Raw genomic sequence first — 144,179 nt, 5'->3', positions numbered from 1 at the left:
GTTCATCAAATGTCTTTGAATAGCACAACCAGCTGGCTAGTCAGCATCACTTTTTGTCATTCAAACATCTGATGCAACCATGTGAGAAAAAAGCATCAACTTCTCAAGTGAAGTGATGCTCGGACTTCCCAAAGACCCCAGTGATCAATGATCTTTCAGCACAATTCGAACACACACACGCATACAAACACGCACATTGTCTAAATGAGAGAACACTTCTGCCACTCACGCTCAAATATATTGTGCTTTAGGTCTGTACTTTCCAGATCAATCAGAGAGCTAGAACCCATGCTTTAAGGAGAAGAAGTAGAAGATGAGACAGACATTTTGGCCACACTGAAGGAAATTCACCCAAAATCTCAACACATTCTACAGTTAACTGGAAAATACTGGAAAGAAGTTGTGGCATTTTTCAGAACTGGACAGTGTACCACTTCAATTTACAAAACCTCTTCAATTATTATCAAAAGTGATGGTGACATTTCTTCATTTTTTTGAGAGGCTACCGAGTCACAGCACACATTAAATACAACTACGTGTAAATAAGATGCTGAGATGCGTTTCCATCTCTAGCCTCAGTCACTCATCTTTTCGGGATGTAATTAACCAAAGGAAGGAGAGAAGAGAGGTTTGCTCTCTGCTGATAGACACACAAAAATATAAGGGAACAAAAAGCGCAGTTACTCCTTGCCCTGATGCTTCGACTGGCAGCAGACACAGTGACAGTTACAATACACAGATGTAGAGCAAATAGTGATGACGGATGCGAGCACTCAGATGTCTGTCTTTTGACAATAACATTGACAATCACAATGGAGAACATGGAGAAAGCAACAAAAAACGTGGTTGCTAGTTAACACTGCATGTTTTAGAGCCCATGTACTACAACTGAGGCTAACACATTTCCTTTTACATTGTCCAGTTGGTCATGCTCCGACCCAAAAAAGTACCAGTTTTCCCAAATGATGGCATGTGAAGGGGAGTCCTATGGAGAAGGGGCAGCTTGAGGCTGGGAGGGAGTAGTGGCATCAACATTATATGTGACAAATCTGAAGAAATGAGAAAAAAGAGTCATATGCAGGATGGAATCCAGTAGAGGAAGGAGGGTTATTACACAGTTTTATGAGACAGGACATGTGTTGGGGCTGCCACTGCGTCTCGCATAGTCGAGGGATCAGGGAAGGATCGCGATTCATTTGGCTTTGATTTCCGTGTAGTTGCTGCCATCATCCCCCTCCCTGAGGCCCCCCTCCTGGACCTGGCCCCGATAAACTCCAGAGCAGCGTAATTCAGCTCTTTCCTCTTCAGTCCTGCCATAGAGCCCACAGGTTGATAATCCCCGTCTTCTCCCTGCAGACAGAAGGACCGATCAGTGGCACAAATGACTGGCAAGGTGCTGGTGGCACCTCAGATGACAGAAGAGTGTGACAGACAACATAAAGAAAAAGTGTTAGTGGTTACTGGTCGACAACTGACAGGGAGACTGAGATGTATCCTGTTAGTTTGGCAATTTGTGTTAGCAATGAGGCAGCCATGCAGAAGGCAGTTTCGGAAACAAACGGCAGTGTACAGAACACAGAAGCTGATATGCGAGGAGATGTATCTGTCACTGAGGCTTGTGGTTTGTAATGGGGATTGGTTTAGGAACCTTACCGTAGTTTCCTCTAGAATGGAGTTAAACTTTGAGCCCAACAGCTCTGTCTTAAGCTGTGCGAGAGTTAGGGGAGAGAAAAACAGACAGAAAAACGCAGAGAAGCGATGAAAGCAAGAGAAAACAGTGTCTGGAAAGGTCATGGTTGGAGCCACTGGAGTGCTAGTGGGAGAGACTCCTATTTCCTCATTTTCAGAGGTCAAAATGGGGTCTCATAATTTACAACTTGTTGCATAACACAAAACTGTAACCCCAAACAATCTGAGAATGGTCATCCAACCCATCCATCATAATCATAATCATTGACATCAGCATGTCTCACCACTTTCTTCCTCAGATTTTGTTTGTCCTTCTTGACTGCGCTGTAGTACAAAGCTGGGTTCTCCAGGACCACGTCCTGCCTAGGGTTGCCATTCTCTCTGGGGGACGGAGTCACATAATCAGACTCGGTCTCGACTGCCACTAACGCAGGGCGACACGCCAAGCCTGGGCATCCATTTTAAAACAACAAGCTCTGTAAGGTTAAGCTGGAGGCCAACTGTGGGTGTGAGGTGATGTGGTTATTTTATGGGTTTAGTCGCTGAGTTCACACCCACTTCAGGGGTGATTTGTCAGAGAAAGCGTGCAAATTGGTGGGGTCCAAATATACCTTGAGGCTAAAATAAAGCACCTTTGTTAAGAGGACTACCTGGGTTTTTATTTAGCATAGCTAGCAAGGATACAGAAGCAGTGTCAGAGCAGGGACTCGAAATATAAGGTTAGTCCAGCTTGCTGACCCACTCCCCAAGGCAGCCAATGTGGATCTCCAGGGATTTCAACGGGGGACTTGTCGTGGCAAAGAAACTGCTAAATTGCTCTGGATAAATGATTATCACGTCCACATCAATCCCACATCCACTCATATACAATGTGCATCAATGTGTTTTAGAATGGATGACTAGGCTCAAGTGTTTCCTTGGATTTTAGAAAATGCTGAGTGAGGAAAACGACTTCTGCCTCGCATCGGCCTCTCCATTAGTTTGTCATTTATACTCACTTCTTGTTATTGTGGCCAACATATCGCACTGCTGCAATGATGAAGGCTATGACCGCCACTCCTCCAATGGTGCCAACTATTACTGCCATCATGTACTTTTCTGAAAACAAAGGTGATCAAAATTAAAAAAAACGAGGGTATACGAGTCACATAGAAAAACTGTGTACCTAGCCGACAAGAAGGCACACTATAAGTTAAAGAAGAGCATAGGGAAGAGGAAGACAGGGATTGACTTAATCACAACAGGATTGCATCTATTTAGGGAGAAAAGGTCTTTGTTTTTCCAATGAGAACACAATAAGTAGGAAAAGAAGAAAATAATTCTAATTCTAATGTTAGTAGAAAAAAAAAAAAACATGGCGAAAAATCAGCGTTGTGCTCACTGCTATAGCTTGCAGAGAGAGATGCTCTCTCCATTGGAAACAGTGACCTTTTTCTGCAAAATGTCAACTGGTGCGTTTGGTGTGAAAGCCCTTTTCATCTGTCTCTAAATACTCCTACGCCCAAGTACGTCCTCCCTACTTAAGAGACATTTTTAAAAACAAACTTCAAATGTGTTTCATTTCTTAATACAGAAATAGAAAAGGCTATACTACAAGCTTAATACAGTATTTCCTTTAAACAGCTGGGCACTGGAGTTTTTCGAAACTTTACTCAAACAGAAGGAAATTTGGGGACTATTTTCTGCTGTGGATCCATACACAATTAATTAACTTATGGCAGCAGGACAGTGTATATGGTATCGGCTTAAAACAAACTACAGTGCCCATAATTATATTCATGGTAATAAAGGAAACATGTCACCCAGTGCAACATAGGCTCTTTGATGTTTTTTTTTTAATAGTTTCTGGACAACAATGGAGCTCTATGGCACAGAGGAATACGTTTAACAGACAAAACATGTTAATAGGATCAATTTACAGTTGGTTTTGGTCTTTTCATGGGCTCTGTTGACATAAAGAAAAACATAGAATATCACCAGACTTACTGCATAACACAAAGGAATGCTATTAGATAGATGGTGAGGAGGAGGCAGAGGCAGAAGGAGGACATTCTGATATGGTTTATCAAACATTACAACAAAAATCACAAGTAAGTAATCTGTTTTGGTGTACAGTTAGTCTCAACTCACTCTCTTGCTGTAGCTCCAGGTGTATGCTCTCTCTCCCGTACATGTTGTAGAAGCTGCAGTGGACGTTGACGGCAGGGCCGCCGTTGTCGACCCTCTCACCTTTCTCCCGCAGCTTGATCATACCCGTGGAAGTGTGTCCGTCTGTGTGCGTGTAGAAGTTGTACCGGCCGTCTGTTTCATTGATGGTGATGTTCAGGTCGGGCAGGTAGAACTCGATGGTGGGTTCTGGGTTTCCTGTGGCGATGCAGACACACTGGACACCCTCCCTCACCACTGTGCACTTTGACTCATCCAGAAGGACCGGGGCATCTATTGAAGAAGGAGACAAGAGAGTAAAAGAGCTAAAATAACAGCATTGAATATGAATATGAAACACAGTTATCTCGCAGTTATGCTTCATAAAACATGCTTAAACAACCACTTTGTATATATTTGTCTCTGTTTCAGCATTTATTGTTTATTATTATTAATGTTTAATATTTTGTTTGTATGTATCCACCCAATCACCAAAGCAAATTCCATGTAGTTCCACTACTGTGGCAATAAACTGCTTTCTGATTCTGATATTTTGGTCTGGACCAATTATCCAATTATTCTTATTTTCTTAATGGAAGTAGGAAATTGTAAACCAAAAAAGCAGAGTATTTTACTTCAAAAAACTTGAAACAAGATCTTTAGAAATGCTCATTACAGATGATCCAAGTATTGCCATGATCCTTTTGAGCTGCAGATCATTATAATTCTATGTCCTAGCTACGTTTTACACTACTGTCATGCAGGACAGTGAAGCACTCACACTCAACAGTGATGTTGAAGGAGCTACTGGCTCTTCCGTGCTCGTTCTCGGCCAGGCAGCGGTACTGCCCGTCTCCCTGCGGTGTGATCTCTACGATCTCCAACACTGACAGCTCGTCGGCGGTGATGGTCCCCACCAGCTCCCCGTCCTTCAGCCAGGTGAGGGTTGGGGCCGGGCTGCCCTGGGTGCTACAGTGCAGGGCCAGCGAGGATCCCTCTAGTACCGTCATAGAGTCGTTTACAAGGGGCTCGCGGGGAGGGTCTGCAAAGCAATGTAGAGACATTTTAGATTTTTTTCTTATTTAGATTTTGGAAAATACTTTGTTATCACGTACACTGTAAGAAAATACAAGAGATGGTCTACTACCTGTACATCTAAGAGTAAAACAACTTAAGCGGAATCATATGTTTAACATTGTTAATGGTCATGCCCCCAAATATTTATGCTCTAATGTAACCACGGTCCACATACAGCATAGTCATAATACTAGGGTCACCATCCGCTCCTGCATAGTTCCTAGAGCTAATAATGCAATTAAAAATTCTTTCTTTTACACTGGTATCATGGCATGGAATAGTTTGCCTACTGCTACAAAACTCCTATCATCACCAGGGATTTTTAAAAGACAGGTCAAGCAGCTTTTATGGAACAAGATGAATATTTATTGATGAATTGGATAGTTTTTACATCATTTTTGTTTCTTATTTATTTTGTGTGTTTATTTTTATGTTATGTCTTTATTCCATTCCTAATACTGTATGTCTTTTTAGTCTGAGTTTGTCTGCTGTCTATTGTTTCCTGTTTCTAACACCAAGGACCATGCTGGAAATAAGTATTTTACTTTAGCATGTCATCCTTTTGATTACTGTTTTATCGTCTTGATCTAGAAATAAATAAATCAATCAATATCAACTGACAAAATGTAGTTAGAATGGGAAAAAAAAAATTTTGTTTGTGAACATGTCATGGCCTTTTAAGTTGATATGGCAAACTTGTGAGTAAAAAAGTTGCTTATTTACTGTACACATGCAGCAGTTACAGAAAAGGATTATCATTCCTTTTGAGTCATGTTTCTCTACGAATGTTTTGAAGCTTTTTCCATTGAAGAGGCTTTTGTGTTGTAACTGAATCCAGGCTGAGAAAAGTTTTGTACTTCACCCAGCTGCAAACTTTTAAGAGGCACGTAAGCCTACAGAAGATGAGTATTTGATACTCAAAACATTTTCAGTAGACTATTCCTTAATTGTGTTGATGGGAGAATTCAAGCTAATTGTACAATCCAAACTCATTTTAAATAATCCCCAAACTTTTAAATGCAATGTAACTTGCTGAGTCCTGATTCCCTACTACATACAAACTGAATGTACAATAATGTTGGAATCGGGACACACAGCAACTATCTCAGAGACTTACACTTGACAGCCAGGTACAGTGAAGTGTTCATGGTGCCGTAGCCATTGTCCCCAACGCAGGTGTAGATTCCCTCCCTGCGCAGGCGTCCACATCGTCCAGGGAGAGGGAGACGTTGGACGCCGTGTCCCACAACAGCTCCTGGTCTCCGAACATCCAGGAGATCCTGGGAGGAGGGTTACTGTCCACCTCGCAGTGCAGCATCACAGAGCTGCCCTCCATCACTTCAGAGGACACGTTCACCCAAACAGAACGTGGAGCATCTGGGACGGAAGGTAAGACAAAGAATTTATTGTCCCAGGACATTGTGTCTGAACAACACTCATTTTAAATAATGACTGCCTCTTAAAAGGAAAATGGCTGGCAACATATAACTCAATGTAGGACAGCGATGTATGCATGCATGACAAAAAACACTAAAGAGGATATGTTTGACTTTTTGGAAACGTATTAACCTTTGACTGGAAGACACTCAAGAATGAAATCAGCTTGATAGGAAACATAATAGCTGTTAGGACTCTAGTATGGCATGTCAGACACAACAGTCCCTTTAAGACTATAGACAGAGGTGGAAAAGCATTGTTATTACTCAATGGCCCTATAGTGCGAGGTGCCTTTTAACTTACACTTGACGTCCAGAGAGATGAGCCTCTCATAGACCAGTGTGGTGTTGGGGTAGTAGACCCTGCAGCCCAGGAGCTGCCCGTTGTGCATGGGTCTGGGCGTGAATGTGAGGGTGCTGGAGAGTACCGCCGTGTTGCTCTCCTCCAGGTAGTCAGCACTGAACTCTGGGTCAGGCAGGTAGTCGGTGTACATCCACTGGATCTCTGGAGTCATGTCGGGGCAGTTGTCTGGAGCGTAGCACGTCAGCTCCAAACTCTCATCGCTGACAATCTCCTCCGGGACATCGATGTTGGGTTGATCTGGTGGACAGGAATGCAAAGACTTTACTGGATTTCTTAATAATAGTAAGAGGAACTTTATTTGTAAAGCAGTATTTTATCTCCATGCAGACAGCATAAGCCCTGTTTTCACCGGGTTTTAACATCTGTTCTGAGTGACATGATCACAGATGGACAGCTCTACAGTTCAGGTGAGAACGCACCCAGGATAGGAGGCATTTTAGTATGGATTAAGATCTGATCACTTAGACCACATTCGGAGGTCGTCTGGGACGCATAAGTCCAAATTCTTTTAAAAGTGTGTCCTGTGTTAAGTTAAAACTAGAGCAAATATACTGTACCAATCATTAAAATATAATAGTACCGCATAAAAATCTAAAACAATAACACAAAATAAGTAGAATAAAAGAATGGAAATGACAAAGAAAGATTAAATGGAAAGGTCTTTTGAAAGAATTGTTTTCAGCCTTTGTGTTGAAGTGATTAAAAGGCAAAACTCTTTACTATTACGGTTTCATATTTCTGGTTTATTGGTTACAGTTGAATGTATATTCCACTCTGATCAGTGACTTACCCAGAACTTTGAGCTCAGAGAAGTCTGGGTGCGTATACATGTTGGCTCCACCAAGGTCAGCACGAAAGTAGTATCTCCCTGAGTGCTCTGTACCAATGTTGTTGATGAGCAGAGTGCAGTTTCTCTGGTGCAGGTCACCCAGGAGCTTGGTGCGGCCCTTGTAGCTCTCGTGCACAACGTCTGTGCGTGATTTGAAGACAACGGGAGGGAAGAGTTGAGGGTGGGCTGGCCAAAGTACCAGATACCGTGAGTGCCACGGTACGGCCTGATACCAGACGGATACATGAAGGTGCATGGAATGACCACACAGGAGTTGGTCATGGCCGAGATGTCCCGAGGTACCCAAACGTTCCACTGGCAGCTGGCATCTGAGAGAAGATCAGAGACAGACAGTGGTGGAATGTAACTAAGTACATTTACTCAAGTATTGTATGCATGTACAAATTTGAGGTTCTTGTACTTTACTTGAGTCTTTTCGTTTCATGCCACTTTCTACTTCTACTCCACCACATTTCAGAGAGAACTATTGTACTTTTTACCCCACTAATCTGACAGCTTACTAGTTACTTTACAAATTAAGATTTTGTAGTTTATAAAATACAATGTTTTATTATAGATTATTTAAAATACCCAACAATATATAGGCCTACAAGTACAGCTGAAATGATTAGCCGATTAAACACTTAGTTGGTTGACAGAACTGTTTGGATCGTTTCCAGTTTCTAAAATGTGAGGATTTTTCTGCAGAGTACTTTTACTTTTATTATTGTTAAGTAAATTTTTGTGATGATACTTACATACTTCTACTTAAGTAACATTTTCAATGCAGGACTTTTACTTGTAACAGAGTATTTTTACAGTGTGGTATTAGTACTTTTACTAAAGTAAAGGATCTGAATAATTTTTCCACTGCTGGAGACAGTGTAAAATCACTGCATGTATAGTGGTTGGTGTGAGGCACAATGGAAGAATATGTCTACCATCAAACAAGGAAGAGGAAAAGGAATGTATTACCATTAATGATCAACAGCAGTGGTAAGAGCAGCTCCAAACACCACATGGTCTCTGCTCAACGTTGGACCATAGACGTCTGGAACAAATAAGATCCTGTCAGTCACACATTCATCATCATCGAGATGTCCTGTTTACAGCTCTGGTGCTGCTGCGTGACTCAGACGCTACATCTACCTCCAAGAATCACACAAATTCTCACAGTGTTTCTGAGATTTAACAGTTTGGATTCTGGGTTTTGAGTATAGCATCAGGTGCCAAAAACTCCATCAAAAAGTAGGGCTGCACCGATCCGATATTAAGATCGGATATCGGCCTCGATATTGACAAAATAGCTGGATTGATGATAAAAATTAACAGATCCATCCAAGTTTTTTTGTTTTTTGTTTTTTCATCGCAGCATATCCTAAAGTAATTTATCAGCAGCACGTGTGTCACATGCTGGAAGAGTTGAGTTAACCGTTAAGCAACATGGAGCGAGCCAAAGAGTTGGCTGTGTGGAGATAGTTCACGCTTGCCACGCCAACTAGTTCGTCGGCTGTTTGCAATGTCTGCAAAGTAAATGTTTCAAGGGGTGGTGGTACCAATGCAAAGTACAATACTAGATTTGAATGCACATTTTTTTAATAACAAATAAATAAGAATTCAATACATTACATCTATGTTATTTGGTCTTAGTTAGGAAAGTAATGTTGAGTTAGGAAAGTCTGGTGCCTTTAGTCTCTTCCACATGGTGGAAGGAAGGTATAAGGTGGAAGGTATACAGTTTATTATTAATTCAACAACGGTATCGGATCGCTATCGGGTATTGACAGATACACAAAGCCCTGGCATCGGTATCGGGACTGAAAAAGTTGGATCGGTGCATCCCTATCAAAAAGTAGTAGAATGTGTTTGATAAACAACTTTTGAAAACCACAAAGAAAAAACAAAGTAGTTTTGATCTTTAGGACTATGCATTTAAAAAAAAAAAATGTAAAAGTCCCAAAGGTTGTACAATTTGCTCAGCCTACAGAGGAAAATCTAGTCTTTTCACTGAATCACTTATCACCAAAATTGGAGTTAGGCGATGTTCGCATCACAATATGTTCCTCTGCAAAATTAAACATTTAGAAACATTTGCCAACAAGCAATTCCACTTTCAAATTTTTTGTACTCATCACAGATGGCTCTGTATCAGTTTTCGTCTAAACACAAAAAGCTTATTTAATGCCTCAGATGAAACAAAATTGATAAAACACAGCAGCGAAAAGTCAAAGACATACATTATTATACAGGACCACAATGGAAATAAGTCTTGGACTTTATTGTGGTTTTATCCTCGGTTGTATTTTATGTCCTTTTATCATGTGTAAGGCACTCTTACAATTAAATAAATCAAATCAAAAATACAAAAGCACCATGAAGTACCTTTTGTTAGCAAACTGTCCTTTGACTTGTACTGTGGTCCTACCTTGAAATGCTGATGGTTAGAAACAGACAGAAGCTCTGCAGGACAGCGTGTCAGCAGCTCCACTAGAGGGCGCTCACTCACACCCAGACAGCTTGACAGCCTTCTTCTCTGTAACAGAAACAAAAAAAATGAGTGACATCAGCATCATCAGGGCATGACATCACTCACAGCCCCCTTGCTCTCACAGAGCCGTAGTAAGTGACACAATTAAATACACAAACTCAGCGTCAGCCAGCACCTGCTTGCCCCCCCACCCCCTCAGTGGAGTCACTCATTACGGCCGCCATACGTAAGCCCGTCCAATGAATGACACTCACTGTTGACCGAGCTCTTACACAACACCAAACCCCAGTCATCACACACACATCATGTCATCAGCAGATTACTGATACTATCTGCGCTATAGTTCAAATACATCAGGAGGTAAGGGAGACCAAGAACGGAATTCAGTGATTACAGAACAAATGCCACTGCATTTATTAAAGAAATAGCACAAGTAAAGGCACATAAAACATTCATTATCACAGCCGAATAAAATTCTTTTCTTTTTTTAAATCCCACTGCAGATGGTTTTGCTCACTTGATATCTTTATGTTTTTGTGTCTGGTTGTTTTTGTTGGTTTTCTCTTCTCTTGTCTCTCTGTTCATAGTCTGGGATATCAACTCAGTTGTGGATCCACATAGAGGCATGTAAAGACATTGTATGTTGTGGTTACTTTTTATATACAGTACATCTATATACTGTATGTACACGTATTTTCACCTAGCCTACTTGTATGCACATAATAGTCCTATGTTTATGTTTTACCATTATTTGTTCAGCTCTGTTGTCTTTGCTTTTAGCTCTATTCCTATTGCTGTCTTAATTGTTCTTGGACACGTGTGTAGGTACATTGGGAGCAACTTAAAACCAGAGTCATATTCCTCGTATGTGGATACAGACCGATATATGTAGTACACAGACAGATATTTAGGCCAAAGTGGACTAATCTGTTTTTAGCCTATGGCCTTCATCAGAGCATGCTCTTTGTGTCCATATCAACCTTGTCCTGAAGATCTGTGTGTGTGCTACCTTTTTACCTTTGAGTATTCAACGAATTGAACTTTGGTCTAGCATCACAAATAAATACTGGGAAGGCGCATCCTCTCAAAGACCTAATTTTTTTTAAATAGTTCTTTTAAGGAAATTCCAGCCAATGATGATAATAATAATAATAACACAGGAATAATCTGTACCTCTGCAGTTAAATCAAACTGATGTGCTCCCGCTGACTAATAATTAATGATAATAACACCAAATACTTCATCTCACTCTATCCAATACTGTTTCCTTATTCCTTTTAATTACTAACTTAGCACTGACTGTTCACAATGTAATATTTAAGGTTGTTAATTTGTACAATTTAATTAATTAACACAATGATTTTTGCTGTAATGTGTACCAAACATCTGCAGTCTGAGGCAGGTAACAATGATCCATATCAGACAATATTATTTACACTCAGTGCAATGTTGCTTTACCTATTATTTTTGAGTGTTTAGTTTATAGTTACATTTTCAACATGCTAACTGCCGTTAACGTTGTTTTAAAGACATTTGTAACTGTTTAAATGCTATGTAAATAAAATATGTACTATTATCAAGACCACTGTTACTTGTGCAGTATGATTAATACATGCAGAAGTAGAAGCAGAGGATTGAGCCTCATGCTGCAGCAGCCGGTGTGTGCAGATGGCAGGCTCAAGAGTGGATATGTGTATTAGAGCTTCGTGATTAACACATCCAACATCCCACGGAGAATCCATGACCAATACTAGCCTTGTTTGTGAAGAAGAAGCAAAAAAGGCTGTTGTTTTGGAAATTGCAAGAGGCCATGGATTTGTCATGCTGCTCATTATTCATCATGCAGTCACAAAATGCGTTAGATATTTGAACACTTACAAGAAGTTTACCTGGCAAATAGCTGCCTTCTACTTTCCAATTTGCCACTCTTCTTTCAATCCAGGAACCCATGAGCTATCGGTCTGACGTCAATTTAGCCTTTCTGGGGTTCCGGTGTAGCCAGTGGATATACGGATAACATATATCTGGACCAAGACTTCCTCTTCTGTGCATCGGTCATTGTTTACAGTCTGAGTTGATACGTTTTGTAGGTGTTTTAGGTCCAGACGAAATTTTGGGGTAATCCCTCTTTTGCTCTTCGCACGGACTGTTTACCTGCATGCAACTAAAGCCCGCTCAAAAGGGATTGGTCAACACTACTCGGATGACAAACAGAAACCAGAACGCGTCCGATACCAAAATATTGTCCTGTTGCCTACATATTCTGCATTCATATGCAGATATCTGTTTATAGAGATTATTCTTCATTGAACTTGCAATAACTGTTTTTTTGGCCACTTGGTGGCAGCAGAAACAAGTCGTTAACACAACATTGACACATCATCACCTTTTAAGGTGATATGGGGAACTTGTTAGCAAACAGTGGATTAACATATAGCAGTTACAGAGCAGCCTTGTCATTCATTCGTTGTCTTATTTCTGGCCACCTGGCGCATGTAAATCCAGTATTCACTCTCTTTAAGATCTGCCTTTGGTCTCCACCAACTCCTGAGGGAAATAGAGGGAAATATCTGTCTCTTTATCTGCTAAATGCTCCATTATGTTTACCAGCTCATCTCTAACAGTTTACTGTTTGGTGCTGCTACAGTGAGTTTATGGAGCTTCTTTGTTGTCTGCTGTAGCCAAAAACAACCACGAGAGTGGTGAGAGTGAACCAAAACTCACTATAAAGCTCTGTAAAGCCGAGGAAAGATGCAAATTCAGGTGATAATTCTCTGTAGGTTCATCGCTATGAGCGACCCCTTTTCACATTTGATACATTGTTGCAAATCGATTACAGACGCAGACGGTCACATTGAAAGGGGTCACACTTGGAGACATCTTGGCCCATAATGACACAACTGTTGGCTGTGACAATCCTAACTTTTCTCCAATGTTTCGTCAAGCTCCACCATCTGTGCTGCAACAAAAGGCCAAGAGCTGGGCGAGCGTGTCCAGGCAGAGAGGCCGTGCATCAGCAACGCCAGGAGAGAATGGAGCCGAGCAGCCAGGCAGGGCCACTGACACCACCACCAATCTCAACAACAATGGCCTCATTGATGGGGCAGACAAACGGCTGGCACAGAGCACACAGCATACGTGTGCACACTTTTACACACAAACACACACACACAAATGACACATTAACAAAACACTTGCCTCATACCAGCCTCAGCACCAGGCTCCTGCTCCCTCTCAGTCCTGACTTCTTCTTCTTCTTCTTCTTCTTTTTCTTCTTCGTCTTCCCGTTGTGATTGTTCTCCCTGAGTTGGTCGCCTTGCTCCGAATCCTAGATGTCTGATTCTGTGGGACAGGATAGAAAAGGGAGATAAAGAAAGATGTCAGAAGAGACAAGGGGAAGGGGAAGAGAGGGAGTCTGTGTGAGCTCTGGTTTACATGTGTCGTGGGCAGCTCTGAATATGCGTTCAGGCATTTCTGGAGCCGTTCTTTGGCCCACTCAGCATTCCTTTCCTCGGTTCCACCATTTCCCTGATCTGCCCCGTGTGTCTTGATGCCTTCAACTCTGGGGCATGATCATACTTCCCTCTGAGGTCAAAGCAAAGTACGTTGACATCAGTTGAACTGTTTCGTGCTAAGGGAGCCAAAGACACATGGGCAAACGCTGCGCGGTGAAGGAATGATTACTCAATATCACAAAGGCTGCGTTAGAGCAACATACGAAGTGTAGGAGGAACATGCAAGATGAATATGTAAATTACAGATTTGCATTAGTTTAATAAAGAATTTGATCTTAGAATGATTCTTAGAATTAAACTCAAGAAAGTGTTTGAACCTGAGGCCATGTCTGGATGAATTTGAATTTGAGAAATAAGAAAAGGCTTCAGGGCATGATCGTTGATCTTTCCGGCTGTATGCAGATCAAATATTTTCCCTGCTGAGGAATGTCTGTAGGCGTGGACTACAAGCATGGATCAACTCAGAGGTCCACCTAGTTTACATATAAGAGTAACAAAGGCAACTTGTCTATCCAAGTGGCACTTTTTCCCACTCTCATTGTTACATGTAGGGTGAGTCACTGTGTCCAAAAGCCTTTAGGCCACTGTCCAAGTGATGGCATCGACAGAGCCTTTGATAACCTCAAGGGAATCCCTCAATAAACAGAGTGGAGAAGAGCTGAAGAGGAGAATTCTGCATTTACGCTCTTGAACCATGTACAAACAAATACATGGCATGCCATACCCCCCTACACACACATGCAGCATAAGGCAAGCCAACACACTTCTCAGTGTGGGGTGTGCAGATATGTGACCTTCCTCTGTGTCCCCCATGTGCTGTTTGTAAGCTCAGCCTGCTCCATTGTCCTGCTGGGACTATAGTCATTGTATTGACAGTATGTATACATTAAGAGCCGACGGCGTGAGCGTCCAATGGAACTGAATCATGTCATGTTTGTTTCTGTCACACAAAAAAGAAACAAAAAAGACAAACGAAACGACAAGAAATAGCCAAAAGACAAAGCTCAGTTTAGTCTTGAAGATATGTCATCTAAAAGTACATCAGTTTGTCTTCATCTGATCTTTTTGCTGCAATGTGCACAACCTCCTCTTCTAATATCAAAGGCAATCAAACCTCAACATAATCACTTATTCCACATCACGCTTCAGGGATACAGATGCTATCTGAACAATCAGCTCTGCTAAATCAGGCCACGACACCTTTAATGAGTAATTTCACATTAATGAAATTGCTCACACAAACCAAAAGGCTCACACAACCATTTGACTGTGCCAAGAAGAACATTTACATTGTGAACATCGTGCGGCCCTTGTACAAGAGCTTCACCGTGGCTCTTGGACATAGGGGAAAAAAGAATGGGAACCTTGTATGCAGAACACTGGCCATTGTGCGAGGCAGAAACTGGAGGATTTTTTTCCGAAACAGGCCCGCTCACAGCTTGCGCTTTGCTGCTTGCCTGTGACGTGTGTTGGTCCATCAAAAGCTAAGGCCCCCACTAAAATACCCAGAGGAGCAGATGGTCTTAAAACATGACTGCTCCCACTCTCACACATGCCGCGCTGAGCTGCGATGAGCACAGCGCACCGCACACAAGCACACACACGCACACACCAGATACAAACATAAACACGGAGAATTGCCAATATCCAGTCACACAGTCTGTTCAAGTTACTGCAGAGTGCTGGCATAAATAAAAGATTCATGCTGGACTTTTAAGTGTATGTAAGGTGCGTACATCTATTTCATTTTTATTGCCCATCACTATGTTGTATTTTAGTGTTTAATGGTTCTTTTTGTCTATTGGCATCGGTTTGTGTATCTTATTTTGCTGCTGTACCAATTAAGTTCCTCTTTTATAATTTTTCAAGAGATTTTTTTTGGAATTGTTTATATATATATATATATACACATATATATATATATATATATATATATATATACATACACACACACACACACACACACACACAGTATATACTGTCAGAAACCACAGAAAATGGGATGTCAAGATGTTTTTCTTTCTTGGTATTTGCACGTTGCTGTAGGTGTGTCTCACGTCCTGCTTACAAGTTTGTACTGATGCTACATTTATTTGTGCATTTTTCCTTTTACACTCTGCATTGTTATGTTTGGTTTAAATTTAAAAAAAAAACTGCATGCATTTCTTTCTATTTTAAGATAAGGACCTACAGAAATAGATCACATTTTAGGAGTATTTTACCAAGAGCACATGAAGTAAGCATGACAATAGAGTACGCTTCAGTTGGCAGATCACCAACATAACAAGAGACCACTTATTTCCATCTTTTCTACCTTGCAAAGCCGGTGACTCTGGCAATCCCCAGCCCAGTGGGCAGATGGTGAGCCACAGGCCTCCTCTCTCATCAGAGCGCTCTCCCTTCCGCTCTGAACCAAAGGGGGCGACAAACGGAGCCGTCACCTGTTTCGGCCACACAGACAAATAAAGTGTGGCCCCATCCCAATGCTTGCTAAAACCATCCACTTGACTTGCTGTTCCATACCGAAACAGTGCTATCTGATTTTGGTGTCGTTTGAAAGGATGACACATCTTTGCACTAAAAAGAAATAATGGTGGGAGGGATTGTCATTCTTGAAGGAATGATGAAAAATGAGTTATCTACGGTTACATTACAAAACCTCAGTGCACTATAATCAAAAAGATATAAAAATCCCCTTAATCTTACACTGAAATTCTAGTTGGATAAAGCCATTTGACACACACGTCTATCAACTCTTACAAAATGTATTAATTGGCCTAAAGGGGAAGCTATAATTAAAGGTCCAAATCTTAATCTCAAATGTGTCACCACTGATGTGATTAGCCTAACCTGGAGGGATTATGCTTTTTGGCACTCGATCTAGTTCAAAATGCATCAATAGGGCCATAATTAAGAATTACGATTAGGCTACACAGCTTCACCACCACTACTCTGATATTTATTAAATTTATATTTATTGTTTCCCTTTTGAAAACTGCACCACGTTTCTTCTACCTGTAGATGCAGTGAAAAGCCGGAGGCTTCTGACAGTCATTAAAGAAAACACATCTTTCACTCGGTATCGTAATCCAAACCACTGCTGTTAAATTACTTGTGAAACTGTTTTGGTCGGATGTGAATAACTGGCTCTTCTACCTGGAATCAGACATCTGTTTGGATATGGTAATACGCTCTGGTAATTACAGGAATGGCTCATCGCTAATGACAGTAAAATCTGTCCAGTAATGATTGGCTGGGCTTTTAGCAGCCCCAGCCATCCGAACGAACAAGCACGCACGCACGCACGCACGCACGCACACACACGCACACAAAAAAAAAACACTCAATCACTTGTGTACATGCTTATAAATCATCACAAAACCCGTTCACTCATGCACGCAGTCATTTAGGCACCCACACACTTCCTCATTACCTGACTCCGTCTAACTTGTGACTCATCTATCTCTCAATCGTTTCACTCACTCATTCTATGAATGCTTACACAAATAAGCACCCTGACTGTACGTGTATGACCTTACAGAACAGAAATAACAGATAGATAGATAGATAGATAGATAGATAGATAGATAGACCCCCCGTTGCAGCTCATGTGGTTAGGGAAACCACAGAGAATGATTAGAAGTAATTGCTTATTAGTCACTCCATTTTGTCCTCGCCTGTTTTCCATTCCTTCATTCTTACTTAAAAAAATCTCCATTTCCAAAAGCTCCCAAGAGCATAAAAAAAAAAAAAAATCAGAACACAGTGCAGCTGCTCACCTGTGTAGGTGACCGGGACTGATTCTCCAAGCGTTCAGCAGTTCCTGTATGAGCAGTCCCAGCAGCCTTCGCTTGGACACTCTCATGCAAAGCGTCACACCAGCCTGTTGCCAGCAAGACCTCTCGCCACTCTCTGTACCAAGCCCCAACGGTGGAGAATAAACTGCCCGCCCCACCACCACTGCCTCCACCACCATCATCACCATCACCCCTCCCATATGACAATCAGTCCTTCAGTGTAGCAGCATTGTTCTGAGGCTTCGCCCAGAGGCTCAGCCATTCATAAATACACACAGGGTCACAAAGGGCCACACTGTTCCCCCTTGCCCCAACAAATATGGTGAGGCTTTGAGATCCGAGGCCTTTCTATCCAACACGGCCAGTTTCTATATGCTGGATGGAACTGAGCATACAGTATTTGGTCATTTTGAATTGATGGAGAGCATTTTTTTGTTGAGGTCATTGTAACAAAAGACAGGAAGTCAGTTTAGTAGGGGTGTGACGCAGATGAGCACCACTATGAGGGGAAGTAGTAAGGAAGCCTTTTCGTTAAATCTGTCACTGTTTTGAGTCTTAAAACCCAAGTCAGCACTTCGGATGATAGACAAACTATAGAACCAGAACAGTGGATTTGCCCGTTCTAGCCCAGTGAAGCAAATCTCCTTTTCAGAGCATGACATAGTGGTAAATATTTTTTGATGCATTTCCCCACCTTCCAGGCAACAACTGGGTTTCCAACCATTTACCTACAAAGAACAATCAATTTGCAGAAACAGGACTTGCAACCTAATTGCAATGTGGTACTGTAATTGTAGGTTATCTGGAATATATTACATAGCAATAATTTAAGTTTGACAAGAAAAGAAACAAACAATGATGATGATGATGATGATGATGATACCTATATCATCGTTTTTCACAAGTCTCTGCAAGTCAATTAATGGAAACAAGTGAAAAACTGGAGGCTACTAAAACATCTTGAACACTTTGCTGTGCTATGATTTAAAGGCAGGAATACACAAAGTACAAATAATTTGTAGTAAATGGGCTAATGCCTAAACTCTAATATGGTCCTTTACACAAAGTTACACTTGTCGGCTCTAACATCAAGCTGTAAAGTCCAACACCTCAATACTTAATTATGCTACTAAAAGTTATGTAACAGACAGAAAAAAACATCACCTATAAAGAGTATCACCTGCTTTTATTTGTGATGTGGGATGGATAGTAGAGATGAAAAAAAAATCCCATGTTTGTTACAAGACAGTTGTGTGGTTGAAGAGTTGGTTGTGTTAGAATTAAAAACATGCATTTACAATATAACACTATAGTATAACCACTGAATTTGGGTTTAATTACACTGATTGACAGACTTTTAGCTGACATGAGGTGGTCATGTTTGTTTGGCACATCTGGATTATGGGTTATATGGGAGGTTTCATATAAACTGAATTTTCCCAGTCATAATTACAACTTTGATGTTGACGTGAGCAGTATAGTACAAATCTACTTAACTAGACTAAAATAACTGTTTTACCTTAGAGACACTTAAGACTTTTGCACTGATATCACTGGGCTTTGCTCCACTTTACTATAAGGCCGGCACACAAGAGTTGAGTATGAGAAACATCTCCACTGCCTCAGTGATCCAAGACACAACAGACTCTGTCATTTGATTGAACAACACAGTGAACTGAGGTCACCCTGAAGCTGCTTTTAAACACATTTTGTTTTTCTACAGTCTGTGTAACAGTCCCATTTTGCAACCCTCCTGCTATTCAACACATAATTCAACAAGCTGCAAAATCTAAAGGTAATCTGGGTAATGAATTTAATTTATGATATTGTGATTTTTCTCTACTGGTGAGGTTCGCCAAAAGCCAGTTTTAAAAAGGTCCATTTACAACTTCACCACATTGTCAATTGTTTTAAATCAATTGTACATCAAATTGGGCAATATGCCTGTAACAACCTGCCACCTTATCCTTCCCACAACTACCATTAATAAAAACACACTATATAAGCCTAAGTGTCGCATGTGGAGTATTAAAAGAGTTGCATGGTGCTGTGGCCGTGTCATGAAACCCCAAGACTTGTTAATGCACCCCCTCCCTCCTCCTGACACAGTAGCCATTGTCTCCCAGAGGCCTTCTCGGACAGAACAGCTCAGCTCGAGCCTGACACCGCACAACACTGGGAAGTCGATGTGCACAGATAATTGTCTTTTAATCACAACAATCCCCTTTTTCTCCGGCCTCGCTCGTTTATTTCTGTCTCTTGTTCGACCTTTCTGTCTTGGTTGTAATTCTTGCAGCTTTTAGCAAGTTCGACCGGCCACATCAAGCCTGTGAACCAAAGCTTTTGTAATGGAAGCAGGGCTGGAACCAGGAATGATGGGTCCCACACAAGATTATTAAATCTATAAAAAAAAAATCTTTGTCTATAACTCAAACACACCCCAAACTATCAATTAGCAAGCCAGTCGCTGATTAAATACATATATGTGTATTCAATATCTGCTTAGGTAGAATTTGTTTGGTGTAGGATGCAAATTTCTACTTTGTCCAGGGTTTCACCAAGTCAAATTTAAGAATTTTTAAGAATTTTTTAAGACGATTATAATTGAAATTTAAGACCTATATCACAACATCGAAAACAAAGTCCGATGTCATAGTGAAATAATTCCCTGATTTCCTCATTGGCATTATAGGAATGGTATATGTATATACAACTCCACAGAATAAAAAAATAGTAATAATTCTAAAGCGCTGCGGGAACATTTCAATGAGCAAAGAGGTAGCGTTACATTGACATAGGAAAATTAAGACCTGTTTGAAATTATTTATGACCTAGAACACAATACTTTAGCAAATCCAAGACTAACCTTCTACCCTTCACCACAAAAGCAACATCATCAGTGGTTTGTTTAAATGCTAGAGCTCCTGTCAACCAACCTCCTTCTGTGGTTGTGTAATAATGCCTGCACCGATACAAAATCAGATTGGGACATTGTTGTTAAGGGGTCAGTGTGCAACCAACAGGTGCATTTTAGGTGGTTAAACTGTGTTTGATACCCCCTCCCCCACACCTTTCCGTCGATGTAATTGGAGACTGTTACCGACAACTTTTGTGCTTTTCTACAGTATACTGCCAATTGTATCACCCACTTCCAGCTTTGATTGGTCAGCTGTGTGGAGGTAAGAAAGTATGCAGGGTTTGAACTTCTCTTTAGCTTCCTTTTAAGCTGCGACCAGCAGCTCAATAGCTCCCTCCGTCAGTCGGTTGGTTGGCAAAAACATCCCCGGCAGAGATTTAGTATGGAGGTCAAGTGTTTGGGAGGTTGTGTGTGTGAATGGATGACTGTGTGGATGCATGCACATACATGGTCGCAACTATTGCGAATACATGCTTGTTTCATTCTTCACATAACTGTTTTCATCATGTTGTTCATGAACAAAGCAGTGCAACAGCCATGAATGCCTGCATGGTAATAAATGGTAACACAAAGTGTCTGACTTTCACTTGAGAGAAGGTGGTCATCATCACATCTCCAAACCAGTCAACTTGGTTTTAACCATCACCACAATCTTCTTTATTAACTTGATAAAATGATCTGATGATTAAAGCTTAGAAAACCTTTTAAAAGGGCTGGACACTCACGGTAAACCCACATAGGTAATTTTAATTGTTTTGGCTGATTGAACCTGTGTGGGCGTGCACAGTTTGGGCTTGATTAATAACTCCTTCATTCTCATGTGGGATTTGTTGCACCTGTAACAATCAGAATCTGCAAAGTAACTAGTAAATAAAGCTATTAAATAAATGTAGTGAAGTAAAAAGTACAACATTTGCCTCCAAGAACTGTAAAGTAGCATAACTGGAAAATACCCAAGTAAAGTACAAGTACCTACAATTGTACTTAAGTACAATACTTGAGTAAATGTACTTGGTTACATTCCACCACTGATTTCTGGGGACTCTGGGTAGACTTTTGTAACAGCTGGCAACAAAACACACACCAGAATATACACAGTGTAAACATGCACACATACATGCTGTTACAGTACTATGTAGACACGGAAGGTGGTGTGGGGGGAGAGACGGTGTGTGGGTGGGTTTGTTGGGATTGTGCTGGACAGAGACGGGTGACAGAACAACACACTGAGAATGGATCCATTGTCCCTCTGTGCACTTAACTGGACGGAAGCAGTCAGCTGCCATTTACAACTTTACAACTGCTAGAAATGATTGCATTTTGTCTTTTTATCATTGCCTATACCTTGCTCACCTAAATCATTTAACACTTCGGCCTTTTATTGGACATGCAGTAATAAATTAAAACAAACATTACATAAAAAAAATTACATTTCTTTCCTTTCAGAGTGAAAATTATATTGTACTAACTTATTATTATGTTTAATAAAAATTCAAATTAGGCACTAAAATAGTTTCTCTTATTGGCTATATGCCCAAAAGTATTATGATGGAATTTTAAATGTACTCTATAACTCAATGAGGGATTATTGACCCAATTCAGGATTTCATATCCACGGCCCAAACAGGCTGCTGTCCCTGTGTTACATGGGAATTTTATTCCCCAAGGTGCAACTAATCTCAAATGTGTCCTACTTGGCCTAAGTTCCCATATTGTGTTCCAACTGTCAGTGTGTAGCTTGAATTTGGAGTGTGTCTGATATGCAGGTCATTTTCTGTGTTTTAATGTTACTTCATCAGTATTTGTCCAATGACTGACACCACAGAGATCTAAAGCAATGAGAGCTATGTATTTGCAATGAATGACAGTTAACATGTGAAAATAAAGTGATTCCTTGTCATGGCAAGAACAATATGATATCCAGTGTTTGTTTTTCTTCTGTCAAAATATTTGAAAAAGGGGAGTTTTTCTCCAGTCATATATACTCCGATGAATACATGATGCATAGTCAAACAGAACAGACAGCCCATTACTTATTTTCTGTGTACCGCTCTTGGCTGAAATCTATTAAGACGTGGTACAGAATCAAATGTAGGCATACCGTTATGAACAAAATTATGTGGAAGAGCTATAATTCACTCAACATGCATGCCACAGTGCTGTAAGACATCTTCCCCTTAAGTGTTGCCACTAAATAATCACTAGTCCTAGTCATTAGTCCACTTACTCACATTTTGTTTCAAAGAGGGATTTAAAAGTGATACATTTAAACCAGAAAAGAAAACAAGGGTTGTGACTCAGAGTAATCAATAATAATAGTAGATTATAGGGCAGCAAAGCTCTTACCTTATCAGATGATCTGAAGCCAGTGAGGAGCTCAGTCGTTTTCTCTCCTTCAGCATTTGCTTTCTCTACAGCTCTTCCTCCTCCCTCTCTCTCTGTGTGTCAGCAGATTGGGTCTTTGGGATACAGAGCCTGTAATTGGAGGGGCTTGGGTTTTAGAATGCACACATTATTGTTTCATTAAAGGATAATTCTAATTTCTACAAAATGAGTCTTAATTTTATAGTTTTGGCCAGCATTTCTATCATTATGACACTCACCAAAGCACTTTGGGCTGAGATCTGGGAACACGGCATCATCACGGCAATGAAGTCCAACGGGGCAAGACAAACTGACAGTTTAGCCAGACTATTATCTTAACCACTATATTTAGAGGTAAAACTGAAAGCAAGCACAATCCCAATAATTCCTCACTGTTTATGCTGAGATTGTGTCAGAGAGGTAGTCTATATTTGGACATCACTCTTTTCGGCCAGATGTCCGGTACCTTACGCTTTCTTTCTGTTGGAATTTTAAACTCCGGTGGATTTATGAGGACTATGGTTAACTGCTCCTCAGATCTCTGCAGGATGAATCCATACAGCTAGCTACAGTGCATACGGAAAGTATTCACAGCGCTTCACTTTTTCCACATTCGTTATGTTACAGCCGTATTCCAAAATGGATTAAATTCAAATTTTCCTCAAAATTCTACACATAATAAGGACAACTTAAAGTTTAAGATTTTTGCAATTTTATTAAAAATAAAAAACCAAGATATCCCTTGTACATAAGTATTCACAGCCTTAGCGATCAAGCTCAAAATTTAGCTCAGGTGCATTCTGTTTCCACTGATCAGCCTTGAGATGTTTCTACAGCTTAACTGGAGTCCACCTGTGGTAAATTCAGTTGATTGGACATGATTTGGAAAGGCACACACCTGTCTATATAAGGTCCCACAGTTAACAGTGCAGGTCAGACCACAAGACAAGCATGAAGTCGAAGGAATTGTCTGTAGACCTCCGAGACAGGATTGTCTCGAGGCACACATCTGGGGAAGGGTACAGAAAAAATTCTGCTGCTTTAAAGGTCCCAATGAGTACAGTGGCCTCCATCATCTGTAAATGGAAGAAGGAACCACCAGGATTCTTCCTAGAGCTGGCCGTCCCTCTAAACTGAGTGATCGGGGGAGAAGGGCTTTAGTTAATGAGGTGACCAATAACCCGATGGTCACTCTGACAGAGATCCAGGGTTCCTCTGTGGAGAGAGGAAAACCTTCCAGAAGGACGATCATCGCTGCAGCACTACGACAATCAGGCCTGTATGGTAGTGGCCAGACGGAAGCCACTCCTTAATAAAAGGCACATGGCAGCCCGCCTGGAGTTTGCCAAAAAGTCACCTGAAAGACTCTCAGACCATGAGAAACAAAATTATCTGATCTGATGAGACAAAGATTGAACTCTTTGGCGTGAATGCCAAGCGTTATGTTTGGAGGACACCAGGCACCGCTCATCACCTGGCCAATACCATCCCTACAGTGAAGCACGGTGGTGGCAGCATCATGCTGTGGGGATGTTTTTCAGCGGCAGGAACTGGGAGACTAGTCAGGATTGAGGGAAAGACGACTGCAGCAATGTACAGAGACCTCCTGGATGAAAACCTGCTCCAGAGCGCTCTTGACCTCAGACTGGGGCGACGGTTCATCTTTCAACAGGACAACGACCCTAAGCACACAGCCAAGATATCGAAGGAGTGGCTTCAGGACAACTCTGTGAATGTCCTAGAGTGGCCCAGCCAGAGCCCCGACTTGAGGCTGTAATTGCTGCCAAAGGTGCCACAACAAAGTATTGAGCAAAGGCTGTGAATACTACGTTCGTTCTTTATTTCTAATACATTTAACACAAACGTTTAATAAAAAGTGTGTGTGTGTGTGTGTGTGTGTGTGTGTGTGTGTGTGTGTGTGTGTGTGTGTGTGTGTGTGTGTGTGTGTGTGTGTGTGTGTGTGTGTGTGTGTGTGTGTGTGTGTGAATCCATTTTGGAATAAGGCTGTAACATAACAAAATGTGAAGCGCTGTGAATACTTTTCGTATGCAATGTAGACTCTGTCCAATCGGAGATTTCTGTTGAATAACTAAAACAACTTTTGAACGTACGTGTTCCACCAAAACAAGTTCCTTCCCGAGGTGATTGATTTAAAGAAATTCCAATAAACCAGAGCATGTTTTCTCCCATCCCAGAATGCTGTGTGGACTAGCCAGACCCTCCTGTGCTGCACTGTGGAGGAAGGTCTGGCATAGCAAAATTAGAGGTACTGACTAGAGGATGGGTCCGGACGTATTTAGAATTTATGTTCGGGTCGGGCTCGGTAACATCGCCGCGATAAGGCATTGAACATTTTAAATTTAAAAAAACTTATTATGTAGGTGCATGCCTGTGTTAACGTGCGCTTGTTGCCCCATGTGCGCTGATGCGCTCATCTGTTGACATTTCCGAATGCCTTCCTACAGTTGCTTAATAAAAGCAACTCCAACAACTTTCGACACAAACGTACAGGTGTCCTTAGTATGAGGAAAAAAAATTAGATTTTAAATGTGTCTGGCTCTGACATAAATATCTCAATGCCTGTCGGGCTTGGACAGAAAAATGCGGCCCGATACGCACTCTAGTACTGACTCAACTTTAGATCTTTTTTTTCACTGTAAAATTGTGGTGGTGTTTGAATGTAATAGTCCCACACAGAGGCAAGGCCTGAATCAACATCACTTTTACATTTTAAGTTTCACAAAGAAAGTATTTATCACAGATTTCTTAAGATATTGTGTTATATTGCACCACGGTTCCCGTTTTGTTGTGCCAACACTGACGGCAAACTTAGGGGCTACTTCCACTGCAACTTTTAAGTAGTGAATCGTTGTATCATGTTTGTCAAGGGTCTGGCAACAGACAAAATCAGAGGACCAGAAATACTTAATTAAGTAGTGACCGTCACATAATAAACAATCAGAACTTACTCAGTGTCCAAGTCATGAAGAAAGTTGTTTTTAGTCTTAAACATTGTGCTGTTCCACATCCAGCAGCAACAAATGTACAACTTTTGAGAATACCATGTCCCAAGATCCAGAGAATCGCATCTACTGTGTCATTAAACTACAGACTAACACGATGGTGTCATCTAGTGGCAAAACTCTGCAAGTCAAATAAATGGCCTGGCAATAGAGATATTTATTGTAAAATTAGGTTTCATCACATCACAATAAACATTTGCGGTTTCAAAGTGTATTAGCTGTACAACATACTGCAAGTTAAAACTGAAATCTTGTGTAAAAAAAAAGAAAGAAAAAGAAACCATAACATGAAATGAGAGTACTTAAAGACAAATTCTAACCAAGACTGTTTTGTTCACCAGGTTTCTAAATACATTGAGTAAACTCAAACACAACTAAAAGCAAAAAGCAGATATAAAATAAATTCCTTTAAATTTACACAGTTTTTTGTTATAAAAACAAAGTAAAAAGCCAGAAAAATCTACAGACCCCTGCAAATCTACATCATTACTTGTATCAGCTAACTGAAACTACAAGAAAGTTGAAACCGATCGGAACATGTTTACTCGTCAAGATGTAAAACACCTTTACAGTGAATTATTTATCAACTTGACTTTCACGTCTACAAGTAAAATTCTGTACACTCTTAAAAAGGCACTTGTGGCAGCCACAATGTTTTATACATGAAAAGGCACGTAACATTTCATCTATGCACCTCTTCCCAGTTTAGAAAAGTATACATACACATTCAGCATCAATTTGTGATAAGTTTACTGTAAATTATGAAATATAAAAATCAGCGCAGTGAATCAGCAGTGTGACTAATATTTACAGATTTAGAAAATCAACTGGTCCAGAGCTACAGGTTGCTCACATCATGGCTGGTTTCACACCACCAGGCTCTCCCGACTCACTGCTCCGTTCTGCAAAGCAAGAAAAGTCATGTCAACTTGACATATAAACTGGGGAAAAAACATAAATCCTAATTTAATCACACTTTAGATGCCTGAATAAGACTTCAAGAATAGGCTGGTGATATTATATATATCATATGTATAAAACATATGTTTCTTATTGTCAACAAATTCAGTAAAAAGACCAACAATAAATAAAGCATTAGTCAATCTCTCAATCTTTTGAGAAGGGTGACAAATACATCATTTCAATTTCCTAAAATAAAACAGCTATAGTTTTTGACAAACATTACTCAAACATGAGTAAAAAGTACTCAAACATGAGTAAAAAGTGCACTGTTGGGCACTGTTTTCTATACACCTTTGGTGCGCCCTTGAGTACTTACAGCAGCAGGTCGATGGATGCGATTCACAAATTGACTAAATAAACTACAGTGCCCAATGTTCATGATAACGAAGGAACATGTCAGCCAGTGTAACGGTGTGGCTCATTGATGTGTTTGCTTTATAGCACAGAGAAATAATCTTTATAATGCTTCAGCTGCACAGGTAATAGTTGTTAGTAAAAATCAATTCATTGTTTTTTCATCGGATTGGTCTACAATAAGAAAAATATAGAACCACACTTATCCTTTAATCTCACGGCTAAAGAAATAACGTGGCTTCCTCACAGTCTGTCCCATCACAGAAGTCCTAACTTTCATCCATCCATCCATCTTCGTCCGCTTATCCGGTGTCGGGTCGCGGGGGGAGCAGCTCCAGCAGGGGACCCCAAACTTCCCTTTCCCGAGCCACATTAACCAGCTCCGACTGGGGGATCCCGAGGCGTTCCCAGGCCAGGTTGGAGATATAATCCCTCCACCTAGTCCTGGGTCTTCCCCGAGGCCTCCTCCCAGCTGGACGTGCCTGGAACACCTCCCTAGGGAGGCGCCCAGGGGGCATCCTTACCAGATGCCCGAACCACCTCAACTGGCTCCTTTCGACGCAAAGGGCAGCGGCTCTCTCCGAGCTCCTCACGGATGACTGAGCTTCTCACCCTATCTCTAAGGGAGACGCCAGCCACCCTCCTGAGGAAACCCATTTCGCCGCTTGTACCCTGGATCTCGTTCTTTCGGTCATGACCCAGCCTTCATGACCATAGGTGAGGGTAGGAACGAAAACTGACCGGTAGATCGAGAGCTTTGCCTTCTGGCTCAGCTCTCTTTTTTCGTCACAACGGTGCGATAGATTGAATGCAATACCGCACCCGCTGCGCCAATTCTCCGACCAATCTCCCGCTCCATTGTCCCCTCACTCGCGAACAAAACCCCAAGGTACTTGAACTCCTTCACTTGGGGTAAGGACTCATTCCCTACCTGGAGAAGGCATTCCATCGGTTTCCTGCTGAGAACCATGGCCTCCGATTTAGAGGTGCTGATCCTCATCCCAACCGCTTCACACTCGGTTGCGAACCGATCCAGTGAGTGCTGAAGGTCGCAGGCCGATGATGCCATCAGGACCACATCATCTGCAAAGAGCAGCGATGAGATCCCCAGCCCACCAAACTGCAACCCCTCCCCACCCCGACTACGCCTCGATATCCTGTCCATAAATATTACAAACAGGATTGGTGACAAAGCGCAGCCCTGGCGGAGGCCAACCCTCACCTGAAACGAGTCCGACTTACTACCGAGAACCCGGACACAGCTCTCACTTTGGTCATACAGAGATTGGATGGCCCTGAGTAGAGACCCCCTCACCCCATACTCCCCAGCACCTCCCACAGTATCTCCCGGGGGACCCGGTCATACGCCTTCTCCAAATCCACAAAACACATGTAGACCCGGTTGGGCATACTCCCAGGCTCCCTCCAGGATCCTTGCGAGAGTGAAGAGCTGGTCCGTTGTTCCACGACCAGGACGGAATCCGCATTGTTCCTCCTCAACCCGAGGTTCGACTATCGGCCGAACCCTCCTTTCCAGCACCTTGGAGTAGACTTTACCAGGGAGGCTGAGAAGTGTGATACCCCTATAATTGGCACACACCCTCTGGTCCCCCTTTTTAAAAGGGGAACCACCACCCCAGTCTGCCACTCCTTTGGCACCATCCCAGACTTCCACGCAATGTTGAAGAGGCGTGTCAACCAGGACAGCCCCTCCACACCCAGAGCCTTGAGCATTTCTGGATGGATCTCATCAATCCCCGGGGCTTTTCAACTGTGTAGTTGTTTGACTACATCAGTGACTTCCGCCTGGGAAATCGACGACAATCCCCCGTTATCCTCCAGCTCTGCCTCTAACATAGAGGGCGTATTAGTCGGATTCAGGAGTTCCTCAAAGTGCTCCTTCCACCGCCCTATTACCTCCTCATTTGAGGTCAACAGTGTCCCATCCTTACTGTACACAGCTTGGATGGTTCCCCTTCCCCTCCTGAGGTGGCGAACAGTTTTCCAGAAGCACTTTGGTGCCGACCGAAAGTCCTTCTCCATATCTTCTCCAAACTTCTCCCACACCCGCTGCTTTGCCTCTTTCACGGCAGAGGCTGCAGCCCTTCGGGCCCTTCGGTACCCTGCAACTGCCTCCGGAGTCCTCCGGGATAACATATCCCGGAAAGACTCCTTCAGTCGGACGGCTTCCCTGACCACCGGTGTCCACCACGGTGTTCGTGGGTTACCGCCCCTTGAGGCACCTAAGACCCTAAGACCACAGCTCCTCGCCGCAGCTTCAGCTATGGAAACTTTGAACATTGTCCACTGGGTTCAATGCCCCCAGCCTCCACAGGGATGCAAGAAAAGCTCCGCCCGGAGGTGTGAGTTGAAAGTCTGTCGGACAGGGGCCTCCTCCAGACGCTCCCAATTTACCCGCACTACACGTTTGGGCTTACCAGGTCTGTCCAGAGTCTTCCCCCACCCCCTGACCCAACTCACCACCAGATGGTGATCGGTTGACAGCTCTGCCCCTCTCTTCACCCGAGTGTCCAAAACATACGGCCTCAGATCAGATGAAACGATTATGAAATCGATCATTGACCTTCGGCCTAGGGTGCTCTGGTACCAGGTACACTTATGAGCATCCCTATGTTCGAACATGGTGTTCGTTATAGACAATCCATGACTAGCACAGAAGTCCAACAACAACCACTCTGGTTTAGATCAGGGAGGCCGTTCCTCCCAATCACGCCTCCAGGTGTCTCCATCATTGCCCACGTGTGCGTTGAAGTCCCCCAGCAGAACAATGGAGTCCCCCACTGGAGCCCCATGCAGGACTCCAGTCAAGGTCTCCAAGAAGGCCGAATACTCCGAACTCCTGTTTGGTGCATATGCACAAACAACAGTCAGAGTTTTCCCCCACAACCCGCAGGCGTGGGGAGGCGACCCTCTCGTCCACCGGGTAAACTCCAACACAGCGCGCCAGCCGGGGCTTGTGAGTATCCCCACACCCGCCCGCGCCTCACACCCTGGGCAACTCCGGAGAAGAAAAGAGTCCAACCCCTATCCAGGAGTATGGTTCCAGAACCGAGACTGTGCGTGAGGTAAGCCCCACCAGATCTAACCGTGGCCCCACCTCCCGCACCAGTTCCGGCTCCTTCCCCACAGAGAGGTGACGTTCCACGTCCCCAGAGCCAGCGCCTGCCGCCCGGGTCTGGTCCGTCGAGGCCCCTGACCTTCACTGCCACCCATGTGGCATCGCACCCGACCCCAACGGTTCCTCCCACAGGTGGTGGGCCCATGGGCTGGAGAGATGGGAGCCACGTAGCTTGTTCGGGCTGTGCCCGGCCGGGCTCCGTGGCAAACCCGCCACCAGGCGCTCGCCGACGAGCCCGCCGCCTGGGCCTGGCTCCAGACGGGGCCCCGGCTTCCTCCGGGCAGGGTCACTCCATCTCTACCTTGCTTCTTCATTGGGGTTTTTGAACCATTCTTTGTCTGGCCCCTCACCTGAGACCACTTTGCCTTGGGAGACCCTACCAGGAGCACAAAGCTCCAGACAACACAGCCCTCAGGTTCACAGAGACACACAAACCTCTCCACCACGATAAGGTGATGGTTCACGGAGAAGTGATCATAATAATAAGAGATGGTCCGATACCCCTACCAGTATCGGTATCGGCTCCGATACTGCCTAAAACGCTGGTGTCGGTATCGGGAAGTACTGGAGTTTATGCACCGATCCGATACCACGTAATAAAGCCCTAAAGAAAGTCTACGTTAAAGTAGTTTATTTAGGTTATTTTACCGTTCTGACTGTCAAACTGCATCATAAAAGAAAGTTCTGGGGCATTCATTGTTTGTGTTTGTTCGTGTTTCACAAAGAGTTTAACCTGAGCCAGACCGACAACAAAGATAGAAATCATATCACATCCATACAGGGATAGTAGTATACAGCTGTTAAAACATAATAAAATATATGACACGCTGGTATCGGATCAGTACTCGGTAATCAGTATCGGGAAGCAAAAAATGGTATTGGGCCATCTCTAATAATCATAACATTTTAAATTTTTCATAAAAATGTCTGTGTCATAGACTTGACGCTCATTCATAGGTTCATCATTTTTTAAGTCTGTCTTGAAACAATAGTCAGGTGCCCATATCAACAGATTTGGCTTGCTGTAATAACTCCTCCGGTTCATACTTCATTAAGAGAGCCCTTTCTAATTCTAAGTGGTGGCGGACAAATCCACAGCCCTCCCTCCATGCTAAAAATGAATTCAAAGGCTTGTCTGAAGCTAATATTAGGGTTCAGCTGTACATGTTATTCAAATCAAGTAGATATCTTTCAAAGTTGCAGTCGTTTAGTACAAAATTTCTTATTTTTGTTACCGTCCGTCTACTTCAGCTCAACAGGGAAACACAGAGAGGGAATTTCATACTAATGTTTTTAGAAGACATCCACTGAATTTTACCAATTCAGACTTTTTTTTAAATCACTTTAATTGAAACTGCATTATCATCCTTTAGTCCAGTATCAACAGGAGGAATGAATACATCGAGCAAAACTAAACTTGTTTCAGTGTTAATATGACTGTTGCTATACGACAGACCTGATCTTGAACTTTTCTTTTAAGTCACTCTGAAACATCTCAGTGTGTGTTGATAACTGTATAGCGGTTTGCGGTTACTAACCTTGCGGAGGTTGCTTTTCTTGGAAGATGAAACGCTTCCATCTTCACTGTACGGTGGAGGTGGAGGAGGTGGGTAGTCGTCACGGCGACCAGGGTGTCCAGAGGGCGGGATCTGAGGAAGCGGTGGGGGCCCACGTGGCGCCCTCCCACGATCCGAGCCGTCGCTCTCGCTGTCCAGGCGCTCGCGGCTGCGCGCCCTCTGCTGCTCGCCCATCTTCTTCTTCTCCAAGGCTTCTCGCAGGAAGCTGTCATCATAATCGTCTCGCCTGCCCCTGGCATCGGCGCCCGGCCGGCGATCCCTCTCCAGGTCCATCAGATCGTCACGGCTGCGGCTGCGTCTCCCTGGGAGACCCCCTCCGTCTCCTCTCCGACGATCATCGGGGGAGTAGTCGCGACGCCTGCGGTCGTCAAAGTCGCGATCGTTTCCGCTGCGGGCGCTACTGCTCCACCCATCATCCGAGCTAAAGAGACGATAAAGCAGCACACACTGAGAGGAAGCAGGGACATACTGGGGCTGTTACTCCATTCCGTCAGTAGATCAGCTCACGGTTGTGTCCTCAGTTCCAGTTTAAACCACGGCCGAGGACCCGGTTGCTATGTCTTGTAGCAGTCACCTTACTGGACTGCATCTGAAGTTTCAGCTACATTGTCAAACATGTGCAGGCTAAAGTCAGTGCAACTCTACACAGGGTGAGATTTATAGTTTTCAGATCATTTCGATATTGGTTTCTTATCTAGCAATACACAAGACAATTGACAAATTACAACCTTTGACAATCCGCAGATCCTCTATAAAAATTCGGTCAGCAGTTTTAAATATCCGGGCCAATATACATGTCCACCGTAAAGTCGCAGACAACACAGATTATGCTTTAAAAAGGCAACAGAAAAGTTTAAGGAAGTTGAATAATTTTGAAGTAAGCGAGCATACTTGGAAAAATGCAAATACAGAAAATATATCACACCCAAGACAAAGTAGTCCCAGGAGGAGACTGGCCATTTAAATTGAACTCTGCTGAACCTGTAATATTTTTGACATCTAGTAGGCAGCCGTTAAACCACCGAAACTCCCAGTATGTTGTTGTCACATTTTAGTTTGGGGAGCCCCACCCAGACCACTGACTTGGTGGTTCTAATATTGGTGGAATTGAAATCCCCCTCTATTTTTTTTTTTTTTTTTTTTTTTTTACACTTTCCTTAGTGAAGGTTACACTTTCACATTTTTGGTGAATCACATTTAACAATGGAAGAATGGGTTCAAACTATAAACAGAATTTAAGCCTTATTGAAAATAATAATAAAATAATAAAAATAAAAAATCAAGAAGTGTCAGCTTTGGTATCATCCAATACGGACTATTAACAATATATAAATATTGCTCTTTATTGCCATATGTCTCTCTTTAAATTCAACTTGCAGTAAGTAATTTGTTTTTTTTAAACGTTTTTAATAATCTGTTGAATCCATAACTATACTGCTTGTATATGGACATAATAAATAGCTGAAGGGAAAAAGAGAAGTAAAATCATTGTGAAACTTCTCATAATCATCCGCTGTATACTTATCTAATCTAAATTGGTTTCTAAATTTTACTCAACTAGAGCAGTTAGGTAGGTAAGGTATAATAATAATAATAATAATAATAATAATAATAATAATAATAATAATAATAATAAACTTTATTTAAAAAGCGCCTTTCTCGGCACTCAAGGACACCGTACAGGGATACATAAGACATTTAAAAGCAGCAAAAAATAAAAATAAAGAAACAACAGAAAGAGGTAGAGCAATTGACATCAAGTGGAATAGGCAGATTTAAACAGATGTGTTTTGAGTTGCAATTTGAAATGGGGGAATGAATCAATGTTTCTGAGTTAATTCCAGAGACGGAGCAGATCAACTGAATGCTCTGCTCCCCATGGTGGGATCAATATCACAGAAAAAAATAAAATAAAATGTGGTGTTGTTATTACACCGATGCTATAGGGAAAGCACCTGTGTCTTGTCTGATACATTGTGAAATCTGGCAAGCCCCACACCCAGAGTTCACACACTCATACTAAGACATCGTTTATGCTGTTCTGGGAAATCTGAGAAAAGATGAGACAATTCGAATTCCTGTGGTCCAGATCGCAATATACTTCGCGAAAACAATATACACCTACTCTAAATATATTATATATACATTCATAGCATAAATAAGATAAGATAAACCTTTATTATCCCCGTAGGGAGATTCAGGTGTCTAAGCAGCAACTGCAGTGTGAATGTAACACAGGAGAAGTACAGGTAAAAGTAAGAGATAAGGACATAAATAAGAATAAAAACATAACAATAGAGATATGATAAATAAGATAAATACTGAGCTGCTGGCCATGGACTTCTGCACCGGATCACTAAAGCTGCTTACACACCAACCAGACGGCCAACCGTCAGCAGAAAAGGCAGTTGGACTGATCAGTCTCCCAGAGTTGGTCAAAAAAATGCCTCAGAACACACCGAAGAGACGAGACGTAATACGTCTCCATAACAGCAGGCGGCGCTAATCTGTATTGTTGCCCAAAAAATGAAACCGACAGCTGATTGGACGAACGCGTCACGTGGGTCTGTTTTCTCCAGAAATTCAAAAGACAGACATGGCGGCTTGTTCAGAATATAATCTCATATTGTACTAAAATAGTTCACTGAAACATGTTTCTGAAAACATTTTAAGCGAGAAATAGGCCATGCAGTTGCTGAATCCGTCTTCATTTCAGCTCAACAAAGGTCAGTTTAAAAGATTTTCGTTAGATTTTGAGTTCATTCCGTTCCCCATTTCCGGGTTAGCACTCTACCAATCGGATGGGTCATTTGAGTCCGACTACCGACAGTGCCCGCCCCGCCGATTATACACGTCAAATCGGCCAAAATGAAGGACAACAACCCCTCGGACGGACGACGGCACAGAACACACCGGACAGACTCGAGTCACTGACCTCGCCAGACTGGCCAACAGACGATTATCGGCTCTACTGTATGTGTCCGGGCCTTAAGATGTGGGATATATAATATACTATATATATATATATATAGACACATAGTATTATAAAATATACATTCATACATACATGAGTAAAGTAAAATAAAAAATAAGTGCAGGGTATTGTTTTCAACGTTTCAAATAACTAGTAATGAATAACCTGTACTCTAAGCTGCATCTATATTATTATATAGTCTATCATCTGCCCAAATGATACTGGATATTTGAGGTGGCTACCAATACAAATATGATTTACCTATTACAAGCAAATATTTGCGATAAGGAGCAGTTACATTTATTTTTTCATAGAATAGGAACCAAGATATGAACTGAGAGGGACATTTTACACACACACACACACACACACACACACACACACACACACACACACACACACACACACACACACACACACACACACACACACACACACACACACACACACACACACACACACACACACACACACACACACACACACACACACACACACACACCTGTATTACTATCTTTGTGGGGACTTGTCATTGACATAATGCATTCCCTAGCCCCTTACCCTAACCTTAACCATCACAACTAAATGCCTAACCTTAACCCTTACCCTCACCCTAACCATAACCTAATTCTAACCCTAATCCTAAAACCAAGTCTTAACCCTCAAACAGCCCTTTAATCTCGTGGAGACCAGCATTTTGGTCCCCACGAGGCTGTGCAGACCCCACAAGTATACTGTAGTCCCCGGTTTTTGGACCCCACGAATATAGTAAAACGGGTACACACACACACACACACACACACACCTGGGGGATCTGTGACTAGTTGTTGCATCTTACGGACTCACTTGCTGTACACTTAATCACTCATGTTCTAAATGGCAGCGGCCAGCCAATAGAGGCCACCATCAACTTAAATTTTAAAAAATTTAAATATTTGAAATGAGCAAATTAATCATTTTAATTTATATGCATTTTGTAAATAATAAGAAAAGAAATTAACCGCAAAAATTAATCTATTTTGTATTATCTCTCCTAATAGAGGCCATCCCCGCCATGCAAAACACAAATTCCACTAGCTTCCTCCTGATCCCACATTCATTTAATAAATAAGGCTGCACTAGCCTGACCCACATCAAGATGTTGGGTCTGGGAACACACCTTTGGCAGGGCTCAATCCGAGGGGCGGGATAAACGGTTGTCTTTCAAATTCTCTCTGCACACTAGGGCTGCCACCTCTTAGTCGATTAGTCGACTAATCAGTCGTTTTGGTCTTAGTCGACTAAGAATTTCTTTAGTCGAGGACAGCCCTACTGCACACAATAGGATAGCGCTACAACCAGGCAGAGCAACGAAGAAGGTAGTGAAGCTAGTTGATAGATTAAACTTTTGCCTTATCCAGTCAGCAAAACTCTGAACATATCTTCCTTTTTCTTTAACAATGATTTCAGTGCTGTTCTTTTTTCAAAGAAAATCTTAACTCCAAGTAAAGTAAAGTCTTCCAGAAGACCGCTGTTCCCAGCAGCAGCCCGCCCACTGACTATATACACGATGTGATTGGCCTGACTAGAGTTTGGTTTTTCCAGCTCGCAAGTCAACAGAGAGTGCCTAGAACCCCCTGGCTCCAAATTAAATTTGCTGCCGCTAGGGTGCGTCAAGATTTCTAGGCTAAGGCTGCACCCTAACCCCAGCAAGAAAAAACAAACAATAGGATTCATGAATGATTAGCTGAGAAGCCAATCAAGAGCCCACACAAGGAAGACCGTTTGTATTTCTCTCAATAATTGCAGTATTTATTAAGAGTTAAATAAAGTGGATACAAGTTCTCTCAAGTGTGAATTAAGTATTACATTTGGTCTAATATCAGCCATTGCTAGCTTAACTGGTCCAGATGATCATATTGCAACAACATAACCAAAAAGGAGCATGCAAAACTTAAACTAAACTTAAAATGTTTTGTTTTTAAGGATCATAGTGCTAGTAGTAGTGTTGAGTCAAAGCTTAGTGCACCAAGCTAGACAACAATCCTGTTACTGTGTAAGGCACTGAGCCTGTAGCCCTCACTGGTGACTAATAACACACTGCCACTGCTAAATGGGTAGATATTGGTGAAATGGCCAGAGAAATAAGACTCACCCTCTCCTGCCTCTGGGCTCATCTGGGAAGCGTTGTGGTGGGTAGTCATCTCGGCCGTAGCGCCGTCCGATGTCATCAAGGTTGTCCATGGAGCGGGCACGTACACGATTCTCCATGTTCCCACCACCATGGCGCGGGTAGTCATCACGGCGGTGGCCTTGCTGGGAAACACTGCTGATGGTGCTCATGGCTTCATCTCGGTCATGGACCGTGGGCAGATGTGGCGGCTGGGAGCGCCCCCCACGGCCTCGAGCCTCCACGCTATCGTGCAGGGAACTGACTTCAGTCATATTATCTACTGAGGTGGGAAAAACAGAGATGGTAAGTACAAAAGAGGAAATAAAATGGTGTGTGGGTAAAGAATAGGCAAACTAAAGCCAGAATAGCAGGAAGTGATCAGTCACTTACAGCGGTTGTAGTTGCCAGGTCTGGATGGGTCCATGTTGGCCAGCTCCCTCTCCATGTAATAAATGGCACGTGTGGCGTTCCCATCGGGGTCCACCTGGATGCGATACCCACTGCGAGCTGAAGGGAAGAAGACAGGAAGTCAGATTTCAGCATCATGCAAATACACTGGCTCACTGTGCTTGAACATAACAGTCAGTCCAAGGAAAGCCCTGCACACCGGAGTCAGAGCCCCCTTTAAATGTATTAGTATTGGGCTTGGTCAGGATCTGAGTCCTTTTACATTGGGTATCTATGGATTCCGATTGTAAGTCTGACTGACTGATCTGAATGATGGCACTATAGCGCCGGCAGTAGCAAAGTAGAGCATGCTGCCAACATTAGCAGGCAGGGGAAGACAAAACACAGCAGAGTACAGTAAATAAAGCACTAACTAAAGGATAAAATATAATACTCATTTAAATCACACCCAACCACTAATATGAGTAGACAAACTAGTGTAATTCAAAAGAGTCCTGCACAAACTTTCAATCAATCAAAAGATAAAATATCAAATGCTTCTTATTTCTTTGTTTCCAACAATCGGGTGGCAACTCACTTCAAGAACTCTACTGGTGAGAAACCACAGTGGAAACATATCTTTCAAATGTACTTTTTGAAGTGTGAAAACATCCCTACATTGGCAGGTTTAGTGGGGGCAAGGCTAGAACCACTGAAAGAGTTTTTTCTTCTTCTCATTTTACTTACTGTGGTCCCCTCCCCCGTCTTGGTCACGCAGCAGAGGCACCTGGGAGCCCTGTCCAACTGCACAGACACAACACAGCAAATTTAAACAACAAAGCAAATTCAACAAAGCTCAACATTAAAACATATTAGGGAGGGGATTAGAGGTAATTATAAAATTCATATTTTCAGTTACTGCTGGCCACACAAGTTGAACACACAAGAACTGCTACAGGAATGATTAATCAGTTGACCTTTGAATCAGGACTGGAAAAAAAACTCACCAGAGCTAGCACCATCATAATCCCGACCGTAGCCGTTCTGGGGAGGTAGGGGTCCAGCTCCGTTTGGTAGAGGAAGCAGAGGCATACCAGGCTGGCCACCGTATGCTGGCTGGGCATACATACTGGGAGCATAGAGGGTGGGAGCATATTGACTCATTGGCATAACCCCTTTCTTCACTGCTTTTCCTGCCTCGTACACTGCAACATAATGGACAACAGTTGCTCAAAGTGGAAAGAAAACATGACTGTGTGAAACAGCAGAAACATGTCATAAGTATTTGTTTGCAGGGACAGAAACTAACACAGCAACTGCTGAAGGCCAATGGAATTTAAGAGTAGACTTAAAGAAAGTTTAAAGGGGGTGGCGGGAGGGGGGACACTGACAACCTCACCTCTGCTGCGGTAAGCCCTGTTCAGCAAATATGCTTAATTGTTTATTTCTTGTTGGGAGTTAGATCTAACTCTCAATAATAAAGGCAAATATACATTGCTTAAATAAATTTGAGATTGTTTCATGGAGTATAATCTTTGGGAACTCTTTGGTTTGTGCTGTATCTACCTTGCACACTATAGAGCATGTACAGTACAGCTAACCACAATAAATATACACACACACACACACACACACACACACACACACACCACAATTTTGCTAAAACAATCCAAAGTAAGCTGTGAAATGTAGGTACATTCCGAGTATGTGTTTTACATTTGTTTACTTTGCATATAAAAACCCACAAAGTACAGTACTACAGTACATGATGTGAATAAGTCCAGAAAGATTTATGAATTAATTTTACATTAGAACTGGGTATAGTTTGACATTTTTTAATACTTGTGACAGTATCATACCGCAGTTTTAGTACTGATAGCAAAACAATTATTTCATACTTTAGGAGCCACATTTTGTGCAGTTGTAAGAGTTTCATTTTTGTTAAATGTAATCAATTAACCAGAGCTTTGATCGACAGGTGTGGGTGCATATTACCGAAAGACATAGACATTTAAAGCCTTTTCAGACTTGATTAGTATTTCAGAAGTTAGAATGTGTTTTGATTTGTTTTTTCTTGGACCCCTTTTTCTCCCTCCATTATTTATCTTTCGGTGCCAAATCTTGATTCCAAAAGCGTCTGAGCGCAAGCTTGCAAGCTCTCTCTCACACACACACACACACACACACACACACACACACACACACACACACACACACACACACACACACACACACACACACACACACACACACACACACACACACACACACACACACACACACACACACACACACACTTTTGTTGTCAAAGTCACAGTGAGTCCTGACAATGCCGATAAAGTGGTTTCAAGTATGGTTACAGTTTTTCAAAACGTTACACAGACAGCGCTTGCTGCGATATGATATTATCGCGGTGCTGTTGACGTTCACTTCCTGTGAGACAAGCAGACAACAACAGTGGTTTTAGTGCCCTGATGACTGACTGACAACTGACTGGCAACGTCATTACAGTACCTTTCAGCAACAAGGCAATTGAATTACATTGCTTTGCATTTAAGTTAGTTCTTCATTAGTTCAATGTTGACAACAGGGGAGTCACCAAATTTATTGTTTAAGGTTTGTCTCATTATGCAGTTTGCACTAAAAAGTCTTTGTAGTTTACATTCCTTAGCATTTTATTTAGTTCAATATTAGCCTGTAAACAATGTCATTTGTTTATTTAATTATAATTTATAATATGCTCATGTTGTGGCAAAAAGGTTTCTCTTTTCTTTTTTATTTTGGCCAAGTTCAGATTGATACCAATCCTGAGTGTCTGACTGGCGCACCCCTATCCAAAAGCACAACCAGTGTTATTAATGTTACTCTGAGTGAGCAGTGTTAATTTTGTTAACTGTTTTGATTCACAATTAAGGTGGAAAATAATTTTTTTGTGTTTAATGTATTTTTGTTGATGTTGAAATGGATTTTAAAACATTTGGTATCGAAAAAAGTATTGTTAAGGAACCGGCATCGAAACTGAGGTATCGAAATTGGCACCGGATCGAAAGATTCTGAACGATGCCCAGCCCTACATTTTAGTCCAAAAATGTAGGTTCAATAGCCAGCTCTAGGTTACATGCAGTAAAAGAAAGACAACAAGTACAATTTCATTGGCTTTCCATTTGGTACTCACATGCTCGTGGGCAGCAGCAGCGCTCAGGGCAGCAGGGGCAGCTGATATAGCAACAACAGCTGTGTGGACAGCACTGGCACCAGCAGATCCCGATCAGGAGCAGCAGCAACAGGAAGCCCATAACCACCAAAACTACCAGGAGCCAGTCTGTGTGGGACAATTAGGGGTGCATTAGATACATTTTTCTCAAAGACTTATATTATTAATCCACAACACATGCTTTTCCTCCTTTAACAGGGGACATACAGTAAGCCCAGCAAATAATTTCATAATTGTTCATATTTATCCAAGAGGAAGATTTACACATTGCACTTCAAAGAGGACTTATCATGAAAAACTCACTTTTTCAGTGCCTAACACCAAACAAACTGTGAAATAACACAACCTCGTCAGTTTTTTGTGGGCTGCCAAATCAGAAATTATGAGATTCAACAAGCCATTCAGAATCGGCTTCCCATCCTATGTCACATGCAGGATCATTAGAATATTAAACAGAAAAACTCCAGGTAGTGACATGTAAATGCATCTGTGGAAAACAGTCAAACAGAATGTAGCAGTTGTTTGTGTCGGTCTGAGCATAGGCCGTGCTCTGCTGCTTTAGGTTTATAATTGCAAACAACTCTTAGATTTCACTTCTGTAATTGAGTGTTCAGACAAACAAAGCATGTTGGCAGTGGTAGTTTGGGTATTTTTCCAAGTTTTGTCAAACCAGTAAAGCTGGTTCGTCCTTGTACCCGGGGCATTTCACTCTGCAAGTCAATTCAGGCAGCACATGCAGCTTAGCCAAGAGACAAAAACAGCAAAGAGAGGGGAGAAAATGTCACTTTATTTGCCTCTGTACACTGATAAGAAAATGTGTGCTGAGTGCCCTTTTGTTGCAACCAGGCAGCTACAGACTACAGAAAGTCACACATGGGAGCTGAGCCATATTAAAGAAAGAGAAACAGAGAGTGATAAGGAGGGGATGGAGAATTAACTGAAGTGCATCATAAGCTGAATAGTTGGGTTTGAATAGTCTCATTTATATTTGTACATTTCACTTGCAACAGGATGTTGTATGCAGGGCCCCTATTCTCAAGATGAGTCATAGTTTCTACTCTGTAATTGTGAGTGATGATTATGATCTTTACCAGCAATCTTCTACGGCCTAAATTATTTAAATTCAAACTGAGTGACCTCAAGCAATGCAGCTGGCGTGTTGTGTAAGAAATGTTTCCCTTTTCCTTTACAACGAAACCTCCCTCATACACCTCTACTGTGGGACTAAAACATGACTGAGCTATATCAAGGGGCTTGTACTACCTTCCATAACCAGTAAGTCAATGCCAGGCAGGAGGTCAGTAGTATTTGACTTTCTCTCTGTGAAAGAAAGATAAAGCCACAATTACTTAAAGTAATATTGGTCTAATTTTACTGGCTACAACAAATTACTCTAAAGACTTAATCAGAACCAGGCTTGTGGCAAGTTAGGCCTGTAACATTTATTAACATAATTGTCTAATTGCAATTGTTTGACGTAATTGCGGTTTCTTTGTTTGACTGCAATTAACTGCTTACATTAGCTAAAACCTAAGTGGTATGATGGTGGCTGATGGTAGTTGTTGATTTTTCTTAGATATGCCAAATTGTAATCATATAAGTGATTATTAGCTGTTGAGCTAAAGCTATGCAAGAGACATCTGTCATTTGTTGCCATAGCAACTCCAAACATCCTAGGCTGTAGCTGCCTCAAGCCAGAGAAATTGAGCATGCTTATGTTTCTGGCATGAAATCTGCCTGACAAACCCGCTGATTAAATAACCTTTTGTTGCTCACCATAAGCACCATATTTTTTTTATTATTATTTAAATTGTTAGTTGCTGGCACTTGCAAAAAAAAAAAAATTTAGTTTAAAAAAATCTAAGTAAAGAATCAGTGATGACTATATTGCCACGTAGTTTTGCCAATACTGATTAAAAAATGTTCTTCAAAAAAGCCTTGTTGGGCAAAACATTACATTATCTGGGTAATTATTTCTGAAACAAATAAATGTACAGCAAAATTTGGAATGGTTACACCTCTAAGTAGCCTCTGTTAACTATACATCTGCCCACAGTATTCATTTAGTGACTTCTGAAATCACGCCAAGTTTGAATGGAATTTGGAACTCTTTTGAAAATCATTTGAAATCTGTATGTGTAATCATGTGTGTTGTTGAGGAGGAAAGTGAAGAAAAGGGGAAACATAGCGACAAAAAAGAAGAAGCACATTGCCTAACCACATACACCTACAAATACAACTTACCGAGTACAATTAGCTCTGTATAGTCTTCACCGTTTCCTGAAAGGTCCTGGGAAGAGACCACAGAACAGACGTAGACACCGCTGTCGCCCCATGCCGTCTGCGCAATATTCAGGTCTGCATCTGTGAGAAACAATAGATCCATGGGATTGGTTTTTGTTTTAAAGTGGCTACAGTATTATTACAATCATATAACAGTGGGATTTGATAATAATTCTTGTTAAGTTGCAGTATTTTGACATCTCGAACAAGAAACAATGTTCATGTCAGCAAATATTTCTGGCCTTTTTGAGTGTGTTTTCTTCTACATTGACCTCTTTGCCATCCAACTCCATTGTAGCCTCACTATGTTTGTCATCAGTGATGAAAACACTGCTGGGCTCAAAGTTTTTTCTTAGGTTGACTTTATTTTGATAAATTAAACAATGAGGAACGATGCACAGATCCTAATGACTTTTCTTTTAAAAATATTGTTTCCCACAAACATTTATAAAAAAAAAAAAAAAAAAAAAAAAACTGGCATGTAGCAGACAAAGATTGTTCAGATTAATGTAAAGCAGTGTGTGTGTGTGTGTGTGTGTGTGTGTGTGTGTGTGTGTGTGTGTGTGTGTGTGTGTGTGTGTGTGTGTGTGTGTGTGTGTGTGTGTGTGTGTGTGTGTGTGTTGCGAGGACACATCAGTTAGAAGCTCCACCATGAGTGGAAAATATGCCCCTCCACACAGGAACTTGAATAACAGTAAGCCCTGGCACAATTTATTCTGGGCCTAATGAGGCAGATCACAACCCAAATCGGCTGATACAGTACTTTAAAGTTTTTATACATGCCTGTTCATAACTTATCATTATTCTGTTGCTCATTTTCAAGGTCTGAGCTGTAAACTTCCTATGTTCCAGGCCACCACCAAGGCTTTCTTTTCTCTTCCTGCATCATATCTAAATAAATATAAAATATTATATATGCTATATTTGATATGGTATTATGCAATTGGGCATTGTGCAATACAGAAGTTATTGACCACAGCATGAGTTAACAGGAAATGTGCAATCATTATCAAAATGAAGTGCAATGTGAGGGGGAGGATGTGCTGTGGATTCTCTTCTGTTCTTCGGTGATTGTGAGGAAAGGTAGGGGGGGTATTGTGTGAGGTTTATTAGATGTTCATTGAAGCACTGGATGAGATAATGTATGATTATGTTTCTATGTAGGTTAACTGTATGTTTATTGTGTGTTCATGCGCAATGTGTCGTCATTTCGTTTCTCTCGAATGCCCAAGACGAATTTCTCCTACAGGAGACAATAAAGGCTTATCTTAGCTCATCTTATTTAGGGTGATCATGCCTTTCTCAATAAAACCACAAATCCCCTCAAAAAGGAGATCAGGCTAGCTAGCTAGCTAGCCTACCTTACAGATAACGGTTACATCTCAGTTAATGGATTAACCTTGCTTACAACTGTACTTTTTGTGTGATATTGCATTTCTATTAATTCCAGCATGTGATCGAGTTTTATTGAGATTATTTTGGTTGTTACTCAGACACAGGTAACATTTTGCAGCCCAGTAAAACACTGCACTTTGAAAAAGGACTAAAGAGATAATGTTGATTTTCTGAACAGTATCAGTCAGATTCACTAAGAAAAGAAATACCACAAATATAAACAACAGTGATGTTTCACATGCATTGGCAGTATACATTATACTGGGTGGGGGGCTATGGTTTTAAAAGCTGATATCAGTACTTCAGCACATTTCTGCCCTCTAAATAAATCTCATTTGTACACATCCCAGGAGGGTAGAAAGCAGGGGTCCATTACAGAAAAACAACCCGGCAAGAGTGTGCCGCTGACAATAATTTGAACAGGACACTTGCTCATGAAAAGGCCGGTCATGAATCCACTGGTTTCAGGATGTTCCTTCTCTTTTTATGTTCCTTGAGTATGCTACTCCCACATTTAACGGCACTTGTTTAAAATATCACCAGGAGACAAATAAACCTTTAAATGTTGAATCTTAATTTCTGCAACAGCCTGATTCACATGTGGCGTCCATCCTGAAAACCACGCTTTCAGTACCACGTGGACATATTTATACTAATTCACATTTGAGAAGCTGATCGCACAGATATGAAAGTGGGAACAAGCCACACAAAGCTCTACGTAATAAGAAACTAGCGTATTACATAATTTACAGAGACAGTTACTGACAGAGTAGAGGTTAAATGATTTACTATCATTGACTAATTGGTGCAAAGAATAGAAATACATTCACTCAGGATGTTTGGTCCAAAGTCTATGTAAAATATAATATGTTCAACCGGCAAATCAAATAATTTGTGTGTTACAATTTCCTAGAGCCCAACGTGATCTCCTGAAATGTCTTGTTGTGTCCGACCAACAGTAAAAACTCAGAAATATTTCATTTACTATAAGGTCATAACTGGGAAATGAAAATGATCAAATATTTGGCTCTCTTTGCTTGAACAATTACTTAAACGATTAATTGATTGATCAAAACAGTATATATATATATATATATATATTTTTTACCTATCAAGTCAAAAAAATAAATCATACCCATTCTTTACTATACATATGAATGTGATTTTAAAGTGTAAGTTTTCACCAACTCACTGTTTAGGATGCTGATCTTGCGACCCTGGTACTCCGTGCCGAGGGTAACAGAATTGCTTTGCTTGGAGGCTACTATGCGCACCGTCCTCTGGCTATCGGCACACTCGATGTTGGGGTTGTAGTTGGGGTTGTTCTGAGACAGAATGTTGCTTGCACTGCTGGGATTCAACGCAGCCTGGATGGGGTCCTGGCAATAGGATTTGTACTTCCACGTGACGACAGGAGGCTGACTGGCGGTTGTCTGGTAGTTGCAGTTGAGGGTGACGGGCTGGAAGAGGATGACAATGTACCTCTTGGTGGGGCACTGGACCGAGATGGCCATGGTGGACTCTAGAAAGAAATATTGGAGATTTGAATTGATGAGTCTGGTAGAGGATGATGATTATTATGATCAAAATGTCATTCACATTTTATAATATTGGGTACATGTTACTAATTACTCTACAATACCCCTAAGGCGTGGTACAGGTATATGACAACAGTATTTCCTCACTGCCAGTATCACTGAGAGTGGGAGGGATGAGTCACCGCAGACATGCTCGTTTTTTTTTTTTAGCCTGACCATTACAGCAGAGTATGACTACTATGCGTACTTAAGACGCTCTGAAAATAGAGGAATAATTTACGCCAGACTTCCGATACATAGTCAAGACATGTAACTGGAGCTGCTCACTTTTTAGCTGCAGACTGCAGTAACATTATCTGCTGTGACTTTCCTCTCGCACATTGCTAATCTTAAAAATCACCTCAAAATGTGGAGCAAGTGTGGTTTCTAGGACACAATCAGCATTAACTTTTCCTGAAAACATTAACAAAGAACTACAAAAGAAAGAGTTTTTACATTCAAAAAGCACACCACATTTGATAAAATAAAAAATATCACTGTGAATTTGTGTTTAGCGCTTTCATTTTTCATGAGACATTATAGCATGTATAGCATAACTGTTTCTGCCATAAAAAAAGTATACCAAAGAACATAAATCATAGTCTGTGGGATTGTATATGACACTAACCAGATGCAACTCCTCATTATTTTATCATAACAAGTTGCTTGATTCTTATTGGAGGTTTTCTGAGACTCTTTAAAGGCTGTAGTTTGTGGTGATTTTGAACTGTTACACTAGATGAGGCCTGTTTTCATTTTCAACACACCCAGAGTGGCCACTCTGACTCAAACTTCCTCTCATCCAGCTATTTGTTTATCTGAAATGTAAAGCCCTTCAGGAACCATACAAGACACGTACTATCTCCCATTCTCTTTTTTGTTTATGGTCTGCCATAAAAACATATAATGCTATCCACAAGAACAAACTATCAGTGATGGAAGGAGTACTTATGGATCGAACTTATGTACAAGTAGGAATACCATAGTCTAAAATGACTCCATTATAAAGGAAAAGTTCTGAATTCAAAATGTTACTTAAATACAGAATGTACTTAAAAGTATGAAAATCAAAAAGTAGTCATTATGCAAAATGGCTCATTTCAAAATGTTATTGAATATCAAATGATTCTGTTTTTATCATTAACAAAGACATGCACTACTGTAGTTGGTCAATGTGGAACCGATTTTAGATACATTGTATACATAGTACTGCATCATATCATGTGTTTTTATGTAAAAGGTAACTTGGATCGACCGCTTGGGATTGGTGCCAAATGAATGTAGTGGAGTAAAAAGTACAATATTTCCCTCTGAAATATATAGAAGTACAAAATAAAATGAAAATACTCCAGTAAAGTAGCCTATGTCAAAAAGGTTGTTCAAAGATGTCGTTTGAAAAAGAAAAAAAAAAGACAATTTAATACAGCTGTATAAATAACGATTAAATAGAAACATCGACAAACTGTGAAAACACTAAAAATACCACACACAAGTTTCAAAATGAGAAAGACTCGGGCATACGTTATATTATATTAGGAATATTTATCAACGGACTTTTCACGGAAGAGGGCCCCCACCCTGTTTGGCAAAAATAAAAAAAAACAGGCCAACTTACCTGTCGCCATTAAGGCGGCGATGATTAACGTCCACAACATTTTAATCCCCTTTCCTCGCGGTATCAGTCGACTTATCTTATATTTATTTCCTTAAACACGCGAATAAAACTTGAGCTTATGCATACTATTGAGCGCAACTGTACTTTTCCTCAGCCAGGTAGTTCCAGCTCCATTTTGTGTCTTCGTGTGTTTTAGGCGAGGGGGAGTACCTGAACGCCCTATACGTCAGCCTGGCAACCAACAGGTGAACTTCCAGACAACGGTTGCGAAACACAGGGGTGTGTAAATAGTTTGAGGTTGTTGTTTTTTTGTCGACGGTGATTAATTTGACCCCAAAGACCGAGTAATGAGAGCAGCATAAACATTTGAAATACAAAACCATGTCTTTGTCAACATTCTTTTGTTCGCTAAGAAAGACATTTGACCAAGAAATAACGTTTAATCTACCCACTAGTTGGTACGACCCAGACACTGATAACGATTTCAGAGAACAATGTTCAACTTTTTGTGCGAGCTCGTGGGAGTGAATGTGTGTGTGTGTGTGTGTGTGTGTGTGTGTGTGTGTGTGTGTGTGGCCCAGTTTCTGTAGGTGTGTGATTTAGAAATTTCACCACATACTATTTCCAAGTAGTACCGCACTTTACAGTAGGCCTATATTATAAAATAACTACTCCTACAACAACTTTGAGGTATAGACTAATTGTACTTTACTTAGCCTACTATTCAAATGTTTGTCACTTTGCAGACTATTAATAGGCTTACAAAAAATGATCAAAATGTTATTATAGATAGAATCCAGCGGTTAATATAGTAACTCTTTGCAGCTGCAACATTAAAATGATGCTTACACATTAATGCATCAATGATAATGATCACATACTATTCAGAAATAGGCCATTCTTGAGTAGCCTATACTTTTACATTTGGTATTTTAGGCATATCTGGTGAAGTTCAGAAAACGTGAATCCATGAAAAGTTTAGCTACTTTTACTCAAGTTACAGGCCTTAGTACTTCTTCTTCTAGCATTGATTATTCACTAAAAACATTATATTGCCTGGTTCAGTGGCTTTGTTAATAATGATAAAACCATTTTGTTTAAAGCAATTTTTTAATGAAGACAGCAGTTACACATATGCATTTGGCCATTTTTGTAGAAAGCTGACTAATTTAAAACATCATTATTAGTTATCAAGTAGAGCTGAAAGCTGATTTGTCAAATAAGCATGTCATACAAACAATTTGATTACATCATTTTGAAATTGATTAATCAAGAAAATGATCAGAAAATGAATCATAATAAAAACAATGATGAGTTGCAGCACTACACAACTATTTTCTAAAGCCTATGGCAGCTAAAGCTATGTTTTTAGAAGCCAATAATTTGGCTCGGTGAGAGAATGTCCCGACACACTCCTGTCTTCTTCAGTGTTCTTCACTGTTGACCACTTTCAGTCCTAGAAAAATAAGAAAAAAAGAGAAAGAAACGTGCTCTGAGTGTCATGTGTAATACCTGTTGAGTTTAAAATATTCACAGTCCACTAGGGGGCCTCTTGAACTTTTTGGAATTTATATTTTTTAAATAATATTTTACAGCAAAACAGATTTAAGTTCAAGTGAAATTAAACCCTGTTTAGGCTAAGTAGGGAGGATTTTGTACTACAATTGTTTAACTATGAAATAATAATAATAAATGCAGCTTATTAAATATGGTTATATACCTCTTTTTCTGCCAGAGCTAAAAGGAAACAATAAAAGACTGATTTTAAAAAGGCAAATGTGACCAAAATGTACAATAGATTAAATCTGCAATATGTAAGACCTTAAATATAATCATTATAGTGACTCATGCAAAAACCTGAATTGAGATAGTTCTATTTCTCATTTTAACAATTTGTGTGATCAGTGAACATATTGAGTCACACTTACACTGTAGACCACCAGCATTGCCACCACGGAGAAAAACAGGGCTGCAAAATGACATCACGTGTCATGTCATGTAGGATCAAGACAAAACAAAATCTTTCTAATGTCAAGTCATGCAGTTCATCAATGACAGCATTAAATTGACATATTGTGTTAAACACTTACCACCGCTAACAATCAATCCATAGCGTGCATGAGCAGGAGTCTGATCACCTACAGAAGAAGGAAGAAATAATAGCATCAGGAACTCCGCAAAACCTTCTGATTAACTTTAGGGTGAGGCTATTTGCACCCCTAGTACAATTAGCAGTGTATGCTATTCGTACCCTGGTGCAATTAGAAATGAATACTATTCGTACCCTGGTGCAATTAGAAATGAATGCTATTCGTACCCTGGTGCAATTAGAAATGAATGCTATTCGTACCCCGCCGGTGCACACAGCAATGTGTTCTATTAATACCCTGTCTGGTACAAATATCAATGTATGCTATTTGCACCCCTGTGCATTTACAGTACCTTGGCATATATTTACACACAGTTATCCATACTACTCATGTATTACATGGAATATTATTGCTCTCACATTTTTACCCTAACCATAGCCAATCCCACTCCTCTTGCCTAAACCTTAACCCAACCAGAGCAGGCATATTCATGAGTCTTCCCTTACCACCCTGCAAAAAAAAAAATGCGCAATTGCATGCAATTAACCTATCCAAAATTACAAAATCAAGATCGCCTCACAGGGGAATCGAGCTCCTAACTCCCATACTAAAAGTTAGCATTCTAACCACTCACCTAGCAATTGTCACAGGATCTTGAACAACTGTTTACCACTTGGTTTCTTCAAGTCTCGGTTGCTGGGTAACCGTACTGTAAACAAAAAATAGGTACTAACTAACAAACTAAAGGTTGTATGCTTTCACTGAAGACAGAAAGCGCAACTGTAGTATCCATTTCCGCTAGAAATTCAATTGTTATAAACTTTAGAGACAAAACTTTCCTAATATGCCAGTTTCTGCGGTCATGGAAGACGAACGTCCGCCATGATTTCGGTGCACGCGAGCAACGTGTTTTTGTTGTTACGTCACAGGGTGTGAATAGCTCAGCTGTGTGGCCGAGGCTATTCGTAGAGGGGGTGCAAATAGACACTCCGTTTTATTAAATATGTATAGGTTGCAAAAAAGACACCTGGGTGTGACACTTGACGACCAACTCTCCTTCACTGCCAACATCGCTGCAACTACCCGATCGTGCAGATGCATTAATAGAAGAAAACAAGAACAACCCAAGGTTTCTTTTCAGCACTGTAGCCAGGCTGACAGATAGCCACAGCTCTACTGAGCCATCTATTCCTCTAGCTCTGAGTAGTGATGACTTCATGAGCTTCTTTAATGATAAAATTATAACAATTAGAGATAAAATTCATCACCTTTTGCCCTTAACTTCTAACAGTTCATTTTTAAATGCAGGACCGCTAGAAAGAACGACGACTCCCGATATATACTTGGACTGCTTTTATCCTATAGACCTTCAACAATTAATGTTAAAGATATCCTCAGCTAAGCCGTCTACCTGTCTCTTAGACCCCATCCCAACGAGGCTACTCAAAGAAGCGTTACCCGTGGTAAACACTTCATTATTAGATATGATCAACATGTCCTTACTAACAGGTTATGTACCGCAGTCATTTAAAATTGCTGTGATAAAACCTCTTCTGAAAAAAACCCACCCTAGATCCTGAGGTCTTAGCAAACTATAGACCTATATCTAACCTTCCCTTTCTATCCAAGATCCTTGAGAAGGTGGTTGCTAATCAGTTATGTGATTTTCTACATAGCAACAGTCTATTTGATGATTTTCAATCAGGATTTAGAAAGAATCATAGCACAGAGACGGCACTGGTGAAAATTACTAAGGACCTTCTAACTGCTGCAGACAAAGGACTTGTCTCCATTCTTGTTCTACTAGATCTTAGTGCTGCATTTGACACTATTGACCATACTATCCTGTTACAGAGACTGGAACACTTAGTTGGCATTAAAGGAATCGCACTAAGCTGGTTTAAGTCCTATTTCTCTGAACGATCCCAGTTTGTTAATGTTAATGATAAACCCTCCAAGCACGCTAAAGTTAGCCATGGCGTTCCTCAAGGCTCAGTGCTTGGACCAATTCTATTTTCCTTATATATGCTTCCTCTAGGTAATATTATTAGGAAACACTCGATTAACTATCACTGTTACGCAGACGATACCCAAATATATCTGTCAATTAAGCCAGATGAAAGTGGTCAGTTAGCAAGACTTCAAACGTGTATTGAGGATATAAAATCCTGGATGACCCACAATTTCCTGATGTTAAACTCAGACAAAACTGAAGTTATTTTGATAGGACCAACGCACCGCCGAACTTCGTTTTCGAAAGATATAGTTACTCTGGATGGTATTACCCTGGCCTCCAGCACTGCTGTCAGAAATCTAGGAGTTATTTTTGATCAGGATATATCCTTCAACGCCCACTTAAAACAAACCTCAAGAATAGCCTTTTTCCATCTTCGTAACATTGCCAAAATTAGGAATATCCTGTCTCAAAACGATGCTGAAAAACTAGTCCATGCATTCGTTACTTCTAGACTAGATTACTGCAATTCCTTATTATCAGGTTGCCCAAATAAGTCCATTAAGACTCTCCAACTGATCCAGAATGCTGCAGCACGTGTTCTGACGAGAACTAAGAGAAGAGATCATATTTCTCCTGTATTAGCTTCTCTGCATTGGCTTCCAGTGAAATATAGGATTGAATTTAAAATCCTCCTCCTGACTTACAAAGCTCTAAATGGTCAAGCACCATCATACTTAGAAGAGCTCATAGTACCTTATTGTCCCACTAGAGCACTGCGCTCCCAGAATGCGGGGCTACTTATGGTTCCTAGAGTCTCTGGAAGTAGACTGGGGGCCAGGGCCTTCAGCTATCAGGCTCCAGTATTATGGAACCAGCTCCCAGTCGGGGTTCGAGAGGCAGACACCGTTACCACATTTAAGAGTAAACTGAAAACCCTCCTCTTTGATAAAGCTTATAGTTAGGGACGAGGAGTTGAAGCGTCCACCTAACCCGGCCCACTGCTTCTCCTCGGAGTCATCAGTTTTTTCTATACTGTATAATTAATAATCGAGCGAGAGTAGAGGGAGGCAGGCCAGTACAGCCCGATCCGGTTGGGGAGAGTTCTAGCCCGACCAGACACCTCTCTTTAACCTGCCTCTCTTAAGTTATGCTATTACAATTCTAGACTGCCGGGGAGGCTGTTCCTCCCTAAGACACACTGAGCTGCTCTCTCATCTCTACTTGTTACTTTTGTATGCATCCTGTCCCAGAAATGCTTGTTACTAATCTAGCTCTGGGGAGTTTACTCCCCGGAGTCCTTATGTTTCTTCTTCGCAGAGCTATGCTCTGCGATTCTCTGCATTTCCCGGCTGCATCCTGCTGCGTCCTGCTGCATCCGCAGCCTCCACCCGTGCTCTGCAGCGCCACGTTACATCCCGCAACGCCCTGCTGTGATGTTCATACGCACAGAGTAGTCAGGATCCGGTATAGGAGACTGCACTACTCAGTATGACACGATGTGCCCTGCTATGACATGAACTTCCACGATAACCTTCGAAGTCAATGTGACTTCTAATGTGACTGTTATCACCACTGTTCATCACGCCCCCAACCGGCCCGTCAGACACCGCCTACCAAGAGTCTGGGTCTGCCGAGGTTTCTTCCTAAAAGGGAGTTTTTTCTTGCCACTGTCGCAATAGCCACTGCTAATGCTTGCTCTTGAAGGAATTACTGTAATTGTTGGGGTTTTGGAATTTATAGAGTGTGGTCTAGACCTACTCTATCTGTAAAGTGTCTCGAGATAACTTTTGTTATGATTTGATACTATAAATAAAATTGAATTGAATTGAATTGAATAACATCAGAAGGATAGGCTACGTCCCCTTCTAACGCAGAAGGCGGCTAAAGGTTCTGGTTCAGGCTTTAGTCATCTCACGTCTAGACTACTGCAACTCCCTCCTGATTGGCCTGCCTGCATGTGCCATCTGGCCCCTGTAGCTCATTCAGAACGCAGCAGCTCGACTTGTCTTCAACATCCCCAAGTTCTCTCACACTACACCGCTCATCCGCTCTCTTCAAAGGTTACCAGTTGCTGCCCGCATCCGCTTCAAGACACTAGTACTTACATACAGGGCCACGAACGGATCAGCCCCAGCATACATCCAGGACATGGTCAAACCCAATACCCCAACCCACCCACTCCGCTCTGCATCAGCCAACCTGCTTGCTGCCCCCTCACAACGAGGGACAACTAATCATTCAACCAAATCCCGACTGTTTGCTGTCCAGGCTCCTAAATGAATGAGCTCCCTATTGACATTAGAATGTCCGAAAGCATACGTATCTTCCGCCAAAGGCTAAAAACACATCTCTTCCGACTATACACCTCGGATAAACTTAAACTTGTATGTATATATATTTCTTGAAGCAGCACTTTCATTTGGCTCTTTGTAGTTTTACTTATTTAAAGCTGTATAGGCTACTTGCACGTGGGTGGATGACGTGACATGGCAGTTTTGCTGTCTTCAGTGTCAAACATGTATGAATAAAAAATATATTTGCTAAAAACCTTCTCAATATTGTGCATAACATTATGCTTTATGTGAACATACTCAACATTAAAACAGATCATCACTCATTTTTTCACAATTTCCAAACAAACATAACAAAACTCATATGGTGTGACTGTCCGGCACTTGTTTCTCAAAGTGAGAACTTGAATAAAACTAAGAAAAATAAATGCAAAAATTCTCAAAAAAATACAGAAAATTAATACAGATGTCTACTTGTGAGCCTACCCGTTTCAAATTACAAGCATAATGTTTTGAGTCAGTTCTAATTAAAAGGATTTTGTCACAGAAATCAAAATCATATGGTGTGACACTATTTTGGGATATTTGAACGGGCAACTGTTTTGACACCCTTGGGAAGGAGAGGACCTTCTTCAGCAAGGTTGTACAGTACTATCAGTGTATTTCTACTGTACAACCTGGGGTGAGTTATCATTTTTATATTTACAATAAATCAGATCTTGTTGGCACTTGTTGACAAAAGTCCCACTTCCAGATGTCTTTTGGTGTGACACATTTTTCATAAAAATGCAAAAGACATTTTATTATTTTTTCATAATTACATGTAAATCTATTCTGCTTTGTTATAGCTAGCATGTTTTTAGTATGCTAATGTGTAGCTACAAGACTCAAGGTTGTGCTTAGTGCTGAATACATCATATGGTGTGACACTTCATCATATGGTGTGACATGTCTGCCTGTCACGCCATATGATTTGATTGTCACACCATATGATATGAATTGTAATTTCCTGCAGATATAACAATAAATAAGAAAGTCCAATGTATGTTTTGTCCTTTTGAATATGTATTTGGGTCCATCATCACAAAAGCTAACAGCTGTAATTATCCAAAGTCAATTATTGTTTAGTTTAGTTTAGTTTTATTCGGTGATACAGATTTCTAGTTTATCAGACAGACACAGCAGACCCCCTTCACAGAAACATCCAGCTTACCCACTAGAGAGTCCCAAGCCCAGTCAGTATAAACCCTACATATTTGTAAATTGGGCAAACCCAATTTGATGGAGTAGAAGCTAGTTATTGCAATCACTGTAGACAATCGTGTCACTGACATATCAATCTCTCCTTTTGAAGCTCTTCTACTCAGGTGCTGTATGCATGTGCCTAATCAAGTGCATCAATTGGAGAGGCCCAAGCTGAGGATTCAGCAACCATTTCAGATGAAGGATACACAGAAGGACAGTTTGTCTTAAGTATGAGGGAAAACCATATGTGGGACAAATTGTTGACATAAGTATGGAGGGGCAAGAGACTGCATTTATTATCAAGATCAGGAAGTTGTTTGTGGCATATCCCAACCTCAGTAAGGCAGTCAGTTTGCTACTCTCTCCAAATTTGACTGGCTTATGTACAATGAAATCTATATGAATTGATTTATTTATGGATCCACTCAGCTACCCTGTATGTTCACGGTTTATATGATATAAAAAATGTGTTTGTTTTACTTATATTAATACATATTGCAGACTAGTTTTGAATTTAAATGAAATGAAAGTTGATACACAAACATATGTTCATATGGTTCGTACAATATTAAAAAATGTTTTGTTTTATTGTTAAATATCAAATAAATCAATAAAATTTGAATTTTACCTTCCAGCATTAAAGAGTGGTTAAATATTTCCTGCCATATGAGTGATCAGTACTCACCAATAAGTAGGATAATACATGGTTTGCATAGACACATGGTGACATTATCATATGGTGTGACACTATATAATTTGGTGTGACATTCCAAATTGTGAAAATAACATACCTTTATCAATGATAAAACCTGAAAATGTTCATGGAATACATAGAAAATAGTATCAGCAAGAGTCACAAATATTTTTATAATTTTATAGCAAGGTTTGTCACAATAAATAGAAAATATGTTGAAAGACCGACGGCATAGGTCTCACGTTGAGCGATGTTTTAGAAAATAATACACAAATGTAATTAATTTTCACAAAACCAAAATGGATCACAGTTTAGTTATGATAAATGACTTTGATAAAGTGAGTAACTTAAGAAAGGTATAATCCATTTTCAGTTTATATACAATTATTTTCATGTCACACCATATGACGATTTTACGGACTAATACAACAAATTGTCACATAAATTCTGATTCAAATTGAAAATCTAAAAACAAAATATGTTTCTATAAAGATGAGAGTTAGTAGAACAAAAGTCAACCATTTTTATGCCTGTTATTTGAAATATTTGAAAAAACACTTTTTTCTGGTATATATGTCACTGACCCACCTACTACTTGTTGTCTGGAGTTTGCACCAAGCACTTAATTGGAAGTCACTTTGGATAAAAGCGTCAGCTAAATTACATGTAATGTAATGCAAAATTAGTCTAAATAATTCAGTCACATGTTTCACTTTTTTTCTTATCAAGTCATGCAGTTCATCAATAACAGTATTAGTGCTTGGGTTAAAATGCTTACCACCGCTAACAATCAATCCATCAGATGTATGGTCAAGAGTCTGATTCAGATCACCTAAAGAAGAAGAAAGAAATAATAAAATAGCATCAGTAACTCCACAAAACCTGATTAACTTTATCATGTTTTAATGCATTACTACATTTAATTTGTAATAAAAACAGTGAAATCATATGATTTCATGATGACAGACTAAGGGTTGCAGTTCTACATATATCCAGTATAATAGGAGACCAGGAACAGTTGTAAAACTTTTTTGTGATTTTCCCAAGAAATAAAAAAAACATTTAGACTGAAATAGCCAATTTCCTATATTATAAACTACACTGTGCTACTGAAACAATGTGTTTAAGTGGTTTATTAAATATGTACATGTTGCAAAATGTATCTAAATACCATCAATCCACTGTTACTGCTGCCCACAGTGTACATAGACAGAAAAAGGTAATTTTGTACCTAAACAAAAGTTCTATAGGAGTTTTGTTCCTTTTTGTAAGCAAGAATACAGTCTCATTGGGGATTTGCAGAGTGAGTGTAATCTATGGTGTATTTACTCTAACTTGTTTCTGATTGGAAGAAATTAAGGTGTTACAACTGTCCCTAGTCTCCCTTAAACAGTATAAGAGTTTGGTGCATGTGTACAGTAAATGATAGCTTGCCATCATCCCTGCTGATCTAGCTCCACTTGTCTTACAAATACTTATATCAGAAAGCATTACCACAACATTCTCTGACCTAATGCACATTTAAAGCATAATTGAAGCCTATTCTCACCTGAGCAAAGAGCAGATACTTGGTGGCATACACACAGTAAGCATTGATTTGGTGTTTTACAAGTTTAAAAAAGACCAAACTTCTATCATTTAAAAAGTAAAATATGTGTTGGTCACATGCTGTATAACAGCCAGACTATATAGGTAACATAAGCTATAAGTAAAGGTAACAACCTACCTTCATGAAGGATATAACAGGTAAGACTGTCTCAACAAAAGCTGAACATTATAACAACCATGAAGGATTTACTGCAGGACTGTTGTATTCGACTGAATTAGTTTTAGCTATTTGTACCTAATACACTGGAAACCGAGGGTATAATCTGGCAGGAGGTGAGCTACTTTAAAGATCAACATTGTAGACATTAAAATAGTTGAGAAAATTTTTTTATGGGAAAAGAGCAGAGGTACCTTTTCACAAAGATATTGAGACATATTTCGTGACTGTGACTATGATTTAAGCCGCTACGTGCTAACTAAACTGATCATGAGATAAGATGCAACCCAAGGTGTAGGTGGCTATCTACACCGACCAAACAATTTCCTGACAGGAAACCCTGATAACTGTTGTTTTAACATCATTTCATTGACTATGCTGAATCTCTTTATTTGTGTAGTTTGAAGTGGCTGCACAACCCAAAGTCTTATCATAATCTCTTTTTCAGCCAAAGTGATCTCAGTTTTAACCTAGATGTCTCAACATCCTTTGACCAGCAAATTACCAAAAAAAACAACAACAGAGATTTTTGTTCAATACATTCATGTAATACGTACAGACTGAAGAGATGTTGAGAATCTGTTGTCCATCGCTATCATCAAAGTCTAATTTTCCAACATCCTCTGCGCAGAGGATGATGATTTTGAATTGGTGAATGCACACATCACAGCTCTTAGGACGAGTTGGAGAGATTACAGAGCATCCTGGAAACGTTTGACTGAGGTCTCTTTTGTACAGAACATGGTCGTGATTACTGTCATATATGGTCATCAACTTGCCGAGGCATCTGTCCTCGTTCATGCAGGTAAAGCACTTAACTGTGGTCAAAACAGAGAAAAACATTGATGAGTAACAGATGTAAAAAGGGTAACACTTTACAATAAGGTACACAAAAAAATAGGTAGTTAATGATTAGTTACTGTTTTTGAAAGGGTAGTTACCCTTTTTCAGAAGGGTAGTTACCCTTTTTGAAAAGGGTAGTTACCCTTTTTCAAAAGGATAGTTACCCTTTTTCAGAAGGGTATTACCCTTTTTGAAAAGAGTAGTTACCCTTTTTCAGAAGGGTAGTTACCCTTTTTGAAAAGGGTAGTTACCCTTTTCCAGAAGGGTAGTTACCCTTTTTCAGAAGGGTAACGAATGGTTAGTTACCCTTTTTCAGAAGGGTAGTTACCCTTTCTGAAAAGGCTAATTACCCTTTTTGAAAAGGGTAGTTACCCTTTTTCAGAAGGGTATTTACCCTTTTTCAGAAGGGTAGTTACCCTTTTTGAAAAGGGTAGTTACCCTTTTTGAGAAGGGTAGTTACCTTTTTTCAAAAGGGTAGTTACCCTTTTTCAAAAGGGTAGTTGCCATTTTTCAGAAGGGTAGTTACCCTTTTTGAAAAGGGTAGTTACCCTTTTTCAGAAGGGTAGTTACCCTTTTTGAAAAGGGTAGTTACCCTTTTCAGAAGGGTAGTTACCCTTTTTCAAAAGGGGGTAGTTACCCTTTTTGAAAAGGGTAGTTACCCTTTTTCAGAAGGGTAACAAATGGTTAGTTACCCTTTTTGAAAAGGGTAGTTACCCTTTTTCAGAAGGGTAGTTACCCTTTTTGAAAAGAGTAGTTACCCTTTTTCAGAAGGGTAATGAATGGTTAGTTACCCTTTTTGAAAAGGGTAGTTACCCTTTTTGAGAAGGGTAGTTACCCTTTTTCAGAAGGGTAATGAATGGTTAGTTACCCTTTTTGAAAAGGGTAGTTACCCTTTTTGAGAAGGGTAGTTACCCTTTTTCAGAAACTATCCTTCTGAAAAATGGTAACTACCCTTTTCAAAAAGGGTAACTACCCTTCTGAAAAAGGGTAACTACCCTTTCAAAAACAGTAACTACTACCTATTTTTTTGTGTACCTTATTGTAAAGTGTTACCCAAAATAGGAATTGGCGACGCAGATGGTGAGGTGGTGAACTGAAGTCAGACTGCAGAAAGTAGGCCTACATGTGGGAATAACAATTACTCTTAATGGCCCTCATTTATGAAACGTGCGTACGACCTAAAATAGGCGTAGGACGGGCATACGCCGATTCCTACGCAAAGCTCGGCATTTATCAATTTGAACGTGAGCGTAGGCTGCGATAAAATCTCACGTCTGGTCTGAACTCGTGTACGCAAGTTATCGAGTCAGTGTGGCCTTGCGGTGCAGCATATAATCAGTTTAACAGGAGAAGGAGAAGTCATCAGTTGATCACTTATCAGCAATGGCAGATCTGGCTCTTTTAGAAGACCTCTATGAACCGGTACAATAGTGCACACGTACGCGCACGTGCTACGGTGGAGCGCTCCATCGGATTGTTTAAGGGTAGATGGCTCGCATCAGTGGTGGGGGTGGGGGACCCTATACACGGCAGAAAAAGTCTGCCACATTGTTTTAGCCTGTGGTGTTCGGCACAACATATCGCAGGAAAACTAGGTGTCATAAGTGTAGCGATGGAGCCAGATGAGAGCAGTGTCCAGCACAGCCCCAACTGTGGCCTATACGAAGGAGAGGATATTATTATTCCTCGCTTTTAAAAGGTAGCCTATAGTGTTATGTTTGACAATTATATTCAATACAGGAAACATGACAATGCACAACATTTTTATTTATTATTCAGGTTTTCATTTCTCTGTCGTGAACGATTTATTTCTGCCATTGACCGAGTTATTTCGGCTCGTTTTCCCAGCCCCTCTGCTGTCAGGAGACCGGGTCGTGGTGGTGGTCCAACACGGAGGGGCGGAGGACACGCACTCTCCCTCAGCTGTTGCCTCGTTCTGACTCATGAAAAAAAAAAAACACGAGTAAAATAAAAGACACTGCATAAACTCCGCTACCGTGTGTTCATTTAAATATAGGTATATCATGTAGGCCTAAGAGATTGCAATAAGCCTGTATATTACTATTAGGACTATAGAAAATGTGTCAAGAATGTATAAATTAAATAGGCTAAACTTCAGCTGGAGTCCGATTTTCTACGCCAACACTGTTGATCGCATCAGTGATCTCTTTTCATCCCGCATTCTTTCTACAGCCTTTAATACCAGTTTTCAGGATGGCAAAAAGTACACACATTAGTGCAAATGAACCAGAGATATCAATGTTTCAATCTCCACCTCTGAAAAGTGCCGCTTCTCAGTCGGATTACGTCTCCCCATGTTGTAAATTGTAGGGGCGAGGCCTCAAAACCGAGAATATATTGGGGCCTGATATTTAAATGACGATCGTTTCCAGCTGCCGCATTTATCAATGTACGACCATTCTTACGCTCTGATTGGTGTGATACGAACGTTTCATGAATCACACGTGAAGCCTGTCATAAGAGGATTTCTGCGCTCATATCTGCGCAGGTTTCTACGTTAGGTTGATAAATGAGGGCCAATGTCCTCGTTATCGGTCCAAACTTTAATACTGTTCATAACAAAACCTGCATGAAGAAAAGTGTGTTTGCCTATTTCACTTTATTTCGTCTTCAAAATATATTTCGGGGTGGGGGATACCACTAGTTGATGCTGTGATTTTAGCAAGGTGTTAACAATCACAAATTGTTGTAAACATATAAATACTGCGGTGAACCCGTGCGTAATGCTGCATGATGGCACTGATGGCACTGCAGGAGGACTGGAATGGAAGAATCAGGAGAGAGAGACTTCAGGGACAACGACTGGCTAATATGCCGATTTAAATTCCCTAATATAGCTGTAGTAATATAGCTGCTGTGCCATATCCCAGTCCAAATACAGGTCCTCGCCACTCTGGGGGAAACCGGCTGTTTCCAGAGGGAAATGTCAGACAGCTAAGTGTTTTTTTAAAATAAATATTATATATAATCTTCAACTTTATCACTAAGGCTTGTTTGGATATAATATAGCTCTGTATTTGCTTTGCATTGACTATTTATGGTTAAAAATGGGCGTGTACAGGGCACACTTGTAGTCAATCTGTGATTTTTAAAGGGAACATTGCTTACAGGTGTGCGTACACACGGTTTTATAAATCTGAATTTTTTCGGCGTATGTTATTTTGGGCTTTTGGCCGTACGTACACTTATAGTAAGGATCCTACGCACAGTTTTATAAATTAGACCCCTGGTGGTGCAAATGTGCTTTTTTATTATCTGACATATTAAAGTACCTGGTTTAATCAACAGGTTCACAATGTCTTCTTAAATGTGCAATATGTAATATATTTACTGTAGTAAATCCCCAAATGAACACAATATGTCATCAGATATTAAGCTTGCTAAGATGAAATACTATGTTTTCTGACAACAATGCTAAAGCCAGTATTTTCTCCTTTGAAATTTCCATTCCGTGACGGAATTTCTGTTTTTGTTTTGGCCTGTGTGTTATTATCAATTGCCCACTCTGACATTGCCAGATCGTCTGTAAAAACGCAAACCCAGCGCGTGACAGCTGTAGCTAGTACTACCATGGAGCAGCAAACAAAAAATGGGATCAATGGAGATAGAGTCTACCAGACCTAAAAAACTTCAGCATGTTTCATGAACGGAGACGTAACGAAACCCGGGTAAATATTGGAGAGGTATTTAAAAGATGGAGAGAGCAGAGCCCAAAAGGACGCTGAGTTGGTTACTTTCCTCCTGAACAGGTAAGCATTAACTTCAGGCTAATTTATCACAGCTACTAGGGATGGACATTTTCAGCCATTTTATTTGTGTAGGCCTACTCACGTTTGTTTTATTTGGATCCCCATTAGCTTCAGCATAAGCTAAAAGCTATTATTCCAGTGGTCCTACAATCTATCATGTGACAATACAATTTACAACATCACATTACACACAATACGCACAAAGACATTACTTCACATTACACAACATTTACAATTAATCACACACAAAAACTACTACTCCGAATAGATCTATTTAAAAAAATCTGATATAAAGAAAAGCCCTATAACAGAATCTCTCTAAATTGATATTAAAAATTGAAATATCTTTGAAGGTAATATTTCTTAAGTGATTTTTTTTTTTTTTTTTTTTTTTATAAAATACTGAATATTTTGTTGTTTGATAGTATTTGGGAGAGAGTTCCATTCGCACATTGCTCTGTACCTAACTGAACGTTGAATTGATTTGGTTTTCACTTTAGGTCAAATAAAACTACCTCTGTAGTACATTGAATTATATAGAGTACTCAAGTTAGTTACTTGCTAAAACAAATGAGACACAGCCAGTGAAGTGATCCCGACTGGTCCTGGCCTACTCCGCCATGCTAACCCTGCTAACTGCTAACGTTACTATTGTAACAGGCCACGGCTGATTACAACGTGTAACGTTAGCCTGTTAAGCGGCCGTAGCCGACAAACGGTAAGTAATTTTAAGCCAAGGGAGTGTGTCTGTCAGATGGGGAGGGAGGACTCGAAGTAGTGGTGTGTAAGCGGTTGTTGCCATAATTTTAAGCCGAGAAATGGTGGCTGTCATTTGGGTACAGAGCTTCGCGTGAGCACGGGCTTTTATGACTGTCAACATAGACAGCATGTAACGTTAGCTACTCCGCTGTGCTGTGGAGTAATGTCTGGCTATGTAAGACTAGCGTCTAGCAACATTGATGCTGTGTTCTCAACCTGTAAACGTTGAGTCTTGGGAGGAGGGGCCGGGGAAGACTACTCTGTACAGTATTTTTGTCAGGTTTACATGGACTTTTCAGTTGGTTTTCACGGACTTTCAAGGTTTTCATGGACTTTCAGTTTGTGTTTCCCATTCACATTCCCCAGCACTCACTCCTCTCAGCCGTTCACTACTGATTACACGCGCCTGCACTGCATTACGCCAGATCATCAGTTCACCACCTGCATCTCATCAGTGACCACCTTCATAAGCAGCACAGACACATTCACTCTTGGTCGAGTCTTACGTTTGTTCACGACACTCTGACTTGCTCTTGCATTCCTAGTTTAGTCCCAGTACTTACTTACCTGTTGTTTAGCATCCTGTTGTCTGCTGCTGCTCTGAGCATTACCTCGTCTCCTGCCGGTATCCTGCCTGTTCATACTACTCTCTGTTGGATCTTTGTGAATAAAGCTCACTGCACTTACTCCAATGTGACTCCTGCTCCTTCCGTGCGTGACAATTTTGAAGTTGGACTGCAAGAACTATTTTAAACGCTAGCTGTCAGTATTATATATTGGACCTTTAACTTACCCTTGTGGTCTGCTGCAAGTTGAGCACCTATATGGCAGATAATATACAGTTAGCAAAATATCAAGCAGTTGAAAAACACTGTGGATTATTGCTAAAAATAAAGAAATAAATACAGAGATGCACTGCACATAGTTCACAACATACCAGAAAAGCCGTTGGAGACAGGAACATATACGAATGACCACCAACATAGAAAGTGAACTGAAAATACAGACGATAAAAATGTATTCAAAATGATTACCCCCATGAAGTATTACACTCCAAGATAGTATTGATTTTTGCATATTATAACAGACACATGAAAAACATGATCAATTATACACTCAGTAGCCACTTTATTAGGGACACACTTGCACAATCTGATGCTATCCAATACAACTGTTCTGCCATAAAGTCTACTTCCATCATGCTTTTTTTTTTACACCGCCATTGAGGTGTTAATTTAGTTATATGTTTTTAGTATTGTGGGCATATAGTGATGTTTTTTTACTGGACTGCATTACATTGAGAGGTGTTTCTAATGGTCTGCCCCCCTCATTTAAATAAGACAAAAAATAAGAAACACCATCAATATAAAGTAGTCCAAAACATATAATTGAATTTACACAATTCTGACAATGTCAACAAAAAACATGTATGAATGTATATATTAATAATTAAAATGAGAAAAATCTGTTCAAGAACTGTATCAGTGAAAATATTAAAATGAATTGAAAGTAAAATTGAATTACTTTTCCAGTACTTCACAGCAGCCCTTTTTCTGCGGTGGTTTCTCCCTTTTCCAGGAACCAGTGGTGGACCTTTTGGTTTGGGGGTTTTCCGGGTGTCCATCTTGCAGCTTTGTTCTCCTGCTACCTCTGTATCTTGGTTCCCCTCTGTAATGGCTGTTGTTCCGGGTGAAACTGTTTCCTGTTGTGGGCTGTTCTTTAAAGTAGATAGCTTTGGGAACACTCCCTCACCAGACAGAGGGTGTCCCTCTGCCTTTGGACCAGAATCATTAGGGTGTGACCAGATCTTTGCTTTCATCGCCGTAACAATGTCAACTTCTTCATTAGGAGTGGGTTTTCCAAAGATGCCTTCATCTGCCACAGGCAAAGCATGTTCGTCGTAATGATCACTGAACATGTGCTTCATGTTGGAGGAGAGGCCAGCGTCGCTGTTTTATTACAAATAAATTACCAAGATTTAGCATTCATAGAAACAAATACAGTATCATTAAAATATCTCCAGCCTTCACTGGCTAAGCAATGATGCGTTACATGACAGTTAGATTCATCCAAACAAGAAAAGAAAATAAACATACCCGCTCTCCTGGGTGTGTTGGCTCTGGCCACCTTCAAGTGTCAAACATAAAAATCAGTTAAACTACTAATAAGAGTTGTATACAAAACATTCAGTTTGTTAGTTTTGTCTTTCACACCGATTAGATTCAATTACCAAAAAAAAAAAAACTTTCACTTTTAAAAATAACCTGTTCAGCTGATAAACATGTAACAATCAAATGTTGATCCTTAAATAAAATGCACGATAATGATAGTAAGATAGTAAGATAGTAAGATAAAACCGCATAACCGAAACACCAGACTGACAGGCCTAGAATGAATGAAACATGCAGCAGGCCCCTAAAGATGAGCACAGTAAAAAAGCTTTTCTACTTCCCGCCTAAAGCAATCAGATGATCTCATTTAAATAAACTAACTTACTTTTTGGCAGAGGAGGGCAAGAAATGTCCGTTGGGTTGGTCATTTTTGGTCGAAATAAACAACCGCACAGAAGAGCTGTGTCTGGTAGCTGTTTCACTAGAGAAAGGCAGGCCAATTCAGGAAATGAATAACACCCTCGGTATGAATGTACTACAGCTTTAATTATAATACAATATCTCCATCTGGTGGAAGTAACACTTTAATGATTTAGCATTTATGGATGGATGGATAGTTACTAAGCGGACAGTGGATTTGTTACATATTACAGCTTTTTGTTTGTAACGACCATCAGCAACACATGCATGTTGTGCAACAAACCGGATGCTAAAATGAAAAAGTTTATACGTTGGTGACCACAAGCAGACTACTTTAAATACACATGTGAACCCAACCCTAAGCATTTGTACACATTTCCTTTGTAGTTTTAACGTAAATATGTCCCTAATTGCACTGAAGAAACACCAAGTGAATCAAACTTTAGCAATGCTGCATGACAAAAACCCTAAGCTTCCTCTTTCTCCCTCTGTCTGCACTCACGTGGCTTACTTCATTTTTGTTTGGTGTTTTTTTCTGTATGTGCATATCTTCTCTCATATCCAGGATATTGTCACCAGAGTCAGCAGAACTTACTGTTGAATCATGATCAAAACTGTCTTTGAAATTGCTTCTATTAATAGATCTTGTACAACTGCAGTCATTCATGGCAAATTACTAAGGTCATGTCATTACTGAAGCTGCTCTGCCATGCAGAGCTGAAACTAGTATTCAAAAAACACAGAGGTCAAATAAAAACACATATGAATAATAAAAAAGTAAAAAGAAAAGGTTATGAAAAACATTGATTCCAAGTCACTCTAATGCACTCCTAAACCAAAAAAGTCTCATAAATGATTAAACAAGCAGCCTCACAGTTTGCTTTCATATTTGGGATGCCATCAAGTCTTTACTCAACCTTGATCAATCTTGATTACATTTTGTTTAAAAGCACAAAACCTTACAAGTATAGTCATTTAAACCATTTTAAGATCCTAATGTGCAATTGCTTATTTAATTACTTAAGTGCAACTAAAACTAGACTAGATATGACATGATAAAAGGCCAACCTTGTACAATATATTAAGCATATATATGAAAGTGTCAAAAAATATTATAAAAACAAGAATTGTTTAGACTTGAGGGGAATCTATATCAAAGATGGTATTTAAGTACTGTTGTTACAGCAGGAACCTGGTACTTCTCACTGTCTGTCCAGCTTTTTGATGTGGTGAAATTGCAGATTCTCTTCACCGCCCCTCGGTAAAATGTCATATCTGGAAACAAGATAAGAGAGCAATATTGCTGCCGGTCGCGGTATTAGTACTCACAGTAGCATTAACCGGCCATGGATCTTTGTTGCATGTCAATCTCTTGCTCCCCTCTTATCCTGCCATCTCTCTACTGTGTCTCTCTAATACAGGCATTTAAAGGTGCTCTAAGTGATGTGATGTGTTTTTCAGACTACAACATTTTTTGTCGGGCAACACCGTTTGTGGAGCCTGGGCTGTCTTCAGAGACCGCGTTTTTTTTTACAGTGTGTTCAGGGGACAGGCAGCTAGTGGATAGTGGGGAGATGTTTGCTGTATGTGACAAAAAATGTTGTAGCCTAAAAAACGCATCACATCACTTAGAGCACCTTTAATGCATAAAGTATATTTGATATCTGACAATGATGCTAGATTAAAAAGTTAAGGGATCACTAAAGTTATTACAATTTATCTCAGGGGAACATGAACAGATTCAAAGATTAATGAAAATAGTTGTTGAGAAATTAAATTTAAAAACCACGAATGTCAACCATATGGTAGCGCTGAAAGAAAAGTCAGAGAGATTATTAAAGTCACTAAGGTTCATCATCTGGGTACCACAAATGTTAAAATGTGAAACATTTCATGTCAATCCATCCAAGAAACCGTTAACATGGTTAACAATGTGAGTTGACTTTTTCCTTTGCTCACCATAATTATTACGGACACTAGAGGGCTTTGTAACTTCAACAGAAACAGGTTGTTCTGGGGGCATTTGTTGGTTAGTATTAACCAGACATGGATGGGCATTACCATCCTGATGCAAAACTCATGGGAGAAGGGGGCTTTTTAAGAATCTGTGCCATTATAAGAACTGGATACAGCGTTCAAGGTGGAGCCCTGGTCATTTCTATGAAAGTTGCTCAGGGATGCATGAAGCCATCGTGGAGCCAAAACCATGTAAACAATGACCTGGATGATCCGCACTGCTCCTGCACTGTGCGGCCCATAGAGCAGGTGCACTAGAAACCTCCACCCGCCGAGCCCGCTATTTCCTGTTTAGAGCTCTGATAACTTGAATGGGAATTGCATTATTAAATTGTGCGGCTCTTCTAGACTCTCCAAATGTTATTGGATCGAATGGACCAAATTCTGATAGCGAAACAAATTATTTCCAAAAAATATATCTACTGATTTACAGAAGTCTCTTTCTCCATGTACAGTAAGTCTATGGGGAAAAGTATTTTTGGGGGCATTTGAGGGCATCATGTGACGAGCAGGGAGTTGTATTTCCACTGTTTGGACACTATGTTAAAATTGCTTCAAAGCTCAGCACACTTCCTGGAGGCCTGGTCCGTGTCCATGGACCCTTTCTTAGAATGGATTCGTCCATGGCTCTCACATACAGTCTAACTAAACACTGTATCAGGCAGTGGTGGAATGTAACTAAGTATATTTACTTATTTGAGGTACTTGACAGCTTTAGTTACCATTTACTTTACAAATTAAGATTTTTGTACACAAAACATGTAGTTTATAAAATACAATGTTGTATTAAAAATTAAACTACCCAACAATATACAGGCCTACAAGTACAGCTGAAATGATTAACCGATTAATAACTTATTTGATTGACAGAACGATTTTAATCGTTTCCGGTTTTTAAATTGTGAGGATTTTTCTGGATAGAGTACATTTTCCTGATGATACTTATATACTTTCACATAAGTAACATTTTCACTGAAGGACTTTTACTTGTAACAGAGTTTTTTTTTCAGTGTTGCATTAGTGCTTTTACTTAAGTAAAGGATCTGACTACTTCTTCCACCACTGGCATCAGGGCAACTCATTTATATTTGATTGTATTATAGGTGTTGCTCCTGTATTTTGCTCCTGGTCATCGGCATGGGGATGCCCCCTCCCCGTCATCTTGGCTGCATCATCCTCATCCACACTGTCATGCAGTCCCATTCCCTATGGTAATTGTTTTAGTTCATGCTGTGTTCCTCATTCCTGACTTACAGCACCTAGGCGTGTCTGTTTTGCTGAAGGCCAAGAAGGCGTGGCACAGGTATAAAGAGACTCAACAATTCATGTTCCGACCTGACGCAGCTGCTTTCCCTCTACAACTAAAAGGTAGGCCCCTTTCTGTGGGAAAACCTAGGACATTATAGATTGATCTACTTTGAACATTTGTATTGACTAATAACCTTTTACAGCACTTTTGGTTTTACTGTTGTAGCAAAAATACCTTTATTGAACAGGATGTAGGCATACTTACTTACGAATGAACCTTTCATGTGTTTACTAGTGATTGTACTTTCTAATATGACAGGTCATGTATTTTTCTGCTGCCAACTTTGTGTTCCAACTAATGCAAAGAGAAACTGTTTTCTCTTCTGGACTTACCAGTTTATCTTTTTTTAATCTCCCTGTTATACAATTTAAATTATGTACTAAATATGCTGCACAATGCCAACTTGAGGCCACTCTTCTATTAAAGTCATTGACTGTATAAAAAAGGTTAAAGTTCTCAAAATAAAATAAAAATCTGTTTAGATCAGCGCAGGGGAGCTTTTATTTACACAACAGGCTCAGTTATGGTTCACTGACTGTATGCATCATTTATTTAACTTTAGTTTTTGTGTAGGTGACTTCAGGATATCCTCGTTCCATCCTTTTTAAACCACTGCTGTATCTCTAATTTGTTTAGCGATACAAAAATATTGATTCAACGTCAAAGTGAAACTAAATGACAATTCAGTAGGAATATCAGGCAGTGACACCTTTTTATTTCTTTGGAAAGCAACACAGGATCAGTCTTACTCAACAGAGGTGACCCTCCCTTCGTGAGAATGCTTATTTGTACATATACAGTATGTACCTATGAACCTATTTGCTCTGACAGACTGTTGGCAGGTTAATTCATGATGAAAAGAAGCTTGGATTAGGGATAGGCCTGCAAGTAGAAAAACTTGACAATCAAACGCAGTGGCTCTGTGTTTAATTAGAAAATTGGTGACTCATAATGTTTGATGTTGATTTCCTGATTTCACCAAGACTGTGATGTAAGTATTCAGTCTTCTTTCACAAGTAGAATTGCAATACCTTGAACTAAAAAATACTCCACAACAAATAAAAGTCCTGCATTTAAAGTTTTACTTAAGTACAGAACTATTAGCAACACTTTTATAAAAAGCGACTTACAATTGCTATATATGTCAGAGGTCGCACGCCTCTGGAGCACCTCTAGGCGTCCAAATGGCTCCTGTCAGTTACATCATAGTATTAGATTATCAACACGGATGCATTTGTGTGTATGTGGCATTTAATATTTAAGCTTGTCAAAGAAGCTAATTATAACATCTTTCTACATACTGTACTGTTGGATAGATTAATCTATAACAATGTATATTCTATTAGCTACTCATCATTTATATTTAAACATTTATCTTCAAAGAAACTAGCTCTCAAATAAATGTAGTAGTCTAAAGATTACAATATTAACCCCTATAATGTTGTAGAGTTGGAGTATAAAGTAGCATAAAGTTGACATACTTTCCACCATTGAAGACTGTTTTGATTGAGTCTGTTAGCACTCTAAATAACCTGAAAAATAGAGCTGATGCACACTGATGATTGGAATTTAGCTTAATATGAGTCACCTGTTTCGTTCCCTTTGTAATCATAATCATAATCGTAGCTCCTGTCTAACCTGCTCTTGCGCCACAGTCACACTTAAGAATTATGCAAAGTGACCGGGAGGAAAGTCCCAAATTTCACAGGAACATTTACGAAAACACAGAAATCCTGCATTGACAAACAGCTGTAACAAGGGAATTTCCCCAGTGTGGGATTCATAAAGTCTATCTTACAACAGCATAGAAAATGCTGACTCAACATTTCTGACATTAACAAACAATAAACCAAAATGATGGTCTTCACCAAACTGGCATTTAGTGCAGGAAATAAGGTTTTTCTGCTGTTTAGTCTACCCCTATAATTACACTAATTACTCTGAGCTTCAACATGTTTCTCCAGTTGTCCCAACTTGGCCCTCATGGCGTATTCCACCAGCACTATCGCACAGGGCTGTTTTGGAAAAGTGTACAAGGAGAAGTACAACGATACCTGGGCCGCTATAAAGAAGGTCCCCCATAATCTCATCAGTAAGAAGGACCTGGAGAGGGAGTGTGAAGTGTACAAGTAAGTACAAGTGGTTTTGTTAATGTTTACAGATTTCAAATGGCTGAGGAGATGATAAGATGAAGGAACTCATGGAAAAGGAGAAGCTGAGTTCCTAAAATGCTGTAAAGTAAAACATAATGTCAGAAGAATAAACACAGCTGTAAAATCCCCATTATTTCAGTTATGTGGTGATAAGTATACATAAAAACATGGAATTGAACAAAATCGGAGTTGCATGGTTTTTAATGGTGATGACCATTTTTAGGAAAAGATGGTTTCCAATCTTTCAGCCCAAAAAAATACTCACTTTGCTTTTGTTTAAATTATGCTGATGAATTTCTCAATGTCTCTTTCTTTCCACGGCTTGTTACCGCTGGTCTGCAGCAAGGCAAAACATCCCAACATAGTGAAGCTTCTGGGCAACATAAATCTCCGAGACGGAAAATGGATTATTCCTCTAGAGTTTATCTTCGGCGAGGACTTAGAGACCACAATCTTCAAAACATCAAAGTCTAAAATACAGGTAAAGTTGTCACGACAACAGACAAAAGGCACATGGTTCAAGGTGACATTAAATATCGCACATCAGGATAGCAGTGCCTGGAATACAAAAAAATAGTGAAACCACATTTTATTTTTATAAAACTGTGTAAAGCCAGGACAATATTACATGGTTCCAATTTCTGCATGGTTTTAATAAAGTATGGCAGGTCGCTATGGGCATTTGGGACACGTCCTGTTCTTGTAGTGTGCATTGGTTGAATTTAAGGACTGAAATGTGGAAAAATCTAAATGTGAGTTTGTAGTTCACATCACACCTTGTTTACTTAGAAAAAAGTTTCATTCAGGCCTGAAGGAAAAGGGCGTGCAACTCAACATGAGGAAGTTGGAATATATCGGTAATGCCAGCCCAGTTAAACTTGATCTCAAATTTTCCTCTCTACAGCTGACTCCGTCTATTAAGGGCACTATCATCATCGGCATGTGTGAAGGGCTGCTTCACCTCCACTCCAAAGATGTTGTCCATCAAGACCTCAAGCCTGAAAACATCATGGTGAGTCAGCATACTGCATGGGGGCTTCATGTCAAAAGTGTCAAAAGTGTTACAGACACATTTATTTATGGTAAAGAGCTCTACAAACAGTGGTTCATAGAGCAAACCCCTCCGTCTCAAGTCAAATGAGGTTGTTAATAAAGTTGCAGCAAGAAAGATGACAAGTTTTAACCTGATGGTTTTCTCTGAGGTTAACAAAATTTAAGAATCACTACTGTTCACAAAACTGATATCTTGCCAGCTCTCATAAGGCAACTCTAATAAAAGTAGTTCCTTCTGAATAACAAACTTTTTTACTGTAGACTCATTAAGTCATTGTGCCGTCAAAAAGGTTGAACTAATTAACTAGTTACATTGTGCCATGAAGGTCTGTTTTGGCACCTGATTACTGCAGACAAACAAGGAAAACAGAGTTTAGACCGTGTAGACCGCCTTACTGTACCTTGAGCCACTTTTGAAGCTCTCTGAATTGTTTTGTAATTTTGTGAGAACATATTTCAAACAAACTAAACACAATTTGTCTTCCAGGTGGAACATAACACAAACAGAGCTGTCATCATCGACCTGGGACTGGCCAAGTTCTTCCGATATGGTCTCAACTCTGCTGTTGACATGGGGAACGAGGCCTACGCAGCCCCCGAAGTGCTGGAGAGGGTCGCACAGAGGGACCAGCGCTCAGATGTGTGGGCCATGGGTAAGATCATCGCTGAGCTCTGTGCCCGGATTCGCCTGTACACGCCCACCGTCTGTCCCGCCAAGATCAAGGAGACCCTGCTGGATCAGCCGTACTGCCATGCCGTGTGTAGGATGGTGGAGCCTGACCCTACTCTGAGGGCCTCCATGGGTGGGGTCATAAGTGAGATACGAAAGGCCGGAAGTGCAGGCATCGTCCCCAGTGCACCCGTTCAAAAAGATCACCTTAAGCCACCGGCACCTCAAATTAATGTCAGAAACCTCTCTCCGTCACCTGTGAATAGAGATCCATCGCCAATGAACAGGGCTCCGTCCCCGTTTAACAGGGACCCATCACCAATGAACAGGGCTCCGTCCCCGTTTAACAGGGACCCATCACCAATGAACAGGGCTCCGTCCCCGTTTAACAGGGACCCATCACCAATGAACAGGGCTCCGTCACCGTTTAACAGGGACCCATCACCAATGAACAGGGCTCCGTCACCGTTTGACAAGGACCCATTGCCAATGAACAAGGCTCGAGTGCCGTTTGACAAGGACCAATCGCCGCTGAAATGGGAGCGCCCACCCAGACCAGCCTTCAAAGCTTTGAATGCACAAGCTGCAACGCACCTCTCTCCTTCCCCTCAGAGGACAGAGGACATAAACCGACACCAGGCTCTGGTCCCAGCAGGCAGAACCGAGCTCACGCAAGACTTCATGAAGATGAAGTTGTACCAAGAGGCTGCCAAGGATCTGCCCTGCAACCTGCCCACAACAGGGAGGGTGGTGATTCGGCACTTTGAGGAGAAAAATGGGGAGGTTGAAAAATGGGAGCAGAAGGAGGTGGTGACTCGTGATGGGAAGATAGTCGAGTTCAATGACGTCAAATTTAATAGCAAGTAAGAGTTTGAGGACTTAAAAAGACTTAAAAAGGATTGCATGTGCTGGTTAAATGGTTAGTTCAGGGTCACCTAACTTTTGGTATCTTCTTAGAGCATGTAAAACACATTTCCCTGAGCTAAAGCGTCAACTGAGATTAAGTTACAGTAGGCACCTGTTTTTACGCACACATAAAATGGATTTGAAACCTATTACAACTTAGAAATACAGTATGCCTATGGCAGTTTGAAGCAGTAATAAGAGGACATCTTGAATGCTTTGGTTGTGCTGTAACATGTTTTTTCAGCCATGTTGATTGATAGCTCATTTAATTGCCAAGAAAGAAATATCTGCAGGCACGAACAGCCATCTGTGACTGTCTTTCAGCATCTGAATCCATATGACTGTGAACTGTGAATGGGTCATACATTACATGCATATTTATGTATATAATACATTCTGAAATCTCAATTGCAGATAGATTTTGTTTCTTTGGGATGCTTTATGCTCATATTTAATACACTGTGTTTCATTAGATTAGCTTGATCTGTTTTTAATAATCAGAAAATCTGAGTAATCTCAAGTAATGAAAAGAAGCACACACTAGTTAATGGTTATAAACAAAAGTGGCAACTAAAATCAGAATCAGACAAGATGGGCATACAGCAAACAAACTATAATACAACTTAATGCTAATAGGGCTGGTTGTTCCTCCAGAAAAGGCCATCCCCATGATCGTGCAATGTATTCCTCTTCTGTCTGCTCCAACCTGTGTAATTTAGGGATAATATTTGATCAATCTTCGTTGTTTGACACAGACGTAAAGCAGCTGAACAGATCTTGTTTTTTCCACTTAAGAAATATAAGTAAACAGAAATCTGAAATTTCAACTGCTGAACTTCAGATGCTTATACATGGTTTCATCTTATCCCGCATTGACCACTGTAATGCATTTTTCTTCTCACTTAGTAGGCTATGTCTGCTCTTGATCGCCTTCAATAGGCTAAATCCAGAATGCTGTTACAAGGCTACTCACTAGGTCAAATAGACTGTCTCACATTAGCCCTGTTCTTAAGTCTCTGCACTGGCTCCCTGTTGCATACAGGGTTCAGTATAAAATTCCATTGCACGGTCCGGCAGGTGCATATATGGCTGAACTACTCTCTTGGTCTAATATGTTAAGTTAAATGGCTCTCCCACGCACCCGGGTAGGGCCCTTGGTGATTGATCTTTTGAGTCCTTATGATTTGGACTACTCTGCCCCTACCCTAACGCTCTGCTCTTTCTGTGGATTTAAAAAAAAAATCAGATAAAGACGTATGGCTACCTATTTGGACAGGTGTTTGGTTGCAATGTCTACACGTTATGTAATATGTCATTTTTATTGTGTATTGTGTTTTTATTATGTATGTTTTTACGCCCCAGTAAAGCACTCTGTGATTTATCTGTGAAAAGTGCTTTTTAAATAAATGTTACTTACTTAATATAATTCTGGTTTTCTGTTTTTCATTAGCTCCAATATTAGTGACTTCTATGGCTGAAATTATGAGTTACATGCTTCTTTATGGGTCAAGAAAGTCTCAGGCTGATGACCACATCTCAACCCCCATTGACTGAACAATGACAATATGGTGTTATTGCTAAATGCCTCAATTACTGGAAGATTTACAGTCTTGTTTGTTAGTTATCTGGATAACACAAAGATTTCAGTTAAACTTAGTAGAAGGTTGGGTCATGGGCAAAGACAGTTTGGTGAGCCAACCAAAGCTGGACTGTAATTTAGAAAGTTGGCTACTTTAGACTTTAGTCCTTAACTCCTGAACTGTGAGGTGTGGAAGCAACATACTTTTGTCCTGAATTCTTTGGTTCCGATTTGTAAACAGATTTTCTGTCATTTTCATTTTGTGGCAAAATGACAAATTTCATCCGATCGTCCCCAAACTTGGTTCATAACAGTCAGTTTTTAATTTAACAGTTACAACTCTTGTTGCCACCAAATGTAGACAGCATGTGCACAAATCAACTCCAAGCAACCCAAGAAAATGTAAAAGTCTATCATCTATAGGTAGGTACAAGTCTGACTCACTTGAGATTTTGTACGGGTCATCCTTCCTTAATTTAGGTATTTTCCAAAAATCCTGATCTCTATCAGCAACTGTGACTGACTCATCAGTCTGTGTATGTATTTTTAAATAAATCTACATTATTGAAATAACACATTTTAATGGACCAGTTTGTAGGATGTAGTGGCAGCTAGCAGGTGAGGTTGCAGATTGTAACCAACTGAATACCCCTCCCCTCACCCCTCCCTTCCCAAGCGCGTAGAAGAACCTACGGTGGCCTTTAGGAAATTTAAAAACAAGCCTGTGTTTGGTTTGTCTATCATTTGTAGAAACGTGGCGGTGCATCATGGCGGTTTCCTATGTAGATGAAGGGATCTTTCTAAGCAAAAACACAACAATTCTTAGTTTTAGGTGATTACACATAACGGAAACTATGAATATGATGTACCATTTTTCTGCCAATAGATCCCCCTAAGTCATACACACTGGTCCTTTAAGTATTGTACAACCTTGGCCGATGTATTAGTTCTATTACCAAACAGCGTGCTTTGATCAGAGCCACTGAAGTGAAAGGTGAGGCAGTCAAATCTAATAATAAACTAAGACAAAAAACATTTTGGGGCTGTCAGGGTTATATCAACAAGAAAAAACCTAATAACGGTTACATCTGTATTGTCAGTTACCAACTATTTTCATTATTGATTAATCTACTGATTATTTTCTCAATTAATTGTTTTGTCTATAAAACATTAGAAACCCGTTTTAAGAAAGTATGCCAGTCTCAAAAGGTGATGTCTTCACATGTCTTCTTTTGTTTTACCAACAGTAAAAGTACCAATATACCAAAGGTATTTGAGGCATGGAAATGCTGGAACCATCATTTTTGCTCAAAAAATTACTTAAGCCATGATTTCATTTTCAAGAGAGTCGCAGAATAATTTAATCAACCGATTAATCAACTACTGGTTTAAGATCACTTATCATAGCTAAGACACACAAAACCAAACCAGAAGTTTGTTTCACAGTGCGACAGTTTGTTTTTGTGCAACTGCATCTGACTCCACCACCATCTAGTAATCTGCACACGGTGCCTTGAAACATCAACACTGCTGACTGCACTGAACTCTACTATAGTTGAGTATTTTTTTTTGTTTAATCTGAGATCTACAGTCTGTCTTTGTCACAAGTTCAACACCATTCGCTCTCAAAGGTTAGAAGTGATTTGAGGCTTTGAGAACTTTCCACATCAACATCCACACAATCAGTGGCTTATGTGTGGATCTAGAGCTAGTAATCCTTCACTCTATCTAAAAGCCACAAACTGAGAGGAAGTGGGATGTGTGGTTTCCTCTGAAGAGTAAAAAGCCTCTGTTTGGGGTGTGTACTTGTGTTTCTGCAGAAGTAAGTGGGTAAGGTAAGATGGGCAAATGTTCAGAGCATGCTCATGGGCTTTTCTGCAGAAGAGGATTAGGGCCACTGTTGAAAAATGTATTTGAGTTCTGACTTAATCTCAGAATTCTGAGTTTAAAGTCAGAATTCTGAGATTAAAGTCAGAATTCTGAGTTTAAAGTCAGAATTCTGAGAATAAAGTCAGAATTCTGAACGCAAATAATTTTTTCACCAGTGGCCCTAATCCTCTTCCGTACTTTTCTCTGTAATTCCACATCACCTTTCTTCTCAAATAGCAGTTACCAGGGTGACTCTAGTGACGATGACCTGCTTTCAAAATAAGATGTCAAAGTATTTGTCTAAAGAATTCAAAAAAAGCGTTTACGTAACAAAGAAAAGTGGCAGGTAAAAGAGACAAATGTAAAAGAGCGAAAGGATATGTTTCACTTCTAACAGTTGTTGCGGCTGTAAGCAGTCCAACAAAAAGTGCTGCCGCGAGGAACTAAACACTGAGAGATGAATAAACACTGTGACGCGCTCAAGATTGTATTGCAATGATTTGTTTCTCCACACGTAAAACACAACTAGCACTGCAGTTACCAAATGTAAAGTTACTTTGTGAGTCGAAATAAGTGCGTTAGTCAACAGGTGTGTCGCTCCCAGGCTCTCCCCCTCTCTGTAAAAGCCCAAAAAAAACACCTACAATATAAGAATCAATACATAATATAAATGAGACCATAAACAACATACAATATGTGGCTCAGTTGTAGGCCTTCCTGTCATTGCTGTGCTTGATTTATTTCTGAACACAGAAGGGTGCCGATGCCACCAATGGCAACAAAACACTTAACGGATGACCTGACCTTGATGCCATTTCTTTTTATATTATTAGTTTATATTAATTTTGTATAGTTATATTTTAAATTCTTGCCTAATTTCATTATAAACAAAGATTTTTCATCCGTTAAGCGTTTTTGCCTAAAAACGCTTAACGGATGACCTGACCTTGCTGTTTATGTTTGAGTATCAAACACTTAGATGAGAGACATCACTGTTGCCTGCGTGATGAAAAGTCAACAACAGCGCTAACCGCTCTGTGACAAAGTAACAAAAAATAATTGATAAAAATGGAGGAGATAAAAAATGCATGTGAATTAAAAAAATATATAAATTATCGAGTGCTTTCATTAATTTAAAGATTTGATTGAAACAGTCACGATATAATGAGAACAGGGTTTTAGAATGTTCACTATCTTTAATTAATCATTCACAACACAAACTTGCCATTTATCATTAAAGGAAAGAGGCCTCGTGAGTGGAAGTAACAAAACATGATACACTTGAAATACATTTGATTTGAAACTGTGCTATTTTTTGTTATTTCCACCCTTGAGGCCACTTTCCTTAAATCATAATGCCTATTTGTTTTGTTGTTGTGAATGATGAATTAAAGTCAGAGAAAATGATGAAACATGGCTCTGTTCTTTATCATATCACGGCTGTTTCAAATCAGCTTTAAATCAATCAAATCACTTGAGAATTTATCACTCTATTTTTCAATTCTCATGCATTTTTTATCAATTCATTTTTGTTACTTCCACGCCTTGTACTGCGAGTGTGTACTAGGCAAACTGGTGCTTTGAACTAACAGTATGATATGTCATGAGACAATACATTTTGACAACATACAGTGTGTCTGGCAATTAAAAATTAACACATCAAAATCCAACTGAAATTAATAAAATTTGGGTCCATTATTTAAAAAACTTGACATTACTCCAATATATTATATCAGTGGTTCCCAACCTGGGGTCCGGGCACCCCCAGGGGGGGCGGCAAAGATCACAGGGGGGGCGCAAGTCTTTATCTAGTTTGAGGTTGAGGTAAAAAAAGAAAATATTTGCACATGTTAAACAAATTATAATAATACACTAGAATATATAATGTATACAAAAGTCTGTCTGAAAACTATATATTTTGTTGTATGCTTGTTTTTCCTGCCGACACGGCATCACTATTTTATGAATGAAACGTGGCAGAGAAATGTAACGGTGCTGATAACTGCTCTGTATCAAAAACGAAAGTAAGGCTTCATCTCGAGAGTTACCTCAACTTCGGTTTCGGGGAGGGGGGCTCAGCTTTTCTTAGACATGAGTAGGGGGGGTGCCAAGGAAAAAAGGTTGGGAACCACTGTATTATATCATGATGGCCCTCTTGTGGCTGGGCACTAAATTGCTTTTAATAAGTGGATGAGTAGAAAGCGAGTCCTTACATTAAAAGATATTAGCTGGTCTGTTAATGTTCCAAGATCTCCGACATTTTTTAAAGTTTAGAAATGCAACTAGAAGTATGTAGATTTCTTCAAATATTTGTTTTCTTGAAAACTTAAAAGGACTATATACGTATTTGCTTGCACTTGCACTTGCCACGTATGTATTGTGATGCAGATTTGCTTCTGACCCATGCTCAACTTTGTTTTAAGATACAGAACAACAACAAAATCATTTGAATAATCACTTTATTAATGAATTTAAGGCCACTCTGGACTGTGCAGAACTCATAAAGAGAGCAGAAATAACCCACAAAGTCACATTGCCCTCGGTTGCTTCAGTACTACCCTGTGAAGGCTGCTTTCTATTGCTGCTGAGCTTATCTACATCAGAACGGAGTCAAATCAAACATTAAGTAGCTTCAAATAAAAAACCCAAAATATCGGGTCAAGTGTTAAGAGTAAATGACAGAGACTTTACGCTGTGACTTTGGGAATATAAGCTTCCTTTGTACCATTTTGTTAAAAAATGATCTACTCTTGGGATTTAGTGACAAAAGAGCAGATGGAATCTTGCATTTACAGTCACAATAAGACAGTTTCCAGTTCACAAAACAGCATGCTTCATATTTTCTACATAAGCACTGATATGTATCATCTCCACATTATGCCCAGTACATTCCCTCACTAATGGGTTCGTTGCCATGCATATTTAGCCTTGATATAAAGGTGCTATCATATTAGTTACCAAGTGTTGAAATACTAGTATTGTGTGTTGCTAAGGCCATAGGAGTTGAATATGTATTCACATCAAAATGATAATACAGTATATAGTCGTCTATTTATGAAAATCACAGGCAACCACTCTCAGAGCTCGTCTCGTCCATTTCAGCAGACGATTACCACAATGACACAAAGATAAAAAATAATGTTTACAGTACAGTTTGAAAAAAAAAAAAAAAATCACTCGATCATCATGAACTATTCTCATTCCCTCAAGTTTTCTTCATCTGTGGTTTGTACATTTTGGGAAATCTGAATACATGTTGGTTTGAGATTCTTTGAACCCAGAACTAAAAGATGCTAAGTGTTACCGAAATCACGACATAAGAAGTATACTGTACACACACACACACACGCACAATGTTTTATCCATCATCACAGCTTTCCATGCAGTTGTCTTTGGTTTTAGCCTGTTCACCTGCCAGTACAGCCACTCTCACTCTCACTGGAGGAAGGGGCCGGTTCTTTTTTCTCGCTTTTACAATCAAATCTGTCAAGAGTGGAGAGAAGTGAAGAGGAGGGCGCAGAGTCGACATGCAGTATACGGGCACAAGTGGAAAGGAAATGGCAGATGTCTATGCATGATGACTTGTTAAAGAGCTGACTTTCCGAGTCACATGGTGGAGAAACTGGGTCAATATTAAAGATTACACCAAGTGACAAATTGTTTTATGCGTTTTTAAATAAACCTATTGAAAGAATAAAAACGGATAAAAGAAAAAAGAAAGAAACTGCATGTTTTCTTATAGGTGAGTCTATAAATTGCATAACAACATTGCTAAAGTGAACATCTCAGATTTCAGTCAAATTTCACAAAATGACACACTGCCGGTACTGGGTTGAAACCTCACACCATCTACAGGTCAACATTTAGACAGGATTTTGTGGGTTTTTACATGATCAAATCAGATCAAGATGTCACAGAATATTTTTCAAAAACACAAACAAAAGACATAATCCTTCAATTGAACTGAAGAAAAAAAATATATAAAAAAAACATGCTAAATGCTCTCTTGTGATAACAGCAAAACAACTTCTATTGCCCATCAACTGCAATCACAGAGATTTATCATGTGCTTCGGGGTTTGTCTACATGGTTAAATCTGGCTACAGTACTGTGAGCTGGAAAAAAACATTTACTAATCTCTACTTCTAGACATGATGTTGCAAAAGTGACTTTTTTTTTTACTTTTGTGCAGAGCAAATGCTTTTTCTAGTTCCATTTCTCAACAATATGTATAGTTTAAGGACAGGAGATGGGCAAAAGATACATAATAAAGATCGACTGCATTTAAAGTGTTATGGGAGGACATCGTTGGGCACATTTACATAAGGAGATATATAGTACACTGCTCATAATCAACATACATATGAAGAAATGTTAAGCAAGACGGACTCCATTTTGATATGAATCTAAAGTTCATCTGAAGGCAGAAGACTGATAACAGTCACCAAGACCTGCTCTGTTTGATAAAGGCAAAAACACCCAAAAAAGAAAGTTGATATCGAAAGTAAATCGGATATGCTGAAGCTTTAAAGGCTGAACTGAACACACTACTGCCACATAGAAAAACTGTACCTTGGCCTTGGCATACAGAACTAAAATGTTCTCATTCACTTGGGTAATTCCACTGAACATAAATTATGTGTACAGCATCCATAACTGAAAACATTAGAAATATTAAGTCTATCTTTTGATACACATACTGTACCAAACAGATAGACATCAGCATCTCTGATCCCAGACATTAGCAGACATATCGGATATTTGCGCTGTTGTGACAGAAGCAGTAATAGTAGGAAGAGTGATGCACAAATCTGTCGAGTTCTTTCATTCAGTACTCATTGTAGCAGCTTCACACGCTCAACTGGAAACAGGCAACCGTCTCCTTCACTCGTGTATTCATTGGCGCTTAGACGGAAAAAAATTAGTGTGACTGCTGGAAATTGCAGGTAACGCTCTATTAAACTCAATATTCTAAATAATGTAAGGTATGAGTGAAAAGACAAAAAAAGAACAAGCTTCTAAGGCATCACAAGGTTTAACCAGCGCCGACAGCGCTGTAGATATATAAACTCATAGAGTCCAACTTTTACCCTTCACTCTTCACTGTGGCTCCCTTGGAAGAAGAAGAATCAGTGATGTAACCGGAAGGTGGAGAGCCATCACCTCACAGTTGAAAAATCCAGGTCAATTGTTTTCATTTTCAATAAATCAGGTGTTTTCATCACCCAAATGAGTGCCCCACTGTCCGCAGGCAGTACGATGTTGACTCTGCACAAACTAATTCCTACACAAACTGCCGAAAAAGCTTAAAATGGGCAGAAAACTCCAGGCGATCGAGGAGGAAAACCACCATCCTACAGCATTTACGAATGGGATTAACCCATTGAAGTCATGGCAGAGTGAAACATGATTAGCGGTCTCTTAGGGTAGACTTTTTCTCTGAGTGGCCCTCTTTGAGTTTGGCAGGGGGTTTGGCTGAGCCTTTTGCTGGGACTTCGGGAGGTGCTTTGACTTCAGCTTTGGCATGTGGTGGTGGAGGTGGAGGTGGATGTAGGCCGGCCTCAGTGCCGATGTTGACAGTGATGTTGGTGTAGAGGGGCATGTATTCCCGTGAGATTGTCTCATATTCAGCTGTGTTCATCCCATCCAACTTCCAGGTCTGACGCGTCTTGGCCAGCATGTTGAACCTTTAAATGAAGAGCAAAGACAGAGCCGTGTGAATAATAAAGACTGCGTATATTTGCATTTTACTGTATGGTAAAAACAATAACATATTAAATAGTATTTTTTCTGCTTATGATCAAGCATTGCAGAGTTTGTCCTCCTTAACCTCAATACATTTCAGATTTGATGCAAACTAAATTCAGCTCTGCTGCTTCAAACTTTCCACATTAAACCAAATGCATCAACTTTTTTACCATACCTTTTTGGGTTCACATCATTGCCTTTGTCCAACTTATGTTTAATCATCTTGTAACGGCCGACCTTCAGGGATGGACGAGTGATATACATCCCCCCCAGAGACACTCTGAGAGACGAGAAACAAATGTCAGTCTTTTACAAAGTCCAGCTAAGTCACACACACATCACCTTATGTGATTCAAGGGGACATGAACCAAAACATTGGTCTTGGGGTAGAGATTTTTTGGTTAGTGTTTAGTATTTAGTCTAGATCAGATTAATCAGAGTGCAGACATTATTTAAGCAGAACTTGAAAACGGAGAACGTAAATGTCTGACTGGCTACGGATGCAGTAAAAATCACAGGGCAACCTCCCATCTGGCCTGAATTATTCTCACCTGACTCCAATATCGTCGTCCTCTCCACCCCAGCCCCAGTAGTTGTTGGGAAAGCCGTTCATCTTGAGGTAGTGCAGTGGCGTCAGAGCTGACACTCCTCCAAAGTACATCTTGTACGGAAGCCTGGAGAGCATTAAAAAGTGTTTAGTCCAAATAAATGGGGAACATAGAATGTGCTTACGGGTCCATCTGTGAAGAGCAAACCAGTTAACGGACAATCACAGAACAGACAGGACATACTTGTAGCCAAACTTGTCCATGGCGATGGCCGCGTGCTTGGGGTTGGAGTCGCAGACGTATGTGTTGCGATCGTCCTCCGGAATGAGGTCCACATCGTGGAAGAAGAGACAGTCCCAGTCTTCCTCCTTCATGGCCTCCCGGAAACCCACATTCATCAGCTTGGCCCTGTTGAAAGTGTAGTTTCCCGCCTGCCGAGAAAAAACAGACACTTAAAGTCAGAGCAGTTTTTTATATGGTAACGGCTAAAACGGACATTTTCTTTATAGTTTAAATACATTAAAAAAAGTGAGTAGGGTTCACAATATAAAGAAATCCCATGATATGATAAGATTTACCAGTGAATGATAAATATAGCCTAGATATACAGCTCATCTCTACCACAATGTTAATATTGCGTCACATTTTTCAGGCCTCATCTTTAGATATTAATTCCCTGATTCATAATAACAAAACGCAGCACAGCATCGAATGCTTCGTTTATCAACCTACTAGACTTATTTTGAGGTATTCTCCGAGCTGAGATAAGACAAATTATAAGAAGCCAGATTCCACCATATGACAAATCCAGCTCAAGAGGTGTAAGAGATAAACTGCTGAGGAGTAAATACACATGAAAAAATTGTTACAAGCAGCTAAGGAGATTAAACCCTCTAAGCCACTTAAGCATTCTCATCCTCTAACATGCACATCCAGTGACAGACACTAGAGAGCACTCTTCATCTAGCCTCTACTGTAGTGGATGCCAAACGAAGGATACACTGTGCAAACAGACCAAATTAACTAGATGATAGCTGTAAATATCCAACAAAAAAGTGTACTAGTACAGTGGCCTGATAGCTTGGCCTGTGGTATTGCTGCTTGTAGCTTTCTCCAGAACTATCGCACCCCAAAATTACTTACAGAAGGCCCACAAAGCCCTTAATATGCAAACCCACTGACTAACTTTTCAGAGGAAAACTTTGTACTACATTCAGAGAAATGTTAACTGGTTACGCTGCAGATTCAGATTTTACTCACAAAACTTCACAATTAAAACGTGGAGTATTCACAGACATTTGCCACATGGCCTCATGCGCCACCCATCAGGCCCCTTATGAGAGCCAATATGACCTGGTTGCGTGTGTTTCACCTGGTGAATGACGTAAATTCCATAGTTGAGCTGTTGTCGCTGCAGAAAAGGATGCAAGTAGTATAGCAGGAACTTAAGGTGGTGTTCTCTGTTTCTGTGGGGAATGATGATGGCCGTTCGGTGCCTCGCCTCACAGTCGGGCGGCCGGTAGCGTCCTCCGCGCACCACCAGTGGATTTTTCCTCTGAACCTCTGCTAGAGTGAGCCCTGATGGAAAGCTGACGTGTATCGGCCCACCTGTGAGCAGTAAAATGGCCCGCTGTCATTACCAGTAGGAAACAAGATACGTTTAATCTAGTGAAGGCAAATAATCTGGTTATAGTTATAGAGGCTATGATTTGAACGGGACATTTAAAATGACCCGATATGCTGAACTGAACTTATTCCTGGAAAGGAAAATCCTAATGCTGGCACAGAGCTGGATGTGTTTGTAAATGTACCAAACAAGTTATGAGACTTGCTCTTTGTTAGATTTAAATGGAAACTTCTGTATTTTTAAACCAGGACCCTCTTTGTTGTTTTTGTGTCTAAGTGACTAATGAAGACAACAATTTTTTTTTAACTGTTCCACTAATAAGTGAGAGCGCTGCAGCTGCAAACCAGGCTGCAATGTAATCACACGGTGCAATTGCACAGTCAACGTACGTCCACTAGTGCTTGTTTTTGCTACTGACAGACTCAGATTGTTATTATAAGTGTCTAACAACAATACGGAGAGGTGGAGAAGTCTTGTTCTGAAATCTTGCGAGGTGACTTGTTGCTGGATGGGTTCTTTGAATTCGATGGCCATCCATGTTTAATTGTGCCAGAGTATATGGATGAACAGCTACTACAAATTGAAAAGCGGACAAGGAGAAAGAGAGGGGCAGCAGGTAGAGGAGGGTGAACCTGCTGCCGCGAAGCTCGGGAGACTGGTGGTGTTGCTGTGGGTGTTGTTACCATATGCCCACAGAGGAAGAATTCCTATGTTGTAAGGAGTGGGACCTGTTGCTGCCTGATTTTAGAACACAATTTCGTATATGTATATATAACCGATAGCAATATAACCAGGTGGCAGTTGCAAAAACAAGTACTTTCAGTAACGTTACACTGACAATTGCCATTGCAGCCATTTCGCGGCTGCAGCGCTTTAGCTCAATACTGGACCAATTTCAAAAACTGTTGTTCCCATTTGTCACTTAAGACACAGAAACATGGTAGAATAGGGGGGGCCTCATTACAGAAACTACCTAAAAATCGGTAATCGTATCTTATCTCAGTTCAGGATGATATTTAGGATTTTTGTTTCCTAACTGCATTTAGGAAAAATCTAGATACATTTGTTTTATCTATTATTGAACCGTCCTAATTTTAGGATTTCCCAAATTAGGAATCCTAAATTAGGATGGCATAGACCCTGTCCTAAATTCAAAATAAAAATGACAGCACCATTGTTAGGTCTGAATGGCAATTACAATGAGAAACAACATGAACACTGAAATATAATGATTGAAAGGCAATTGAACAATCAAATTTACAATGGTGCTGACTAAAACTACAAAAATTATTAAACAGCCTCAAACCACAGTCGCGACAATCCCACTTTTAGTTTATAGGTGTATCCCAAAAGCCCACAATCAGATACAAAAACATTTTAGAACTTACATTACTAAGACAAAAAACATTTATGACTACAGTAAATTATATTTAGGACTTGTTTTATACCTTTTAAGGCGCATTTGTGTTTAAAAGGAAACTTTTCAAGACCGGCAGATACCCTGTCCGCTCTGTAAGATTGAAATTTGAATATCTTATTTTTAATTTAATTTAGAGTGTTGGTGGTACAAACAAGCAATCTGAGTATGTCACCATGGGGTTTTAAAATGTTTTACAATTCAATGACATTTTATAGAATAAATTATTATGATATAAATAACTGTTAGTTGCAGCCCTAGCTGAGTTTTGTTTTTGGAAGAATTCCAAACTGCTCCCCAAAAACTTGTCTGTGATATGCCAACCGGAAGAGCCATAATGAAGTTCATCGCAGCCATCGGCATCTTGGCAGTGCCTGAAGTCGGCTAATTCAAAAATGTGCAAAGATGTGGAGCGTGGATGGAGCTGAGGCGGGCTGAATGAAGCTTACAGGCTACATTCACCTCCTGTGACAGCACTTGTCACTTAAAGCGGAACACCCTTAATTATTTAAAACTTCAAAGCAAAAAAAAAGGTTTTGTACCAGGCTTTAAACATGTTTAATTCTGGTGAAAAGTTGGGCATTTTAACACGGGGGTCTATGGGGATTGAATACCTTTTGGAACCAGCCTCAAGTGGCCACTTGATTAAGTGCAGTATTGGGCACTTCATTTTTCAGCACCGGAGGTTGCTGCTTGGAAATACCAGACATTCTTCCCTCGTGAACCTCCAGGTAGTTATCAGCATTTAGTTTCAAATAACTGGCAGTAATGTGGGAATGAAAGGGCAGAGGGCAAAACCTTGAAAACAGAAAACTAAGCCTGCTTCAACAGTGCATCCTAGTCATACTAAATAAAACGTATGCAGGATCAGATTGTCTAGGTAATGTGTAACAAATCACAAATACAGGACATGTAACAAGATCCACTTACTACCTTTTCCCCAAGGCTTTCGACCGTATCGCACTTTTCTTCATCAGGGGATGGAGTTTGCTTAGTTGTCTTTGAGCGAATATAGATAAGAAGAGCGAGATTGAACGCTCTGGAGAAAAAAAGCCAGTAAGTAGACCTTGAGTTAAGATTTTATTTTAGCAAATTGCCATTTACAGTACAGGGTCGAGATTGTAGGTTACAAATAAATTAAATATAAAGTCGCTGCACGTTGTCATTCATTCTGTTAAAATGAACAAAAACAAATGGCTGTCCGGCAGATGTGTTAAAATAAAAGAAAGCAAGCTTTCCTCCTTATGGAAGCAATGGCTCAAGCAGTAAAGAGCAGTCTTAACACTGATCATGTGTTGTCAGCTTTAACTATGATTGTGCATTGATCTGCAAAAAATTATGCAGGAATTATTTTTTTTTAAACAGGCCATTTGCTATTTCAACTGACAGATTTACAACAAACCTAAAAACCATCTGACAAATATTCAAAATCACCAAATTTAAAAAAATAGGGGTGCACGATTCAGAAAATGTCACGATTCAATTCAATATAGATTTTTAGGCTCAAGATTCAATTCAAAATCGATTTTCGATTAAAAAACTATTTGATTAAAAAAAAAAAAATTCACAGTATGTAAATGTAGTTACTTTTCCCATGTGATTGCAGTAGACATACAATTAAAAAAAAAAAAAATCGATTTTGGAATTCTATGAATCGATTTTGAATCTGTACAGCTTGAATCGCGATTTTAATTTTTTGCTGACATCTACTAATTCAGACAGTAAAGTCCCATTCAGCTTATCCAGACGATCTGTGTCAGTACAACAGCCACACTCCCCTTGCTAAACCAGTTTCAGCAAAACTCCAGAGGGTTTCTGTTCATTTTCTGCAGTCTGGTATCATATTCGGTAAGAATAAGAATAAAGAGAATAAAGCTAATTTACTGTACATCCACTGTAAACAAAGAAAGTTTTAGTTTGTTCAAGTTTCCAAACCTGCCTAAACTGCATCTCAATCTACATATTTTTTTTGCAAGCTGTAAGCTTTAAATAGTAAATCAGAGAGAGCAGAGGATGAAAACTACAACAAACTTCCACAATCCAACACCACCAGGCAGCATCTGATTTTGTACAACTCTATTTCTAGTAATGCAATGGCCCACCAGCTATCATTATACAAGCGATGGCTCAACTTTGTTGTGCTGTACCACTGTGATGCATTTGGGTGCCATTGCTGCTGCTGAACAAGAGCGAAAATATAATTCTCAACTTCTAATAGCACAGCATAATATAGGGCTGGGCGATATGGACCAAAAAACATATCAGTATGTTTTGGCTGAATGGCGAAAAACGATATATCTCGGTATTTTTTACAAAGTGGGCTAAATGTTCAGTTGTAAGTCAAAGCCACATGTGCGATGTCACAAGGACTTTTATTCAAACAGACGGTCATCAAAATAAAATGCAAAGGGTTTCCTTTCCTGGTTGAAAATATATAGCTGCATCACATGACAAATCGTCTAAAATAAATACCCTATGTTAAATAAAAAGCCCTATCTCTGAAAAAAGCTCCTTCAGCTGTTTTCAACAACGGACTGATTAAAGAGAGAGAGAGAGAGAGAGAGAGAGAGAGAGAGAGAGAGAGAGAGAGAGAGAGAGAGAGAGAGAGAGAGAGAGAGAGAGAGAGAGAGATGCTCATAGACAAGAGATGGAGCGTGCAGTGGACTAAAGTGTAAGATACAAAAGTTTTCTTTGTCTATAAAAGCCGACTGTTACTGTACAGTTCTCTGGTTTATCAGTGAAATTTGACCGGAACTTTTCCCATTTGACCGATAAAATTAACATTACAGGTCCGGAACCAATTTTTTTTCTAGCGGAAACACTGTGCAAAACACAACGAGTGGAGAAGTCACCAACATCACCAACTTTCAAATAAACAAAAAATTACTTCAATCTAAATCCAGTGAAATTTGCTTTTCAATTATGACATGTTAGTTGACAGAGGGGCAATTTATTTGCAAGGAGACCCATCAGCTGCTATCAGTAACTCATATGGTCATGGTGAAGGGACAAGATTTAATGAATAACTATATTTAATTATGGAATATTGGCAGGTAAGTTTGTACATAAATCAATGTAGCATTCAGAGATTTACTTGTGTGAAGGAGAGTGTGTTCTACATTCTGTAACAAAATCTAATCAGGTACGATAAAATGAAACAGAAGCAGGCAAGACCACTCACCTATAAGAGGGGACGTCTTCGGGCAGTAGGGCATGCCATCTCCATGGCTAGAAGATTTGGATAGGTGGGAGAGGTTGGCATATACATCCCCTCCAGCGATGCCTGCTGCTGTGTGGTTCCGGCCTGTCAAACCAGTGGTGTCAGGCTTGCGGAAGATGCGGATGAAGTAGGAAACCCTCTTCTGGTATCCCTCTCGGGACAGCAGCGCCATGACCACCAGCTGGATGCCCAGGAACATGAACAGGTAGCGCCATTTGGACTGGATACTGACCATGGCGACAGCTCTGCGTCGTCAAAGCAACAAAATGTTTGGAGAGGACAGTCGCAGTCTGGCGCAACCTGACTCTCAGGTTCTAAAAAGGGATGATTGTTAACTATGTATTTGATGGAGCCTGGTGTTGGGTCCCACGCACAAAGTCAAATATACTATGTACTTTTTCTAAAATATGGCAACAAACATGTGATAGTTACTGTAAGTTAGGTTACAAGCACTAATCTGCAGCAATAGTGGAGCATTAATATAGTGCTAGATAAGTACAAAATAGACAAAAAGTAACACAAAAAAGGCACTTTTGGTATGCTGCAATTGATAAAGACCAAGGAGAGGAAAAATAGAAAATATTGTAAACCAAGAAAAAAAGTTCTTGTGTACTTTTCTCTATTTCACTGCATTCCTTGCTGCAGGCCACTATGTGGCAAATATCTCCAAAGTGGACTGTCGGTCCAATTTGTGATTGCCGATGGGTGGTAATGCCAGTCCCACATCATGTAGTTTGACCCCCATTGAAGTCCATCCGTTGCCCTGTGAAGCTCATTCTCCTCCAGTCAAATAAATGGCAGCGTCAGTGTCGCCCGCCCCCCCCCTCTCTCTCTCTCTCTCTCTCTCTCTCTCTCTCTCACTCTTCCTCCCTTTGTGAGCTTTATGCTGCCTTCTGTTCTCCCTCATGTGCTCTCCTGAGAGAGGCCTCCACAACAACAACGGCCGCCATGACAAAAGGGAGCATATGCAGCCGTATAGGCCCTATACTTTACAGAGGATTACACAGCTTCCATCTACTCACTGCCTGACTGGCTGGAGAAACAGGGGGAGTGGACCATGACTAGCGTGGGAGGAGTGGTCAGTGGGTTGTGTGTGTCGAAAGTCAGGCTGAGACAAAAAGGAACGGGGGAAGCGATTGGAGGAATAGGAGGGTGAACTTTGATTCCAATTGCTATTGTTCTATAATGATGCAATCCCCAGCTCCGAGACACCTCAAGCAGCTGCCTGGGCCGACAGCCATTAGGCTCACTGGATGGACAGGAACTGGATCAGATACTCCAGCACAGCTCTGAAAGACAAAACACAGAAGAGGAGGAAGAACTGTTACGTTGACCGACGCCCTTTGGTTCAAACTGTTGACATCAGCAATTTTGTGCTTACAGCAGAATGCTTTTCCCACACAAACAATGACTGACTGTGTGCAACACAGGCCCAACAAATGGACTGTGTTTGTTTACATGGAGACTCAACAGCACAGTTGGATAGCCTTGATTAATCAGGCCCAGCATGGGCTCCAGTGCAGATGCCTCCACAAAGACAGGCCTGCAGCCCAAAGCGGATGGCAGACGGGAAGCCGTGCACTGCCGTGTGGATGTAACTTCCTAGTTCTAGAGCCAACAAACTCAACGGCCCTACTGCTGCAGGCTGCTGCAATGTGGTGTTTGCAGACCTTGCATAACCCCCAACCCTGCTCTTATGCCGTCTGCTGCAGTGTCCAACACATCCTCAGTCACAAATCAATTAGTGCTTGTTAAAGAAGCCAGACTCAGACCACTAATCCTAATCCCCCTCAATGCTACGAGACTGGTGGAGAATGAGAGAGCCACGAATAGATAAAAATAGCTATTGGTAGCTTCCAACCTCTCACCAATACAGAACACCATAAATTATTCTACAGCTTAGACTTCATTCCCAAAAGTCAAGATTTGTTAAAAGTTGTTAGACCGAATTAAAAAGGTGCCAATGTCTCCCAAATGCACTTGAACTTAACAGTGAATGTCGAAATCATAAAGCCCTATACCATCTCTGGGGTGAAAGAAGGCTTGTTTCCCTCACATGCCATTTTTTTTTTTTGGCTAATGTGTGATATATAAGCCCAGAGTGCACGGAACCCAGTTAGGTTCATTCCCACTGAATCATTAGTATGGTGTTGACATCTTCAGCCCTTAGAGGATGTCTCGCTAAATACACAGGGGAAAACAATGCATTAGTTTGCAGTAGTCCTCAGTCAAAAGGTTCATTACACACAGCTTGTTAAGGGAGAGACAGGGAAAAAGTGACACTTAAGACGAAATATTGAAAAAAAAAAAAAGACTGCGTGCTCCGACAAGAGATGGTGGGAGGATGACTGCCTTAACTTCCCCTTAATGTGGCATTGCAAGTGATTCATTTCCATTGCCAGTCTTGATCTTATGACAAACAATAAAATACTTTTCCTTCTATATTTCATATCTAGTTTTGAAGACTAGGACTGCAATGCAATGTGGTTTTATAAAAAAAATCATATGGAAACTAAATTGGACTCTGTTGAGTCTAGGAGTGGCATCACATTCCTTTTCCCTCAGTGAAGATGGGAAATAAACCTTAAAATTGTGAAAACTACAACTGAAACACATGGCCTACTTGATATACGGATTACATCTGACAAACTCATGCTCACTGAACTGTAGTGTCTATGTAGTTCTGCATTTTGCTTTGACAGATCAGCGAGGATTTTCAGTTCAAGGATAATAAAAGGTTTTTCTCTGAAGGGATATGTGGATCAAAAAGAAGAGGAAAGCTTCGGCTTGCTGCTGCAGATGGTTTTCATCTGCATGTGGAACTGTGAGCAGCTGGGAGCTCTCACTTTGCCTGGCCTCTACAGTATATTAACCCCATAGATTATGGATATGGTTTATAAAGATCATGCCATAAAGACTTAATCCCACAGCATGGAAGTTCAACTCCACTACTCAGAGATGTGATCGAGAACAAAAAAAGCAGGGACCTGGAAAACATGACATAGACTTAATAACTGGTTCATGGTATTTCAAACTCACTAGATAAATATAAATGATTACACCTCTCAGGTCAAAAAAAAAAAAAAAAAAAAAAAATAAGAAAAGAAAAGGACAAAACATGGCTGATAAGATCAATTGTGGTTTGCAAGTTTGAGCTGCTACATGACTAAGAATCACGCATTTTGAAAACCCGCAGGGACTGAATTAAAACTTTCTGACAATCCTTCCTATTCTCCCTTATTCCAGAGTCGCATTTATCTGTAATGAGATATACGTATGTTAGGGCTGCTCGATTATGGGAAAAAAATATAATCACAACAGGGCTCAACGCTAACTTTTTTAAGTGGTTGCCGGCTTGGCAAACCAGGTATCAGCTTATGGTTGCCCAAATTGAAAATATGGTTGCCACGTTTTAAACTGCCTATATTTGGAGCAATTGATTTCTTATGTAACTATACCACACATTTTAATAATGAAACAATGAGATAATGGCTTGCAATACAATTTCCCATTCCTTTCAGAAAGGGGTGCAACGGATAACAGAACTCACGAATAAGATCACGGTTTTGAGTCACAGATCGGATACATTTTCGGATCAGCACAAAAAAGGGGGGGTTTAACGGATTATTAAAAATATAATACATTTGAACAATAATTACTTCTTTCACCAGTAAATTGATGTTAAAAGAGAAAAACAGATGAGAAAAGGGTATTTTACAATAACTTTGAATGCACCACGAGGTTCCCTAGTTTTAATGAAACGCAACATTGAGTCCCATCCGTTTAGTTTTTCCGACAGCAGCAGTGACCAGTGCTAGTGTAATGGCAAAAATTACATTTAAGCATGATTATTTTACTGTTTATGTTTTATTTCTGTTTTAGTTTTTCCCACAATAGTGAAAGGGAGTTTATCTCATTCCCACATGTTGATTTTGATTCTGCTAAACTAGGGAGCCACCGAGTCTGGAGACAAATGCGTACGGCCTTTTGTTTGAACACATAAAAGGTATAAGGTCACAGTAAATTATCTCTCTCTGCAGATTCAGTCCTCCCTTGCCAGTTGAGATGTATGGGGCATGTGACGTCAGGGTGAAAGTAGGGCAGAGGGGGAAAGAACGAAGTGGCTCCATTATGTCTCTTGAGCTTTAGCATTATCTTTATCATCTAAAGTTGCCTGTAAGAAATGCAAAGTTATGTTTAGACCAAGAACATGTGTGATTATTACTCCCCTTTTCCTGTTGTGCATATAAGCGCAGTGAAGAAACCTTTTCACACTTAGGGATGCAACGAGCCGACTTTTTCAGTCCCGATACCGATGCCAGGGCTTTGTGTATCTGTCGATACCGATCCGATACCATTGCTGAATTAATAATAAACTGTATACCACCTTATACCTTCCTTCCACCATATGGAAGAGAGTAAAGGCACCAGACCTTCCTAACTAAACATTACTTTCCTAACTAAGACAAAATAACATAGATGTAATGTATTGAATTCTTATTTAATTTGTTATTTAAAAAACTGTGCATTCAAATCGAAAATATAATGTAATCAAACTTCTTAAAATAAATTTAAATAAATAATAATTGGCCATCAATAATGGGACACCTTTATATAGGTTTATATTGGCTTATTCTACTGTCAGGAGTGAATATCTCAAAAACATGTTAATGTCATCATGTTTACTAAAAGCTTTTATTACTAAAGGGTTTGGCTCCACGACATTATACAATAACTTTATATGAAGGAGAATCCATAAAACAGTTACAGAAGCTAAACTATTTGTATTGTGCAAACTGCAAAGTAGTAAAATAAACTCAAATCGAATGAATACACATACAAACAACTTTAACATTGTTTCCCTTTCAAAACAAAATAGTTGTAAGCTAGTTGTATAAACACTACCTTGGCCACAGGTAAGTTAGGTTGTTGTAGTGGGCGAGTGAACGTAGCTCCGCTGTCTTCGCTGTTTGAAGGCAAGGCGAGGCAAGACATCTTAAATCCAGTGTTTTAATCATTGCTCTGAACCCGTCTTTCTCAACGGTCTGTAGCGGGACCGGAGGTAGATTGCGTTCATAATGTCGCTTCGCTGCATGCTTGAAGTGACACGTCTTTAATGTTATCACAGTAACGTTAATACGGCCGAGTAACGTTAGAGCGACGGGAAACAACAGTGGCTAAATTGTGTCCTATTTGTTAGAAACAAAAAACTTGGGAACAACAGACGGCTCCTCTCTTGAGCACACGTTGTTCTGGTGTATCTCCGGTCTTTCTTCATCCTCTAGCTAACTTTCTTCTCGGTTCTTGAATGTGCAGTAGCGACCGGAGCCTCTCCCAGCTTAACAGACGGTTATGCTACCTGGCTAGCTAGGCTAGCAGCTGTAATGTTACCCAGCATGCCATTCGGCGTTGTAGCTACATTTGTAAATGTAAAATTATTAGTGTTAGAAAGTGTTTAAGACTCAAATTGTTATATGCTTTGGTGTTTTATCGTTTTAAAGAGAGTTAGTTGTGGGTTATTAATTGTTGTGTTATAAAGTTACTACCATGAGTGAGAAGGGTACGCAGTTAACAGGGGTCCCGGTGCTGCGGCTGAGTGAGAAAAGGAAAGAAAAAAAACTGGATCGGCCCGTGGATCTGTAAATTTTAACGATCCACCGATCCAGCTATTTTGTCAATATTGAGGCCGATACCCGATCCGATATCGGTGCACCCCTATTCACACTGAGCTGATGTGTTTTTTGTGGCACCGCAGTGAGGCACCGAAATCCACGTTGCTATTCCGTCCGGTAGATACCAGGCACCAGTGCCATATTACCACCGGATTTTAACATAAACTGTTAACGTGAACAGAACATTTCTTTGCCTGAAGCTATCTTTACACAGCAAAAGCGCATGTGTGGAAAGCGGTCTCACAACAGCTGAAATGTTGTGTTGCGCACGAACGTAGTGTTTAAACTTTAATAAAATATTGTCTTCTTTTGAAGTAAGATTTTCCAATTTTGTAAGTTTTGATTTGTTTTGATATATTAAGTACAACACAAATATTGAACAGGTGGTTGTTAAAGAGGACAACCAGAGGCCACGAATTGGTTGTCAACTGACTCAATATGGTTGCCAACGGCAACCGGGCAACACTTACAGTCAACACTACCTGCACAATTATTTCAGTCAATATTAAAATTACGATAATTTAACACGATTACTCGTTGACTTCTGGAAAGATGCTGCAATTATTGAACTTTAAAAAACGCAGTGGAAAAAGTTAAAGAAATCAACAGTAAAAAACAAACACGCTACCTACAACTGTGAAATTTGCCTTAATACTTTTCCTATTTAATCATTTTTTTTTCCATTCAGAATACAAGAGAAAATAAGAGTTTAATTGCAAAACGTAATGAGCTAAATCATTGTTAATCTCGATTATTCCGTTTTTGTAATCATTGGGAGCCAAAATCATAATCACGATTACATGTTGATTAATTGCACAGCCCTAATGTACGTCTTTATAAAAAGGGGAGAAAGGATGAGTCTGGTTTGCTATAATGCTTGGGGGCCATATTGTAAGAGAAGTTGGCAGCAGGCACTTTCTTCAACAAAGCTCGGGCACTGACTTAACACGCATATAAAAGAGATCCAGTGACTATATGTAAACGAATCCTTCTTTGTTAGCTAAAAGACTGAGGAGTGAACCAAAGAGAGAGAGAGAGAGGGACAAAGCAAACGAAGAGGAGCTGAAGGGGAGATGGAGTGTCGCCAAAAGTCTGGTTACACTATGTTCTTTTGACTTCATTGTCTCTCCTGCACGGATATCCTTCCTTTTTGCATTCAGAATTTAAAAAGAGGCAGGTGTGGCATGACATAACATACTTCAGCACACCAAAGAGAGCCTTTCATGGTCTTGTTTCCAGCACCCTCGCTCTTCTCTTATTTTCTTTTTACCTCGCTGTGCAATGTGTGCTTTAAAGAGTGATGGCACATAACTGCCGTCAAATGGGACCTTTTCTTTTCTGCCCATGAGGCATTAATATTGCATACATATAGTTTGTCCACATGGATGCTTGCACACACGCGTGACTGCCAGAAGAGCCGAGAGGGCTAGCATGGCTGTTTGAGTGAAAAGCCAACATGAAAATAAAAAGGGGATAGGAGTTATATTTAGATCATGTAGGGACTTATTAGCTCATGCGCTGCTGTTCAAATCCTAAAGGGACAGCACAGCACTCATGCACAGCCCACTGACGGCCTTATCAGCCCCAGAGGGAGATAAACGAGCAGCCAAACCAAGTCACAATGGGGGGTAACCACACAAGAGGTTTACCTAACCAGACATTCCTACTGAGTCTCTTGGCACTAACACATAAAACCACTTTTCTTCTTTGTCCAACTGTAAAGGCACCCCATTCCCTGAACCAGAGCTGTTCAGCAGCATTCATGCACAAATCATATTTTTAACAGCAACAGTCATTTATTACTTGACATGGGTTATTTTACAGTTGCTAGTTATCTGAGCATTACGTTCCAGGCGCAGCTGGTTCGAGATGTGGCCCATCCATGCTTGAATACAACGCTATTTTATTATTAAAAATTGGCAGCAACTAATTTCAAAGCAACGTTTCTGCTAAGTGTTACAGCAGGTAACGGAAACAAAAGCCATTAAGTATTGGCTATTGATTTCTTAAGTCTTCAGAGGCATAAGCCAGTCTCTACAAGATAGGGGAAATGATCAACACTTGTGCTCCAAATGTTGTTGTTTTTACAAAGTACAATAAATAGAGGAAAGAACAGCTTGCCACAAAACCTGGACTAGACTGATGTTTCTGGTTATGCCTTTAACCTCTTCACCTCATTAAAGCATATAGGAGGATGAAGCTTTCACATCTGCCTGAGTGTGTCATCAGTTCTATATGTGCCAGCCTATTGAGGATGAGCAAGTTCTTTCCAGCCTTAAATGTGTGACTTTTGTGTTAAATCTGCTAAACCCATACTACTGTTAGTGTGGGGAAAGTCCATGAAATCCCACTTTTTTTGCACCAAGATTCACTTTAAGCTTTTAGAATTAGACTCCTGCATGCTATGAGGGCCTGTTATTCGTCTCTCCTAAAATCTTATACCTAACTTTGGAAAACGGATCCATATAGCAGGACAAAACAAACATTTATACACATCTACCAATAAAATACCAAAAGAGCTGCCATGAAAAAGGACAGTCAAAACTAGTACTTAAATGTACAGTCCCCTGGGTCTCTTTCAACAGTAACCCCGATTTTCCACTGGGCACGTCTGTGCTGCGTTCCGGTTTTTGTTCTCAGTCCTCCGCCACGCGCCATACCACACCGGGAGTGTCTCAGAAGCTGAGCATCTTGCCTGCCCGACTCGCTTGATTATATTGGCTCAAGTATTTTACAAAACAATCACGTGTTTATTAAACTAGTATCTACCTTCCACTCCAAGCTCTCCTACAGTTAAACTCCATGCCTTCTCTTTTCTGGCGTTACCCTGTGATGTCTATTATGTTTTTCCACCTCCAAGATGAATCTCTCATTGTCCTCTGTGTTGTAAAGGAGACATATACGATATTGGGGGGGTGTCTTTTGGTAAATTGACTGGATACTCTCGCTGTTTCACTTCCTGCTCGGCTGTCCAAAAGGCCCACATGAAAACAGACCTGGCGCGTGTCTTTAGCGGAGCGGAGAGCCGCTTCAAGCACGCTTCTGGGACGTGCCGTGGCACGGCTGGTGGAATATCAATCACTGACTTGAATGGCTGCGATTGCTCACAGGGGCCGCAGCGCAGTCGCGCCCAGTGGTAAATAGGGGTAAGAAGATTTCATGGCAGGAAAACAGGTGTCCTTTTAAAATAAACGTCCACAATTACAGTGCATTTGTTAACATGCTATTGGAAATTAAGTATAGTTATGTTAAAAGTTAGTCGCGCAGAATAATGAAATTTCTTTTCACATTTCTACACCACCCACGCTGTAAAATTTAAACATTGATACGGTTGCATATACAGTATGCTGGGCTTGGACTTATATAACTGCAACTGATTTCATTGATGTGTACACATCTGCTACCAGAGAAAAACAACTAACAGGAAAATTAGTTTGATGAATGAAAGAGAAATATGTGGTCAACTAGAATAATTTCCAGATCTGTGGGCTGCATAAAGTGAGCAGAAAGAGCAAAGGTGAAAATGGGTTGAAACACAACAATGAGGAAGGAAAGGAACTGTAGCTTGATTAGACTGAATTGCCATTGAGATTTCAAAGACCAAAGGAACTTATAATTTAGGAGAAAACTGCTTGAGTAGCTGTATTTCACCATTTCTAAAGTGTTTGTATGACACAAAAAAATATTTCTTGAGCCTTGTCCACTTCCAAGTCTGCATTGCTTTCTAATTACTTAAAATCTCAATGAACCATGTATCACATGTAGGCCTAATGATTCACAGACATGGCTAAGTTTTAAACTAATTCTAGTTGGGGAATTGAGCCATTTTTTGTTAGAGAGGAGTTTTAATGTTAGCGAGGTCATTTTCTTTTTTTTTCTACTCTCGGCTCGGTGTCACTCCGGCCTTCTGTGATTGGTCATCTGCTCCAGGAAGGCAGGACTGTAGTGCGTTTTTTTAAGCTACTGCGGCGTTAACGTTGTCGCATGTAGGGATGCAGCGGTTAACCGATTTCACTATTAACCGCGCTTTAAAATGTCATGGTTAATTAATCGTAAAGGCTCCGCTACACCGAGTGTTAACTGACTGCAAGTTATGTGTAGCAGTTCTTATTAAATCTTCTTGACAACATAAACGTTGGCGTTTGCGCACACACGGCACATCAGACGCCAGTCCGGTCACCGCGAGTATTGACTGACAAGAGATGTACAACGGCTCCCCGTGGTGGGATATTACTGCTGCCATTTTTTAACGTTACATAAAGTTAGCCAACACCAGGAAAACACAGAGCAGAGCCAGCCCCTGACCTCAGGACAGCTGCAAATGGGAATTCAACCCAAGTTGGTAAGCTTGCTAGCGACTTTGTTTGTTAACGTTGTTGTTAAGCGTTTGTTAACGTTACCCGTTACCTAACGTTGGCCTGTTTAATGTTAACGTTACAGATAACAGCTTATGAGTCCAAAGCCAACATTTGCATTTACAGTGAGCGAGCGGACGATAGCGTTACGTTCGTACGAGGCAAAACTCCACAATAGCTCAAACATGTTACTGACGTCACCACTTAACATTACTTACTTACTCCTCTTCATCCCCTGTGGGAGATAAGGCTGCAAAGAGATCTCGCCATCACATTTATTCCTTGGCAACATGCTGCACATCTCCCTGTGACAGGTGCATCTTGTCTAGCAGCTCCTCCAACTTTTAGATACACCAGCTAGCAGGGCCGTTTCTAGCCCAAAATGTGCCAACTTGTTGTTGCCAACTTGGCCTTTGTTGGTGGTGTGACTGATTCACCTCTAGTCTCTAATCTTTTCAGATGAATTTAAATAAGGAGGTTGATGATTGATCATATAATCCTTTTCAAAACTGCAAGTTATTTCTGTTTCAAAAGGCAGCAATAAATAACATTAAAATCTAGTGTTCATGTAATTTCATACATTAGCAGTGACATTAATTAATGCATAATAATCGTGAAACCGTGATTATTTTTCAGACTATAATCATACCAACAAAATCTATAATCGTTGCATCCCTAGTCGCATGTAGCTACATGCTAACAGTAGTGAAAGATGTCATCTTGGCTCCCAATGTTGTTAATTTCTCCCCAATTTTGAGTCACATTATTGTTGAAACATGCCCGGTTGGGTAGTATTTGCTTCAGAAGCTGCTATATTCTATTGCTGTGCACTGCTAACTATAGTAGCTGTGTGCTAACCCCAGGGAAACCTGTAATCTTGGGTGCCAATATTGTAAATTTCACCCCAATTTCAGGTCACTGAAATGTGCCCGGTTGTTATTGGAGTTTTTCACGGTACAAAATCCTGCTGTATCCTCCGTTGCAGCCAGACAGTGATTGTACGGCGACAACAACAACAACAACAACAACAGAAGTGAGATGCGGACAACTGACCAATCAGAGCAGACTGGGCTTTTTCACGAGGGGTGCTTAAAGAGACAGGCGCTTCAACAGAGCGTCTCAGACAGAGGGTGAATACAGGTGCATGCAGCCGTGGGCAGAATGAGAAAAATAAAGTATTTTTTCTAACATTAAAGCACGTAAACATGTTCTAGTACAAACACAAAATACAAGTATGGACCTGAAAGTGCTATATAATAGATCACCTTTAACAATAATAATAATAATAATAATAATAATAATAATAATAATAATAATACAGCAGACTCACGGTAAAAATGTTATTCAGATTCTGTATAAGCAAGCAGGCCTTTCTATCAAGCAACAACCAAGCAAGACCAGGCAATGAAATAATATGCAAACATGCCCTGAGAAAAGCAGTGTCTGCATAACAACGCGTGCCAGCGTTCTTGTCATGGCAACCCATCCTGAGCCCTGGCCATTCATCGCGGGTGCAGCTGGTACATGTCTCTATGGCTGTTCCCTTGAGTTCGACTCTGCTGGGACAGACTGCTGAGGAGAGGGAGGAAAAAAACACATCATCCTCCTGCTGCTGCTGCTTCCTCCCACTTTTTCTTCTTATCTCTCTGCCCTCGCTTGCGTATAGTGTTTCCATAGTGTAGTGTTCACCTCCAGCTATACCCAACCCTATAGCCACTTATCCAATCACAGTAACTTGCAGTGGGTTGCAAACTTAGCAATGGCAACCATGGAGATAAAGAAACCCCCATGTGGACAGAAAACCCACAACAAAACTGGAGCAACAAGTTACACAATAAAGAAGAGTTGACATCACAGGTCCTGTAACACTTAGCCCACTTAAACGGGTTTCACAAGTATATCCAAAGCAGAAAGATAACAAAGAACAAAAGCGATATCAAATGGAATAGTTTGTTGGTAATTTTATGCATACTTTTTTGGTGACTGATGATTAAAAAACATCTGTCATGTGTAAGATAATAATTGAAAAAACACATTATTTAAATAAATAAAACATTGTTGATATTACCCTTTCACAGGATTATATTATCACAACAAGCCTTGCTGTTGCAATAACTGCCAGTGGATAATGTAGAGGGGAACCTTTTATTTTTTGCCTATAATTAAGTAACAGAGACAGGATAAGTACAAATGTCATAAGGGGAGACTGTACATAGTTAAATGCACATACAGCTAACTTTATGTTAAACGTAAACTTAGTAATGGGCAAACATATTTGCTTTTACATTGAAGCTATTGGTACTCCATCTGCTTGTGGAAAATAAAAGAGTAGTCCTTTCTGCCTTCTGCATTGGTCCGGTCATTCCTTAAGTATTGACTCAATCAATCTGACAGTCCAGAGGGGGAGGGGGGCTGCCTTTTGTTCTACTGAGGAGGGTATACATGGAAGTATAAGGAAAGAATAGAGGCTATAAAACTTGTTTTGACTGTAAGTCAAGCGACTTACGCGACAAAAGTAACATGAAATTGCTCAATCAATGAGAATTCCCAACCCCCCTTAATATCTTAACAGTGGCCGCACCAGAGTTAGCCAACTCATAACGTAACGTTAGTTAGCTATTAATAAACGGAGTTGTTTGCCGATTCCAGTTGTCATTAAGTTATTACAAAACTTGATTGTGTCGTCATTGTGCGTGTAGCAGACAGTTACATAGAAACTAGCTAGGTTAACTCATGGATGTATTATTGAGAACGGGTTAACTTGAGAAGCAAGCAAACTTCAAAGGGGTAAAAGTAACTAGCTAAAAGTTGTGCAGACATTTTAGGAGAGTAACGGGGGCGTAAATTGAGCTGGCATTAACAAACATTAGCTTTGTCAATGTTAGCTGTGTAACTACTTGTTTGCCAACTAATAACGCAAATTTCCAAATAAAAAACAATAAAAGAACAGATTAAACGTGTCTTCTATTGTTTCTGTTAAACCCGTTTATGCGTCCTGTAAAGTGTAGCTAACGTTGCCATTAACGTTACGGGTCTTAGTTTTAAGTTGAATCCTTCAACTGTTGTGCGAGTGACGTGGACATGTTTGCCCAACAAGACCTAAACAACCACGCTTTTAAAACATAGTTAATCCTGTAAACTCAGCAGAGGAAAACTGTTCTTCTCAACCAAACTCCAACTACGACTGATCCTCGCCAGCTGTGTCGGGGAAGACGAGCCAAACCATGCCGAGCTAGGCGCTGCGGACGTTAGTTAGCTGGCTGGCTGGCCGGCTAGCTAGCAAGCAGCCACACATACGGTGCTTTTTCGGTTTCTTTTAGCGATATATTTAACAGTGTTATTCTTACCAGACGAGCTGTTTTTATCCCTTGGCTGGTGAAGTAGCTAGCTGTTAGCCGTCGACAGTACGCCCCCCCCCTCCTCCGTATTTCCGATATGTTTTGAAGTTGATGCTGTGTGGTCTCCGTGACGTGTGGCAACGTCCCAATAGCAAATGAGCAGAGCCACAGCCGTTTCCCCTCCCCTTCACTGGAACCCCCAAACTACATTATAAAAATCCCCACTTTCGCTTTTCGTTCTTAACTAAAAAAATTAATTCCAATAGTAACATTAAAGCTGTAACAAAATCAATCAAAAATCTTAAAAAAAAAAAAAACGGAAATTAGAATATTGTCAAAGCAAGATCCGGGTATAGATCTCTTAGATAAGCAGGGACTGGTCAGTCAGTAGTGCCTTGACTTCAATCCAAGTGTGGTGAAACCGCTTTATCCATTGTGCTGCCCACTGCTGGAATCAGCTCCGCTATTACCCAACTGTGATGCCATTTTAAAAACTAACTTACTGTTCTCTTTCCCATAGCCTTTAATCAGTCCTGTTAGGTAACATTAGTGGGTAATGTTTGGCCTGTATCTACAGTATGTATCTAAAAACAGCTCACGTGAAAAATGCTGAGGCTATTAAATACATGAACAACACACTGTGAAAACCACTCAGATGTGAATGAAATTGCAAAAGGAGGTTATTGAATAGTGTTAAAATTTAGAGCTGTGTATTGACACTTGAGACTTTAAAATTGGCGAAAATAAGGACTTTAGTTTGGACTTGTTGGCCCAAATTTAGTTGATATGACATGAGATTTTAAAGCCAAAACATGATCAGTTTGACCTGGTAAATCCCTGAGAAATTAAAAATGAGACAGCACCAAGCAGGCCTTGGTTAGCTGTGCCACATAACTTGTGTAGTGTAATGCCTATTACCTAGAATGTGGCTTTTAACCAGAAGAAATAAAGAAAATCAACAAACAGAATACATACATTTTTATCCCTCCAAAACTAACAAATGTTGACTAAGCATAAATATATAACTAGTCATGCTTCATTCAACAATGCATTCTCTTTGTTGCATGTTATTTTTAGTTCTATAGTTCTAGCACTTGATTTTGTGTATTTATGAATTACTCATTAACTTGATGCTTGTTCTGAGTCATCGTTTAAATAAAGCCTCAGGTTCTACAACAGGACAAAAAAAACAACAAAAAACACTTCATACAGGAGATTACATTTCACAGTTAAGGTAAATAACCATTTACTTGATTATTCAATTTGACTCATCATAATCAGTGGTGGAAAGTAAGTACATATACTTTTATATTTTGATGCCAAATACTTTTGTACTTTTACTTAACATTGTAATGAATGCCTTTTACTTGTTACAAAGTATTTCTACACAGTGGTATTGCTACTTCTACTTAAGTAAAATGTCTGAGGACTTATTCCACCTCTGATCATAAACATACAGTAACATTATACTGGTCAATGCCAGTTCTGATGAATAAAAGCCAAACAGAAATACTGTGTAATTACATTAAAATGTCAATAAATATGTAAACAATGTATTCTGTGGCTGCCAGTACTCTGAATTTGATCTTGCCTATATGTTTTTGATGGGACAGAGTTAGCAAAAATGGCTGACCAACCACATCTGTACGAGTTATTTCATCTCAGGCCCTCAGCAGCTCAAACCAGCATGGATGCTTTGGTGTCAGCCTTGTGGCGGAAACTCTTCCCAAGACAGTACTACGGACAAAACCACAGGCTGGATGTAATCTTTCCCAGGATGTCTTACTGGCCAGAAATTGCAACCCTGCCACTCTGTCCATTCTACTTTGACCAGGTCTCTTACAGCATTCCTACAAGAGACCAAGTGAAATACAAGTGGGTACCACTACTTTGATTTCCACTGTAATTTCAACATCAAGTTATTGGCAGTGAGGTTCCCAAACTTTCATGGACATTGCTTTGTAGTTTGGCATAAAACAGCAGTTTACCTTGAAATCTCTGATCAGAACAATGAGAATTTTTAGATTTTGTCCTTATTTTAACTTTAATTTAATGTACTACGCTAAAGTCCGAGCTATGATGGCATATGGACTTCAGACCTTAACATGTCTATGTAAATCCATATAATTGGTGGACAAAGGTCAAATTTGCTGTGAAGCTTGTAGTGTATTTGTTTTTCTGAAACTGGCGCTTGGATGCTATAATGAATAATCTTGCACCCACTTGTGGCCTAAAGGGATTGGTGCAACCTCAGGCTGCCCTTGTTCGACTCATGGGCAAGCTTAAAGCAAGAGCGGCAGAGGGCCACAGAGCAGCACAGAAGACATCATTCAAGCACCAACCGAGAGGCCCAGCCCAGCTCTGCCATCCACTTGAGTCAACTATGTCAACTCCAAGATCGTAACACTGGCAGGAGTATATCCACAAAACAGTATATTCATATGATGTATGGCTACCGCTGCTAACTGCCAACAACCTCAAGTTTTTGTCTCACAGCTGTTACTAAAATACAGATGTGAATATTGAACACTTGTCGGATGTGTGATGTGATACCAGCACAAGTTTTAGGTGTGTGTGTGTTTTTAGATATGGTTCATATTTTACAAATAATTATTAGGCTAATTCATATTTTATTCACATCAGTGTTAGATATTAAGGGGGCACAATGTATTCAAATCCTTAAGGGCAACATTTCCCATCTACCTTGCCTCAAAATGTTGGGCAACAGTGTCTGAGTAGATGAATCTCTCAAAAATATGTTTTGCTAGTAAGTAGGGGGAATAAAGTTCTGGCAGTGCAAGACTATCGTTGAGGTGATTGCTGCATCCATGACGTACCTACAATAATCACAACCAGGGCTTTTACTAACAATTATTTTCATTATTGATTAATCAGTTAATTTTCTCAATAGTTTGGTCCATAAAATGTCAGAAAATAGTACCATCACAATTTCCAAAAGCCTTAGTTAACATATTCAAATTTCTTTTCTTGTCGGACCAACCGTCCAAAACCTTAAGATATTTAATTTAATATCTTAGAAGACTAATAAAATCAGCCAATATTCACATTGGAACAAGTGAATTTTTTCCCCGCAGTTTTGTTTTAAAAATTAATTGAGCAATTAATCGATCAATCAAAATAGCTGCCAATTAATTCTCGGTCTATCAAGTAATCAATACATTTAACATTTGTTGCAGCTCTAATCACAACATGAGCTGATGACAAGACAAATCCTAACACAGTGATGCTAGTTGTCTTCAATTGGAAGCCATGTATTTCAAGGCAGAAAAACAATGACCATCATCTTTTTTTTTTATGGAAAACATCTTTAATGGATTTTTCTTATGTAATGTCTTGTTAAGTGAGTACATATAGATACAAATGTTCTATCCTAGCTACAGTCAGGGCCAGATATTTTTTAGGAACCAGTAGAGTGCCTGTACAAAAAAAAAAAAAAAAAACACTCCTTCACATGGTAGTGTGTCTTCTCAAGGCTGGGGACACAGGGCTAATCTGACATTAGGCCTTGTGCTGCAGTGAGTACATTTAGTCCAAAAATCAATGCAAGTCAGGGACTGCAAATCCACACTGTTGATACAGACACAGAGACTTACTCAATGACAAACGTGTGTGTGTGTGTGTGTGTCTGGACACCTTTTATTTATTTTTTTCTTAAGGATGTTATTTTTTTTTTCTACTTGTAGAACTCGTGCTCCTGCTCGTCCTTTTTGATGACTGTCTTATAAGCTTTTTCGAAGTCTTTGAACAGGACGATATACCTGTTCTCACGCACTGCCAACATGCCAGCCTGAGACAGCAGAGGAAGAAATAAACAGAAAAAAAAAAAAAGACATCAAATATTGTTTGTTCCATTCATTTTTCTTGCACTGTTAAAAGAAAAGAAATTAAAAATGGGTTAGGGTTCTCTAGCTCACCTCTTGACAGATGGAGTTGATATCGGCTCCAGAGATCTTGTCCGGTCTGGCCACATCTGAACATTCATTAAGGACGACTGAACAGCACAGCAATGCCAAAATACAAGCAACAAAACATCCGCGTTTCGAAGCTGTGTTTAAACATAAATGAATTTTGGAATGATGCTGCGTTAACAGGTTGCAGACTCTCAGCCTCAACACTGTTTGCAATTTGCAAATGCACCGGCTGTTGTGCGATTTGATTAGTTTTCTTTTTGTCTTTGTGATTCTGACATTTTTTGCACATTTGTCAGTTTGCAGACCGTACAAACGATCCACAACATCTACACTATTGTCCTGCAACCACAGAAAGTCGTTAGTCAAATGGGATGTTAATGCCCCTACATAACCACAGTTTTGACACTAAGAAAATAAAACAATGACTCCATCTCATACTCAATCGAAGTAAGTGTTAAATGTGATACTGATGCAACTATGAAAGTTAAACCAAACATCACAGGTCATTAAGTATAGAAGAACTAAATCAGAATCAAGAGAATTTTCAACAAAAACACAGATGAGTTCCTGCTTGCAGGCTCTGTGTATTAGATAGTGTGCAAGTCTACACTCGTATGACTGGAAGATAAACACTAAAAATGTATATTCTTACATCCAGTTACCAACTGACTCTGACTTAAATTGTGGTTTTATCATTTTGTTTCTGTACAAACTGGCTTTATTTTAACACAAGCTCTACCCGGTTATGTATGGTTTACAGTGGCAATAATACGATTTTAGCATCCCTGACATTTAGTCGACTTCCCAGCATGAGCTTAATATCTATCCAGCCACTCATCTATACACACACACACTTATTGAATCAAAAGGATACAGTCCTCCAGGTCGACCTCCTCAGAGAGGTTCATTTTACTGGTGATGGTGGAGAAAACGAGACGTTTCTGCCTGCGGTCGGGCAGGGGGAACTCAATCTTTCTGTCCAGACGACCAGGACGTAGCAGGGCTGGGTCCAGTGTGTCTGCTCTGTTGGTGGCCATGATCACCTAAGTAGGGTTTAAATGTGAGCATTAGAGCTGGGCGATACAGAGAAAATCAAATATCCTGTTATTTTGTACCAAATACCTTGATATCGCAACGATACTGTAGGGCTGACTATTGGTGCTTTCACAAAACATTTACAAAATTAGATTTTTAACAAATAATCAGATGTACCATGGATATAACGACTATGTGGTGAAAGGCAAATAAGAACATCTAGATAAGCTAAGTTCAGAAAATTACATCACTTTACTGTAGGGCTGGGACGATATGCTTTTGTCCTGATTAGATTCTTTCACGATACATGGATGGCAATTCAATTTCTATTTTAATTTTTTTGCGATGGATTAGTATTGAGTATTGCAATTTTCTTGTCCTTCTTTAACAAAAGTCAAATAATACATTTCCAGAGACAATATATCATGAGACATTTCTACAAACTAATTGTTTTATAGGAAGAATGCACATCACAATGCAAGTCTGAGCTGCTTTTGCTTCAGAAAAAAATTTCCATTTAAAGTTTTGAAGGTTGACAAAATAAACACTTTGGGTGCTTGCTATGGTGAATGAATGGACATAATGGCTTAGTAAATGAATGGCTGGTTTGACAGTGCTCCAGCGCCATCACCGACACCACGAGTCAGTACATACAGAAATGATGCAGTCACGAGGGGAAAGTTAAGAGCTTCCTCAGACAGGCGGACTTGGCTCACCTTGACATTGACGTTCTGGTCAAAGCCGTCCATTTGATTCAGCAGCTCGAGTAAGATTCTCTGCACCTCCCTATCAGCTGCAGAAGAAAGAAAACAAGGTCAGAGAGGGTACTCTCGCTTTTTTTCTACCATGATGTTACTGCATTTACAAGGATGTGTTCGAGGGAACAAACATCTTGAAATGAGAATCTTGATTTCAATAAGAAAAACTAGAGCAATATTTGTCCTTAAAAAACAGAAATCTACAACAAAACTTCTACATGTGAGCCACACACGTTCATACCTCCAGTCTGTGCATCAAAGCGCTTAGTGGCGATAGCATCAATCTCATCGATAAAGATGATGGCCGGGGCATTTTCCTTCGCCAGCCGGAAGACATCACGCACCATACGAGGGCCTTCACCCAGATACTTCTGAACAAACTCAGAGCCCACCACACGGATGAACGCCGCTGGGAACAGAGACATTGGAAAAAGTTATTTTATTTTCACTGCTGTACATACTCATTATGAATAATCCATAACTAAAATACAGTGTGTACTGTAGACATCAGTTGAAGTCAGTAGTAATCTGTGGTGTTTTATATAAAAAGGACATAATGTGTTTTAAAGGGTTTGAATCCATCTTGCGTTGTCAAGATAAAAAAGGAAAATCTAATTTGGTATAAAAAACAAGATATCGCATCACATTAACACATACAGGACTCTGATATGGTAAGTACCTGTAGTGTGGTGTGCCACAGCCTTGGCCAACATGGTCTTACCACAACCTGGAGGTCCGTACATAAGGACACCCCTGGGTGGGTCAATGCCAATCTGAGAAAGGAAATAGACCAAAGTTGTTAAGTATCTAGTGCAAGTTTTTTTACATTTTGGAGAGAGCAAATCCATGTTATTTCACACACTGTGACAAGTGGGAGTGTAAAATACATTAAAAGTACTTGCTGTCAATGCAAAAATGTCACATTTCTCTTCAATATCTGACCTGTTTGTAAAGCTCAAAGTGTGTGAGCGGCAGCTCTACAGCTTCTCGGACTTCCTGCTTCTGAATGTCCATTCCACCGATGTCCGCATACATCACATCTGGCTTTTGGTCTGGGAGCAGAAACAGTGAAAAGGAAAGTAAGCTTTGCTGTTCAAACATTGTAAACTTTATACTGGTACTACTTAAGATCTCAGACTTTCACTTTACAGTTTCGAGAAAAATGCCATCTATGTAGCCTAGAAATCTAGCCAGGGGGGTCTAGCAACTCTCCATTGGCTTGCGTGCTGGAAAAACCAAACTCTGGACGGGCCAATCACATCGTGTATAGAGTCGGTGGGCGGGATTATGGGTGCTGGGAACAGCAGTCTTTCAAATCAGCTTTGGCCGCAGCTCTGGAAGATTTGGAGTTAAGCTTTTCTTTAAGAAAAGAACTAAGAACAGCACTGAAGTCATTCTTAAAAAAGGAAGATGAGAGTTTTGCCGACTGGATTCGGCAAAAGTTTAACCTATCAACTAGCTTCGCTACCTTCTTTGTTGCTCTGCCTGGTTGTAGCGCTATCCTATTACGTGCAGAGAGAATTTGAAAGATAACCGTTTATCCCGCCCCTCGGATTGAGCCCTGTCAATGGTGAGTTCCCAGACCCTACATCTTGATGTGGGGCTGACTTGTCAGGCTATCATCTATGTGTTTTTAACAAAAACAATGAATGGCCAACTGATCAAGAATTCACTGATTTGACTGTATTAAAAAAAAATCATGAATACAATTTTCTGCGACACTAGCAGAATTTTTTTTTTTGTCTCCAGATACGACCATGGTCATCTTTGTTTAGGAGCCATTAAAATAGGACCAGAAAGCAGTAGTACTGAGTGTTGTACCTGACGTCAGCATCATGATGCTGCTGTCAGCTTCAGGAGGGAGCACATCCACCAGGGCGTTGCTGTGCTTGTGCAAAGCCACTGAGGCGTTGGGCTTCAGCAGCTCTCTGTCAATGGTGCTCAGGATGCGCACATAGTAGTTGGACCCTGAAAGCAGAACAAAGATGAATAAAAGAAGAAAGAACACAGGGACAGAACTTATTACAAATTTAAACATGTACTTCAAACTGTATAATTCAATTTTTTACAGAACATTTCTTCTAAGTTCTCTCTCAAGACTCTGAAAGCCTGAACATGATAAAGAATTCAAATATACAGCGTGTATGCATCATCTGCCATTTCATTAATTTTTTATTCTCAGCTCTATCTGTTTATTTATTTATTTTTACAGTCATCGTTTTGGGGGTTTAATGCATACCATTTTGTTTTCCAATTATCTCTTGTAATTTTAAAGCTAGTAAGAATTGTTCCTCGGCATATAACATATCCCCTTAATATTAAGCTTGACATTAAGTTGTGACACACGCTAAAATGTCACCTACAATATAAAACATCAACAGGGAACAACAGATTCTATTTGTGTTTTTAAGTGCATATTAGAGGGCAGGTGTAACATCCGACCACTACCCTTCCAAAACCTTGAGGACCAGTCAAGCCCAGTTCCAAATCTAGCGTGTCTGTAAATGCTATCATGCTATGAATAAAAAATTCCCCACTGAAATTTCCCATAGATCTTTTAATACAATGCTTTGAACACAGCAGTCCATGTTGTTATTACATAAAATTAACACTGGCAGCACATAATGCATTACATTTAGGCAGGTTTTTCTTTTGATGTACCTGTAGTGGAGCCAACAATGGCTGTGTTCTGGTCAACAGCTTCCAGGAACTGGCCAATGACGAGTGGGATGCTCTGTATCCTCTTAACCTCCTCCTGGGCATGGAGGAATTCTTTCTTCAGGTTCTTCTGTTCATCTTTGATATACTCCTCCTGCACCTCCAGGAACTCCAGCTCCTGCTGCAGCTTCTGCAAAAAACAAAAACAAAAAATTGAAGAGGGTTGAGATCCTGCTGGAGATTACATTACATGTCATTTAGCAGACACTTTTAGCCAAAGCCACTTATGATTGCTATATATCAGAGGTCACAGACCTCTGGAGCAACTAGGGGTTAAGTGTCTTGCTCAGGGACACATTGGTTGATGTATCACAGTGGGAATCAAACTCGTATCTCTGTATACTATAAATAAACTATTCAATAATTGTTTTATATCCCATATCACTCTTGTGGAGCTTATTCTAGTTTACTTTACAGGTGCACCAATATCAAAAAACTGATATCTTTTAAAAAAAATTTAAAAAAAGTCTCAATGTCAACAGAAGAAGGTGAATCTTATGTATACATGCAATGTGCGAAATGTATTGCTCTTCCTCGGTAATGTAATCCTGATAATTAGACTGACTTGAGTTTGTTTTACGTAACATCTTTAAAAAAAAAAAAAATATGGGCAGCAATTCAGAGATTTGAAACCTGTACCCGACTGTAATTTTATGGGTAATTTGTAGAATTTCGCTTGAACCTTTTCTTTTTTATTTGCCTTTATCCCTATCCATTATAACCACAGCCCTCTGTTATACATGAATAGACAGAATAAAACATAACATTCAATTTTGAAGCCTACAGTTTGTCATACTCAGAGATACATTTTGGGTAGATTGTCACTTTTATCACAAATTTATAAACCGGTATCAAACCTTGTATCTGCTGTAAAGATCCTCAAGATCTTCTGGTTCTGGTGCCAGAAAGGACAGGCCTGTCTGAGGTCTGGAGGTCAGTACTGCTGGCATGTCGTCCTGTGAATGTGACAACACCCAAAAACATTTAGCATAAACAGAAAATCTCATATTTGACATCACACATTAGTGAAGGACTTGTATTGTATTTCACCCAAACAAACAAATATAAATTAACAAAAATGAAATAAACAGATATATTTATGGTAACGTTACAGAGTACTTCCAGCAAAAAACTAAATTTACAAAAACTCACTGATAAACAAGAACTGTATGCTCGGTTAGCTAGCTTGTACCTAACAGAGACACACTAGCTTAACGTTAGCTAACGTTAGCTACCCTTAGCTCGTTAACGTTTAACGTTAGCTAACTTAAACGGTTCGCAAAAGCAAAAACTGATTATTTAAAGGCATTTGCGAAGCACCGGTGAAAACATCATCTAACATCAATCTTTGGTGAATATAGTTTTATAAACCCTCAGCTATTCTAAAGCATATACTTTTTTCTTGCGCTCTACAGACACCATGCTAACGATAGCAGCTAACTTGCATGACATAGCAACTAACGTTAACCTTAACGTTACATTACACAGGGTAGAGAATGAATTGGCAGGTTTACGTTTCAGCAGTGTTAACGAGAGTGAACAAATAGTCAAATACTGCGACAAACATACACGAAAAGCAACACTCAAACTCTTAAATTTATAAAAGCCTACCACAAAAACTCTGTCGATTTTAAGAGGAAAACAGGAAACAATCTCACTAATTCATACCGGGTTCTTCTCTACAGCTACGATGTCCTCCATGTTGAAATATGTCTACCGATTGACGTAATGACGTATTACGTTTGCAGAGGGTTGTATGGGTAATGTAGTTTATCGCAGAGTGCAGGAATTTAATTTTTACATGTTTTTTTTTTTATTGTGCATAAGTAATTTTTGGAAATAAGTCATACGATTTTTTTCGGTCCTTGCATTTTACCTATTGTTATGCATCCCATCCTACAACTCCAAGCATCCACCTTTCAAGTAGCCTAATATATATTTTATAGTGTTACTGTAAACACTAATTTACAGTTTTTTACAATCACTTTGCTACTAATTTCAGAACCTTGATGTCATTTTTCAAAACTCTAGACACAAAACTCAAAATGGTCATCACTTGTAACACAGGCTATCCAATGTTGAAAACATTGCATGATTGATATATATATATATATATATATATATATATATATATATATATATATATATATATATATATATATATCAATCATGCAATGTTTTATATATATATATCAATCATCAGTAACGAGTTGGCAAAATTGGACCAGCAATTCCAAGGGCCTGCATCGATACAGTGCAGTACTGTCAATATTGTAAATAGTCTCAAAGGTGGTACATGGGACCATAGAAACAGTGTGCTTATAAACAGTAGTACATTACAGTAAAGAATGATGATGAAATATTACATCCATAGATCATGTCGTCTAATTGGTTCATACTCCACGCTAATTGGTGACAATGAATCTCGTTATCTTGAAACTTTCATGATCTAAACATGGAATATTGTTTGTCTGTTTCCATACAACTATGCATTGAGAGTAATGCAACAGTTACTTATCATTTTCAGTAGTTGTATCAATTGATAGTTAGATAATTGTAATGAAATCAATAGACAATCATCTGAAATGTAATGTGTGAATTGCTTTTTGAAATAGTAGTTTGATGTTAAGTTGTGTCATATTGAACAGGTGATCGTTGTTAAATGAACAAATGATCTTAGGTTTATGTGTATTGTATCCAAGCAATTGAAAAAAGTGTTAGAGTTTTGAAAAATGTGCATTTTGATCATTGGTTGTGAGTTTTGTGTCTAGAGTTTTGAAAAATGACGTCAAGGTTCTGAAATCAGCGCCAAAGTGATTGTAAAAAACTGTGGTACCATAATGAAACATGTATCACTTATTTTGTACTACAATATTTAATGATCTTACGAACGATGACCCAGTGAAACTATGTGTAGCTTGTGTGTGGGTGATCTAAAGTAACGTTTCAATGGTATTTCACCATAAATTTGTTTTTTGAACCAGTGATTGGGCAAGTGCAAGATTTCTTTAAAGATATGAATGCACAATACAATGTTTTGAACATTGGATAGCCTGTGTTACAAGTGATGACCGTTTTGAGTTTTGTGTCTAGAGTTTTGAAAAATGACATCAAGGTTCTGAAATCAGTAGCAAAGTGATTGTAAAAAACTGTAAATATATTCCTGTAAAAGTACTGCAGTAGTAGAGAGAATACTACAGACCAATATACCAGGTACGAGTATATATTTATATATAATACAGTAAATATATATATATATTTACTGTATTTACCCTTTATTTACAGTATCCAGGTAAGTGGATTGAGAACAAATTCTCATTTGCAACGACGACCTGTCACATTCACACAGTTCCACATTCATACCTGGAAGCTGCCCAGTACAACCCCAGTTATATATATATATATATATATATATATATATATATATATATATATATATATATATATATATATATATATATATATATATATATATATAGTACTTTATATATATGAAGTATATATAAATTATATATCTCAATCATCAGTAACGCATTAGCAGAATTGGACCAGTAATTCCAAGGGCCTGCATCCATACAGTGCAGTACTGTCAATATTGTAAATAGTCTTAAAGATGGTACATGGGAGCATAGAAACAGTGTCTGATAAACAGTAGTACATTACAGTAAATAAGGATGATGAAATATTACACTCATAGATCATGTCGTCTAATTGGTTCATGCTCCACGCTAATTGGTGACAATGAATCTCATTATCTTGAAACTTTCATGATCTAAACATGGAATATTGTTTGTCTGTTTCCATACAACTATGCATTAAGAGTAATGCAACAGATACTTATCATTTTGAGCAGTTGTATCAATTGATAGTGATTGTAATGAAATTAATAGACAATCATCTGAAAAGTAATGTGTGAAATGCTTTTTGAAATAGTAGTACTTTGATGTTAAGTTGTGTCATATTGGACTGGTGATCTTTGTTAAATTAACAAATTATCTGAGGTTTATGTGTATTGTATCCAAGCAATTGAAAAAAGTGTTTTAGAACAGAGTTTTTAAAAAATGTACATTTTGATCATTGGTTGTGAGTTTTGTGTCTAGAGTTTTGAAAAATTACATCAAGGTTCTGAAATTAGTGCCAAAGTGATTGTAAAAAACTGTAAACATGTCTGTTAAATATACAATGTATATATTGTCATATCCACCTACCTCATATAAGCAACCTGTTACATTAATTATTATTTAGGGTTTCCAGTACCATTTGCACTTTTCCATTGCCCGATTGTATTACTGTTTACAATCCTCATAGCTATGTGTGTGTGCGTATGCATGTGTATATGTGAAATACTAAAGAATAGCATACGATTCTTATGATTTTCATTCACTGTGTGCTCTAACTGTGCAAGTGGGTGTGCAGAGAGCGTTATTATGTATATCCTGTTGCAGAGCTGAGGGTCCTTACACCTCTGCAATGTTTGTGTGAAGAGGGTGTATGCACATTCACCACAGAGATTTCCATTCAAGGCTCAACTGAAAAACACTAGAAATAGATGATCTAGCGGACCTTGAGTGGAGATTGTTTTGGCCGACTGCTGTATTCCCAAAATCAAGAATGAACTGTTAAGCTCAACTTTAAGCAACATTAACGAGATGCCCTAAAAGTGCTAAGAATAGTGTCCGGGTTGGTTCAGTGGTAGAGCAGGCGCACATATACTGAGAGGTTTATGCCTTGACGCAGTGGTCCAGGGTTTGAATCCGACCTGTGACAATTTCCTGCAGGCCTTCCCCCTCTCTCTCACCTAGCTATCCTGTCAAAAATTAAAGGCGGAAAAGCCCCCAAAAAATAATCTTTAAAAAAAAAAAGTGCTAAGAATAAAGAAGACTGTGACTGTTGAAAGCTCCAGAACAAGCAATTAACAGGACCTTTAGTGGAGTGTCTGTTTTGTCAACTATGTTATTCTCATATTCAATACAACAAAACACATGTGAAATAAGTCCTATTCTGACTTTAAACCAAAAAACCACATCCTTTCAGTGTGCTTTCATTTCCAAGCCGATGAAAAAATGTTAGTAAATGTGTATAAATGTGAGTAAATGTTCTATATACTGCATTTTTATTTATTTAATTGCTTTGCCGAAGTTAAGAAATGCTATCTTAGTACCGTCAAAAATAATGATAAAATAGTGGGAGTGTAACATTGAAAGGTGTCATTGGATTAATATCTTTCAGCTTGGGAGGAAGTGGTGTATCAAACGCCTGCATGTACTTTATCTGTCAGCACTCAAAGGTGGTACTGTCGTCTTTTTAAGAGATTAATGTTGAAGATATTGTTTTCTGAGATGCATCACAGCTTCATAGTGAAGAAATGGGGGTGGGCACAACAGATGTTTCTCTTCTTTTTGTTTTCAGGTAAAATGTATAACAATTTTTGATTTGTAGATAAAAAATGTATGTGTGTTTGTGATAGGGATTCTAAGCTACAGGAACATTTACTCAGTTTGCAATTCAACACAGTGTGTACAACATAAATGTTTGTAGGCTCATTTTCAGGCAATTTTAATTTATTTTAAAAATCATTTTTTATCTGGCAAAATACTCTCTTAGGAGCACTAATGGGTGTAGGGGACTATGGAGTTGTTGTGTCATTCTGTCATAACTTTTAAAAACTGTTCAGACAGATAAAAGCAACATGGATTGGAATTATGGTATTTTTACCACAGTAGATTCTTCTCCATCTCTGGACTTTCTTGGACTCCTCTTTCTAAAGTTAGATCATTCTATTATTATTATCATTATATGTTAAACTGATTGAGCATTTGGCCTTCACATTCTCTTTGTATTGTTCTTTTATTCTCAAAACGTTGTCTCCCTTTATGAAGCTTTATACCATTTTGGTAATATCTTTCTCTGGGCTGACATCATTAGTTAAAACAACTTACCAGGTTGCAACTTTTACTTTACATGTTGTCATGGGCAATTTTAGACCCTTTTTAGGGGGGCTCAAGGCCCCTTAAATTTCATCTCAGCCCCTCTAAAAATTATGATAATAAAAAACATATTTTTTAAATCACTTTTGGCGCTTCAAGTGAGAGTTTGCAAATGTGTCTGTTGTAGTGACATAGAACAAACAATTACAGGTTCAAAGGGCTTGAAACAGGTTTAATATCCTGTGTTGCTGAGTCTCGCTCTATCTAATCTGTCAGAGGGAGAGCAGGAGTGCAGTTATAAAATTTAACGTTGGTAGTCCCCAGAGAAAGTGAAGAAAGTTGGTAATGTCATGGCGCAGATTAGAACCCAAATTGAAACGTAAGCAACAAAAAATTCTGAATGTTAGAACTTTGTGTCAAATTGGTCGTAATAACTGAGATTACAGGTTTAGTTCCATCATAGTGTCACAAAACGTTAGCTCAGAGATTATCGGCTAATGAAATTATTGATTTAGCAGGGGGGGAGGGGTTTACACTTTTGCAAGGCACTGTGTCCGGTCACATTCTCATTAGGGGCTGAGCCCCCCTAAAGGTCTGATCCTAGAATCGCCCCTGTCAAAAACTGAAAGCTGAAGCCAAAATACAAAGGGAAACACATATCCTATACCTTTATTGTAATGAAACTGCTTGGAAAATCCCCAATTCTTTCTCCATTGAAGTTTAAAAAACCCAGAAGAAGTCTAATTTCACCTCTTCTTGATGCTTTGAATAGTGTTTATTAGCTGTTGAGTCTGGAAAGTTTGGGGAAGTGTGGTAGCATGCAGTTTCTTTCCGCATTTCAGCTCCGGTGCTATGCATCTCTTCGGCTAAATTTGGATTTTTCGGGTCCAGTAACTGCCAAGATGGCAGGACCCCAAACTTCAGGTTATAAAACATTACCTCAGAATCTATGGGAAAAGTTATAGATGTCTGTTGTTTTACATTGTTGCTGTTTGTCCGAATATGTATATATACGTAATAATTAAAGGTCTGATACTGAAGTGCTCAACAGACAGAAAAATATATTTCAGTAATCTGAAATATAAAATGTACTGCACTATTCTGGTGATCCACTTTCTAATTCTGATTGAATTGTTTTCTCTCTTATGTCAATGATTCAAGAACTGGTAAAAAAAGGTTTTGCCAGGATAATCTTTCTAAGTTCCCTAAATAGTTGTTTCATCGGTGAAACAGGATCACACAGGAAGTGTTTGTTGTTGTTGTAATACTCATTTCGACCACAAGAGGTTGAAGTGCACCACTATCCCCCATGTTCTAAATAGGACTACAAGCATACACATTTTCTTCCAGGGTGAGTTTTAATTTCTCCATGCACTCAAAACAACAAACAACAAAAACTTAGAAACAAAAGTCTCAAACAATTTAGATCAAACTTAGAAAATGGATCACCAGAATAATTTTTTCTCACTTGTCTCTCAGGGATCCATAACCATCACACGATCAAGTCAAGTTAGTTAGATAGCACATTTTATACGACAGGCGTAGACTCAATGTGCTTCAGAAATCCAAAACAATTTTCTCTATTAAGCTGAGTTAGTTGGTCGCATGTCCCAATAAAACCATAAACTCGCATGTGCAAACATTGTGGTCTTTTCCAGCACCCAGTCAAACACTTCCTGTAGCTATATTTACCATCATTTTAAAAGAATTAAAAAAGAATTTCTGTGAAAGATACTCTGAAAGTTACCCAACATCCTGTCATTGTTCTGTTTTTCAGGTACTCACTCCTTGGTCACAGTCCACCAGCCTCCTGTGCTTACCACTGCTCTGGGTCATGATGTTATAATGCCGTGCCATCTCAATCTTTCCCAAAATGAGAAAATGGTGACCCCACCGGTTCTGTATTGGGTGTACTTAACACAGGACGGCACTGACAATCCCAGAGTGTGGATCCCCTCTGAGAAATATGATGGACGTGTTGAGCTTCTGGACAATAACCCGAACGCTTCAAGCAAGTCCATACTCCTCAAGAATGTCCAGTGGGCCGACAGTGGGAAGTACCAGTGCAAAGTCTCCGTCATCACAGAGGGGGATCGTTTCAGGAGGAGAGGAAATGACACTTTACTGATGGTGTATGGTAAATACAAGGTTTTAGAGTTTTCCTTTCCAAATATTTCTGGATAAAATGTCCTCACAGGGAGATACAGATCATGAGGACACTTTACCAGCATTTACATCTATAACTTTGTACAAGGGTTTTGGCTCAACTTAAAGAAAGAACTGGAATAAAGTGTTGGTTTGCCAGGAGGATTAAGAAAATGGGGTGGGAATCGCGTTCAGTCACGAAAATGACAGATTTAGGATCTCTTTTTGAATAGACAAGGCCTAAATGACAGGGTAAGGGTCCCATATGCTTCATGCACATGTGCTTGTGCAGTCTTCTCTGCAGACCTGCATCACCTGGAACCAAACTATGTATATTTATGTAACATATTTCCTTTAATTTCTTCCTGTAGGACAGTTGTCATAGAACATTATTTATATATCACGGACACATAAAAAATATGCCAGATTTTGTTCTAAACTGTAAAGGGGAGAAATCTGACTGCTGACAACCTGCATGTACTGTAATAAGCGTTTCAAAGGTTGCTGCAGAACATGAACCGTTTTTATAAATTCCATGCCATTGAGCTGAAAAAAAAATTCTATACCACTATCCAGCTTTCTTGTGTGCAGGTGTATATGAACACCAGCCGTACTCATGGTTGTGCAGTGACTGGACAAAAAAAAAAACCAGTGACGCAAATGTCTGTGTACTTTCACATGCCATGTACACACCTGTATTTCTGTCTGCGTCTCTTTTCAGATACCATGATCTTAAAGCTCACCGGTCACAATGACTCTCTGCTCGGGTGTAAAGTAAACGTAACCAGGGATCACGGATTTGTTTTGTCCATTTTTCATGACGGATGCAAACTCCAACCTGTTGACACAGCCCCGGGAGATGCTGACGAAGCTCTTCCCTACGTCACACTCTCTGAGACCATTTCTCTGAGGAGCAAAGGACAATATGAGTGTCAGCTGTACCTGAACGAAGATTTGGTAACAAAAAGCATCTTCAACTACCATCTGAATGGTAATAATCTCCCTCCTGATCTAGTTTTCATGCATGCACACTAAAACGTTGCCGCTCTGCATTGAGTGTTAAACACTATGAGAATTGTTGTTATTGTAAGACAAAATTGAAAAAATATAAGCCTATCCTTTAATACTACAGTAAATCTGTTCTTTTGAGTTAGTCAATAAGTATGTACAGTCACTTTATTATCAATTGATTCTGGTCCCAGTCAACTGTTTTTGCCTTCACCAGAGGAAATCGAGTGTCCTCTAAACCAAAAATGCATCCCTAAATTATGTGATGGGAGAGTGTTCAAGCTAAAACAGCGTGTTAAATTGCTCTCTAATTTATTAGTTTTTAGCTGTACTGTATATCTTAAAATAACACAAATGCCGCCATAAACAGCGTGTTTGGAAACACTGTCTTTACCCTGTTATTGCAAATGTTCGGTCCGTGGTTTCCTACGTGTCCTGCAGGCTTCCACAAAATCTTCAACATCAACTCTGACATATTTGCTGTAGCATCAGTCCAGTTATCTACCCACATCTGGAGAAAAGCTTGCCTCTCCTAACTAGAACCGCTTTAAGCATGGAAACATCAGTGAATATAATTTTAAAGCGACACTAGACAGTGTGAAGTTTAAAAAGCTTCATGTAATATGTCAACATTAAAGTGGAGATCTGTTTGATCTTTTCTCCTAAGTGGCTCCAGAAGGGGCAGATGCTGAAACAAATGACTTGCTAACGTTTCCAACAACTGTCTCCGGTGAGTCTGTCCGAACACGCAGAAAGCGCTCACTTTCTTCTGAAAAATGTTTCCTATTTTGTTCTTAAATGATCAACTCTCACACACACACACACACACACACACACACACACACACACACACACACACACACACACACACACATACACATACACACACACACACACACACACACACACACACACACACACACACACACACACACACACACACACACACACACACACACACACAGTCATTTGTAGACCTAGTGGTATCTAGCAATGCAGTTGGTTTTGTTTTAGTTTGGGCTCAACGTTTGATTTGCTTTTACATGAGAAATGATTACATTAAATCAATCACTGTATCAATGTGTGAGACAAATCTTTGGATTACACTTCATATTAGTTGTTTTGTGTTTCTCAGAGCCAGGTGTGGTGGTGTTTCCAGAGCCATGGCCCCTGTATATGGCTCTCCTTCTGGTGCCCATCACTATCCTGCTGGGACTCACAATTGCCTTGCTGATGCTGATGTACAGATGCTGAGTTTGTCAACATCTGGCTTGAATGGAGAGGATGGAGACCCAGGGTTATAGGATTACTGTATGTCTCTGTAACATACTGTATATGCATTTAAGGACATAATTACAAACTGACTGTTAAAAATAATATTGCACTGACAGAATACCAAGGTGGTTCTATCATATATTACTAAGTTGTTAGTCATATTTAGTCATTCTTAATGCTCTTTAGCTGAATGTACAGTCTCATGTTGATACTAGTCATGTTTTTGTATGGTTTTGATTTCCCAGGAACGGTTCACTCTGAATCAGAAAATCTAAGTAAACCCCCCCCCGACCCAGCCCGCACCCCCGCCCACAGGTTCCTCAGAAATGTAAACGTCTGGTTCTTTTTTTCTAAGTTTTAAGCATCCTAATCTTTTCTGTTCCCCTGTAGAGGTATATCCCCCTTTAAAGGGGACAGAAGGCAGCTGCACAAAGGGGCAGCCATTGACAGTGACCCATTTTTCCTCTAAATATTAAAACATGTTTCTATGATGTGATAACTAGAAATACAATCATATTGCAGCATAATTTTAAGCATTAACCTGAACAACAAGCAATCAAATCTGTGGCTGAAACAGAGAATAAAATGTATCGTCTATCAATGCATCAATCCTGTCTTTTTGTAAAATAATCACTGAAGATATGTTTATATAAACAAGTTTATCCTCAATACGTCTTACTGTATGAGTGATATTTATTCTCACTGTTTTGTTGCTGTGATTAAAGTTAATCCACATATAAAAAAAATAAAATCAAGAGGGATGTTAGTGGAATTAGGGACAGAAAGGTCACACTCACAGAAACGATGCATTTGCCAACACACACACACACACACACACACACACACACACACACACACACACACACACACACACACACACACACACACAGGAACAATGTATTTTTCAGGGCGAGGACAGGCACGCAATCATCAGAGTAATCCTCACTGCTGGCATAATGAAATGGCCAAAATGAGAGATCCACACACACACACACACACACACACACACACACACACACACACACACACACACTGAATCCCCTCTGAGAAAGAGAGTAGGTGTCCCCCTGTGGGGGGCTAGAAAGAAGGTGGGTTTGGAACCTGGCAGTTAGTCACTTGAAATGTCAAATAAGCAGGCTGCGAACAGGACAAGTGAGTAAATGAGAAACTTTCCACGTGGTTATGAGTGATTCAAAGACACACTTAAAAAGCAGACATTCACATCAAAAAAGCATTCACATCAGACCAGATGTCTGATGTGAATTTGAATAAAAGATTGGGGAGGGGGAGGAGGGTGTTAGAAACATTTGAATGACAAATTCAAATTTGAAAATTAATAAAAAAATGTAAAGCCCTGGTTGTTGACATATGCCATTCATTTAAGTTTATAATGAAAGGTACATTGTTTATTTAGTGTAATAAATGAATGCCAAATAAACAACTTTAAATATTCTAATATGAAATTATGTAACAACAAAAAAAACTGCTACTTCTAACTCCAAATAGCCTACGGACAGATTACGGCCACCCACCCTCTTACATAGGAGCAAGACACCCAGACTGAAAGAGCCCCAAAACAACAATAAATGATGTGGCTGTGTGTGTGGGGGGTTGGGTTACATAGCGGTTAAGTGGATGATCTGGGTCATGTGTGATTAGTGCTTAGCAGATCAGGGATGAGGCAACATGGTCAGATATGTTGGGGGTAGGAATGAATGATTCTATTAGTATTGCAATCTATTGTAGCCAGGGTTCAAAATTAGCACCATCTACCAGCCAAATGATTGAAGCATAATTGGCCGTCTGGTAAAATTTGAACATTCACTAGCCATTTGGCTGGTGGAAGAAGAAGTTCATTTTGAAACCCTGATTGTAGCACTGCTACTTTTGTCTGTTAAGTACAACGTCTGTCAGGTAATGCTTTCAAGTATATTATTTAAATATCTTTAGTTGGCCCTCAGTAACAATGGTCAGTTTCTCTATGGCCAGGCAGCTATTATTCAGGTGGTGGTACAGAGTTTTTCCATAAACAATATTTTGCCTGTAGGGTATAAATACCTACAGTCCTTCAATGAATAATAAGATTCCTTGCACTTACATAAAACAAAATGTGCCCTTTATGAGGACAGAGACATTATGTAAACTTTAACATGCATGTCCCCTCACTTTATGTCCTGTGGTCTTGTGTAATGTCCAAGAATTTTGGACAGGGATACATGATAACCTATGTCTGACGTGAACTAAGAAAAGAGACCATATTTCTCCTGTACTAGCTTCTCTGCACTGGCTTCCTGTGAAATCTAGGATCAAATTTAAAATCCTCCTACCTAACCTACAAAACTCTAAATAGACAAGCACCATCATACCTAGAAGAGCTCTTAGTACCTTACTGCCCCACTAGAACACTGCGCTCCCAAACTACTTGTGGTTCCTAGAGTCTCTAAAAGTAGACTGGGGGCCAGAGCCTTCAGCTGTCAGGCTCCGCTCCTGTGGAACCAGCTCCCAATTTGGGTTTGACGGGCAGACACCGTCACCACATTTTAGAGTAAACTGAAAACCCTCCTCTTTGATAAAGCTTATAGTTAAGCAGTGAGGAGTTGCAGCGTCCGTTAGTGATGATTGCTATAGACTTGATCAACAAATATCCAACTAAGTTACCAATTGTAGAACCACAGAACATTACTTTGTAAAGTCTGAGGGTCACTGGGCCCTGGCTGTGGCACAGCCCGATAAGATGTTGTGGAGACGCCTTTAGTAGAGGGAGGCATAACAGGTCCAGATAAAAACAGGTCAGAAGACACACTCCCTGCTCAAAATTAGCAGCAGTGTTGCCATAGAGGACGTCGGAACTAGTGCCTGGGTACAACAGAATACAAGTTAATCAGAAGTTAAAGGCCACCACCGGGTAACCTGGCAAATGTGGAGGTTTATAAGTGTTGCAGGAGATCAGCACCGACCAATCAGAGCTTAGGGAGCTAACGACAGACAGCTACTGTAGGTGGATCAAACCTCAGCTATTCGTCTAGCAGGAGCCAATAGCAACATCTCAGAAAGAGATTGGGGGTGACATACACACTGGAACTATTTACATTGCAATTTCAACCAAGTTGACAGTCTGATATTGGGGAAAACATGCCATATCAACCCCCAATCTACCCAGTTCAAACACAGTTGAAAGCACAGAAGAAATGGTGCGTTCTTTTTGTCCACCGAAGTCGATCTACGAGTCGTTTTCCGGAGTTACGAACCGGAAGTTGCAAAAAGAACGCCACCGAGGTCGTATATACGACTCATCAAGTCGTCTGAACTCAGAGGACCCCGAGTTCACTTTCAAAGATGGCTACGTCGTGCATCACACGTAGTAAACATTGTGGTTTTCTACAATTTTAAGCACTTTTGTCTTTGTTGTAACCAAATGAATAAGTCGTACACATAGCACTGTATACTGCTACCTATAGGCATGTCGCTACAGTCTTATTATGAGTTAAATACCGCCTAATTAGTTATTTTGTAGCTTGTGCAGTTGAAATTGGCTAGAGACGCTCGTTTGCTATATGACAACAATGGCCGAGTCTTGAGCAGAAAGCAGAGCAGTAGCCTACCCGCGGTTATTCGTTTTTTTCGACACGGATGTGACGTCACACTCAAGCTACTAGTCACGATTACAAGACAAAAAGAACGCACCAAAATATCAGGTCAATTTGGGGACAATGTTCCTGAAGAATCACTATCAAATACATACTCATGATATTTAGTCTAAACCATTCATTGACTTAAAATGAGGTCAGAGAGAGCTTCATCTGTTTAACCATAAACTGTAAAAACATAAAAAATAGGTATGAACATGCCGTGATTTGAACATGTGCTACCGTTGTGCTACCGTTGCACACTGAAGAGGCACTTTATAGAGGTCACCTGGGCCTGCTAAGCATGTTTCAATCTGTCATAGGATATGGAAGTATAATAACTGTATGGTGGGGGCCAGTTCAAACAGAAAGTAAGACACAGCAAGTTTGCCTTTTGAATTACAAATTATAAAATCTTTTCAGTGGTACCCAAAAGAAGTCATAGAGAACTGCAACTGTTAGACCTTGATGTCACTTGATCCCATGATCTGATGACTTAAGTTGCAGTGGCACTTCAGAGGGATTCCTTACAAGTGCAAAGGGCATGACTGCAACAGGATTCAAGCCTGAGACGAGCTACACTGAAGAGGAACATGTCTCCTCAATCGTGTGTTGATGGTGGTGCTTCCAGTTGAGATGTAGTGTAAAGGCAAAAACATTTGATTTTCTTGTTTCATACACATATGATCATTTAGTGACCCCTGATGTCCTGTGAATGGGGGCATTGTCTAACTTGGAAAGGACTGCTATGGTCTGTTGTAATTCATGACGGAAATGTTTACACTATAGGCTTACACTTTAGTAGGTTACAACCTTGCATTTAACCACATGTATGTATTAGGCCTAATACGTGTTTTGTAGTCCCATGAATACATTTTCTTTTTTTTTTTTTTTTCATTTGTTTATATAAAATAGCTCTCCACATATCATAATTTTCCTATAGCCTAATATAATAGCATACACAGTTTGTCTGTTATATCAGTGGCTGTTCTCTTTGCCAACACGTGGTTTATGGAAGAGATGAAAACATCACATAAAATCCCTGTTGCCATAACAACGGCTATGCTTCTCTCTCTTCTCCTCCTCCTCTTTCTCCATCCCTCTGCTGCAGTTCATCACACCCTCCCTCCTCCTCCTCCTCCTCCTCCTCCTTCTCCTCCTCCTGCATGCACCTCCCTTCCCCAGCCTTAAACCATCCTAAAGACTGATTAGCGCAGCACCCATCCACTGACACACCACGTCATTTCTGGAGATTATTGATTTTTTTTTTCAGTGTGTTTCCCTTCCGCTTTTCTGTTTCATTTTGACGTCTCTCAGCATCTTCTTCAGGAGGGATATGCGGATCTCCAAATGACGTTTCCCACCGCGCGTCTCTCTTTGAAGGCAATAAGAGGAAGAAGTAGGAGATTTTGTCTTTTTTTTCTGTGCCACGCTCTGATCTCAAAATCCGATTGTGCCCGGTGTGACAGCGGAGCGACTTCCAGCATCTGACTGCCTGACGCGGGATGGAAGCCGTCCACCTCTGACCCATCAATAGGACGAGACGTTTTAGGCTACCAGGGGGGGAAGCGAAGGATTTATTTTTTTAAAAGGTAGGTAGGAAGTGACAGATAGACGGACGCTGCGTTTAAATGAACTGATTCGTGACTAGTTGATTGTAGGAAACACAGTAACTCTATATTATAAATGTATAGCCACACTGCTGGAATGCACAAAAGAATAGCGCCCTTTTCTGTATAGCCTCCAAAGACGCACAGATGGGCGGGCAGCGGTGTAAATAACCCCTCCTTTAGCTGTCCAATGCATGCCTTTCAATCCCACCTCAGACTGTAGTCCCGTGCTGCTGAACCATCTGAGCACCCAGAGCCACCTGTGCTGCTGCATTCAAGCCTGTGAGCACTAACTACGCTGACAGCAGCTAAACAAACCACATGGCTGCCCTGGATTGCTGCATGGAACTTTATCTTTGAAGAGCTAAGGGTTAGTAGTAAATAGTTTTGAAACTGCAAATTAGATTGCAGAAAGAAAGAAAAAAACACCGACTTGAGGCAACGGCAGTAACAAAAAGGTGAAATTGTAATTTCTCCCAAAGCCAAAGAGAGGTGGAAACAAGCAAGAGGATACTTCACACTGCTTCCATTTGCCATTTCACTCAGATTGTGGCTCTATCAAGCTCAGACCCTCTCATGCCCAGGTCATATCTGAGAGATAAACAGCTAAATGTTTCCTGTCAAAGGCCTTTATGCATGCAACACTTTGACAGACTTTTGAACTGCATCACACGCGGTCTTCCTTTTTTTTTTTTTAGCAAAAATTGCTCAGCTTGGTCCCTAATAGGCCTATATCAGTCTCCCAGTAGCCTTCAGCACTGACGGTGACATTTAGCGACCAGTCTGTGTGTCAGTGTACCTGCATTATTTGGTGCACACAGTCTCATTGTGGGGCTAAACAGCCCTCAAGGTGTGTCACAGAGTATAAATAGTTGAACAAAGGCCCTTTTCAAGCAGACAAGAGGCCGAAACCTGAGTCTTGGGAGTGATTCCCCCCCTCTGGTAACTCTACACGCTCACACACTGAGAGGCCGGACAAACGCTCCTGTAAAATAGAGTGATTTAGATCCTGAGAGGGTGAAGAGAAGAGGCATTAGGGCACACGCCTTCCACACTGCTGCAGTTTATTTTAGGTGCTTAAGAAGACCAGATCAGCAAGAAGACCCATCCACCCCTCCTTCTGGCCCTCGCATGAGCTGAAAAAAAAAAAAAAAAAAGTAGGAGAAGGAGAAGAAGACAACTGGGCGGACCACATCCAGAGTCCCAACAGCTTCCAGAAAGTCTCCTCTTCTCACCACCCAGACTTTTAATCTAAGTCAGGACATCTTTGGCATCATAGAGGTTTTACCACCAAGCTGGAATAGCTGCTTTAGATCTGTCTTTTGTCTCCCATTCCGAAGTGTGTGTGTGTGTGTGTGTGTGTGTGTGTGTGTGTGTGTGTGTGTGTGTGTGTGTGTCTCTGTGTTGTGACTCGCGTGAGAGTCGCCACCGGTCTTTTTCTCCGGTCAGGATGTCTGCAATACAAGAGCTGCTGCTGCTGCCTCTGGCCCTCCTGGTGCTTCAAGGTGAGTTGGCAGCTGTTGTGTTACCATGGCTACGCTGCGATGGCAACACCTGGCATGCACACGAGTCACCATCAATTCCCCCCCCCCCCCTCCACCCCCCCATTCGCTGACTGTGCAGTTTCTTACTGTTGTTAAGGTGTTTCCTGTTGTCTGATGTTGACCACTCTACCGCTGTCTGCTCTGTTTGTAGGCAATGCTTTGGCAGTCTTCGTGTGTGTGTGTGTGTGTGTGTTCATATGCAGATGTGTGAGTGTTTCATCTTTGGGCTAAAAGCCCAGCTGTTCAGGTTTTTGTAAGAGTAATGAGATGAGGCCATGTGGTGGGCGCACGCGCACGCACGCATGCACATGCATGCATGCATGCATGCATGCACGCGCGCGCACACACACACACACACACACACACACACACACACACACACACACACACACACACACACACACACACACACACACACACACACACACACACACACACACACACACACACACACACACACACACACACACACATATTTTAAAAGAGAAAAAGTTCATTTAAATATGTGCCCTCAACTTTCTCCTCCTGCTATCTGTATTAATTGAGATATCACGACTCACTGTCCCACCTTCACAAGAAGCCATTTATCTGCATTTATTATCACCATCAGCTTTGAGTCTGCCGACACCCACAGGAGGAGAAGCAACTCCGCAAGGAAATAATCTTTAACAAATCTGTTTTAGGAAATTTATGACACAGCCATGTCTCTTTATTTGTGGCCTCTTGGTTTATTTCAAACCATAAATAACTGTAAAATTACCAATTGGCAGGCAATGGTAGGCAATTTAAACAAGATGTAGATGTTAAACACATCACATTTTTTTCCTTTTTTAAGATTTGTTTTTGGTACAAAAATATCTATTTTACATGTTTTCAATATGATCCTCAAAGAAGAAGAACATATGTATGTCAAACCTTTTTTCGAGTAGGCATGTTGTCGTCACATTTTAAGCACTGCGATTTAAAATTGAGCACAAAAAGAAAGCAAAGCATTAGGAGAGATTTACTGAGCACTTATCACTGTCAGCCAGCTGCTCTTTGTCTCGCACTCAGTCGCTGATAGCAGTACTACAAACCAAAGCTTCATAATCTCAAGAAATATAACAATATAGGAAAGGTGTTGTTCCTTTAGCCTACATGAAGTGGCGGTTTATCATCACGTTGAAACAAGCAGGCGGAGCTGCAGAAAGTTAAGCCAGGAAGCAGATAGTGAGCAGAGAAGTGAAACTTGGCAAAAAGTAAGAAGGTTACACAACCTCGATTAACAGAAAGGCACAGTTGGGTTGAGGAGCCGGCGGGTTAGTTGAGGACTGAATGTGAGCACATCTGGAGCCGGACGCAGTGAGGATGAGGATATAAGACGAGACAGGAAATTGGATGGAATCTCCCAAAACAAGAGGAAAGGAACAGACTGAGGCTGATAAAAATAGCAGCTTGTGCTCTTTGTGCATTTGCATGTGCTAAAAAAAAAACATGAGATGGAATTCAAGAAGTTTCTGGTAGGCAGGAAAATAAAAACATATATACAAGTTCATAACTAGGATGATGATCCAAGCTCCACCGATGCTCTATCAAACTTCTATCTACAAACGTATCTAGCTTCATCAGAATTGGGATTGGTGACGGGTGCAGAGGGCAAATGCAATCATAAAAAGGAGAAATAGGAGAAATAAACAGGACAGCTTGCCCCGAAAATACAATAAAACAGACTTTGATATCACCTTTAGCTTACCATGATATTCTCAACTTTATTTTTTGTTATGCTCAAAATGCCAAAAGAAATTCTCTCTTTCCAACTGTAAGGGCAGAATCATTCACAAGCATAACAATTCAACTGACAGAGTTGGGAGTTCTTGCTTTCGAGCCAGACTGCAGAGGCTAATAAAGACCTAATGGATTCGATGGCAAATCTAACTAATGCATGCAGCAGAGAGGCTCTTTCGCAGAACAGAGCCATTAGGTCTGCAAATGGCTCGAACACAAATTTATGGTCAAAGGAGATTACTGTCAAGGGGATGTCTGAACAACCACGCCATCTTATCTGACTCCGAGCCATTTGGATTCACGTCCATCCATCTCTCCACTCCAACCACAGAATCTGCACAAACTGGAAATCACAGTTTAGTTTAGACTTTAATTTGTTCCCGTTGGGCAATTGGTTCTGCAGCAAGACATAAACACAGGACAGTCACAAATGCAAGACCAAACTACATAAAATACTTAATGTTACAAATTGAGAAGATAAATATGACCATATGTTAAAAAGAACATCTAACAATATTCCTCAATATTACCGAGGAGCTTATCATCGTTTTAAGAACTACTCAAGTGATGCGCTGCAGCAAGAAAACGATAAAGGCCAATTCATGGTCTGCATTTGGTTTTGGTTTGGTTTGATGCTGTTGGTAGTTTTTCCGGCATTAGAATGAAGGATGTTTGTTGTGAAAGCTGAATTTTCTGCTTTTTGGCAGATTTTTCAACATTAACAGCTCAAAACTATTTATAGCTAATCTTCCCATAAAAGTTTAATACTTTAACATAATCTGTACTCTTCAAGCTTCTGTGTAACAACTAAAGTCAACTCTTCTCCTGGCTGAGTGCACTTTCAACCCCCTGATAATATATTACGTCATCAGGTTGTACAAGCATGTTCTACAAAACGTGCAATAGCTGCTACAGCACAGTATATAGGATGTCTGGATCAATATTTATCGCCTCGTACAGACAGCAGGCGTTGTAAACAAGGAGCTCTTGATTGATGCACTCCATCACAGCGGCACTGCATGAATGTGATTGTAGAAACTATAACAGATTTTTCACTTGTGCCCAATCTGCAGCCGGGGTCAGACTCTGAAGCCTCAAAGCTGCATGGATATAATTCTGAAAAGAGTATTATTTTGATTCTATTTGAGGCTTTTTTCATTGCGTTCTAAATCTGGAGTGAGATACCGCGGCTGGCTGCATGTGTCCTGCTAACTTGTGTCACACACGACAGACAAACACACACACAGACACACACACACACACACACACACACAGAGCTGTCCTCTTGTGATCGGATCACTCAGATCGTATTTTAATACCAGGTCAGAACAGGCCCATACACACACCTGAGCCCCTGTTCATCCAGCTGTGTGACAGAGGTCTGTAATACCAGGGTGCCCTGTAGCTGCAGGTGTGGGTGGGGCGGGGGGAGGGGAGTGGAGGGGAGGGGAGGGGGGACAGGGGGGTGTGGGTGGGGAATGAGATGGGCTTTGAAGGACGAGATGACCTTCCACACAGCTTGATTTATATTCGCATTATATAAGAGCTTGGAACCCATTGGTTTCTCAATTATTATTGTGAACACTATCAGAAATGGTTACATATTTTTGCACAGACATTACTAATAAGTGATGTTTGTTTTCACCTCAAGTCAGTATGAACTTTAAAAGAGAATGAATATGGGACTTACATTTGTCACGTGGCCAGACACATACCAAAATAAACAAATAAATAAATGCGTGTCTGCAGGATGTATAAACAAACGATAGATCGCTAACATGTTAGCCATATCAATTTACAAGGCAATAATATGTCAGACTTATGCAATTTTTAGTATGTTGTGCAGTTCTGCCAGTAAACAGACACAATTACTGATTTGTGCATCTTTAACTTTGCATTTTGGAATATAATTCTTCACCGTTTTGTCATCACAACTCAAAAACTAAAAATATTAGTAATGGCTGAATCCCATTTAGGATTTCTTGTTCCTATGCCTTTTTTTTCAGCAGATATTTGGGCTTGTTACAGCAGAAAAAAACATTCATAACATGAATGGGGCCTCGCCCCATTTAGGTACGTTAGTGAGCCAGCATGCACAACAGCAGGGCCTCAGAACTGTAACAAAGTCATCATTCGTGTTGTTAGCTACACCTGTGCTTTTCCTGCTTTGACAAGTCAAAATGTCCGCCCATATAAGCTTTTGTAGAGATTGCTGTGGGACAAGAGAAGCTCAGAGTGCCATCAACAAGTTGAACGGACTACTGAGCCGAGGATTTGTTGAGAAAAAGAATCAACGTTCGCCTTGTGTTTCATTCCTCAAAACAGATTTGGATCTATTTTACAGAACAAAATGTCATTGAACATGCAGCACTAAGAGCCTTTGTGCATAAGTTGCAGAGAACAGAGCTTGCAACAGAGAGTAATGAAGTGAGATCAATATACTAGACAGCAGACAGACTTTTTGGTTTCTTTTTTTTTTTTTTTTTTTTTTTTTCTTTTTGCATTTTTGCCCATACATTATTTTCCACAGTAGAAAGGGCTACATTTTGGTAGAAGAAGACGTAAATGAAATGTGACAAAGCTCTAAAGTTGGATTTAGTTATAATTGTAATGTTATCACCTTGAGGGCTCTTAAGTCTTCTTAACTTTTTATGCTTGACTCATTGCACTCCAAAAAAAATAGAAATTCTGCTCTTGAACTAAAAGAGCAGCTTTTGAAAGATTGAGAAGCAGACAGGGATTTCTATACTGATAAACTTGTGCATCGTCGCTTTACCAGCCCTGACAATATGACAGCTTTGTGGACTGAAATGAAAGAGACACTCTCAGAGCAGTCAGCTACAGTGGTCTACTTGTTCCAGTGGAAAGTCTATTGCTTGCTTGGTTTCAAAGGAAATGTCACGGATTCTTGGTATTTCACCAGGTTACGTATGCCTACAGTACATGCGTGTGTTTATGTCTGTGGGAACCCAGCCACGGAAACAGATGCTGTTCTCCCTCATCCCTTTTGCTGTCGCTAATCCAATTTCCCTTTCTCCATCTCTCTTATGCTCAGTTCAGCAAATAACCTCGACCCTTTTTGTATTTCCTTTAAAAGCTCAGCGACATGCTAAACTGGGTAACCTCAGTGGGTGGATGGTCTAATGTGCAGCTAAAGCTATAAATCCGTTTTGTTTTTTTTGCTTTGTAGGCCTCAGGGGTATACAGCAATTGATATGAGGGATTAAGCAGCCAGCACCCCTGTTAGGGGGAAAAAAAAACTCCTAATCTGCAATTTCTGGAATATCTGTTTGCATAATCCTGAACCTCAGTCCACCGATTACGCAATGGATTTGCATTTTTGAAGCTGTGTGTATGTGTCCTGCAGCTGTTGGTGAGAATTGTTGCTGAGGTAGTTTGGTGGCTCTGTCTCTGTCTACCTTGCACTTTGGATGTGCAGTTTCTTTTGTGTCTGCTTGCATCTTCGTCTCTCTCTCTCTCTCTGTGTGTGTCTTTTCGCTGTCTTCTTAACTCGCTGTCTCAGTTTTGGACAGTCAGCATCATCACTGCCCACCTTGCACAATGTCGCCTCCCGCTGCGTCACTAACCTCCCTCAGGATTACGGCCTCACGCTGTCTGTGTGTGCTGTCCTGCAACATTTCCATCTGCTTCTGTTTGTGTCCATGTCCTGCAACTGAAGAGCTCTCCTCTGTCTTCAGACATGCCTTTTAATTTATGTCCTGCTGTCCGTCAAACATGTGCTTTGTTGTCGTTGTAATATGTGTCCTCTGTCTCTTATTGGTCTCACCTCCTTTTCTCAAAGCAGTCAATATGCCGGCCATCTCAAACCCTTCTGTGTTTCTCTGCACGGGATGTCTTGCTCTCGTGTGACCGTGTCTTTCGGTCTCTTTCTGCCTGGTCGGGCCTCATTCATAAAACTGTGCGTAGATTCTATTCTGAAAGATTTTGTGCGCCAAAAAGTCATATAAAACCTTGCGGCGCACACCGGTACGCACAGCTTATGCTGTCGTGCACGACCCTCACTCTCCTCCCAAGGTCATCCCATATCTGCCCTAATAAGGTCCATGTTAACCAATAATCAATCAATGACTATTCCAGCCTTGTAAAGGAGCCCTTGATGACCAATCATGAAACGGGAAAATGGTGAAGGAGGCCTTAACCCTTGTGTGGTGTTCATATTTTTGTTACACAGCCAATGTTCCCGTCTCTGGTGGACCCACCACATTATTAGGCTTTTAAATCAATACAGCCATAACAATTTATGGAAAAATACTTAACAGATTTAGCTCAATTACCAATTCACCAGTTCATATTTGCCATTTACCCCTGTGAGATCACATTTATGATCATATGATCATTTTTGTTTTTTGTGAGAAAATAAGGAAATTCAATTATAAAAAAAAGGTAAAAAAAATTGAAACAAGATTTTTGATCATTATTGCTGCTTTATTTCTTAGAACTTAATCAGAACAAGTGAAAGTGCTTGAAATGTAACAATTTTGTAACTGTGTGGGAATAGCAGGTGCAGAAAGACAACATTCCCACACACAGACACCTACAGTCAGACACGCCCACATACAGACACACAAAAACACAGACACACACACATCCACACACACACACACACACACACAGCAGGGCCAGTTAGGAGGAGGACACAGTTTCATAGCACCTACAATTATTACACTCGTGTCCAGTAGACCCGAACACCTCATATGTAATGTGAAGGGGCAGCACGGTGGCTCAGTGGTTTGCATTTCTGCCTCACAGCAAGAAGGTTCTGGTCGTTCCAGACCTTTCTGTGCGGAGTTTGCATGTTCTCTCCGTGCTTGCGTGGGTTTCATGCATGCATGCAAGACATGCATGCTAGGCAACTAGGACTACAGTTGAAAATTAGCCAATTGGTTAACACTGGCGCATTTACAGAAATGTTCATTAATGTGCATTGTCCTAATCAAAAAATACAATAAAATAAAAAAAGGGGGGTGTACAGTCATTGAAAATAAGTTATTTATATGTTCTTCACAGAAAATGAGCCAAGGCCAATGAGTTTGAGTTAGAAGAAATAATAAATAGCAGAATTTTTCTTTTAGCAAACACTGTATACGGGTCCCACAGACCCGAACACCACACAAGAGTTTGGGATATAAATATACATTTTTATAATTCATGGACCTAATTGATTGTTACGAAAACTAAATTAAAATGCAGAGTATACTTTATGTGATATTTCGTGTTACCATCGCAGTTCACTAAAACACAGTCTACAAAACCTTGGGAGCTTACGCACGATCACACGCACGGTCAAAAGGTTGCGGAAAACTGGGCACATTTTTACGCATGGAAACTCTTTATAAATCCCGAGGATTTAATTTGCGAGGAATGTTGCGACGGCAAATGTCACCCTGCTTCCCGCAACTTTTTCTTGCGTAACAGGTTTTTATAAATGAGGCCCCGTCTTTTCTACACAGCAGAAGCTGGTGTGATACTCACAGACATGAGTCAAAATATCACTGCATATTAATGTTTAATTAAACACAAAAGATTTGGTGGTGTCTCTTTTTGGAAAAAGGAGACACAAAAAGTTGATTTCCAAATGCTTTCCTGTGAGATTTTACATTGGCAATAAGTGATGAATGATCGAGCGCTAATTGGCAGCCGAGGATTAGCTGTGGCACAGACAGCTGGTGCATCTTACAGCAGCCGATAATCAACACAAACAATCAAGTCACATTTGGAACAGACAAGACAAAGCTAATTAGAGCTTTGTTAGTGCTTTCTGTGAACTGTAAGTGAAACCAGTTCTCCGAGCAGTTTAGGAGAAGAATCAGCAAATGCTGTTTGACCCAGGTCTGTTGTAATCTAGAGGTAAGCAGACCCACCTCCCAGAAAACCTGAAAACCCAAGACCCCAGCCTTAACCGAACCCTGTTTTGTAGGTTCAGACATTCAAGTTTATCGTGGGAGGGTCTCAGTGTAAATAATACTTTTTTTTTTTCAAAACTTAAATTCTGGTTTGCTACAACTTTGGTTGTATTTACTTAGTTTTGACTATTGTTTCTATCGGTGATTATAACGTTGCAGAGTTAAATAACACCCGTTTAAAATAAATTCCAACAGATACATTGGAAACTAGATGAGACGTGTTGACTTGATCTCATCTGATAGGATTGTGGGGGTACGTCAAATAAAATAGGATGGGGACTACTGATCAGACTACTTTATTATGAAGCATATGTAAAACGGAGACCAGAAATATCAGTAATAATACCTCATTGCACAGGAAAAACTGTGTTGTGTGTGCACACATCTACAAGTAGGACAAACATTCTTTTTCTGCTGTCTCTTATTAGCGGTTGCTGCGTTCCCTCTTCTCAGCAATTAAGCTGGTGACAAATGTTATTACTGAACAATGTCCAAAACTATGAAAACAAGTTGTACAAATTGGCAGTTCAAGTTCAAGTTACTTTATTTATACCCAAAGGTTACTTTATTTATATATCAATAAATGCAATATCATCAATGCATGCTGCATTTTTATCCATTTCAACAAAATGCAATAGCTTACTTGTTTAAATGTGGCTTTGGTACAATAACTCAGCAAATTTAGGACTGGAGATCAGCAAAAATACCATATGTTTGAAATCTGCTCAGGTCCACTAAAACCTAAAACCACTGAATTGGGAATTAATTCACTCACGTTCAGGCTCTGGTTTAGTCGTTCTCGGGTCAGCTGGGTTCAGGTCTGTTTGCTTTTATATGCACGGCTCTATCTCTCTTTTTTATATATATATGATAGCAATGGGTCTATTTACTTTTGGGTTTATATTTCTGGGCATGTGAAGTCTTACATTATGTTCTTAATGTTCTCTCCTTTTCCTTCCCTTTTTTCTCTTCCCTCCCTCTTCCTTCTCTGCAGTGCATCTGCCGGCATTAGGCCTCTTCCCTCCTGCTTCCCCAGCTCTCCATGCTTTTGCAGAAATAACTGTTACTACTGAAGCCTGTGCTAACATTCTCTTTATTCCCTCCTCCCTCATTCCTCCCCTCCATGTGTTTCTGCAGTGTGGTGGCATTTCTATTTGTGATTCCTTTAAAAGGTCACACTTGCAACATTTGTATCCCAGGGAGTAAAAGATTTTTTTAGCTATTGCGCAGTTCTGCCCCTATTTTCTTTTATATATTTGTATAATTGAGGCCATGGACAATGTGCAGTCTCTGTGAATCTCAACCAAACGTTTAATGATTTCAGTTCATCGGAGTTGTGTTTCCTGTCCTCTCCCACATCTCCCTCCTCCCACCTTGTGATTCAAAACAAACGCATCCCCAGAGGTCAAAGTTGAGAATAGCACAAGATCTTTGGTTGAGGGCCATGCTGAGACCTCAGTGGAAACTGCAAGGTGCAGTGTGAGAAAGAAACATTTGAAGTTACAGGTGTGTTACTCCCGGCCGACGAGAAGTATATACGTGTCATGATGATGATGGCATATATAGACTCATGCTTCTATATATGAATTTAGCTCAGTCACCAAATGACAGAATGTAAGAAACTACTACCGCACACTGCAACCTCTTTATTTCCCCTCTGTCTCACGGATCAAAAACACCTAAAATGTAAATACTATAAAACTAAAAACTGAATATTCATATTCAGAATAATCTAAGTACTGAAATGATGAGTGGAAATAAAAAAAAATGCAAGAAAAAAGCCATGCCCAACACAAAAGAAGAAAAAAACATGCATGCAATGACCACTGGGAGCAAGCACGCAAAATCAAAAAGTTGCAGTAGCTAACACTGTTTAGTAGTGTTTTGACAGTGCCTGCAAGTACTGAGATACTGGAAAACACCAGAGCTCTGCTCGTGTATCAACCTATCGAGTCTCGGGTACATGAAAAAGAGGATGATGGCCTCCCACGGCTCTTACCTCTGAACCCTGTGACCTGCAAATAGACAAAGAGCAATAAAGTGATACAGGAGGTTTCTAACTCTGGGCTTTTTCATCATTTTCACTCTGCAGCGTCTCTGTGCTACGGAGCCTGCGTGGAAGTGGACTCGGACACAGAGGCCGTGGCTAACGAAGGCTTCAAACTTGGCTGCATTTCCTGCAAGATGAGAAGTGAGGTGCCCGCCGCAGCCTCAGTCGACTGGCAATTCAAGGCTTCAGATGAGACCAACTTCACCCACGTGAGTAATAATAAGATATACGACAAGGCAAGCTCGCAGAAAAGCAGCCCTCAGTTGCGACCTAAAAGAATAGTTCATCATTAAAATACACTTCCCTTCTTGCAGAGATTAAGATGAGACGATCAATACCACTCTCAAGTTTGTTTGGTAAATACAGCAGCCGGATAGCAGCTTAGCTTAGCACAAGGACTGGAAACAGGGAGAAACAGCTAGCCTAGTCAGGGCCTACAAGCACCTCTAAACCTTGCCCATTAGCACTTTATATCTCATTCCATTAAAAAAAAAAAAAATAAAAGTATAAATATGACAACCTTTTTTTGGGGGGGGTTTACGGGTCGTTATTTGGCAGAATATTTCTTGTCAACATCATGAGGTTGCCAGACAACCAGTGTAGTGTCCAAGAAATTACTGCGTCTGGCCACAGTCTGGCACATAAAGGCCTACTTAAAACTTGGACCCACAGGTGTCAGGCCAACAACCTACTCATTAATGTTAGTACTAGACTGAAGAGATGATAGTGGACTTTGAGAAGAACTACGCCCCCCTCAATAACAACAGACCCTCAGTTGAGACAAATAAAAATGATTGATTGATTTTGAAATACGTTCTTAAATCCACTGGGAGCCAATATGCAAGTATGCTAAAATTGGAGGAGAGACTTTAGCTTTAGCATGATCTGCTGCCTTTTAAGGCCTTAAAAACCAAGCAAGAGAAAAGAACAAGCCTTATTCTGTACACAAAGTAATTACATTACAAATACTTATAAGACTCCCAAGGATAAGAAAAACGTATATCTTATACAGTCGTTCTTTATGGATAAACAGGGCTGAAACCTTAGCTTCAATACTAAGATTGAAGGTAAGGTTTCAACCCTGTTTATCCATCATTTATTTACACCACAGATAGTAGTGGTGCTAATCAGAAACAAAATCAGCATAGTCAAGACTAAAGAAAATGTTTTAGTTACACCGTTAAATTAATGTCCATCACATGCAATGCAGCCAGTTTTCTCCCTAATGTAATACCTTATCATGTGTCTAGATAAAGCAATATATAAAATCAGCATAAAGCCCCAAATATATCCATCACAACAGCCTGACAACAGGGTTGTATGTCTTCTCTTCTGGGAAACGGCTGCAATGCATTTATCATGATAGAGAGGAGAGCAGAAGAGCAGCGCAGTCTTGCATTTTTATGATAGGCTTTTCCCTCCCTGTGTCACCTGGAAGACTGGTGGTGAAAAGTGCTTTTGCTGAACTAAGCAGCCCTCACCAGGCAAAGCAAAGAGGCCATTACAGTGTATTCCCATAGCAGGAGAGATCCCATTAGCCTTCAGCCGCCATTAAGAATCTGTATCCGCTAATTTAGCAGGAAGTGCAGAGGTGATGCATCTCGGTCGATACAGCAAAACAGCAGCAGTGCTGATATGGAGACTAGCTGTCTGTTCGCTCAAGGATGACTGAAATGCAAACATGACACACTGGGAAGGATATTAATCAATCAACAAAGCTAACCATAAATCAGTGGAAGGTCCCACTAGATTTGTGACACAGAAATATACTTGTTCGTGTTCGCATAAAGTTGGCTAATAAATAATAATAATAAATTATATATTTGGGAAACCCTTGCCTGAAACCCTTGTTTGCTTTGCTGAATGTCCAAGTTTTCTATTTAGCTTTGTCTCCTTTTTAAAGAAATCTTCTGTAATTCTCTTCCAGTTATACCACTATGAAAATGAACAACCCTCTATCATTGACCCACGTTTCTATAAGCGCCTGGAATGGAATGGCACCAAGGGCAGCAAGGACCTGCAGGATGGCTCTATCTTCATCCACAATGTGACTTTCAATGACACAGGAACCTACAAGTGCATATTCAGCCGCACCCTCAAGTATCCCAACTACGAGGTTCCAACTGAACCCACCGTGACTATCGTCATGAAAGTGGTGCCACAAGGTAAGAACAAAGAGGAAGGGTGTTGTACTGTCTGTTTGAGCGGGGAAGAGGGAAACTAAATTAGCCAGTTTACTCAAAGAAATGTAATTTAAACTGTTTTGATTCAGTCTCACGCTGTCATTAATACGCCTACTGTACACTACTGGCTGAGAACCAACAGCAGACAAACAAAGTTGACAACTAGCTGGTGAACATAGTGGAACATTTATCAGCTAAAGAGCCAGATATTTCTGGAGATGGTAGAGACCAAAACAGAGCTAAAAATCAAGTGAATATCAGACTTACACTCGCCACGTGAAGTCCAAAGGAATTATAAATTGTTGGTCTGTGACTACTGAATAAGTAAAAAGGCTAGCAAGTTCACCAAATCAACTCTATGACGTGATATTATGTCAAGGTTGTGTTTATATGGTTTTTGTGCTGCCTCCATGGTCAAAACAGTTAATTAATGCAAGTTAAAATAATAATGTGAGCCTTTTAAAGTTATCCTCAGCTCTACAGAGCCTCCTTAAGCTCTTTTTGTCCAGCAACTTTAGTATTTTGTTTCATTTTAGTATTTTGTTTCAAGTTCATAAAAAAAAAAAAAAAAACGCAAAAACTCCAATGTACGCTATACGTAAACAAACCGCAGACGGGAAACTTGACAACTAGCTGCTGAATATAGTGGAGTATTTAACTGATAAACTGCCAGATATTGCCCTTAGGAGTTAGAGAAGACCAAAATCCAGAGGTAATACGATAGTGAATATTGGACAATCACCAGGTGGCCACAAGTTTGCTGCATTAACTTAACAGGTGGTAATAGGTTGTTTTTAGAGCTTGTTTTGCTGCCCAGAAATGTTTAATGCAGGTTAGTGTAGTTACTGTTAATTAAACTGGGTGCTTTTAGTGACAAGTGCTTAAATTACCACAGAGGTGTCCCCCAAGGTTCCATGCTCGGTCCTCTGAATTTGTATTACTTGAACAGGACATTAAACCCTTGTGAACGTTAACTGTAGATAAATTTAATCAGCAGCAGGATTCAGGAAGTGATGAATTATGACACTGTAATTCAGGACAGGAGGTCATGACTTTTGACATCCTTTTAATGGTACAAACTGAATCTAACCTTTCTATAAGCACATAGATATACAGTATCATGACTTACCTTATCTCCCTTTCTGTCTCTGTAGTCACCAGGGGACTGGCATCCATCTTGTCTGAGGTGATGATGTATGTGTCCATCATCGGGCTGCAGGTATGGCTCGTAATTGAGATGATTTACTGCTACAGGAAGATTGCAGCGGCAGGAGAGGAAGCTTTGAGAGAGAGCGCGTGAGTAACACAAAACAGTCAAACAAAAACATAGCCAGCCTCTCTTCAGAGCCAGTCCATTCCCAGATCCTGCTGGGCCGTCCAAATGTCCCTACTTCCCACCAACCACTTTCACCTTTGTTTTTCCTTTCTGACACAGTTTAGAAAGCGGAGACAGAATCTGTATCAATCTGCTATTTTCAAAATAACAAACATTTTCCTTCTTCACCACTGTATAGATATATTTTTAGGATTCTGATTCACTCTTCTTAACCACCCGTTTCTCCTTTCCACCACTCTCTTTCCTTCAGGGCGGAGTATTTAGCTGTAGCATCGGAAAGTAAAGATAATTGTGCAGGTGTTCAAGTGGCAGAATAGCATTGGTAAGTCTGGATTTTTCATGTCTGAATTTGGTTTCTTCTTGTGCTTTCCTTTGTACTTTGTTTATTTTACAAAGATGGAGCTTATACAATGTGTTAATTCCTGTTTTATTGTTACTACTACTACTAAGGGAGAACTAGGTTGAAAGTAAAAATTCAGCATCCCTCCATATATATATATATATATATATATATATATATATATATATATATATATATATATATATATATATATACACACACACATATACACACACACACATATACACACACACACATATACACACTGTTTTCATTCGCACCTATGTTGTGTTGTCTTTGACATACCTTTAATACATTTTATTTAAAACCTAAATAAAGTTGTGTTCTTTCCAAATCAGCGTAATTGTGCTTTGAGAAAGTTGACGATGTGTTACTGCATGTTTCTTTCGTCTTTTACATTATTCATTTTCCTGACAGTTTTATGTTTTTCACTTCAAGTTGAGGAATAATTCAAGAAAGCTTCCTTGAGGAATCTCACATTGACACTTTCATGCCCTCTCCTCTTACCGGCACTCACATCCTGCCATCCTTTCCACATGATGGAAAAATCAAACCACACGATGGAAGTTTTTTCAAGCGACTTTCCGCAGAAGGATGGAAAGGACTGAAATGTATCCTGTTGTGATTGTCAGGAGGGATGCATGAGGTCATGGTCCAACGGGACAGAGGAAGAGGGTTGAACTGTATATGCACAGGTTATTTTGTATAGATATTATAGGCCCACATTGCATATACACTGTCTGCATGCTTATGAGCTAATCAAAATGACCAACATCATGCTTCTAATGTTCAGTCATGTTTTTAAGAGTTTTTAATCAGTTGTGTCATATTTTATTTCACACTGTGTGTAACCGATAAGGGTTTTATAAAGCCAACTAAAAGCTGTCAGTGTTCCCTCTGCTGGGTTTTCGAAGCTGTCGTGCACATAAAAACAACTTTTAATTATACATCAACATTTGAAGCAAAATATATATACCTATATCCAAGTTGGTAAAAAATAACCAAAGTTACCCTTTTGCACTACTGTATTTTACCCAAACCACATCATTCTAAATCGTCTAAACTATGTTCCACTAAATCCATGAGGGTATACTTTTAATATATGATTTAGGAGGGTATTAGGATCAATAAAAACTATGAAACGTTACTATTGCAATTTCTCCTGGGTTGGGCCCTTTTTTGAGTTAGATTGACTGGACTGTCTGGAGAGTTTTGAGTTATCTGCTTTCAACAGTCATTAGTCATCATAAATAGGTTAAACTTATTAGAAAAGCATATAGCCAGTCACGTTTTTAATGTTTCGGACTGGGAAAGCAACCGAGATGAGCTCCTGTTTTTTATTAACTTCTCAGACAACAGTATGTTTTTTTTTTTTTTTTTTTTTTTAACATTATTTTCCTACATCTCCCAGAGCTCAAAATGACAAATCAACCATACAAAATTATGTGCAACAATAATCTAAAGATACAGTATTTATAGTTCTATATTCTATCTATTGATATTTCAGTGGAATTCCCTGTTAAAGCCTTTTCAGCAGACCACTATCCTGTTTAAACTGGCTGTGTATTGTTTAAAAACTTGGATGGTGAGGAGCCAAAATGGCACCAGAAGCCAAAGTGTGACATACTGTATGGAAAGCCCTTTGATGATTAATTTGTAGTATTGCCAAAAAAGCCACTTCACCAATTTACCTGAAGGGATATGAACATGTCACCTTTAGCTTTCCCACTGATGTTTCACACAAATGTCTTAAGGGCTTGGCAAATCTCTGTATATATGTAGGCTATAACTGCCGTGGGCAAACGTACCACAAAACCTGTCCAGTGTGCCTCCCAGGGTGAAGCCAGTGGTAACCAAAAAGAAAAAAGGCAAAGCTTTGTTACAAACCTTAAGTGTTTGTAAAAACAGCTGTCCTTGCTTCTCTTTCAGAGATGGTCGGTGAACACCACATGGCAGCCAAAGACTGCCGTTCTGCATGTTAACTGTTCATCTCTTTCTTACCAGAAGTAAGTTTGATACATCTTGAGACACTAAGAAGGGAACACACACAAACTCATGAATTAATACAGAATAGCGCCATGCTATGGAATACTCCATACTGATGGAAGAAGCACAGTACAGTACCAACACACAATGTCCAATGAGATACAAGCTAATAAAAAGTAAAGAAAAACATAAAACGAGTGATACCTCCTCCATTCAAGCAGTGATACACACTGCTTACTACAGATATACTGTAACTGCAGTTTCCTCTTCATGTGTAGGTGTCGAAATGTTGCTTGAA

General features: G+C 40.0%; 6 protein-coding genes and 1 pseudogene across 11 annotated transcripts; 2 read left to right on the top strand and 5 right to left on the bottom strand.

Moving 5' to 3' along the window:
* Positions 1-1,076: 1,076 nt before the first annotated feature.
* LOC114557018 (myelin-associated glycoprotein-like) lies at positions 1,077-10,063 on the bottom strand (annotated as a pseudogene).
* Positions 10,064-25,777: 15,714 nt separating this feature from the next.
* Positions 25,778-47,820, bottom strand: lsr (lipolysis stimulated lipoprotein receptor). 2 transcript variants are annotated; one of them, XM_028581629.1, is made up of 11 exons: positions 47,275-47,820; positions 45,275-45,604; positions 42,649-42,768; positions 41,668-41,724; positions 40,366-40,512; positions 38,198-38,395; positions 37,938-37,994; positions 37,194-37,310; positions 36,786-37,083; positions 31,639-32,098; positions 25,778-26,546 (listed from the first exon to the last, which is right to left on the bottom strand). In XM_028581629.1, exons 1-11 carry the CDS (start codon positions 47,312-47,314, stop codon positions 26,511-26,513), a joined length of 1,860 nt encoding a protein of 619 aa, XP_028437430.1. In that variant the 5' UTR covers positions 47,315-47,820; the 3' UTR covers positions 25,778-26,510. The 2 variants fall into 2 exon arrangements, with proteins under 2 accessions (XP_028437430.1, XP_028437431.1); XM_028581630.1 differs by lacking the exon at positions 41,668-41,724 and having other exon boundaries at positions 47,275-47,819.
* Positions 47,821-47,914: 94 nt separating this feature from the next.
* LOC114557763 (uncharacterized) lies at positions 47,915-65,286 on the bottom strand. Of its 2 annotated transcripts, XM_028581417.1 has the most exons (11): positions 65,185-65,286; positions 64,785-64,815; positions 64,213-64,637; positions 63,626-63,682; positions 63,482-63,508; positions 57,874-58,134; positions 56,330-56,383; positions 49,365-49,412; positions 49,203-49,243; positions 48,995-49,011; positions 47,915-48,730 (listed from the first exon to the last, which is right to left on the bottom strand). In XM_028581417.1, exons 1-11 carry the CDS (start codon positions 65,225-65,227, stop codon positions 48,709-48,711), a joined length of 1,026 nt encoding a protein of 341 aa, XP_028437218.1. In that variant the 5' UTR covers positions 65,228-65,286; the 3' UTR covers positions 47,915-48,708. The 2 variants fall into 2 exon arrangements, with proteins under 2 accessions (XP_028437218.1, XP_028437219.1); XM_028581418.1 differs by lacking the exon at positions 48,995-49,011.
* Positions 65,287-79,216: 13,930 nt separating this feature from the next.
* si:dkey-199f5.8 (beta-1,4-galactosyltransferase 3) lies at positions 79,217-102,872 on the bottom strand. Of its 2 annotated transcripts, none has more exons than XM_028580085.1 (7): positions 102,709-102,872; positions 89,296-90,623; positions 84,443-84,678; positions 83,314-83,501; positions 83,074-83,196; positions 82,698-82,802; positions 79,217-82,461 (listed from the first exon to the last, which is right to left on the bottom strand). In XM_028580085.1, the coding sequence occupies exons 2-7, from the start codon at positions 89,567-89,569 to the stop codon at positions 82,185-82,187; spliced, it is 1,203 nt and encodes a 400-aa protein (XP_028435886.1). In that variant the 5' UTR covers positions 89,570-90,623; positions 102,709-102,872; the 3' UTR covers positions 79,217-82,184. The 2 variants fall into 2 exon arrangements, with proteins under 2 accessions (XP_028435886.1, XP_028435887.1); XM_028580086.1 differs by lacking the exon at positions 102,709-102,872 and adding an exon at positions 94,240-94,455.
* Positions 102,873-106,328: 3,456 nt separating this feature from the next.
* psmc4 (proteasome 26S subunit, ATPase 4) lies at positions 106,329-112,894 on the bottom strand. 2 transcript variants are annotated; one of them, XM_028580090.1, is made up of 11 exons: positions 112,811-112,894; positions 112,000-112,098; positions 111,086-111,272; positions 110,246-110,392; positions 109,367-109,476; positions 109,104-109,197; positions 108,666-108,833; positions 108,383-108,459; positions 107,506-107,674; positions 106,635-106,690; positions 106,329-106,507 (listed from the first exon to the last, which is right to left on the bottom strand). In XM_028580090.1, exons 1-11 carry the CDS (start codon positions 112,841-112,843, stop codon positions 106,394-106,396), a joined length of 1,254 nt encoding a protein of 417 aa, XP_028435891.1. In that variant the 5' UTR covers positions 112,844-112,894; the 3' UTR covers positions 106,329-106,393. The 2 variants fall into 2 exon arrangements, with proteins under 2 accessions (XP_028435891.1, XP_028435893.1); XM_028580092.1 differs by having other exon boundaries at positions 112,754-112,860.
* Positions 112,895-116,419: 3,525 nt separating this feature from the next.
* LOC114557910 (uncharacterized) lies at positions 116,420-121,610 on the top strand. Its single transcript, XM_028581633.1, has 5 exons — positions 116,420-116,551; positions 118,847-119,206; positions 119,936-120,205; positions 120,890-120,952; positions 121,358-121,610. The coding sequence occupies exons 1-5, from the start codon at positions 116,458-116,460 to the stop codon at positions 121,474-121,476; spliced, it is 906 nt and encodes a 301-aa protein (XP_028437434.1). The 5' UTR covers positions 116,420-116,457; the 3' UTR covers positions 121,477-121,610.
* Positions 121,611-127,912: 6,302 nt separating this feature from the next.
* Positions 127,913-143,270, top strand: scn1ba (sodium channel, voltage-gated, type I, beta a). Of its 2 annotated transcripts, XM_028580583.1 has the most exons (7): positions 127,913-128,072; positions 128,107-128,238; positions 138,058-138,224; positions 139,943-140,180; positions 141,353-141,494; positions 141,785-141,856; positions 142,334-143,270. In XM_028580583.1, exons 2-6 carry the CDS (start codon positions 128,184-128,186, stop codon positions 141,849-141,851), a joined length of 669 nt encoding a protein of 222 aa, XP_028436384.1. In that variant the 5' UTR covers positions 127,913-128,072; positions 128,107-128,183; the 3' UTR covers positions 141,852-141,856; positions 142,334-143,270. The 2 variants fall into 2 exon arrangements, with proteins under 2 accessions (XP_028436384.1, XP_028436383.1); XM_028580582.1 differs by lacking the exons at positions 127,913-128,072; positions 128,107-128,238 and adding an exon at positions 135,816-135,891.
* The last annotated feature ends 909 nt before the right edge of the window (positions 143,271-144,179 follow it).

The sequence above is a fragment of the Perca flavescens genome, chromosome 6 (assembly GCF_004354835.1).
Source record: "Perca flavescens isolate YP-PL-M2 chromosome 6, PFLA_1.0, whole genome shotgun sequence".
Classification (NCBI taxonomy): Eukaryota; Metazoa; Chordata; class Actinopteri; order Perciformes; family Percidae; genus Perca; species Perca flavescens.
Note: the sequence above shows the minus strand (reverse complement) of the source record. Positions and strands in the feature narration are given on the sequence as shown.

What these genes read in the sequence shown, in the direction of transcription:
- LOC114557763 (XM_028581417.1), bottom strand. Translation starts at nt 65,227, where the DNA reads ATGACCAACCCAACGGACATTTCTTGCCCTCCTCTGCCAAAAA. An exon ending in ACTTGCAGCAGACCACAAGG is followed by an intron (nt 58,135 to 63,481) that starts GTAAGTTAAAGG and finishes TTTTGACCACAG; the next exon opens with TTAAGTGCTTTACCTGCATG. An exon ending in TGGATTGATTGTTAGCGGTG is followed by an intron (nt 49,244 to 49,364) that starts GTAAGTGTTTAA and finishes GTCATTTTGCAG; the next exon opens with CCCTGTTTTTCTCCGTGGTG.
- lsr (XM_028581629.1), bottom strand. Translation starts at nt 47,314, where the DNA reads ATGTTGTGGACGTTAATCATCGCCGCCTTAATGGCGACAG. An exon ending in CTGCTGCTGCCCACGAGCAT is followed by an intron (nt 38,396 to 40,365) that starts GTGAGTACCAAA and finishes ATTATGTTGCAG; the next exon opens with TGTACGAGGCAGGAAAAGCA. An exon ending in TTATGATGGTGCTAGCTCTG is followed by an intron (nt 37,995 to 38,197) that starts GTGAGTTTTTTT and finishes GTGTCTGTGCAG; the next exon opens with TTGGACAGGGCTCCCAGGTG.
- si:dkey-199f5.8 (XM_028580085.1), bottom strand. Translation starts at nt 89,569, where the DNA reads ATGGTCAGTATCCAGTCCAAATGGCGCTACCTGTTCATGTTCCTGGGC. An exon ending in GAAGACGTCCCCTCTTATAG is followed by an intron (nt 84,679 to 89,295) that starts GTGAGTGGTCTT and finishes TACTGCTCACAG; the next exon opens with GTGGGCCGATACACGTCAGC. An exon ending in ATGGACAAGTTTGGCTACAA is followed by an intron (nt 83,197 to 83,313) that starts GTATGTCCTGTC and finishes AATGCTCTCCAG; the next exon opens with GCTTCCGTACAAGATGTACT.
- LOC114557910 (XM_028581633.1), top strand. Translation starts at nt 116,458, where the DNA reads ATGTTGAAGATATTGTTTTCTGAGATGCATCACAGCTTCATAGTGAAG. An exon ending in CACTTTACTGATGGTGTATG is followed by an intron (nt 119,207 to 119,935) that starts GTAAATACAAGG and finishes GTCTCTTTTCAG; the next exon opens with ATACCATGATCTTAAAGCTC. An exon ending in GTTTCCAACAACTGTCTCCG is followed by an intron (nt 120,953 to 121,357) that starts GTGAGTCTGTCC and finishes TGTGTTTCTCAG; the next exon opens with AGCCAGGTGTGGTGGTGTTT.
- psmc4 (XM_028580090.1), bottom strand. Translation starts at nt 112,843, where the DNA reads ATGGAGGACATCGTAGCTGTAGAGAAGAACCCG. An exon ending in CATTGTTGGCTCCACTACAG is followed by an intron (nt 110,393 to 111,085) that starts GTACATCAAAAG and finishes TTCTGCTTTCAG; the next exon opens with GGTCCAACTACTATGTGCGC. An exon ending in CTTTGATGCACAGACTGGAG is followed by an intron (nt 108,460 to 108,665) that starts GTATGAACGTGT and finishes TTTCTTCTGCAG; the next exon opens with CTGATAGGGAGGTGCAGAGA.
- scn1ba (XM_028580583.1), top strand. Translation starts at nt 128,184, where the DNA reads ATGTCTGCAATACAAGAGCTGCTGCTGCTGCCTCTGGCCCTCCTGGTG. An exon ending in ATGAGACCAACTTCACCCAC is followed by an intron (nt 138,225 to 139,942) that starts GTGAGTAATAAT and finishes ATTCTCTTCCAG; the next exon opens with TTATACCACTATGAAAATGA. An exon ending in GAAGCTTTGAGAGAGAGCGC is followed by an intron (nt 141,495 to 141,784) that starts GTGAGTAACACA and finishes TCTTTCCTTCAG; the next exon opens with GGCGGAGTATTTAGCTGTAG.